The sequence below is a fragment of the Chelonoidis abingdonii genome, chromosome 1 (assembly GCF_003597395.2).
Source record: "Chelonoidis abingdonii isolate Lonesome George chromosome 1, CheloAbing_2.0, whole genome shotgun sequence".
Taxonomy (NCBI): Eukaryota; Metazoa; Chordata; order Testudines; family Testudinidae; genus Chelonoidis; species Chelonoidis abingdonii.
Genome location: NC_133769.1, coordinates 368,048,342 through 368,162,728, shown reverse-complemented (window position 1 = coordinate 368,162,728; position 114,387 = coordinate 368,048,342). Strand labels below are relative to the sequence as shown.

Below are 114,387 nucleotides of genomic sequence, written 5' to 3'. Positions count from 1 at the left end.
AAAAAACCTGCTCGGTGTGTTTCATGGAGTTTGAAGCACAGGATCTTCTAGGGGAACCCAGGGAGGGGAAGCCTAGGAGTAGCACTAGTGAGGGAAAGAGTTTACTTTCCCTGTGTTAAGTAAGATCCAGGGGATCTGGGTCTTGGAGGTCCCTAGGGAAGGCTTTGGGGAGACCAGAGTTTATCGAACACTCAGAGTTTTGACTGGTGGCAGCATATCAGATCTTATTAAGCTTAGAGGAATTCATGCAGGTACCCAAATTTTGCATGCTAAGGTTCAGATTTGGGAATTATACCTTATGACAGGGTACAAATGGCAGTGTGGTCACGCTGAATTTGGTTTAAGGTCTGGTCCATGCACAAGTTTTGTACTGATTTCATTGCGTGCTTGCGTGTTATTTTCTAGCAAGAGTTACATTGTGGTTATGTTGGTTTGAAGGTGCCTTATACAAGTATAACTTATTCCCGGAAGGAAATACACGAACAGATTTGTTGTCTATTACCTGTACCGTGCTTATTATCTTTCAGAGTAGACTGGACATAAAGCACAATGCGACCACTCCCACCTAGCAACCCATCACATAATAATAACACCTAGCTCTTATGGGATCACTCCTGTTAAAGTTAAATGTTCGTAAAAGCTTGCAGGATGGGTTCTTTAGCTTCTCAGCTCCTTGGAACAGAGGCCCCATCTGCTTTTCATAGAATATCAGGGTTGGAAGGGACCTCAGGAGGCAGGGGCGGCTCTAGGTATTTTGCCGCACCAAGCATGGCAGGCAGGCTGCCTTTGGCGGCTTGCCTGCGGGAGGTCCCTGGTTCCGTGGATTCGGCGGCACGCCTGCAGGAGGTCCGCCAAAGTCACGGGACCAGCAGACCTTCTGCAGGCATGCTCCCGAAGGCAATCTGCCTGCTGCACTTGCGGCGACTGGCAGAGCGCCCCCCGTGGCTTGCTGCCCCAGGCACGCGCTTGGCTTGCTGGTGCTTGGAGCCGCCCCTGTCTGGAGGTCATCTAGTCCAACCTCCTGCTCAAAGTAGGCCTAATCTCCAACTGAATCATCCCAGCCAAGGCTTTGTCAAGCTGGGCCTTCAAAACCTCTAAGGAAGGAGATTCCACCACCTCTCTAGGTAACCCATTCCAGTGCTTCACCACCCTCCTAGTGAAATAGTGTTTCCTAATATCCAACCTAGACATCCTGCATTGGAACTTGAGACCATTGCTCCTTGTTCTGTCATCTGGCGCCACTGATCCCTCCATTTTCATAGCGCACTGAGTAGACTGATGGTGCTTGCGAAACAATGCAAGTGTGGTTGCAGGCGTGGCGGTCCCAGGATATTAGAGAACAAAGTGAGACCAATTTAGTGGGATAAAAGCTATTCCCTCGCCTACCTCACCTCTGTGAGGTGATAACACACTTTCCTTACAGGAGGATCATGAGGTTTTAAGGTGCATTCGGCACAGGGGAGGCTGCAGAGGCGCAGTACGAGAGCACCGAGGGTGCTAGTCCGCTGAAGCTTGTTTTTGGCAAAGCATCGGGCAGATCTGTTGCTGGCAGGGGCGCTGCATTGCAGGGCTGCAGCTGGCTGCCTTAGAGTGGCAGGGTGGTCCAGTGGCTAGGGCAGCCAGCTGCTGAGGTTGTGGGGCTGCCTGGGCTGTGGGACAGGCCAGGCCAGGAATGTGGGGGAGGAGGGGGCTGGTTTACTCTGGGGGGTCACCCACGTGGCTCAGGAGCCCTACTCTTCCCTGCCAATAGAAGCAGCCTCCGCCCGGAGGCCTGCCTGTGCTGTTGCCATGGGAACGCCGGGCTGCCTTCGGATTGGCGACAGCTGGGTTAAGCCCCACCCTTGTCCCCGCCCTTTAGAGAGGTGACTCAATGACCCGGATGTAGGGAAGTACTAGCCGCTGGAAGAAGACGGATTCTGGTCCTTTACCCAACAGCAACCGCTCTAGTGTTGACCAATGAGAATCCGGCACTCTCGTGACGTTCGAAACCCCCTCCCGCCAATCAGCAGGAGGAGCCTGGCCAGGGGTGGGACCTGCCTCGCTTTCAAACGGCGGCAGCCAATAGACTGACGGATCGGGGGGGCGAGGCGGGCCAATGGGGCGCGCGGGGAGGCGGTGCGCGGTGGGAGGTAGGAGCGCGAGCGGAGTGTGACGCATTTCCCCCTCCGTGAGGCGAGGGCGGGCGTCGTGGCGGTGCCGCTCGGTCTCGGCGCGGTCGAGTCGCTCCCTCAGCGGAGCCCGGGTCCTCGGTAAGGAGCGGGCGGGACGGGTTCTGGGGCCGCGGGAGGGTCTCGAGCGGAGCCTGGCGCCTTCTCCTGGCTCCGGCTCGGACCAGGCCGCCGCGCCCCTGACTCGCCGGCCGAGCGCGGGACTCGGGCCTCTTCCTCCTGCCCGGCGCTGGTCTCCCGGGTGCTCTGGCGCATGGGGCGCTTCTCCCCGTAGGGGGGGCCGAGGCTGCTCCGTTCCGAGAGCGGGGAGGGGGGCTGTGTCTGCCCCAGAACGGGGTTGGGGGCTTGGCGGNCCCCTTTCTTGAAGTTTGTAACAATCTTAGTGTTCTTAAAGTCAGGTGAAATTTCTTTGCAGGTCCAGATTTAGTCAAGGAGTTGGCAAAGTTTGTGCTGTAGCATTGTTCCACCAACTTTAAAAACCTTAGTTTGGATGTCGGCTGGGGGTGTATATCTTGGGGGGAGGTTTCCTGGGGGGGTGCGGGCTTGGCGGTGTGTTCTGCAGAAGGGGCTGGGGGTGTATATCTTGGGGGGAGGTTTCCTGGGGGGGTGCGGGCCTGGCGGTGCCTTCTGCAGAAGGGGCTGGGGGTGTATCTCTTGGGGGAGGGGGTCTTCTGGGAGGATGGTAGTGGCTTTTCTCAGAAGAGGGTGGTGATGGCCTGTGTCACCAGAGTGTGGGGTGTAGTTTTGTGGGGGTGACAGTGGGCTGTCTTCTCAGTGTGGGGGGTGTATAGCTTTGGGGGGGCGGTGGGACGTCTCCTCTGAAGGCATCTGTGTTGTGCTGTGGTTATGATGAGTTTTCTAGCATGCAACGTGTGTCTGGTGACAGCAGTTTGAGTTCCACCATCCTGACTACTGAAATGGTAATGAAATGGTAGTTATAGGGCTCCTCTCTGACCTTGTTGCTGTTTTTTTTTTTTCCTCTCAAATCAATGAGGATAGTTAAGTGGATATTAAGATCTGTTTGTGGGAGTGTTTGGTTCTGGTGAGGGGACTGGTTATGCTACAATGATTGATCTAGAGATGAGTAACTGTAATTACATGTTGCCTTTGGGGATGGTCGTAATAATCTCTTAAGCCTGGATTTGCGTGGTGCTGTACAAGGTACAAAAATAAAAATTTCTAGCAAATAGTAACTTGTGGTGTAAAGCTGCAGATGGGATGCAGTGAGAGACAGAAAAGGGATGTAACATTTTCTGCACATTAGATACTCACTACTTATGAATGGCACCAGTTTTTAAATGAGAGAGAATGGTTACCTAGATAGGGTGGATCAATCCTGTGCATTTAAGAGAGGGTTTGGTTAAGTTTGTGCACCAGAGTACTTTTAGGGGTGGATGGGAGACTGTCATCTCTAGCTCATCTAGAAGGGAGCCTGGTGTAAAAATGAGGTTGGTTGTATGTTAAACCAGTTGTGGGGAAGGGAGCTAAGAGATGCCCTTAGATTAGATCAGGGGTCGGAAACCTTTCAGAAGCAGTTTGCTGAGTTTTCATTTATTCCCTTTTGTCATAAACAGATAGCTAAGGGTTAATGTCTCTTTCACCTGGAAAGGGTTAACAAACAACACCTGACCAGAGGACCAATCAGGAAACAAGATACTTTCAAATTTCAAGAGAGGGAAGCCTTTGTTTGTGGATTTTGGGTTTGGCTTTGTTCTTTCTGGGTCCTGGACAGGACTAGAGGTGAAACCAGGTTTCTGCAATCTCCCTGATACTATGACAACTTTAATTTAAGGTTTCATGTGCTGGTAATACACTTTAATGTTTTTTAGAAGGTCTCTGTCTATAAGTCTCTATATTATATAACTAAACTATTGTATTTTAAAATAAGCAAGGTTTTCAAAATGCTTGCTTACGAAGCTTCATTTTAAATTAAAATGTTTATCTTATGCAGCTGGCCCACTCAGCCTGCTGCTGGTCTGGGGTTCTGTTCACCTAGGCCAGCAGCGGGCTGAGCGGGGCCTGCGGCCGTTACCCCAGCTGGCAAGGATCTGGCAGCTAGAACCCCAGACCAGCAGTGGGCTGTGCAGGGCCGGCGGCTGGGACCCCTCAGCCTGCTGCTGTTCTCGGGCCCCAGCTCAGCCCACATACAGTGGGTACTTATCTTCTCCCTGGTTCTGGCCCGTTCTCTTCCTCTCTGCACTGAGCTGAGGGTGGGAGTGCAGTGAGCACAGGGCTAGAGTGAAGGAGCAGGCTGGGGGGTGGGGTGTAGGGTCTGACCAGGAGCTAGAATGAGGGAGGGGGCTCAGGGATGGAACAGGAGGTTTGAGTGTGGAGCGCTTACCTGGGCAGCTCCCATTTGGTGCAAGGGGTGCAGGTGGGAATGTGGGGGCGGGGGTGCAGGAGCTCCTATTTGGTGCTCAGGGTGGGGATGTGGGGAGTGCATGGGGTGTGGGGGGGCTGGATATGTGTGGGGGTGCCAGGGTTGGGGTCATGAGGGGGTGAAAGAGTCAAGCAGAGGGCTGGGTGTGTGTGTGGGGGGCTCAGGGCAGGGACCTGGTGTGTGTGTGTGGGGGTCAGGGCTGTGGGCTGGGGTCATGGGGTGCTCACGGCAGGGGTCTGGAGGGGATATACCCCTATTCCTTCCCCCTTCCCTAAGGCCCTGCCGCTGCTGCTTCTCAGGTAGCACGCTGACTCCACTCCTCCCACAGCCCCTCCCTCACAAGGGCCATCAACTGATCCACTGGCAGGGAGGGAGGGAGGGAGGTATGGACAGACCGACACACTGCAGGAAGAGGCAAGGGAGCTGGCAGGACCAAGCTTCTGCGTCCTGCCCCCATGGGAGGGGGTGAAGAAGAGCAGGTCGGGCAGGATTTTTAATGGCACACGTACCATTTAAAAATTGGCTCGCTTGTGGTCTTTGGCACACGTGTCGTAGGTTTCTGACTGCTGGATTAGATAAACTCTAGGGTAACTGTATGTGAGGTAGGGGCAAGGGAGAATTGGAAAGGCAAGTGTATGTCAGTGGTTTACTGAAGTAAAGTGAAGTTATGTTATAGACGTGGATGCAGCACTATTGATTGTCAATGTCTGAGTGGCAGGAACTATAGTAAAAATATAAATCTCAGGTCAATGGAATGTAAGCATATTTTTATTACTATACATAGAAAATAATTTAGTGTGGGTGTACTACTAGCCTTTGGATCTAGACCTGATGGATAAGTTGAACAGGCAAAAATCTGTTAAGATTGATTGACTTCAACTAAGCTTGGAGAAATTGGTTGATAATCACTTAGGAATATGGTTGGAAGCCGCACAAGTTTTTTTTTTTTTAAAGCTGTAAAAGATGATTGGTGCAGATTGTTCTGGAGCAAAGGAATGGCTGTTACTCACTTAAATCTTGGTTTGAGAGCTCTGTCTGTGTAAGGAGAATTTTTTTGAAACACTCCACCTCTCCCCAAACATCAGTTCAGCTCCATCAGTGTTTTATTGTTAACACCCTAGTGTAGATAGGCTACTGGCTGCTGCCACACTCAAGTACTTTGACATCAAGCTACTCGAAGTAGGGCAGTTTGGGACAGTGATTAAAACAGTGGCAGGACCCAGTGAGTATCTTCTGAGTTGCTGATGCAGGAGTTAGCCATATTAAGAAAATTTTCCTAGTGGAGACACAGCCTTAGTAACCTTAATTATCATTCTTGTGTGATCATACCAAGCAATACTACTGGCACGCTAAGCTTCAGGAACAGCTGTTTCTGGAAAGTGAAGAAGCCAGAATTCTAAAAGGAAAAGTTAGGTTAAAGTTGAATTGTCATTTAGGCTGCTTAGGTGCAATGTAATCGAAGAAGGAATCTCGAACTTCAGAATTAGGAACTAAAGGTGATACAAAAATCAGTATGTACAGGAAGATATAAAAGGTTGGCCTAAATAAATAAAAATCCTTTGAAATGAAGAAAAATCCACTTTTGAAATAAATTAAGCTAAACAAGAAAAAAGACACTCTTATTCTGGAATCAGAGGGTCTACACATGGAGTTACTCTGGAATAGCTGATCTGGTTTAAATAAACACCCTGCCTTATTCCTGAATAACTTTCATTTGTAGACAAGCCCTAAGAAGCCTGTAGAAGTCAGTGATTCTTTCCGTGTCTACATTAGAGGTTGAACTTGCAGTCTGCATCAGTTTTGGATAACTTTCCCACTACTCTCCTAAAGTGTACTGGTAGCTGTCTGAAATCTAGAATGCATTGCTTCTGGGAACTCTGGGTTAGGTACCCATAAAGTGCTGCAGTTGAGACAGTTTAAAATGGCAGTAGTAGGAGTATGTAACAGTTGAATTGCTTCTGAACATGAAGTCAGCATGGCTAAAGTGGACACATTGAGCTATTTAAACTGGTACCATTATAGAATCAGAATAATAGAAATATATGATTGGAAGGGACCTCAAGAGGTCATGTAGTCCATCTGCCTGCTCTGAGGCAGGACCGAGTATGCTTAGACCATTCCTGATAGGTGTTAGTCCAGTTTGTTTCTTTAAAATGTCCAATGATGGGGATTCTACAGCCTCCCTTAGAAGCCTGTTCAGCAACTTAATTATTCTTATAGCTAGCTTTTTCTAATATCTAACCTAAATCTTCCTTTAGTGGGCATGGAAAATGATTGATAGTCCTAAAATATGTTAAGGATGGGTGTTATCAGGTCCCCCTTCTTTTCTCAAGACCAAACTTGCCCAGTTTTTAAACCTTTCCTCACTGGTCAGGTTTCTCTAAACCTTTTTTTATTGCTCTCCTTTGCGCACTCTCCAGTTTATCCATACCTTTCTTAAAATGTGGTGCCTGGAACTGGACACAGTACTCCAGCTGAGGCCTCACCAGTGTTGAATAGAGCTGGACAGTTACTTCCTGTATTCTGTTTGGGGCTGTGGGGGGTGTGTGTGCACGCATGGGAGCTTTGTGTGTGTCATGGTGGCTCTGCACAGATAGCTGTCCCAGCAGACCTTGATCGAACTTCCCCAAAAGACCACAAATGTGGTTCTGTATTGAAGGCACTTGGCCAAGTCTATTGTCAACAAAGCATGGTCCTAGCTGCCTGGATCATTGTCTACATTTGCATTAGCACATGTGTGTCTATGGCAGTATACGCGGCTCAGTGAATGGTAGGAGTTTCCAGTCCCCCTTCAGTTGACAAAGACACACACCCTCTGCGACCCTTTTTCTTGTACACTGATACAGATAAGTTATGTATTGCTCCTCTGATGTGGTTATTTACCAGCCATTACCTTGGATAGATATCTTTTGATAAAATCAACATGTACATCACCCTGTCATCCTAACCTTATCTTTAAGAGAGGCCAGTGTGTCCCTGTATCACCTTCAGGGCGTGTGTTTACACCATAACTTTTTTTCAAGGTGTTCTGGCCTGACTCTTGCTCACTGTGTTTTCTCTCAGGAAGGCTTGATGTTATTTCAAGCCTAGCCTCTTTTTTTGGTAACAGCGTCATAGCTGTGTAAGAACAGTTCAGTTCTTTAGTGTAGGTGTGGCCTTTCATCACAAGGGTGTAAAGGAGACAAGCAGAGGATAAGGAGACTAGAGAGAAGCTAATATTGCTATATGTGTCTTCATCATACAGGATAATAGGAGGAGTGGGGGAAAACATGTCATCTGCAAAGAGTAACCAGGGGATAGGCAAAGGTGAGACTTTCAGAGTTTTTTTTGAAAATGTTAGGGAACAACTTAAGAACTTGGCTGGCAATAAATTGCTGTGAATGGGTGTTCCTCATGGGAGAACTTTGGAGAAACTAAAGAAGAAAAAATTGTTGAGCTGCTAACAGCTGATCATTAAATTATACCATACATTTGGCACTCTATCAACATGCTGACTGTGAATTGTTCTTTAGAAGACACCTGAGGTAATAGGCATCTTTGAGGTGTGCCTTCACTAGGAAACATAAGAGACAAGGTAGGTGAAGTAATATCTTTTATTGGACCAACTTTAGTTGGAGTGAGAAACAAGCTTTTTAGCTTACACAGAACTCTTCTTCAAATCAAGCTTTGTGTAAGCTCAAAAGCTTGTGTGTCTCACTAACAGAAGTTGGTCCAGTAAAAGATATATTGCCTCAGTCACCTTGTCTCTCTTGATATCCTGGGACCAGCATGGATACAGTAACTTTGCATACAGACCTGGAAAGATTAACAGCCTTCTGCACCATTGTGCACTTTGTTACCAGTCTTGTCTGTGCTACTACTTCCAGGGCATAGGCATTTTTTAATGACAGTGGAAAAAACGCCTGCACCCTGTCTATGCAGCAGTCTCTCCAGTTGGTAGCACTGGTGCAGAAAAATTTTGTAACTTTCTTATTGTGGACAAGGACCTTGGCTGGTGAATCTGCCATGTCCTTTTTAATCAAAAGGTTAAGTTTATGCCTAAAATAATCTGCTAAATGTTACCTTGGTACTTGGGGTGCAGTGGCATTGGAGTAGCATTTCCTAGCATGTCAGTAAATAAAATACTAGGGATGACAAGGAAAAATCAGGCCTGTACCTGTTAGTCTTTAAAGAACCGCTATGGTTATAGTTCTGTTAGGCTTTCCAAAGGCAATTTCCATAGTTCTTCAAAAGTAGTTAAGGAAATTCTGTAACAATGGGGTGAGTAGTAAATTCCAAAAGGTATCACAAAAGGATGTCTTTCATGAACATAATGTCTGTACAGTGCTTTTTTGTTTCCTGTGTCTTGTTTGAGGTAGTCAACAAATAGAATGTTTGGAGTAAAAATAGAGAGAGAGAGTCAGTTCTCATTATAGAAAGCTTTTTTATCAGTACGTTCAGTATGCCCACTTCAGTCAAGTTATATATGTTACCACAAAGAAGTATATTTGAATGTTGCTAGTTCTGGACCTTGCACCTGGGGAAATGGGGTGGAGCAAAACAGATGGTGTTCAAAATGTTAGATGAAGTCTTGGTGGAAATAGATTGGATGCCAGAATTCAGGTGAAGTTGTCAGAAGAGGTGGAAAAAATATGGCTTACTCCTTGGTTATCATGGTGTACAGAACATTTTTAAAAAAACCTACAGAAAACTTAGCAGACATCTACTAATCTTAAGTAAGAGATATGAGTGGGACCAAGCATCACCATCGAAGTCCAAGGACAGCAATGTCCTGGTAAAGTTCTGCCCCCTGCTGTCCTCAGATGCTAGGAAGGTGGGGATGGGGGTACTTCTGGAATTTCTACCATAGTGCTTGGAGGGCTTTGGTTGCTTTGTATCAGCTTTTAGCTAGTAAGGGTCTGAAATGTGAACATCCTCTTCATTCTCCTTTCAGGCAGTTGTGGGGAGAAGTCCGTCCTCATTCCCAAAGTCTCCTGGAAGCTCTAAGGAGAGTGATCTTAGCCGCCTTTTTTTTTTTGGCGGGGGAAGGAGGAGGAAGGTTCCTCCTACCTTGTGAATAATTACAGTGCCTGCCTCTCATGATTTGCTCAAGAGTCTGAAATTGTCATGATTTTATAGTTACTGCTGCCCCTAGCGATCTAAATAGCACCAGCGAAACTGCCTAGGGTGTCATTAATTCACTGTTTTGTAAAGCTGTGAACAGCAACTGAGGCACTAGAGATTTTTGTCTTTGGACCAAGGAGAATGTTGTATTAACTATGCTTGTTTCACATGTAGAGGGGTCTTAGTAACCATAATTAGACTAAAACTCTTTTGATGAAAGCTTAAGTTCTACATAAACTGATATTTTAGACTCATGAATGGAGCTACTTGTCTCATTGCAGGTTGCAAGTATAGTGGACAGGAGCAGGGTCTATAAAAGTTTTAAGTGGAACTTTGTATTGGTCTTGCATGACAATCTGGTAACATAATCCAATTAGCTTTTTCACTGACTTTTCAAAGACTGAAAGTTCCCATGTTGATACTCAGGTTATGTTAGCTTTCTCTGATTCCTGCCTCTTAATTGAGTTTCTGATTGTCCTGAAGAATTATTCGTGCATGAGGGTAATGCAGGATTTCATCTTGGGTTGATGTATTTTGCGACTTAGGTACTCAAGTGTTCAGAACTTTAGTGCCACTGACTGTGGATGTAAAGAAGCTGAAAAGTTATTTCTCAAAACTGGGTTTATATGTATCACTGAATTATCTGATTTCTTTCCAGGTTTATGAAAACCTGATACATCTTGAAAATGTTTAACAAATCATTTGGAACTCCGTTTGGAGGCAGTGCTGGTGGCTTTGGGACTACGTCAACATTTGGACAAAGTAAGTAATAGAGCTACCATTCATTTTTTCATAAAGAAAAACTACTGGTAGTGGAAATAGTAGTTGGAAGTAATCTGCAAATTGGAACTGTAAACTACAGATAGAGAGAAATGAATGGGGGTAGGAATTAGTTGGACATGATAGAATTTTGTATTCTTTAACTGACTCATTATACTGAACTGGATTCAAAAGTTGGTTTTCATAAACTGGCAAACAAATTAAGTGGATGATATAATACTTCTGTAATTCCATGTGTACTCAACAAAGTGATCACTGGGTAGCTATAGTAGTGATCCTAATTTTGGGGTAAGTCCAGTCTTCGAAGGCAGTTCCTTCATGCTGGGGTTGAGGTGCATTAGAAAGACAGTAAAGGAGAAGGGCACACTGCTGCCTGTGGTGAAGAAACTTTAGAATTTGCTGAGCCTATCAACCAGGATGCAAAATAGTGCTATTATAAACAGGACATGCTTATCCCTTATGGATTTCTGATGTTCTTGTACTGGCTTGATGGCTGATAAAATGCCTTGCAGTCTTTCTAAATTTGCATTAATAAGTTTTATGTCTTGCTGCCTGTCAAGTTTAGCTATTCATTTAAGGAGTGAAATTAATGCCAAATGTTAAAGTAAACAATGGAAATCTTGGCATTTCAGTATGAAACAGGAATCTTTGTATTCCAATATAGATGACTGACACTAAACACTCTTGTAGTACTTCATTTTTTCCAGAGTGCTGTAAAAATGTTAAATTGCATCACTCAAGTGGAAAACCGAGACTGTGACTTGTTCATAGCCCTGGAACAAGTAACTAGGGAAAGCGAGGAGTACGTGGTTTCTGTGTGTATGTGCCCTTCTCATTATACAAGTTCTGTTGTTGTTGTGTAGATGCAGGCTTTGGTGCTACCGGTGGAGGAGCATTTGGAACATCAGCCTTCGGGTCAAACAATAACACAGGAAGCCTCTTTGGGAACACACAGACTAAACCAGGTATGGCTAAAATTGCTGTATAATTGAGTCCTCAGTAACCAGAATTAATCACTGTAACTTATTCACATGGTGTTGCTGAAAATAGGTGTTTTAACTTTAATCCTGTTGTGTATTCTGGTTTCAGGAGGATTGTTTGGTTCAAGTACTTTTAGCCAACCAGCCACCTCCTCCACAAGCACTGGCTTTGGGTTTGGAACATCAACTGGAACTTCCAACAGCTTGTTTGGGACTGCCAGCACTGGTGGAGGTCTCTTTTCTTCCCAGAATAATGCCTTTGCTCAGAATAAACCGGCTGGGTTTGGAAGTGAGTAGAAACTACTGCATGTTTTCCAGCTCTGGTTTCTTGCTTTAAGTAAACATTGAAGGACAATGGTTAAACTAGCATGAAACACATGGTTGAACAAATGGTGCAGATTCATTATGACAACTGTGCCTTCACTACCTTTTCCCTGAAGTTTTGCCAACAATAGCATTTACTGAGATCCACGGTACTCATAGGTGAACTGCTCTGCTGTTTATATAATATCTGTAGCTAGGACTCTGGGACATGGATCTCAAATACATTGGCTGATATTACTGTTTCCAGCTTGTCCAGTTACAAGACTCGATCTTCCTATTGGATTCGTTTCATTTTAGTTTTTAATCCCTGCAACAGTGTTCTTTCTAGTACAGGAATAAAATCACTATTCAGTCCTCTGGCACTAGCATGTTAGAAGCCCTTTTTATGAAATGTGCTGTAAAGGAAGACTTTTGCTTTACAAGACAGCCCCTGCAGTTGCTGCCACAAACTCTTCTGAGCCAGAGGAGTTACTCCTCGCCCCTGCTTCCCCAAGGGACCAAGCTAATTCCTGAACTGCACGAGAGTCACTTCCATTGCCTCTTGAATTAACTTAAGGCAGCTGTATCACGGTCTCCCACAAATACGCATTCTGTTTGACAGACAATATAGTCTCTTCCCCAAAGAGGTTAACCTAAGTTAGGATCTAATGTGAAGAAATAGCAGCACAATAATGGTTAGAGGGGGTGCAATCTAAATAGCTAGACAAGGTCATATGGCTGACTTGGGCTGTTTTTACATCTTTAACAACTGTTGATCTGTTGGTTATATACATGACTGTCTCATGAAATCTATCCCAAGTTTGTCCTCAGCCAATGAAGTTGAGCTATCTCAAAGACATCTAAGTGGTATATGAAAGGAGGAGACAGAAGAAAAGACTTTAAAATGCATGGTTCTGAAACTTAACTCTGTGTCTCAAATCTCAGTAATCTAGTGTGGTTTGAATAAAATAATTGGGTTGTGGTTCTTAAAAAACACACTTGGAAATTCTCGAATAACTTTCATTTTAATATGGATTCTTTTTCTTATTTACAGACTTTGGAACAAGTACCAGCAGTGGAGGTCTCTTTGGAACCACTAACACTGCCTCCAACCCTTTTGGGGGTACATCTGGCTCTCTCTTTGGGCCAACTAGCTTTACTGCTGCTCCAACTGGGACTACCATTAAATTTAATGTAAGCACTGTTTATTTTCTTAAGGTCTAACTTCTGCTTACTGTAGGGAACTTTACATTCTGCTATTCTTTACCCATGGAATAAAATAACTGATTCATAGGCAGTTGTAGAAGGCATCTGCACTTCAGTAGAACTATTGTAGTGGAGGCAGCTTGTGCAAGCAGTTGTCCGGAAATAATTCACCAGCTTGCTTTGGTATGGAAAAGTCTTGAATTATTGTATGGGCAACATAGATTAACTTCTCATCTAGATTTGTTAGAGCTGCATAGACCTAGAGCTTGTCTGAATTCTTGCCAAACAGACTTTATTACTAGCTGTCATTTAAAATAGAATTTTCAGAGGGCTGACAAATGTTAAAGTTCTATTGCAACTCTTTTTATAATCAAGACTAAATTCTTACTAATAGCAGTGGAGACTAAGCTTTGTTGGTATGTTAGTGGTATGTTGTCCACTTTGGAGTCAGTGCAGCTCTAGAAAGATTGATTGAAACACCAAGAATCTTTCTAGATTACTCTTTAGGATGAGGCCCCTTTAAGAGGTGTCTGGAATAAATGAACCTGAAGATTCTGTGGCAGTTGAGAAGTGAATGATGGTCCGAAAGAGGAGAAACTGCAAAAATGGGGTAATAGTGAAAGATTTCAACCTCTGTCTGCCCTGGAGGGCAGCTGAGGATGTGGCGCATCCTGCCAGACACTCCTGTGACTGACCTTTACAAACTTAAAGAGGGCTGAGAGTGCACACAACGGGTACTGCAGCATCCTAATAGAAATGGAGACTCTTTTTACTGAAACCATCTCTCAGGAAATGATGAACTTCAACGGAATGGACAGAATAGTGAAAAGAAACTTAAGCATATGTGATCCTCCCTAGGATAGGGGGAGAGGTTGTTGGGGCTAACTCTCAAAGGGTTTAGAGAACTATATCAGAAGTCTGGGGACATGTTGCCTTTAAGAATTACAAACTAAAAAGGCAAATTGTGCTGAGTTCTGAGAATTATTGGGTGGAATTTACTGTGCTGATTGCTGTTGAAGGCCACTGCTGCACATAGCACAGTGCTGCACTATTCCAGTGCCTGTACTAAATGTAGGCTTTGTATTTAGGCAGTATATATCTGGACAGTAGACATTTACACTTATAAAAACATAGGTGGACATGAAACAAATTGCATATCTAACTCTTTTCTTGCAGCCACCAACCGGCACAGATACTATGGTAAAATCTGGAGTTAGCACTAACATCAGCACTAAGCACCAGTGTATTACTGCTATGAAGGAGTATGAAAGCAAATCCCTAGAGGTCAGTCAAATCAAAGATTTAAACTCTTTTGCTACCTCCCTCACTAAGCTTTGGTCTTATGACTTATATGATACCAGAGCATCCTGACATTAAAATATTTAATTTTCAGTGCCTGCATTATTTTAATGATGTTCTTTGAAGGCTGTTCAATTTCTAAAGTGATATACCTGTGGCAGGCTGACTTGTCGTCCAGTAGAGCAATTTGCTTTTCATTTGCCTCATCTGGGCTTTTAAATGCTTAACATGGCATTCTCTACAGATCTGAAAGTAGCTCTGACTATCTTGGGATGAAAGGGAGAAACATACTGTAAAGAACAATTCTTCATTGTAGAGAGAATGAGAGGATGATTAGCATTTAGGGGCTGTGGAGCTCTCTAGTATTCTCTTTGGGGTCTTCGCTGTGAAAGCTCTTCACTTGAAAGGCAAATCGTTTGTAAAACTTCAACAAGTCACCTAATCAGAAGGCCCTGTTAACTTTACAAGGTGGGGTCATTGTTTGTTTGAAATAGCTTAACATGAACTAGTGGGTGTACTTAAGGAAACCTACTGTCAGAACTGGAATTAACTTAAGCATTGAATATTATTGAAACCTGTAACATCTCTAAAGTGGTAATAAACTTTGAATGTTCCCTCTGTACATGTTGGAGTTTTTTTTGAGAGGGCGGTGGGTGTCCAATTCCTGAGCTTAGTGCATCTAAGAGCTACAACGCAATTGCTCAAACTTGGTTTGTCCAACATGGAATGACTGTGTAAAGAAAACTAGTGTGTTTTTTGGTTAGGAACTTCGTTTGGAAGATTACCAGGCAAACAGGAAAGGGCCCTCAAATCCAGCGGTTGCGGCGGCGGGGTTATTTGGATCCTCCACAGCTACATCCAGTGCAGCTACTGGACTGTTTGGCTCCTCCACCACTAATGCAGGTTTTTCATACGGACAGAATAAAACAGCTTTTGGAACCAGTAAGTGTTGACATACCTGTTAGCTTTACTGTCACCATAGACCTTGGTATGTAGGAATTCAAGGCTACTTACCTTTTCTGCACTTTACTCTTAAGGCAATTTACATTAGTAAACTCACTTTACACAACTAGATTATGACTGTTATCAAACGTTGGTTGTTAAACACTTGTGTTAAACCTTGCATCAGTTCATGCACCAGTGTAATGTCTTTCGACAGATATTGAGAGGGGATCTGATGTTACAAAAAGCTTACAGTCCTTGTGTGCTATTAACAAAAAAATCACTGATAAATAGAACTCATTCATGATATTGGTAGTGAAATCAATCAAACACATAGGAGTGAAGTCTAGCCCAGTTCTGCCAACTAAATCAGGACAAAACCCCCAATAGAAAATGTACTTAATGCTTGTAGGAACTTGCTTCCTTCATTAGAGCAAAATCAGGATAACTCTACTTCATTAGATGAAAAAACCCTAGCCTCCTGCTGCTCTCTTAGCACAAGCAGCATGTATGTACCTCCATTGCAGGGGTCTCTTGACCAAAGAAAATAACTGAAAACCAAGCAAATGTAATTCACTTTTGTGATGCCACTTCCATGATTTAATTTGCCCTATGGAGTAAACAATCTTGTTAAAAAATCAGTGCTAGCGCAAAACTGAAATGTGGTGATGGGAAGAACAGCTGAAAGATAGATTAGTTTGGTAACTAAGTTGGAATACAGAACTTCTGCTAACATTTCCCTACATTCAGGTTTGCAATATTAGGGCAGACTTGTATAACTATAAAATCAGTGACCATAAACTCAAGATGGAAATTACTGCGAACCATTGTATAAACAGCAGTGTATGCCTACCCCATCAAAGAGTAAGATCTTGCTTGGGCACATTTTAAGGTTCTTGTGGATTGGGTTAAGTCAGCCATCCTAGAGTGTGGGTTTCGTACACAGTTCAAAACCTCGCATGAGATTGGCCATAGGTTATTTTCTCTGTGGCCATGATGTCCTATGACGGGTTGGTCCAGAGGATCATGTCAGGAAACGTGGGGTTATGAGCACAAGAGACAAACTTTTATGAGAGCTGGAGCTAGACTAGAAATTATTGAAGAGATAACAATGACCGTGAACTTTATCACTTTCCAAACAAAGTGCAAAACTCATTTCTTTGGATGTGGCTTGATAAGTTTGTGTTTGTGTATACTTTCAGCATTTCCTGTCAGTCACACTCAAGCAGAATTAGTCAAGTTGTTTCTCCTAGAGGCTGAAAAAGAATAAAAAATTAATATTTGGGAGGAATTTAGACAGTCCTAGGTATTGGCCGCTGTAGAATTTGCTAGATAATAGTAGACTTTGAACTTTGATGTTGGGTGCCATCTGTTAAAATTGTTCCTTTTGCTAACCTTTTTTGGTTGCCTTCCCTCCCCTGATGCATCAGGTTAGTCGGATGTTGACACCACGGTCCAATTGGTACAATACAGGTCCAGCTAACCATGTAAAACGTGTCATTGGTCAGTCAGCTCTATGAGAGAATATGTATATCACTTGTAAGCTGTCACTGTGGAACAAATCCCAGTATTTGTTTAATACTAGCACTGATGATCACAGGCAGGTTAAACAAAAAAAACACGTCTGACAGGTTACATGAACCATTAACTTCTTTTAAAATTTGGGATACAGTATTCATGATTTTCCACATGACACTGTTACTTGATTTTTGAATTCAACCATCTATTATAGATTACTGGTTTGTGCATTTATCTCACTCGACTCCAATGCATCAATTTGACTCCGGGCTCTAAGTCTGTAATCTGTACTCTCACTTCCTTGCCAATCATAGGTACGACTGGCTTTGGAACAGGAACAGCAGGGAGCCTTTTTGGTCAGCAGCCTCAACAGACTACCAGTCTGTTCAGCAAACCATTTGGCCAGGCCACCACAACACAGAACACTGGCTTTTCTTTTGGGAACACCAGCACTCTTGGACAACCAAATACAAACACGATGGTAAGAGAGTGAGAGCTAGTTGTATTTAAATTCTTCTGTAATATAGGTTCGTGAAAATATATTCCATTCTGCATCAAAGGGTTTATCATGGATTCTGATTATTAACTCTGATCTTCAGAGCTACTTATCTTTGCAATAGTCCAACAGAAGTGCTATAACTGTTCTTTGGTGGGGTTAGATGCTGGTCCTTTTTCAAACAAGATTTATGTTTGCAGGGTTTATTTGGGGCAACCCAAGCCTCGCCATCTGGAGGCCTTTTTGGCACAGCTGCCAACACAAATGCTGCCACTGGATTTGGAACGGGAACGGGAACTGGTCTCTTTGGGCAAGCCAACACAGGATTTGGTGTTGGCGGTTCGGTATGTCTGTACCTTAGTAATGAAATTGACTAAGGATGTAAAAACGTTGTTATTTTTAGAGGCCTGCAGCAGGTTTCTGTGGATCAATGTGCCCCTACAAAGTAGTGTGATCTGAACTGTCAGGGTATTTCTAGTGATTTCAGAAAACCACATTGCTTTTATAATTTCACTATAATCCCAGGGAACTAGAGCCTTAACTGTTTTATACTAAGGGTATAATATAAAATATATAGAATGAACACAGGTCCCATGGAGGTGCTGAGAATATGTTATAGGAACTGACAGGCAAATGGCTAGTACTGTCTAGAGATGCTCAAGATGTTGGAGTATAGTGTCAAAAGCACAAACAACAAAAGTGCCTGAGTAATTGACCTATAAAATGATTGGTATTGAGTGTACACTTAGAGCATGTCTTCTCTACTGGGGAGATCCATGCTGCTGCAATTGATGCAGCGGGTGTTGATTTAGCAGGTCTTCACTAGACCTGCTAAATCAATGGTAGAGCGCTCTCCAGTCGACTCTGGTACTCCAGCTCCCCGAGAAGAGTAAGGTAAGTCGACCGGAGAGCATCTCTCATCGACACGGTGCAGTGAAGTCAGCCTAAGCTTCGTCAACTCCAGCTACGTTATTCACATAGCTGGAGTAGCGTAAATTAGGTTGATTTACCCTGGTAGTGAAGACACGCCCTTAGACATGACTAGAGTTGTTAGCAGAGCCAAACCACTTCACGTCTGAGTATCTTTGTACTACATATGACACAAGGAATAAAAACCCTATACATATGTGAAAAAACTACTCTTATAAAATATCCTTAACTTCTAATATCACTAGTTCACATATGAATTTAATTTTACATACTTTAATATATCAGTAATGAACTTTGCTCTAGCATTTACATGCTAACACTTGACTTCAGGCCCTTGGGTTGCTAAATGAACCAAACTGTAGCAGGAGTAATAAGGAATCTTGAGTGCCTTAGCTCTGCGCTTCTTCAGAGCGTTTGTAGGTGCTCATAGTACTGTGGTGGGCACATTATTTAAAATAAAAACTACTTCAGCAGAATTTGGCGTTCTGTTAGTGAGTTAGATATCGAACACATTGCTGGCTTTTTTCTAATAGACTTGTTAAATTAATTCAGCAATAGAATTCTTTTAATTCCATCTCACTGTAGCTGTTTCACTGTTTTCCTGACAGCCAGCTAAACCGGTGCCCAAGTTTTGTGCACAGTAGATAATGCGCCTCTGCTAATTTTGGATCAGGAGATTATTTCCTTGGCAGCCTTAAATCTACCTTGTGCATAGGTGCGTTACAACAGAATTTCATAATAAGTGTAACATGGATGTCAGTTTTAAAAGCATGTTGCTCTCCTTTCAGACCCTGTTTGGTAAGCCTGCTGGATTTGGAACCACCACGACCAGTGCTCCTTCGTTTGGTACAACTACTGGCAGCGGGCTCTTTGGTAACAAACCAACCCTGACTTTAGGAACCAATACAAATACTTCCAATTTTGGTACATATAAGAAAGTGAGATTCAGTCTCTTACAGTTACACTGAATATACCACACACCAGGCTACTGAATCTTATACTAAATGATTGTGAATCTTAAAATGATCAGGTAAGCTGTGCTTGATGCATATTGCTGAAGGGGAAAGCTTGAAGTCTTGGACATTGACTTGTTCCTCTTCTGCTTGTAAACTGATTTTGCATTCTATTTGTATAGGAGTTTCAGGTTCAGTATGCTACTGTCTTCTTGCAGACTTTGTAGACAGGACTCTCTCTGAACCAGATAAGAGGTAGATAGTTGAGTTTTTAAAACATGCACCGTTACTTAATAGCAGATACCAAGTGGTGCATGTTATATGGTTTGAATTAAAACTTGTAGGTGTGAATGGGAATACAATATACAAATTCTGCAAGAGGTTGTAAGGGTCAGGATAGAACTTATTTCTTATTGCAGTTTCTAACTACTACATTTATAGCTGAACTAGTAACTTGTTAAAAACTGGACATTTCATTAATGTTGGCTCCAAAAGTAGGTGAAGTTGAGTGAATAAGAGGGTTATTGTGTAAGATACCAAGTCAGTGATGTCGTTCTCTTTTTAATAAGTCCCATGAAATCTGTTATCTTTTGGTTTTACAGAGCTGAGACCAAAGAAGCTTCATGCTAAAATTGAGAGAAATAGTGGCTTTAGAACTACTGAAATGCTGATTTATGTTGACATAAAATCAAAGTGTGAAATGTAATCCTCTCCCAAAAGACAGATTCAGGCATCTGTCAAATGAGCTTTGACTGGACAGTCCAGCAGGCATGGGATGGATTTGTGCTGGTCAGGCTTAAGGGGAGGGATCTTTGTTTTGAGAAAAGGTCAATTTTGAGTTCTGTGTTCCAGGTTTTGTAGAAGAGTAATTGTCTATCATTCTGTTTCTGGGCTGCTAATAATCTTGGTGTTGAAGTATATACTTTCAGTAGCAAACAATATTGGCTATAGCAAGCTTCATTCTTAACTAATTTGTTATACTTGCATTGATGCAACTTGCAAGAGGATGGTAGTTTGGTATTGTATTTCTGCTGTTAGTGCTGTTACTCTGACTCTGCCCTTGCGTGGACTAACCATCACCTTTTTAATTGGATGGCTTCACAATCTTCAGTTTAACCACTAATCTGCCTGTTAGATTTGGATTGCATTTGATTTAAATTAAAGAAATGGAATTGAACTGTGCACTCCTATGTACTTGAGTTGTGAACTGGTTTCTCAGAAAGAATCAGAGGGGTGTGTGTGTGGTATAAACAGCGTAAAATGGGACTTGTTTTGTCCAGTGGGGTTGAAGAAACTTTTTAAAACATCTTGTTCTGCTACCACATCTAGATCCTTTCTGGTTTTCAGTAAAATCTGAAATCTTGATATCTGTAATTGAAACCTATCTTGGAAGGCAATACTGTTCTGTAAAAAGTGTTTTTAATTGAGCTTGAGTGGTGAACCTTTATTATATTACTGTTAAAATCCTTTGCCATAGCTATCCTCTTTTGAGGAAATTTCAAGTGACAAATGCCAAATTGCTCACTCTAAATATATTTTCTGAAACAAGACAATATAGATTTCTCAGGCCTTCCTTTAAGTTTTTTCTCATGTATTCATTTGTATTCAATATTAAATATATAGACAACAGGATCTTTTCACGGAAGTTAATTTGCAGATGCATATTCCCTATCTGATGTATGAACAATTACTGTCAGTCTTTGGGGCTGATTATCATCTTAGACTACAGGTGGAAAATAAGCAAATGGAATTACTTACAAGCTTCTATGCAGTTGCTGTTTTTAAGGGTGTGGAATTGGGGGCGTGGGATGCAGCAGCAAGGAAAATACAAACACCTATGTGCAGAACTCTAAATACTCAAATGGCTGAGTCATCAGTTGGTTTATAAATCTTAGATCTGGATTTTGTGCAGTGTTCGGGTAGTCTTCAACCATCCCATCTTTACAGAAAAGTCAACTTGTTGTGGAGCTTTTCCAGATTACCCATTAGCTTTTGGCTATTTGTCCCTATTTATTTACTCTTCAGTAAGAACTCCATTTTTTTTAATGGCTGCTTGAAGGTATTTAATTGTGAAGACATGTTCTCACTTGGGAGCACACTTGTCTTCCCACTATGTCCTAGTTTGATTCTTTGCTCAGTGATGTCTGTCTTGCTGATGGGCTGTTAAGGCTGCTTTTTCATTGGTGGTCTGTAATGATAATCCGGTCACTCTTCTCTCAGGCCAAACTTACCCTGAGACATCTAGATAGAGTCGGTCTACACTACGAGATTATTCCGATTTTACATAAACTGGTTTTGAAAAACAGATTGTACAAAGTTGAGTGCACGCGGCCACACTAAGCACATTAATTCGGCGGTGTGCGTCCATGTACCGAGGCTAGCATCGATTTCCGGAGCGTTGCACTGTGGGTAGCTATCCCGTAGCTATCCCATAGTTCCTGCAGTCTCCCCCGCCCATTGGAATTCTGGGTTGAGATCCCAATGCATGATGGTGCAAAAAAACAGTGTCGCGGGTGATTCTGGGTAAATGTCGTCACTCATTCCTTCCTCCGTGAAAGCAACGGCAGACAATCATTTCACGCCCTTTTTCCCTGGATTGCCCTGGCAGACGCCATAGCATGGCAACCATGGAGCCCGTTTTGCCTTTTGTCACTGTCACCATATGTGTACTGGATGTTGCTGACAGAGGCGGTACTGCAGTGCTACACAGCAGCATTCATTTGCCTTTGCAAGGTAGCAGAGATGGTTACCATCCCTATCTGTACCGTCTGCTGTGCCATTGTAAATTGGCGATGAGATGACGGTTATCAGTCGTTCTGTACCGTCTGCTGCTGTCATGGGTGCTCCTGGCTGGCCTAGCTGAGGTCGGCCGGGGCGCAAAGACAAAATGGGAATGACTCCCCGGGTCATTCCTCCTTTATGTTTTATCTAAAAATAGAGTCAGTCCTGCCTAGAATATGGGGCAAGTGTACTAGAGAACCAGTGTATCAGAGAACCAGAGAGCACAGCCGCTCCGTGTCAGATCCCGCAGAAATGATGAGCTGCATGCCATTCAGGGGGTGCCCCTGCAACACCCCCCGTTGCTTCCCTCCTCCCCAACCCTTCTGGGCTACATGGCAGTGTCCCCCCATTTGTGTGATGAAGTAATAAAGAATGCAGGAATAAGAAACACTGACTTTTAGTGAGATAAAATGAGAGGGAGGCAGCCTCCAGCTGCTATGATAGTCCAGGCAGGACATTAAACGGTGGGGGGAGAGGAGCCCAGCATCCAGCTGCTATGATAGTCCAGGCAGTACAGAATCTTTTCTTTAGACATGAAAGGGGGGGCTGATGGAGCTCAGCCCCCAGTTGCTATGATGAGGACGGTTACCAGCCGTTCTGTACCATCTGCCGGGGAATGACCGGGAGTCATTCCTATTTTTACCCAGGCGCCCCCGGCCGACCTCACCTGAGGCCAGCCAGGAGCACTCACGGGCTGATGATGACTGATGGATAGCAGTCATATTGTTGGTAACCGTCTGCCACCGGGGAGGGAGAGGGAGAGGATGCTGCTGTTCATTGCCGCAGCACCGCGTCTACCAGCAGCATGCAGTAGACATAGGGTGACATTGAAAAAAGTCAAGAAACGATTTTTTTCTCCCTTTTCTTTCAGGGGGGGGGGGGTAAATTGACGACATATACCCTGAACACCCGGACAATGTGTTTGACCCTACAGGCATTGGGAGCTCAGCCAAGAATGCAAATGCTTTTCGGAGACTGCTGGGGACTGTGGGATAGCTGGAGTCCTCAGTCCCCCCTCCCTCCCTCCATGAGCGTCCATTTGATTCTTTGGCTTTCCGTTTACGCTTGTCACACAGCACTGTGCTGTGGACTCTGTATCATAGCCTGGAGATTTTTTTCAAATGCTTTGGCATTTCGTCTTCTGTAACGGAGCTCTGATAGAACAGATTTGTCTCCCATACAGCGATCAGATCCAGTATCTCCCGTACGGTCCATGCTGGAGCTCTTTTTGGATTTGGGACTGCATCGCCACCCGTGCTGATCAGAGCTCCACGCTGGGCAAACAGGAAATGAAATTCAAAAGTTCACGGGGCTTTTCCTGTCTACCTGGCCAGTGCATCCGAGTTCAGATTGCTTTCCAGAGCGGTCACAATGGTGCTGTGGGATACCGCCCGGAGGCCAATACCGTCAATTTGCGGCCACACTAACCCTAATCTGATATGGTAATACTGATTTCAGCGCTACTCCTCTTGTTGGGGAGGAGTACAGAAACCGGTTTAAAGAGCCCTTTATATCGATATAAAGGGCCTCGTTGTGTGGACGGGTGCAGCATTGAATCGGTTTAATGCTGCTAAAATCGGTTTAAATGCGTAATGTAGACCAGGCATCGGAGATGCTTTTTAAAACTCTAGTGTGGCTTTAAAACACATTTTCACCATCTGAAGGCCTTAAATTCTATTTGAGCTCCAGAAACAGCATGTGACGTTTGTTAGGTGTACTAATGATGGCAAAGTTGTCCTTAGCCAAGTGATGCTTGTTTGCTTAGAATCCTTTGCAGAGGAAGTTGAATGTTACCTTAAAAGTAGTACACTAATTCTTTTGTACTCCTAGGTTTTGGTGCGAGCACTGCTGGGAATAGTATCTTTGGAAATAAGCCTGCAGCTGGAACTCTCGGCGCTGGACTTGGAACAGGATTTGGAACAGGTTTATTATTTAAAAAAAAAAAAAAGCCTCCAGGGGATGGTGTGTAACACTGCGGCATCTGTAATTGGGATTTCTTTCTAACTGTAGTAACAGTTCAGGATCTGCTGTGGCAGGTATTGGGGACATCCAGAGACTGGACTGCCTCAGAGCAGAATGAAATTGAGTCTGCACTCTTTGAAATGTCTTTTTAGCACTCTGAGAGATCTCTCTTCCTCCCCTTCCCAGTTCATACAAAACTTTGTGCAATAGAAGATATTAATAAGTATTGAGGGTTCACACAGGAATGTCATGCTGTCTAGTTAGCTACAGGTTTAAGAAATTTCCAGTACATTGTGGTATCTAGTCCTGTAACAACTTTCAACTCTGATTAGTGAGCGTTTGGTTATTTGTTCTGCTTAAACCTGATCTATATTGGAATTGGGCTTTCCTAATGTAAAGTATTAGAATGATAAGAGCTCACCAATGGTTAATAGTTAACTCTATGGTTCAGAGAATGTATAGGATTAGATGAATAATTTGCTCTAATAATGTGATCAGAACAGGAAAGTTTTTTTCCCTTGACTTGTAAGAATCCACAGATAATTTACAATGGGTGCAGTAAAACTTCTTTTTGCAGTTCAACAAATGATAGTTGAGGGAATTCTTAAATGTGTGGACTAAACTTAATTTGTCTGCAAGCACGTGATGGAACCTTCTGTAAACTGCTGCTATCCTCTGTGTAGCTCTTAGTGCAGGGCAGACTTCACTGTTTGGAAACACCCAGCCTAAATTAGGTGGAACACTGGGAACAGGAGCATTTGGAGCGCCTGGATTCAATACATCAACAGCCACCCTGGGCTTTGGAGCTCCCCAGCCTGCTGTGGGTAAGAGTGCAATTTACCAAGTTTAGTTACTTCAGTCCAAGGTAGTGGAACAGTATCTGTTGCAGATCCTGGGCAAGATAATGGAGTGGCTGATACAGGACTCTGTTCAAAGAGGGTAATATAATTAATACCAAATCAACATGGGTTTAGGGAAGATAGATCTTGTCAACTTAACTTTCGTTTTTAATGAGATGGCAAGTTTGGTTGATAAAAGTAATAGTGTTTGGTGGAATATACTTACCCTACAAAAGTCTGTTTGATTTCGTATTGCATGACATTTAAAAAAAACCCAAACCTAGAACAATAGGAAATTAACATGCAGACATAAGTGGATTAAAAACTGGCCACCTGATAAGTCTCAAAATGTAACTGTAAATGGGGAATCACTGAGTGGGTGTATTTTTAGTGTGGTCTTGCGGCATTTGGTCCTTGGCCCTATGCTGTTTAACTTTTATCAAAGGCCTGGAAAATCTTCACTTGTAAAGTTTGCAAATGGCTCAAATTGGGGGAGTGGTAAATAATGAAGAGGTCACTGATACAGAGCAATCCAGATTGCTCTGTAAGCTAGGAGCATGCAAACTGTGTGTTTATAATATGGGTAAATGTATACATTTAGGAACAAAGAATGTAGGTCATACTTAGGGTGACTATCCCAGGAAGCAGTGACTCTGAAAAACTTGGGAGTCATGGTAGATAATCAACTGAACAAGTGAATTTCAAGATAGTTGAACCTTCAGAGAAGGGTCTTGCACCAACATTAATCAGACTTGGAAGGGATACAACACGCTAGGCTTGAAACTAACAAGTGCAGATAACCATGAACAGGTTCTGCCAGGCCAAGTTAGGCTTCTGGCTAATCTGCACAACTCCCTTCATTTTAGTTTTGCACAGGTGAAACGGATTTGAACTTTGTAAATAATTCTGTTATACAAGAAAAGAATAGAATTCAGCTGGCTTTACAGGGCTGACAGTGGTAAAAAGTCACTAAAGTCAGCAGATACAACTGTGAATACCCACAAGGGACAGATTTGATAAAGGGGACACTTCTGTATTCCCTAAATGTCCTGAGGTGAGTCTGAGTACTAACTACATGGTTAGAAAAGATTAATCTCTCCAACTTTTTATCTAGCATTGACAGACCCAAATGTTTCAGCTGCCCAACAAGCAGCTCTCCAGCAGCACTTCAATAGCTTGACCTACTCACCCTTTGGAGATTCTCCTCTCTTCAGAAACCCTATGTCTGACCCAAAGAAGAAAGAAGAGGTGAGGACTCAAATACTTGAGAACACATTTTTATGGATAAGATTGTGTTTGTTGTAACTTCTCTGTATGGATTCGTTTTAAAAAATGAAGATCTGAACATTTAGGGGCCCATTTTCCTATATCATAATCTTTTTAGCTTGGGGTGTTGAGAAACTAAGTGTTATATAAGTAAGGCTCCATGTTTGTCACAGATTCCATGACTTACTGTGACTTCTGTAGTAGCACGGTGCGGTCAGTTGCACTGGCTGCTCCTGGGGCAGTCTCAGGGTCTCCAACCAGAGCAGGAGGGGATCTTGGGGTTGGGGCTGCTCCTTACCTGCAGGGGGGCTCAGCTCCCCTAGCTCCACATGCTGCTTCTGCCAGCAGCCAGGCACTGCCCCCAGAGCTCCCATTGGCAGCAGTTCCCAGCCAGTGGGAGCTGCAGAACTGGGTCTTGGGGCAGAGCAGAAGCAGCATGTGGACCTCTAGGGAGCTGGGGCTGCCGCTTCCCAGGAACTGGGTAAGGAGCCTGTCCCAGCACCTGTGCGCTCCTCCCCAGCACCCACGGTGCTTCCTTGGGTCGTGACACCCCCCCCTCCCCCAGACTTTGCCCCCCCCAGTACTTTGCCCCACCACGTTCGCAGGACAGGTCATCGCCCCCCCACCCCGGACAGGTCATGGGCCCATGAATTTTTGTTTACTGCCCATGACCTGTCCATTACTTTTACTAAACATACCAGTGACTAAATTGTAGTCTTATATATAATAAATGCATTCTCACTATTTTATCTGTAACAGACAGCCACTTGGGATACCTAACTGCATATATTGTGGTCATATATTAGCCAAGCATCTGGCATTCCCAATGAGCTCTGTGGGTGTAGTAGATGCTCAGAATCGCTAAGGGCTGGTCTACGCTGCGGGGGGGGTCAATGTAAGATATGCAGCTTCGGCTATGAGAATAGTGTAGCTGAAGTCGATGTATCTTATTTCGACTTACCTCCCATCTTCATGGCGTGGGATCGATGGCCGCGGCTCCCCCATTGACTCTGCTTCCACCTCTTGCCCTGGTGGAGTTGCGGAGTCGACAGGGAGCGCGGCGGGGATCGATTTATTGTGTCTAGACAAGATGCAATAAATCGATCCCCGGTGGGTAGTGTGGACATATCCTAAAAATCAGGCACTTAGACAATTCATAATTATAGATTATAAATCCGTGTGTGATCTCATAACATTTGTTTGGAAAAAAATTGCTGTCATGTAAGACTCTTGCACTTGCTTTACCAGTGTGGGGAAATCTCACTCTAAAGGAGCTGCAGTATTGCTGACATAACTCACTAAGTAGATTTGATTTTTATTTCTTAAACAAGTGGTGGTAGTTTAAGCAAGTCACCTGCCAAAAGGATTAATCAGACCTCAAATTGAGCTAGCACTGTTGCTGCCAAATCAGTAACCAAACAGAGAATACAGGGTTAATGTCTGTAGTTAACTTGTCTTACAACATCACTTCTGAATTCTTGGTTTTTAGTTTGTTTACTCAAGGCAAAGATTTTTTTGTCTTGACAACAGTACTGGTCTAACTTCTGTGAAAATAAACAAGAAAACGTTAATCCTGTTTAGTCTTAAGTAGTTTGAAAATCTGTTTTTTGGCTACATGAGTTTTTCTTTGTCTCAGAGACTGAAACCGACTAATCCAGCAGCCCAGAAGGCTTTGACTACGCCAACCCATTACAAACTGACCCCGCGACCAGCGACCAGAGTGCGACCAAAAGCTTTACAGACAGCGGGATCTTCCAAATCTCAACTCTTTGATGGGCTGGATGATGACGAGCCATCTCTATCTAACGGTGCATTCATGCCCAAGTTAGTTTTCTTTTTTCTTTGGAGATCAGTTTTATTCAGAAAAATGTTTGTTTAATCTTCCACCTCTTTCCATGTGGCTCAAGCACTCATAAATCAAAAAGTGAGTGCATTTGCTCTCATAGCAGTTGTATGTGGCTTCTGGCCTTTAATGAAGAAAGGTTACTACTTTGGTACAGTTAATGCATCCTATTTCATGTGTAGATGCTTGCCAACGTAACAACCTTAGCACCCAAACTCTCCAGTTAGGTCAGGAAATTGTCCTTTGTATAGTGCCTTCATATTTGGTAACCATGCAGGCTCTGTAGCTTTGTTGATATGGATAGCAAAGATCCAAGACTTGCATATAAGTCTGACAGAAAATATGCTTACTATAGTGAGACAAAAGTGGTCTAACGTAAGTTAATTGTCAAGTACTTTTAGAATAGTTTGTCAAACAAAATGATCCTGTGACTTAATTGTTACTGTATGAGAAACTAGATTCTGATCTGTTACTTGTGACTATAAAAGTGTTGCTTACTTCAATTAATTTGCAGTATGAAAGACCAAAATATAAATTTTGTCTTGCATTAATAAATGTATTCTTTTACAAGTAGCTTCCCTCAGATTCCTACTGGTATCTTCCCAGCCTACTGCATGTATTTAAAAACTGTCATTACATACAGAATCATAGTCAGAGAAACTTAACTCTTCTCAGTCAGCCCTAGACTGTGCTCTTCTGGAGTTGTAGTACAAAATTGCAGCTTCCTGTGTCCTCCAGTTTACCTTGGTTAAAGGTCTTTAGAAATGGCCTGTGTTCAGTAATAAAACATAGGCTTTAGAAAGTTTCCTGTTGTATGAGGTTAGCTGTTCTATTTAATGTTAGCCCTGGAGGTCACTTCCGCTCTCCTCTGAAGTGGTGAGGCTGACTCAGTGTTTGTGTAAAAAAAAAAAAAAAAAAAACAAAAAAAAAAAAAAAAAAAAAAAAAAAAACTTCCTCAACCACCCCCCCCCCCCCCCCCCAATTGGAATAACAAACTGAGGCCTCATTCCCCTCTTGCTAACAGAACTTTGCAGTAGTTATGGCATTGTCATGACAGAATGCTAGCTAATGTGGCTTCAAGTTGGCTTAAATATTCTTCTACCCCGATACTCTTGGGTCAAAAGTATGGCTCTCATGTGCTGCAGATCACGGAGAACTGTTGCTTTGGTATATTTCAGGAAGAGCATCAAGAAGCTGGTTTTGAAAAATCTCAACAGCAGCAATTTGTTTTCTCCTGTCAGTCGTGAAGCTGAAGATCTGGAACCTCCATCTGAGTATCCAGAGAATGGAGAGCGGTATGTTTATACATGACACAGCTGATTATGCCACTAGGAAACAGTATTTAGTTAACACTTTCTCCTAAACAAATAAATCTATGAAAAAGCTCTCTGGAATCTAAATCTATATGGTACATAACCCTCTTGCTTAGAAATAAGCTCATAGTTATTCGTGGGATCCACTGTCTTCAGTAGCTTAACACTGCTATGAGAGCTATTTATAGACATCTTTGCAATGCTGATGTCATGACAATAGGTATGTTTTAAATATCCAAATAAGAATATGGACTGATAACGTGCAATTTTTGTATGACTGATTTTTTCCCATCTAGTTGAAACTATAATTCTTAATTGTAAAAGAAGCTGTGTTTATAGAGGGACTTCAGTTTCTAGGAGGTTAACGGAGATGTTTAAGTAACAAAGATAATCAAGGTTGTGGAACAGCTTTTGTACTAGTGGCCCATAAAATCATGAATGGTGTGGAAAAAGTGAATAAAATGTTTACTCTTTCCCTCAATTCAAAAACCAGGGCTTGCGCGTTGAAATTAATAGGCAGCATATTTAACACTGGAAACAGGAAATACCTTTTCACACAGCCCACAGTTGGCCTGTGGAGTATATTGCCACAGGATGATGTGATGGCCAAAAGTATAACTGGATTAAAAAAATGGATAAGTTCACAAAGCATAGGTCCATCAATGGGCATTAGCCGAGATGATCAGGGATATAACTGCATGCTCTGGGCAACCCAAAACTTGTGACCGCCAGAAGCTGGGAGAGGATCTCAATAACCATTTTTTTTCTGTATGCTCTCTCTGAAGCTCTGGGTCTGGCCATTGTTTGAAGACAGGTTGCTGGGCCAAATGGACCACTCGTCTGACCCAGTATGGCGGTTCTTACGAACAGTACAGGCTTCCTCACAGTGTATCAATTAGAGCTGGGCAGGAAACTGTTTCCCATCCCTGGAAAACTACCAGGTGGGGAGGGGGGGGCAAAAATTCCTATCCAGACTTGCAAACAGACAATCAAAAATGTTTGGGTCAGATCTAAATATCCCATTTCAACAATTTCAAAACACTTTTTTTTCCAAATCTTTCGAAACAAACTTGTCAATACTGACCCATTTCCACAAATAGTTTCAGGTTCAACAAATGATTCATTAGAAAATGCCAAACATATTGTTAAATTCCTGATCAGCTCTAGTCTCAGTTCTGACCTGGAGTCACCACCTAGTAAGGATTAGGGAAATACATTAGCCATGGGGCCACTCAATCTGTATTGCTGAGGCTGCCAGCTGTTGTGAACTAGGCATCACCACCCTAAGGTTAGCTCAATCCTTTGGGCAGCAAGACGTAATTAACTCTAAACCCATTTTCCCAAAACAATGTAATATACGTTCCAGGCACTAATGCCTAATGTTACATGTGAAAGTGTACCTTCACGCAGCAGGAAGAATCTGGTGTGCCCTGTTGTGAGATGAGAAACAAATGTATTGTAACACTGACACATTAATTTCTAAAGAAATCTTGTATTTGAATGGCTTCATTCTTTCTTTAGGCTCAACTTTCTATCAAGATCTGTTGATGAGAACCACAGACAGGAGGGTGAGCGAGAGGAAGAGGATGATCACCATGAAGTGACTAGATTTTACACTAACCCGATTGCCAAACCCATCCCGCAAACCCCAGAGAATGCAGTGCACAAACACCAGAATAATGTGGATGATACCATTGTGGCTCTGAATATGCGGGTTGCCTTGCGGAATGGCCTGGAAGGCAGCAGTGAAGATGCTTCATTTCATGATGAGTCGCTGCAGGATGACCGTGAAGAAGAGAACGAGAATGTTTATAGTCTTCACCCAGCAGGTCAGATAGAGCAGCACCACACAGCAGTGCCAATCTTCAGTCTTCCTCCTTTCTGATTCTCTTGCTGTCATTTAACCACATTCTTTGCTTTATTTTTAATGTATGCTGCCCTTGAATAATTTCCAGCTTTCTCTCCACCAAATGCCATTCCTCAAAAAACAAATCTTCTTACCTTCTCCTCTCCCTCTTACCCAGGATGTTCCATGTTTTCATCTTACCTTAAGACACTCAGTGCATGGAATTTTTCACTGTAAAGTAATATAAACTTGACACTGTTAATAAGAGATCTGGATAGGCCCATCTGTCCTCTGGCTTTTATTACTTTATTTGCTTACATTATACTGATTCCCAACTTCTGTTTAGGGCCCCTCTGCTGTCCTTCCATTTTCTTGGCAAATGATTAAGAAAATTTCTGAAGTTAGTCTTGTCCTCATCTATGTGCTCAATTATTTTCTACTGTAGGAATTGTCCTAACAAAAGCTGGCTACTACACCATCCCGTCTATGGAGGATCTAGCTAAACTTACCACTGACAGAGGAGAGTGTATTGTGACTGATTTCACTATAGGTCGGAAAGGTGAGCATAGAATCATTTTGGATATGTATTCTCCTACCACCAACTCTTTTTTTTTTAGAGCTTTTAAAGCCCCAGGCTGTGTGTTTCTTCAACATGAATGTAAAATAGCTACCTTGCTTGGGAAATTTATCATCCCTAGGTGACGAAAGCTTTAACAAATTTTCAAATTGGTTACAATGTCAAGCTGCATGAATTAGGCTACAGGATGAAACTAAAATCATAGCTTGTAAAATTCCAACACCTGGTATCTGAAAGGACAACATTTTCAGTAGTTATCCAGATATTGAGGGTAGCTTAGGCCCAGAACTTGGACTCAATATTTTCCAAAGAGCTGTCTAGCTCAACTTTATTGGCCAAGCTGAGTAGTATTCATTACTTATTCATTTCTTGAGCTTCAAACTGGATTTTGTGCAAATCCAGTTATAATACCATGATTATTGGAAAATGGAAAGATTTGAATACTTACAATCAGATACTGTCCCTGGATGAAATCATAACTTTGTAATTCTCAGTTTGTGTTTGGGAAACGATGGGTGCTGATCACAGATGCAGTATGAGCTGCCAGGTTAGTACTGTTATCAAAAACCTTATGATTATATAAAGGAATTGACTGTAAAACTAGTTTGGTTATACAACTGCTTGGGGTCAGTCTTGCTGTTGTGTATGCACGTAGGATATTGTGTGCAGTTTTAGTACTTTGAATTCAGCAAGGAGACAAATAATTAAAAATGGAGGATAGGACCACCCAGGAGTGACTGTCTTAAGCGATCTAGAAAAGATGCTTAAAGGTCCAAATTCATTACTGAGAGGGAGCAATGACCAACGGACTGAAACTATCATCCTTTTAGAATGCAAAAGGTAATAGTAAGACTACTCAATTACTTGCTGTCAGTTGAATAGAATAATGTATTTGGTAATTTAAGGATAAGTCAGGTAAAATGAACAAAATGTGAATACTTACATTGGAGAGTTTGCCAATGCACTTCTCTAGGGTGGTATTACAGCATTTGCTATTGGAGCAGAAGTACAAGTTTGGTTTACTTTCCAGGTTATGGATCAATTTACTTTGAAGGAGAGGTAAATCTAACTAACTTAAATCTGGATGAGATTGTGCACATCCGCAGGAAAGAAGTTATTGTCTATCCTGATGATGACCAGAAGCCACCTATTGGTGAAGGTTTAAATAGGTAATTCAAACATTTCATGTGCCCTCCTTGGGAGGGGAGGGGGTAGCCTGGTAAATGGATTTTGTTCAACCTGTCACCCATATTGTCATCCATAAGGACCTCTTTCTATTTTCGCTATCCCAGCAGCCTGCAAATCGAAACCCCTTTTTCAGGTATACATTCATGTTGTTAACCTTGGACAAAGCGTACTGTCAGTGACAGTAATGTTTCTGAACTAAAGCATGGTACATGACTTTTTTCAGTGTTTGAGCCAATGCTTGTGGTTTGCTTCGAACTTGATGTAAACTTTTTTTGAATGCCTCGTTTCAAAGCTCAGTGATCTCATGCCCTTCCATGGTCTACATTTTAACAGACGAGCTGAAGTTACATTGGATGGAGTTTGGCCAACAGATAAAACATCTCGCTGCTTGATAAAGAGCCCAGAACGACTAGCAGATATCAATTATGAAGGCAGACTGGAGGCTGTATCTCGGAAGCAGGGAGCCCAGTTCAAAGAATACCGTCCAGAGACTGGTTCTTGGGTGTTCAAGGTAACGTTCACAGCTACTCGTTGCTGACTGCTCATAAACTGTATTACAGAAAGATCTGGGTAGAACAGAAGTCAGAATCCCTGATTAAACCAGTAGCTGTCAATGCTGTAATTCCAGTGCCTTTAAAACCTTAAATGAGTATAAAAACTATTGAATAAAGTGCTCTTCCTGATCCATTTAACTCATGAATTGTACTACTAAAATTTTTCAAGTAATATACAGATCATTCTGATTGTAATAGTGACAAAGTGCAAACTGTCCAAAATAACTCCCAGGTGATTCGTTAAGAACTGAGCTCGCATATACGCGGTGTTCTGTACAAGGACTGAACTCCCTCAGAGTTCATGTGTGCTTCAGTATGTAGTTACTCACTAGAATATTGAAGGAGAGACTTTCAGACCAAGGGGCAGCTAAACATCCAGCTCCATATAAAGTCAGTGGTATGCCTCTACCCTGATATAATGCCGTCCTTGGGAGCCAAAAAATCTTACCACATTATAGGTGAAACTGCGTTACATCGAGCTTGCTTTGATCCGCTGAAGTGTGCAGCCCCATCCCCCTGGAGCGCTGCTTTACCGCGTTATAGCTGAATTCATGTTCTATCGGGTTGCGTTATATTGGGGTAGAGGTATAGTTGTGCACCAACTCCCATCTGTGCTTTTGAAGATCTTCCCCATGTCTGCATCCCTATTAGCAACATGTTGGTTTTTATCATTGTACAGGTGGCTCACTTCTCTAAATATGGCTTGCAAGATTCTGATGAGGAAGAGGAGGAGCATCCTTCAAAAGCAGACGCAAAGAAGTTAAAAACTGCCCAAGTGCCACCTCAGGGGCAGCTGGTACCCCAACAAATGGCTCTAAATGGCAAGCCAACATCTCCATCTCAGGTAGAAAAAACAGTGACTTGAAGTTATCCATAAAATGAAGTTTGAGGAATAGCTATTTGCCCCAAGACCAGAGCTGTTACTGTTGTGAATGCCGTGGAGAAAGAAGAACGCAAAGCATTTTTAGAACCGAGCTTATTCAAACTGGGGTGGTACTTCTGGTCTCCTACAGGATATTTGCAAGATCTATGTATACTTGGCCTGCTCTTCCTTGTCCTCACATCCTTTGTTTGAAATTAGCGTTTTTGTTGGTGGAATCTTGGGGTTTTTTTGGTAACCTGATCACTTCTTGTTTAGATCCCAGATTTGTAGGCTATGGTGCATTTGCAGTAACTGTGGAAGAAAACATGGCTTTGTTGATATTCTCAAATATGTGCAATATAATTCTTGCCAGTCATGCTGCCTCCAGCACCTAAAAACAAATTGCTTTGTGCATTAGGTTTTTAGATTGTCTATCTGTATCGTCATACCTCATTCTGCATGCAAACTTGTATTCTGGTATTTTAAGAATGTACTCTATTAAAATAAGATCTAAAGTTTTTACACGTTTGGCTATACAACTAATTTCTTAAAATATATTGGATCGGGGTGGGATGTGATGCAATTGTTGCATTCTGAAGTTTTTTGTACCAATTCATTATTTGGTCATAGTATATGTAGGTACTTGCCGTATAGGAAGGTGGCATTTTATCCAATTCCTGGCACCACCCTATGTAGCTATATCCTAAATGTTGAATGGTTACAAGCAATTGTCGGATTTAAATGAAAATGGAACACTTTTCCACTTTACCTATCTAACACTGGAAAAAAACTGCCAACAGTAAACTAAATTACTGTATATACTCATAAGTTGGATATTTTTGGTAAAAAAGTGATGCATCAAAGAACGGGGGTTGGCTTATTAAATAGGTCTACACCAAAATTTGATTTTAAACCCTATGGAATCATTTAATTGAATATCTAATACATTGTCGTTTTGTTTACCTGGAGCGTCTGCAGGCATGGAGCCCCTTGGCTTGACTGGGAACGGCAAACCGTGGTCACTGGGAGCTGAGGGGCTCTGTGCCTGTGAACGCTTCAGGTAAAGAAAACGTCCAGGTCCGCTAGTGGCTTACCCTAATGGGCCAGGAGCCAAAGTTTGCCAACCCCTGAAATATAGGGTTGGCTTATGAAAGGGTCATACAGTTTTTGCTATTTTTACCTAACAGCCTTGGGGGTCGGTTTATAAACAAACGGGCTAATGAATGAGTATATATGGTAGGTTTTGGTGTTAATAGAGTAGAAAGGCATTTTATAATGGAGGTGTTCATGGTACTTATACAACCAAGCACTTATGTCAAAAAAATTTGTCAGTACAATGTATGGCTTAAGTTGAATGCAGAATGTAAAGGCCTTGAGCAGGATTCTTCTTGGTGTCCAATCCTGCAATCCAGTCCTTGGTGTCCAACCCTATTGCTATACTCAGTCGTGCAGGAGAGCAGAATAAAGGGATGACAATCCCTAGCAGCTGAATTGCATTTTTGAGAGAGGCTTTTGTTTGAGGTCATAAGCAATTTTGATATTCCACTCATTAGTGAAGGCAGATCTCCAGGCTGGAAGTTCACTCAAGCATGAACTTTCTGCTTGGCATGAAGCCAGTATGCATGGGGTGCTTCTCTGTAGGTCATGGAGGAATTGTCAGCACTGGCCAGTGGTCAAGCTTTTAGACAGAACTATTTACCATGTCTTTTTGCCCCTGGTTCTCTTGCTGCGATTTTGTGGGTAAGGAGAGGCAGTGACCTTGCATATAGTGAAGAACAGAATGAGCCCCTTAGCAAGAAGTAACTGGCATCACATAGGCTGTGTGTGGGGAAGCCTTTTAAAGTGCACACTTATCTTTTGCTGACAGTCCCTCCAGTCTGATCGTATTCCTTTTTTGTGCTGGTGATCCCTGGAAAACTGAATTGGGAATGCTTTTCTGCCTAGGGAAGGTTAATATCAGACAGAGGTCCCTGGAGAAGTGAACCATTCAGACTCTGCACTCTTTGTCATAATGCAGGGTATTTGGCCCGTGAGGGAAAGTTCTTTTCGCATCAGCCTCCCTAAGTATAACTAGCACTGATGGCTTTCAGGAGTCAGATGGCAAACCAACTCTGCTTGTCATACAGGTAAGGAGGCACCAGAGGTAGGAGACCGGCAAAGATGCAGCAGTGCTGATAGTCTGAGCACAGCACCATGTTATAGCTATCAATGGCACATCTTGTGGGACTCCTGTCTTTAGGCAACCAGGCTAAGCTTTTGTATTCTGCCCCAGTGAAAGGACCCTGAAGCACTGAAGGCTGCATTTTCACCTTCTGTCTTGGTTCGCTGGTCGCTTAAGTGCAGTTTGTTCTGGTAAATCAAACTTCTGAACCACTTAAATTTCTGAAAAATTACTTAACTAGATGACTGGAAAGGAGTTGTCTTATAGGTCAGTGTGTGTGTGTGTGTGTGTGTGTGTGTGTGTTCCTATTCCCTCCTCTCACCATCTCCAACAAAATGGGAAAAACAAGGATATCTGATTTTCTGAATGTTCACTTAACCGTTCTTGTGGGCATCCCATAGAAATAACTGTTGTTGTGGGCTGTCCTTTTCTGTTAGGAGCCAAGATATGGTGTACCTCTTTGTATTTTATATTGTTGCTGTAGGCTTATATGTTGTAAGGGGCAAAAAGTTGCCCAGACTTAATATAGAAACATCAGGAGACTATATAGTATGGATTTAAAACTCCTCAAATGGGTGGTGTGAAGAGCTAGGAAATACAATGCATTTATGGTTAAGGCAAAGTTTAGGACATAGATCTAGGTTCTCTTCCTAGTGCTGCCCCAGTCTTTGTGGTCTTTTTATTCTATAAATTATTTCAGAAACGAGTTTTTTATATCTGTTCATTGGCCTTGAGTAAAGTGTCTGTGTGATGGTCTGATTTTCAGGTAAGCTGTATTCTTTCTGGCTTGTGCATCATCGCAACTAAAAGATTCTGCACCTGAAACAGATTTCATCTGATGCACAGGAAGGAGCAGAATCTAATTCTCGCTTCCATTAATGACTTGGTTCAACAGTATGAATGCAGTAAAGAAGTAAAATCCTGTCAAGTCAACTGCTATGACTTGAAATGCACAAGAGTAAGAATATACAAGTCTTAGTAACTGGCTAATTCTGATTGCATCTTGTGTGCTTGGTATAGTGGCTCATTCACAGGGAGGTTGAAGCTTAATTTTTCATTGTTTGTAAAGTGCTTTAAGGTCCACATATGGAAGGTGCTATGAGTTGTACAAGGAAACTTACTTTACTAAAATCCTCAGCTTTTAGATGGGTCAGTGAAACTTGTGCTTTTGATCGTAAACATACTTAGTTTTGCAAATCTTATTAGCACACTGTAAATACCTGATCATGATTACTGCTAGGAACTTCTTAATAAAAACATAGTATGTGGCTGCATGCTGTTACAACTTCAGTTTTCAGAGTGGTAGCCATGTTAGTCTGTATCGGCAAAAACAACAAGAAGTCCTTGTGGCACCTTAGAGGCTAACAATTTTATTTGGGCTTAAGCTTTCATGGGCTAAAACCCACTTCATCACCTGCATGGAGTGAAAAATACAGTAAGCAGTATATATATTATAGCCCATGAAAAGATGGGAGTCACCTTACCGTGTGTGGGGGGTGGGGGGGGTGTCAGTTCTAGCGTGGCCAATTCGTTCAAGGTGGGCCTTGCCCATTCCCAATAGCTGACAAGAAGGTGAGAGTATCAACAGAGGGAAAATCACTTTTTGTGGTGACCCAGCCACTCCCAGTCTTTATTCAGGTCTAATTTGATGGTGTCCATTTTGCAAATTAATTGCAGTTCTGCAGTTTCTCGCTGGAGTCTGTTTTTGAAATTTTTTTTTTGAATTGCCACTTTTAAGTCTGAGTGTCCAGGGAGATTAAAGTGCTCTCCTAGTGGCTTTTGAAAGTTACAATTCTTGATGTGTGATTTGTGTCCATTTGTTTTTTGTGTAGAGCAGTGGTTCTCAAACTGGGTGTCGGGACCTCTCGAGGTCATGAGGTTATTACATGGTGGGGGGTTGCTAGCTGTCAGCCTCCACCCCAAACCCCACTTTGCCTCTAGCATTTATAATGGTGTTAAATATATTTGAAAGTGTTTTTAATTTATAAGTGGGGGATTGCACTCAGAGGCTTGCTATGTGAAAGGGGTCACTGGTACAGAAGTTTGAGAACCACTGGCATAGAGACTGTCTGGTTTGGTTTGGCCAATATACATGGCAGAGGGGCATTGCTGGCACATGATTGCATATATCACATTAGTAGATGTTCAAGTGATCAAACCCCTTATGGTGTGGCTGATGTGGTTAGGTCTTATGATGGTGTCCCTTGAATAGATATGCGGACAGAGTTGACAACAGCATTTGTTGCAGAGATTGGTTCCTGGGTTAGTGTTTTTTGTGTTGTGGTGTGTAGTTGCTGGTGAGTATTTGCTTCAGGTTGGGGGGCTGTCTGTAAACAAGGACTGGCTAGTCTCCCAAGGTCTGAGAGAGTGAGGGATCGTCCTTTGGAATAGGTTGTAGATCCTTGATGCAGTTCAAGATCTACAACCTAGAGTTTAACTTGGAACCCAGAAATGACTAGTGAATACTTCACTTCACTTGCAGGTGATTGTTGAAGCCATTGAATATTTTTGCGTTCTCTCTTAACTAACCCTGAATCTGCTATCCTCTAACATGGTTTCCATGTCTCTGCTGTCTGCAGAGCCCAGAAGTGGAACAGCTGGGAAGAGTTGTGGAACTGGACAGTGATATGGCTGACATCACGCAGGAACCAACTCAGGATTCAATACTAGAAGATAGCATTACAGAAGAGCCGGAACTGGTGCCTGCTTCCACGCATATTGCATCTTCACTTGGTATAAACCCCCACGTGTTACAGGTGAGCCACTTGCTGTTTCTGTAGTTATCTAAGTGAGAGGCCCTGCTCTTGCTTTATCCATCTGCCCAATTTCTGACAAATCCCTGTGGCTTGTCTTCAAAATGAGCATATTTATATACAACTTTGAACATTTACCATGTATATTTCATCCACCATACCCAGGAGTCACAGTAAAGCTTTTTGAATTAATCATTGGTAAAGTGCTTTATGGGAGGAGGTAAAAAAGGTCTGTTCTGATTAAAAACAGAAGATTTGAAGTAAGTACTGTGATGGCCTGTGTTTGCTGTCCAGCCAGGACAGGCTGTCACACCTGCTCCTATGAAAATCTGGATAATGTGACCCCTAATGTGCTATCTCAGCTGAAAAATAGTGCTTACGGTGCTATATATGGGTGACTGACTATTTTAGCATTTTAATATTGGGTCAAAGAAAAACTAATATAACTCCCCCACTTGCAGTACCCAGTTACTAGTTGGTTTTCCATTTGAGTACTGACAACCTAAGCAAGGTCTGAGAGAAAATTATATCAGCACCTAAGATCATATTGATCAGTACTGGTTATTAAATAGAACACTACCATTGTAGTTTAGCAGGTGACTTGTGTAGAGTTAAATCACTGGTTCCTCATAAAATGAGAACTAAAAGCAATCTATTATAACCATCCCATCAGATCGCTTATGATCTAATTTGAAATGTAAGTTTCAGCATGAATGGATCAGTGGTGGTTCATATGTAACTTTTAAAGGTGGCTTGTCTTTTTGGGAGACACTAGTTAGAGACCTGCTAGCCACTGCTGATTTATATCAAGGGGTTGTTGTGCTAGCATGCAGTCTTGTTATGATTATTTTAGATCATGAAAGCTTCCTTGCTCGCTGATGAAGAGGATGTAGACTTGATCCTGGACCATCACTTTGGCAAACAGCCTACAAAAATGGATACTTCTCAAGAGATCTGCTCTCCCAGGCTTCCTATTTCAGCATTGCAAGGACAGAAAAGACACTCCTCAGGTACTGTAAGGATCTATATGTCTGCACCAGGACACATACACAGGTGTTCACTTTAAAATAGTTTTAGTCTGGGAAAAGCCAATGTTTAAAACTTGTTTTGGGCAGCTGGTGTCTACTTTCTAGATACTGACTCTTTCAAGTCTGATCTCTTAACAGTGTTCAAACAGGGTCATTATTTAAATACCCATTTGAGAGCATTCGCATGATATAAAGAGATTGGGTTTAATACTAATTAACTGCCAGTTAAGGGTATTTTGCCATTAATTACACATGCAGCTCATTTTGACACCAGCAGGAATTGTGTGTGCATAACTGACAACTATGACCACAGGAGAAAATGTAGCTTGTATATTTAAGAAAGTTGCAATATTGCCAACATTAGCACTGCATGGTCCACTTAAATGAAGTGTGCTTTACTGGGGTGTCTTCATAAGGAACCAGTTTAAGTCCAGTGGTACTTAATAGCAATGCTTACTGTTTCCTGAGGCACCTCTAGGTGACAAAGCTGTGTCTGTTCTAAATCTGTCTACGGCCACACACATTTGTCTGGCACAGAGGGGCATCTGTTCTTTCTCTGAGGTACTTAAAGGCCCTTGTTAGGGTAGTGCTTAGTTTGTACCATGGTGTCATAAATAGATAGCTAAGGGTTAATGTTTTTTACCTGTAAAGGGTTAACAAAGGGAACCAAACACCTGACCAGAGGACCAATCAGGAAACTGGATTTTTCAAAGTCAGGGAGGGAATTTTTGGGGTCTGAGTCTTTTGTCTGTCTCTCAGCTATGAATAGTGCTTTCTATCTCTAATCTTCTGTTTCCAAATGTAAGTACAGGTAAAAAAATATAGGCTTTTATGTTGTTTGGTTGTATTTACATGTGTGGCCGTTGCTGGAATGTTTCAAATTGGATATCTTTTGAATCAGACGGTGTGCATATTTTCTTATAAGCAATAGCCCTGATTGTCATCTTGAATACAGAGAATATTTGATGTCTTTTTTTTTTTTATATAAAGCTTCTTTTAAGACTTGGTAGTTTTCTCTCTGGGTACTAAGGAACAAGGGGAGGGGAATTCTCGGTGTTAGATACGGAGGGTAAGCTCTGCAGCACAGGGAGTTGTGGGAGGGGCGAAGAGATAGATCATCTCTGTTTCCTTGTATTGGGGTTTGTCTCTTGTGAAATAGAGGAGACATGCTCTTGTATTGTGAGTAAAGAGATTGCATCAGTACTCTCAGGTTAGCCCAGAGAGGAAAGTCTGGGTAGGAGAGAGAGGGGTAAGGGAAGTGGTTATTTCCCTTGCCGGTAAGACTCAGAGCTTCTGGGCTTGGGGTCTCTCCAAGGGAAGGTTTGGGGGACCAGAGCGAGGCAGGCGCTGTAATTCCTGTCTGGTGGCAGCGAGATAAGATCCAAGCTGGTAATTAAGCTTGGAGGTTCATGCTAGGCACCCAGATTTCTGGACGCTAAGGTTCAGAATTGGGAGTTAGGCTTATGATACATGGCTTGGACAATTGTGCTATAGCCTAGTATGACTCTTCATGACCATAACTGTTGTTCCATTCATGCTACAGTCAGCTGTGTTAAAACCAGGCATGCCTAACTGTATAGTAAATGCTATTGATTACTAGCTGCTCTGAATAGTTTTGGTGGAATTTCAGAACATCTTAAAATGACCTGTTAAATGCACAGACCTTGAGTTTTCTTAAGTTCTCCAATCTTCCTTTCAGTTGGAGGGCTGCTGCAATCAAAATTTGCAAGTGTGTCTTTCCTCCAGAGTGCTTCTCTGCCAGATTTTCATGGACCAAGAGCTTCCTCTTTAGGCAATCCTCCATCTGCAGCCTCTTGGACTGGGCTTTCCCCACTATCCTCTGCATTCTCCATGCCCAGCACAGCCCCAGAGGTGCAGCTGAAAACAATGGGTGTCTGTAGGCAGCAGGGGCTAATACCTCTGCAAAAATCTGTTATTTATGGAAAAGGAAGACTCCTAATGGATATGGCACTCTTCATGGGACGCTCATTTCGTGTTGGTTGGGGACCCAGTTGGACTCTTGTAAATAGTGGAGATAAACTGAGTGGGTCAAGTGAGCCCAAGGATCTTCGCAATGACTCTATGGAATATGGATTCTTGCCAACTCCTGTTGCTCCTAAATCGTGAGTGGTAATCCATAAGACTAACTCTCCCTTGCAGATATACTGGAGTATAGAGAGAGCCATCTGTCCTTGCCTTTAAAGTGAACCTTGTTGAGTCTTGTATTGGGTAAAAATTTATAGGCCTGTGATATATAGGTGGTCAGACTAGATGGTCTAATGGCCCCTTCTGGCATTAAGCACTATGAATCTGTGAATAAATAGGGGCCCATATCTTTCCCATTGAGTGTTGCTACTGTGCGTTGACATTTAGTGGTGGGAATACTGGAGCACCTCCCCTTTAAATGAAACTTTCAAAGAACTTCCTGTCTGTTCCAGCGAGCTGCAGAATGTAGGTCAAGCCTGCAATGGAGTATAGAGGGACATAGGCTAGTGCTTCCTGATGATGTGTCCATAACTCTAGAAATGTTTTTGTAGTACTTCTATAGTCTAGGTAGTGTCCCAAATAAGGGATGAAATCCTAGGATCAGGTTTCTTCATGTCCCATGATTGAAGCACACTGTCAGTTTCAGGATGTTTGCAGTTCATTCTGTAACCACAGTGTCTGCAATATGGTCCTGATCTGTTCCTGGGATTGAGTACCTATTGAATATATTGACATCCCATTCAGGTAGAGAAATGGGTTCTGGATTCATTATCCACCTGATGATGATCAGGAACAGGAGAGGTGTGTTTCTACATAACAAGATAACGAGATGTGTAAAATAATTCTTTAGTATTGGAAAGATACAGATACTTCTGTTGTCTTCCCCAGACTTTCAGAATCTCCCTTCAAGGTTCATATAGAGAAGCTGACCTTAGAACAAAGGAAGACAGATGGGGACCAGCAGTTATACCTCATACCTCTGGAGATAAAGCTCAAACACAGTACTGTCCATGTAGACGAACGTTGTCCTCTTTTGGCAGCCAACCCAGGAGTGTCTGCCATCCATGACTATGCTGACTGGGTTAGAGACTTTTGTGGAGACTCAGCTGAAATAGAACGTGAGTATCAAGTTATATACATTGGGGGAGCATAGAATCTAAGTGATAGAGCAGTTTAGTCCAAGTTCACTTCAAATAACTTCCGTGCAGCACAATCTGAATAAAATGAAAGGAGAATTGGAAATACAAAAACATAGAAAGGAGCAAAACATTCTCTTTCTCCAGGATAGTGTTTACTTCACATGTTCACTCTCCACAATCTGTTTTTACTCTAAAAAAGGTGTATTGACAGACATTTAAAATAGTCGACTGGGTTGTGGCCACCTCCTTTCATTTTATTGACTTTAAAATGGCTGGATCAGATGCATACTGGGCTGATGCATTGTGGGGTGCTAATCAGCTGATATAAATTTAAAAGTAAGTAGTCTAATCCCCTATGAATGTAGGACAAATATAGGACTGACACAGCCCCCTCTACAGCATTTTTCCAAATTCCTGGTACGTATGTCTCTCTCCTTTGTGACCACTTAATTTTTTGTTCTCCAGCTGTGGTTAAGTACTGGTGTTTGACATGGATGTTGTGTGAGGCAATCTGGGGACACCTGAAGGAGTTGGAAGCCAGCTTGGAGGAGCCCAGTGAGTACACTGTAACCCTGGAGCGCAGGAAAGCCTTCTCTCGCTGGTTATCACAGACTGCAGCAGCACGAATTGAAGAGGAAGTCTCACTGTCCCAGCATGAGAATCACATAGAGGCTGTATTTAGCTACCTTACTGGGAAGAGGATCAGTGAGGCTTGTAGGGTGGCACAGCAGTCAGGTAAGAAGCTTACAACTCACAGCTGACTTTGGGATATACAGGGACTGCTGCATTTTCCCCCCATTGTTACCAAGATCAATGTTAGGTTCAGCCTTACTGCAGAAATTGCATGGTTATTGAGGAAAGTGTACAAGAGGAGCAAATCAGATGTTTCTACTGCAAGTATTTTTGGGGGGACAGAAAAACCGTGGGTCTCCCTCAGGATGGAATCTGGTACAGGGCATTTTACACTTCAAACTCTAATACCTAGGCTGAGGCTTTAGTGACTTCCTACTGAGAGAAACTAACTACTCAGATTTTTGCTAGCTTAAGGCAGAGAGAGGAATAGCTTAGCCACTTTCTGCTGATTTATCTGGGGAACCTTACACCTGTTCTTTGTAACTCATATTCCAGTGTTATAATGTAAATCTGCTGTGTTCAGAGCTTGCTTTCTAGCCCAGTAAATCTGCCTTGAACGTTGCTGTAGTAAAGCAACTGTAATTGGGCCAGTTCTTAGCTCTGTGTTCTGACAATGTGGAGATAGGAAGAGCACATGCTCTGGAAGCTGTTTACTTCCACCATTCTATAATGGCTGTAATCTGTGTGAAGTGTACACCAGAAACTTCCCCTCTCCTTGATTAGTGTAAACAGCAATGACCACTAATATAACTGATTATGGTGTTTGTTTTTACAAGTTATACGTTAAGCTTCTAGGGCTGGGTATTGGTTTTTGAAGCATACTTGTTTGGCTTAAGTGACTACTTCAGCTTTTAACATTACTGACCTTTTTCTTGCCTTCCTGCTTCTTTCTTGTGCTTATGGTTGGTTCTGAAGGAAATCTAATTAGTCTAATTTTAATCTCCATACCTGTGACTTTAGAGGACGAGTTACTTCCATTTTTTTTAAATCCCCTTGTTCACTTGTGGCTGGTAAGTTTTCCTGCCGTCCCGCTGTTCTCACAGCAGTTATTGCATAAGGAACTAGAAAACAGCCTGACTTTCCAAGCCAACCAAACTGCATGTTATAGGACTGTGGTCTGTGATGTCCCAGAGAACTCTGCTGACATGCTATTTTATTTCCTTTAGGAGATCACAGGCTTGCCCTACTCCTCTCCCAGTTGATAGGCAGCCAGCAGGTTCGGGAGCTCCTCACAATGCAGTTAGTGGACTGGCATGGATTGCAGGCAGACTGCTTCATCCAGGAGGAGAGATTGCGCATCTTTGCTCTGCTGGCTGGGAAGCCCGTAAGTCTTGCTGACAATTTGTCACGTCGGTATAATTGAAAGCTAACTACTGCTAGATAGGAAAAATAAATGACTGTCTTGTAGACAAAGGGTTCGCAACCTCTCTTTCTGAGGCCTACCCCAACATGCTATAAAAACTCCATGGTCTGCCTGTGCCACAACTGTTTTTCAGCATATCCAATAGATTAAAAGCCAGGGCTGGTGTTAGTGGGGTAGCAAGCAGGGCAATTGCCAGGGGGGCCCTGCAAACTGAAGTTGCTCAGGCTTTGACTTCAAACCCATGCAGCAGGGTTTCCGTTTCATCTTCAGCGTCATGTGATAGCACTCGAGCTTTGACTTTCTGCCCTCGGCCCCAGTGACTCTTAACACTGGCCCTGCTCTCTGGTATATTTTGGCAGACCCTCTGAAACCTGCTTGTGCCGCCCCTCCTCCCCCTGCCCGGGAGCCTTGGAGCCTTGGTTGAGAACTGCTGTTGTAGACTAGCTTTTGCTAAGTGAAGAGCACATGTTCTAGAGTCGCTGTTAAAAGGGGTGTTTACACTGACTTCCCAACGCATGCAGACCAATGGCATGTGTCCAGTCTCTATTAAATACAAAGGGTTTCATTTGGTCTCTTCCTAATGCATCATTTCAGTGGTCAGTGTTGCTCATGTAATTTAGTCAGAGGCTACAAAACTAAGCATTGCTCATTCTCAGTGTAACATTCACTTCAGATCTGCTTTAACCCTTGCCATCTGTTGTTCAGGTGTGGCAGTTGTCTGAGAGAAAAAGCATTAATGTGTGCTCACAGCTGGACTGGAAGCGTTCTGTTGCTATCCACCTCTGGTATCTGCTTCCGCCAACGGCTTCTATTTCCAAGGCACTTGACATGTATGAGGCAGCATTCCAGGTATGTCATTAACGTCTTTAAAAAAGGGAAACATGGCTCTTCCAGGCATTGCAGCAAAGCAGATGTTCTGCGTGCTCTTAAGAACGTGGCTTATTGTTTAAAGGGCAGCATCCGTTTCTCTTGAGGCTTCATTCAGGATTAATCAGCAAATTGTGGTGGGTCAATCCTATCTTGACCAGAAATGGGTTAGCATTACAGCTAATCCTGAGGAAACTGAAAGTCCCATTTCATCACTCCTTTTACACAAAGGCTGCTTCTTTGAACAAATATCTAAACCGAACTTCAGATGGCAATTTGTGAACAGTTGGCGCAAGCCTTTCAAACCCATGACAAACCTCTTGTTGAGTTTTGAATATTTGTACTTAGCTACATGCACAGCATATAATTAAGTTTGTCGTCTGCCTAACCCTTTCCATTATAGGGCCAGGCCCTGTTTTCAGGCCTTGCTTGTTACTTTGTTAACTTTAAACTTTAGGCAGAAATTTTTGTGTTGGGTGTCTGCCTCAGGCTGAAATTTTTGGAAAACGTAAGCAAAATCAGTTCAGCTGTTTCTCGAGATGAGGCTTGGGAAAAATACATTGATTTACTAAGTTCTTACTACTTTCATTGTAAGCACCTCCGTGCTTTGGAGCAGGGACTTGAAATTTGGATAAAGGGTCACTCTGGTGTAAAGAATACGTCTTGTAACATCCTTGTGAAAATTTGGCCAGGTTATGAGCCTCTGAAAATCACCCTTTTCATGCAGACTTTGAGTTTGGCAGGTAAATTCTCTGATTCCATCTGTACTGAGCATACTCCATGGGCTGAACAGGCTTTTCCCAGCAGTCGGGCTGCAGTGGCACAGCACACGGACTGAGAGTGGGGAGACTCTGCAGTGTGCTCAGTGCTCCACCTGCTGGTGCCTTGGCAGCAAGAAGGAAACTATCTGACTGAAATGCAGATGGGTGCAGAGACATCCGGAGGGCTGGCAAGTGGGAGACTAGAACGAGGAACCAGTTAGTAGGTGGTGGGTGAGTGGTCCAGGGGTGGACTAGGCCAAGCACAAGCTGGAGGAGCTGAGGAAGATGGTTCTGTAATAGCTAGAGTACTCTCCCTGAGAACATAAAGTTGAACCCTGGATTTCTGAATCTCTGCATTCCTCTGCTGTCAGCAAATAGCTGTGATACCTAGGGGCAAAATGTGTTTCAGTTCTAGTGCCTGACTCTGAGAATGACAGCCTGGCAGCTACTAAAGTGGCAGAAGTCTCTGTTGTGGATCTACAGGTTCTAATCCTTGTAATGAACCTTGATGAAATTTCTTCTTTTAATTTGGCTTTTTTAAAAACCTAGGAAATGACACACACACACAAGGTACATTAAAAGAATGTCTGCAAAATCAAGCTTTCAAAAGTTAAATGGTCCTGCAATTTTAATTTAGTTCTTGTGCATATGCATTATGATTAAAACTGCGAGTTTGTCACAGAAGTCATAGATTCTGTGACTTTTTCAGGGACCTCCATGACTTCTGCAACAGCTGGGTATGGGTGGCCCGAGGGGTGCTTGGGCAGCCCCATGGCCAGCCACTGCTGGGGCACTCGGGCCACTGCTGGGGCACTCGGGCCACTGCCCTCTTCTTTTCCCCTTCCACCCCCAGCAGCAGCAGGAGTTTGGGTGCTTGTGAGAGGGGGCTCAGGGTTGGGGGTTGAGATGCAGAAGGGAGAATAGGGCTCTGGGCTGTGCTTACCTTGGGGCTGGGAGGGGGCTTCCCGAAAGGGGCGACAAGTCCCTCCTATAGTTCCTAGCTCCGTGCATTGCCTCTGACCGCAGGCACCACCTCTGCAGTGCCTATTGGCCACAGTTTCTGGCCAATGGGAGCAGTGGAACCGGTACTTGGGGCAGGGGCAGCATGCGGAGCTAGAATCTGAGGGAGGGATATGTCGCTGCTTCTAGGGAGCTGAAAGGAGCCAGGTAAGGAGCCTGCCAACCCCCCGTGTCCTCCCCCAGCACGAGCGGGGGTCCCAGTCCCGTCCCCTCCCCTCCCCCCCGAGCACTCGCAGGGCACCCCCGCCCACCCCCCAATTTAGTTGGATATATTTAGTACAAGTCATGGACAGGTCACCAGCTGTGAATTTTTGTTTACTGTCCGTGACTAAAACATAGCCTTAATTATGATAGTATGTGATCATGTAATTAGACTCTTTTCCACAGATCCTCTGCCTCTTTCAGTGCACAGGATGATGGATGGTGCTCTGATGGATGGGGATGAATCAGGATTGTGTAGTGAAGGAAACTGTCTGTGGAATCCCTGCTTCTTTTGTTGCATAATGAATAGACAGAGGATTGTGGGAAGAAAGGATGGTTTGCTTTTAAGTGATTTGAGCGCACATACGTTCCACTGCAGGTGTATGTACCCAATGCATTCGAGTCAGACTTTTGCCTGCTCTCTTGCCAGAGAGATCTTTGACCCTGGCACGTTAAGATCTGGGACCGGCTCCAGCAGCTACAAACTTACTTCTGGGCTGCAATAACTCTGCCATATTATGCGTCTTGGACTGCTCCGAAGCCCTCTGGACATGTAGCAGCCACACAATCCCAGGAAGAAGTCACCTTCAACTCCTGTAGCCACTTTGAAGCTCCTGCAGAACCACTAAGTCACCCCATGTTTGGAGTCCACAGACCAAGAGCAGCCAGTGGAGGAACCCCTGGATATTCCTCCTCACATATTGACAATGGATATTTACAAAGCAGCCATGTGGTCATCAGTACATACTTTTCTAGATACTCTGCCATCAGTAAAGGTTTCCAGGTGATGCCAGTTTTGGCAAGTCAGTCTCTTCAAATAATCTCAAGTCTGACCACCTGCAAGAGTACTGATGGTGTTTCACAGTGGAATGTCTATATGCACAATCACTCACTTACTTGTACAGTAACTATTCTTCAAGATGCACACATACATGACACTCCCATCAACTTTGGATATTATTTAGCAGTGCAAAGAGTTGTAGAGGGAGGCAGCAGCAGCCATGCCCCTTTTATGTGCTCAGCTCTGACCATGAGGAAAGTGGGGTGCATGCACCACCTAGTGGTACTGTTGGCAAAAGTCTTTGACTTGCATGCATAGGGCGTGCATGCACCTACAGTGGAATGTGTGTGCACAATACATCTCAAACAGTTTCTGTACAGGTAAGTAACTGTTTGGGGTTTTTGTGATTTAGGCAGTCAAATACTGTCATGGAGAACTGTCTGCTGTCCCTTCTTCTGCCACAGGGTCCATATTTGATGCCAGGCAAGCCACCTAAACCAGACTTTTCACAGGTAGCCACTGTGTGTTCCTCAATTTGTTTAATAATGCATTTGCCTTGTTTCTCCATCTATAAAATGGGGATAATACATTTCACCTGAAAGGGATGTTGTGAAGATAAATTCATCAACGTTTGTGAAGCTACAATAAGTGCTATAGAAAAATCCTTGAGGAAATCAGCTCTCCGTTCAGAGAATGGGTTTCAATAGCATTCAGCTTATAAGGCCTAGAGCAACACATTGAACAATGAAGATAAAACAAAATATGGGATGCTACTCAATGAGCATCATCCAGCTTGTGTACTGACTGAGGCAGTGGTCTTGGGAGGAAAAAGTATGATCAGGTAATTTCTGTATCCTAATGCATATGCACAAGGGGGCCAAATGAAGATTGCGGTGCAGCCTTAATTCTGGCACTTCCTTACTTTGGTGTGCTTGATTCTGCAGCCTTTTAAAAAATTTATCTTGTGTATGCAACTTGCTAGCTTTTTAAAACAGCAAACTGAAAATATGTTCCATTACAATGTGAAAGAGCCGGGTGACACTGCATGGGCATTTTAAATAGGTGGAATATAGATAGCTCCCAGAGGTGTCTACTAAAGGCTAGCTAATGGCCACTACATTGGCAGTCTCCCATGTGGGTGTATTTGCTGAAGCAGAAAGCGTATCAGACTCATAATTCACAGGAGTTGTGAATGTGTGCGGTGTATGTAGCAGTGCTGTCACTAAGTATAGTCTGTGGTACAATACTCTACAGAACACCCCGGAGTGTGAGAAATATGCCTGCTGTCCCTTGCCTCCCTACCTAGAGGATTCTGGCTGTGTACTTGAGGAAGATGACAGCACAGAGAGACCCCTGAGAGATGTCTGCTTTCACTTGTTAAAGCTCTACAGTGACAGGTAAATGGGAATCCGAACACCTAAAGAGCCTTTATTGGGTCCATCACTCTCTTGTTCTGCAAATACAGAATTAATTAGTCATAGATGTCTCCTCTCATATGATCTGTCCCTAAGTCCAAGATGTTGGAGGAAACACCACTGGGAGTGAATACTTCCCCACAGGTCTCTGAGGTTTGATTACTCTCCTTTACACCAAATTCCCTGCCTCCTGGAATGCAAACAGAAGTAGTTCAGTACTCCCACCATGCCCAGTTAAGATCTTAACATGTATAGCTTTTTGGGGAAAAGCAGCAAGCAAAATTCTCCCAGACCAAAATTTTCAGCACTTTGTTCCCCAAATAAGACAACCGCTAAGTTAGTGGTATAGCCCATTTGTATCTGGGAGAGAAGTTGGTTCTGAAAAGAGATGAGGCATCAATTTAGCATCTCTCTGAATGTTAGTAAGCCAGGCCACACAAAAGCTTTCTTTTGACAGTTTTGGAAAGGACATTTTATTTGATCAGAAACTAGCAGCCCAGTATAGAAGTCTTGTCTGTAACTATGCTTGTTCTCCTGTAACTTCAGCTTGTGTTCTGAATGAGGGTGAAGTATTATCTTCTGATGTGCAGTTGCCTTTTTTAAAGCTGCTGATAAAATAACGCAGCAGGTGCATATTTCTCAGAGGAAACATGACACTCTGGTTGCAAACTCAAAGAAGCTTGATAGAATATTAACTATTGAACTTATGTTTAAATAGGACACTAACTTACTTCCAAAGGCATTCAGTAAAGAAAACAAAGGAATTGTCAGGAACTAAATATCACCAGTACTTGGATTTGTTATGTGGGCCCAATGAACTACTTGTCTGCTTCTTGTTACTTATATTCTAAATCTATCTCTCGGCAGATGCTATGATCTCAATCAGCTGCTTGACCCCAGAAGTATTACTTCCGACCCCTTGGACTACCGTCTTAGTTGGCACCTGTGGGAAGTACTTAGAGCCTTGAATTATACTCATCTATCAGAGCAGCGTCAAGGAGTGCTGAATGCCAGCTATGCTGCCCAGCTCGAAAGTGAAGGACTCTGGGAATGGGCCATTTTTGTACTGTTGCATACATCCAATACACAGTAAGTACAAGGCAGACTTCTCTTGCTGAGTACCTTGGAAGGAGTATTTGTAGTTGTATACAGCGTGGAGCACTTATCTATGGACACTAGTGGCTTTTCTTGAGGTACTCAAAATGAAACTGCAGAGTGATTGATCGTAGTGTATCAGTTTTAAAATGTGAGAATTGCAAAGTGCCACAAAACTTCCTAGTCTAGGATGTCATCACTGCTAGTAAGTGCTTCGCAAAATGGCATTTACAATTCCATATGCTGCCCTTACAATTACAACTATGGTGTCCACAAGTTAACAAAATGACTTGTTCACCACTCACCTAAATTGCCCAGTGCAGCCTGTCTTTTTTTTTTTTTTTTTCTTTTAGACTGTAAGTTCTTTGCAGCAGTTTTATATCGTGCTGAGAGCATTGTTAGAACTAAATAGTGATTGCTGCTCTGAGTTGAAACCTGGTCTTCTAGTTGGCATGGACTACACCACTGCTTTGTAGAATGCTAATACTCTTAGATCTGACTTATTTGAAAGGATAAGGAATTAGGAATACACAGATGACGATGTCATTAAAATGGCATTTTTTAGGGGTGTAGTTTTTGTTAATGAATAAACTAAGTAGTGCCAATAGTTTTCTCATTTGAGGAGTGAAAAGAGTTGGATTAATTTTTGGCTGGTTACCAGGACTTGGTGATTTCAGAACAGAGTTGTACAGAATATAATTGAGTGGGGTGTTTTAAAGGGACATAGTCGATTGGAAAATCACATGTCTGAAATGTGTTATTTTGCTAGAAAAAGGACAAGGTGGTAATATCTTTTATTGGACCAACTTCTTTTGGCGAAAGACAAGTTTTTTGATCTTAGCTCTTCAGGTCTGATTAAGTTGTGTAACATCTAACGTTATTGTAATTCATAAGTTAGCCAAAAATTGTTTTCAGTTCATTAGTCTACAGTTAGTTTTGACCATAGTGGGGGAAAAAACCCTATAAACATCAGCAAGAGAAGGTGCACTTTAAAAGTAAAGTAAAATTGAAAAGGAGTTTTAAAAACTATATTTCAAGGGTGCTCTTTCAAGTTCATTCTTTTCATACTGACTACTTAAGAAAATATAATTTTGCATTTCAAGGAAATATTGGAGTCCTAAAATGTACGTAGTCAGTGACAAAATACTTACTCATTAGTTTACCCTGTGTCCAAATTATCTAACTTCTGTGACTGTTACATATCGTTGCTCTGCAGTATTAAGAGTAGTTATTCAGACCTCAGTGGTTCAGGAGCCAAATTAGAGATCAACATTACTCAAAAGAGCCACAGTTGTGTGAATTCCTGGTTTCATTTACTATTTTATATTTATATGTATATTGTCACAGCAAAATGACTGAACAATATTCCAGAATTGGTTAATAACATAGTAAAAAGGTCCTGATTGGTTGTTAGTTAAATCACATAGCGTTTTAATATCATGTGCTGCAAAGAGCCACAGGAGATGCATTAAAGAGCCACAGTCCTGAGTATCACTGTTGTAGAGCCAATCCAGTTATGGCCAAGTGAGCTGTGGGGTCTTCATCTGTCAAACCTGTTCACTTAGTTCTCATTTGAAGAATCTCTTTATCACTGGAGATAGGAATTAGAGCATAATTTGACACTCTTCAGTGGGGTCTCGTCTCACTTTTTTAATGTTGGAATCTAGGCTTGTTGGCATTTCTTAGTGTCACACACTTATGATGTCACCTTTATCACTTTTGCTTGTAGGTGTTAGGAGTACTGAACTCTCAAAACTGTCTGGCGACATCTAACTAACTTTTGTGTGTGTCATACTAACCATAAATGGATTAATCCATCTAAAACAGTGGCCCCCAAACTTTATTACATTATGCCCTCCCTTATCCCTCTCCGTGTTCCTTTCCACCCCATCCTCTGAGGGGCCAGGAGTGGGGCTGCAGCTCTGGGAGAGGGAGCCGAGGCTGGGGCCACTGCGGAGTGGTGTTTCCTCCCCAGCCCTAAATGTTCCTCTGCACCCCATAGTTTGGGGACCCCTGGTCTAAAAAATGCCTTTAAAATGGCTGCTTTCTGCTAGAACTCTATTCCAGATAACTCCGCCCACTCACTTATCACTTCTTGCCTTTGTTTAGACTGCAGAATAGGATCATTCCCCTCAAAAGGCTTCAGTGCTAAGAACTGATATGCAAGGGGAAATTATGTATGGCTAACATGGATTGCTTCTTATGAATTTGGGAGTCATTACTTGCGTCATAGCTATAGACATCTTAATACTAATTAGAGATATTACAAGTGACTGCTCACAAAATATGCCCATTCTTAGAGCTCTGATTTTTGAGGGTGAAACATGAAATGATGGCCTGTTTGCATAGCTAGTTGCTGTCTGTTCCCATTAGCACACGTGAGAAAGCAGTGCGTGAATTCTTAAACCGCCACTGCATGCTGTCGGAAACGCCAGAATCCTGGACAAAGGAAACTTTCCTGACACAAAAGCTCTGCATTCCACCAGAATGGATTCAAGAAGCTAAGGCAGTTCGGGCAAGGATGGAGGGAGATAAGCATAAAGAGGCCCTCTACTTGTTCAAAGCTGGACACTGGAACCAGTGTCACAAACTGGTCATCAGGCACTTAGCCTCAGGTGAGATTTGTCTCCTAGCTTTGTCATGTGGCTTCTGCATGCTGGAAGTGGCTGTCAGTAACATTAAGTGGGTCTGTTAGCTGTATTAAAGTAAATCCGTTGTTTGGTACCCTGATATAGAAGTCCTCCATATAAAACAGAGCATGGGGGTGATGCATACTTAACTAATATGCCCCAGCCCTGACTTCCAGGGATCACTTCTGGGGTGAAGATAGTGGTCCTCATTCCCACTGGGCTCCTGGCCCCTCTGGACACTCCTTTTTCTAGGAATTGAGCTTGTACAACAAATTCACTTCGAGTGGTTGCACATGTCCATTCCACTTCAAGTGTGTGCATGCTCAGTATACCAGAGCCAGAGATGTTTCTATTTTGTGGTACCCATCGGAGTGACCCATGTTCCTTCAGCACACTTGTGCAACTGACTTAAGGAGTAAAGGGGAGAGCTTCCCTGGATCCACCTTTGACGACTTCTTACTGCCTGTGGTTGGTAGCTCGACCATTTCGCTTTGTTTTCTACACTTTCCCTATCAGTGGTTTCCCTGTGTATTTCTGTATAGTTAACGAGTGTGTTTTCTGATTTATAGCTACTTGTTCCTATACATAGCCTAGATTTTCTTTCTTTCTTGTCTTAGTTTTCTGGCTTCAAGTCCCTCTTATGCTAAGAGGGTAGATTTCAAGCTATGTACAGAAAAGGACAGGGAGGTGAGATTGCGCCACGTGCTTATTGGAAGCTGGCTTATTGTCCACCTTCTCAGCCTTCCTGCTCCAGGTGCAAAATAGTGTACTTTCATCTCAGCTAGGAGTGCCTCTCTGGATGTAGCTCCCTCCTCAGTCCTCAAGAAGATAGTTCGAGGGAAGGCATTGATCCCCTTCTCTGGCACTGAAGTAAAAGCACAAGAAATCCAGGGAGCACTATTCTTCTAAGTTTGGTAAATCAGATCTTGGCACCAGGAATCTTGCTCTCCTGTCATTTACCAGCAGAGCAGTGGAAAAGGCTGTCAAAAAAGCAAACAAGATGTTAGGAATCATAAAAAAGGGGATAGAGAATAAGACTGAGAATCTTATTGCCCTTATATAAATCGATGTTACGCCCACATCTTGAATACTGCGTACAGATGTGGTCTCATCTCAAAAAAGATATACTGGCACTAGAAAAGTTTCAGAGAAGGGCAACTAAAATGATCTAAGGGTTTGGAATGGGTCCCATATGAGGAGAGATTAAAGAGGCTAGGACTCTTCAGCTTGGAAAAGAGGAGACTAAGGGGGGATAGGATAGAGGTATATAAAATCATGAGTGATGTGGAGAAAGTCGACAAGGAAAAGTTTTATTTACTTATTCCCATAATACAAGAACTGGGGTCCACCAAATGAAATTAATGTGCAGCAGATTTAAAACAAATAAAAGGAAGTTCTTCATGCAGCACATAGTCAATCTGTGGAACTCCTTACCTGAGGAGGTTGTGAAGGCTAGGACTAGAGCAGCGTTTAAAAGAGAACTAGATAAATTCATGGAGATTAAATCCATTAATGGCTATTAGCCAGGATGGGTAAGGAATGGTGTCCCTAGCCTCTGTTTGTCAGAGGGTGGAGAATGGATCATTACTTGTTAGGTTCACTCCCTCTGGGGCACCTGGCATTGGCCACTGTTGGTAGACAGGATACTGGGCTGGATGGACCTCTGATCTGACCCGGAACGGCCACTCTTGGCCTTGGCTACACTCACACTTTATAGCACTGCAAGTTTCACGCTCAGGGGTGTGAAAAAACACCCTCCTGAGCGCTGCAAGATACAGTGCTGTAAAGCATCAGTGTAATCAGGGCGGCTGCACACTACACCCGTAAAGGATGTGGTTTACATGCAGTACTGGGAGAGCTCTCTCCCAGCGCTGCCGCTCCGACCACACTCACGGCAGCGCTTTGAAATTCGAAGTGTAGCCATACCCTTATGTTCTTATGTGGACTCTTACTGCGGTGCCAACATTCTCAGGGAAGCAACTGTCAGACCAAGGTCTCAGGGCAATGTGGCAGCAAAAGACTTGCCTTATGCTTCTGGTAGGGGATTCTCCAGGCATGTAGAGGGTAGGCCTCACCACTGTCCGGCACACTTGCTGCCAGCAGACGGGTCCCATGTTGTTTCCAGGTAGGGGCAGAAGTTTGCAGTACTATTGATGATCAAGTCCTCAGAACATTGCAACTCTTTCTTGTCCTGTCCAGTCCAGGGGTAAGCCTAGTATGTTACGTCTCATGGAAGGGTAAACTGCTGTTTGCCTGTCCTATTCCTCTGCTCCTGAAAATACTGCACAAGCTCCAGCAGGGCCAAGCTCACATAATTTTTATCGTACCAGCCTAGCCTCGTCAGCATTGGTTCTCCAGTCTAAATGCTTGTCAGGAGTTCAGTACCACTACCTCAGGAACTTGGCATAATATCCTAGAACCATGGTCAGATGTTAGATCCCAACCCACGCACTCTTCATTTTACAACATGGATGCTCTGTGGTTAACTGAATATTCTGTGGACATGGAAAACAGTCTTCTAAACATCAGGAAACTGTCCATTGGATATGCTTACATGATGAAGCAGAAGGATTTCTCCATCCAGTTAGTCTCAGCAGATGGGTATTTTGCCAATCTTGGCTATCCAGCATATCCTGGATTATTTGCTTCACCTGAAGCATTAAGGCCTCTGTTCCCTTAGACTTCATCTGGCAGCTATCCTCACATTCCACCCATCAATAGATGGCAGATGAGAGATTTCTAACCCGATGATCATCAGATGCTTAAATGGTGTGGACAGGCTGAAGCCACACACAGGATCCCATCTGTCCATGGGACTTGAATTTGGTACTAGCTGCGCTTGTGGAGTTACCTTTCGAGCTGGTGGCCACCACTTCTTTCTTACATCTGTTTATGAAGGTAGTATTCTGGTGGGAGGATGATGAATTTCTGTGCCCTGGTTGCTGACCCTACATCCGTCCTTTTTTCTTTTTCTTTTTTTTAATAAGGACGAAAGTGTACTTACATCCTCATCCTAAGTTCCTCACTAAGGTGTTTTTTTCCCTCTTAAGTTTCACTTTCACTTTAGTGAAGCCATATACTTACAAGAATATGGCTTAGGAAAAAAGGATGGTAAGAATGAAGAGGCTTTGGTGTTTTTATTTGGACAGAACTAGGTCTATTTTAAGGTCTACATAGCTGTTTATTTCAGTTGTGTGCATAATTAACAGTTTCTCAGTTTCTTTGCAACTGATTTCATTGCGGATTTCATCTGTGTCTGTGCTATGACAGTGCCAAAGTATCCCATCAGGAAGGGTGGTAGCTCACTCCAAAGAGCTCAAGCAGCTCCCTCTTGTTTTTTGGCTCACGGATCTATATGATATTTGTAATGCTGCAACATGGTCATCACCGTATACTTTTACAAGACACTGTGCTATATCCCAGCAATCCAGGAATGATGTGAAATTTGGGTGAGTAGTTCAGTTGTTCAGGTAGACACCGAAACCCTTTTCCAGTCTCAACAGTCCATCACCTGAAATGGAATGGACATCTTCAGTCACCTGAAGAAAAAAAACTGTTACTAACGTCTTCTGTAACCATTCTTCAAGATGTCCACATGTCCATTCCATGACCCATTCACCTTCCCCTCTAAGCGTGCTAAAGGCTCATGAACTGCACCAAGTGGTACCATCAAGGGGAAAAGATCTCTGGCTCTAGTGCACTAGGCATGCACGCACCTGAAGTAGAATGGACCTGTGCAACACATCTCAAAGAACAGCAGCTAAAGAACAAGTAGTATGGTGTTTTGTTTTGTTTTTTTGTTTTTCCTCATAGGCCACAAATTCAGTAAATTTCTGATGGTTACTGTTCCTGGCCAGATTTGAACCTGGAAACTAGGTGTAAGATTGAATTTGTCATTACTAGTCCTTAAGCTACACCCCCTTTGACTTTCTAATATTGTTTAGCTGTTAGCCTTGATAGAAATGTATCAGCCCTCAATCATCCAAGTATCCATCAGCTATACTGAAGGGTACTAGTTTAGAGCAAGAGGTTTCTCATCCAGTTGTCGTCTTCAGATGCTATTATTAATGAAAACTACAACTACCTGAAAGGATTCCTAGAAGATTTGTCCCCTCCAGAGCGAAGTACGCTCATCCAGGACTGGGACGCGGCGGGGCTGGTTTACTTGGACTACATCCGGGTCATCGAGATGCTTGACAGGATTCAGCAGGTAAGCGTGTAAAAATTCTGGTTCTTTCAGTGTTCATGCGAACAGAGTTTGTTTTATTTTTAAAATAGCTGTATGTTCACTATTTACTAAACTCCATCACAGACATGGGCATGTCAGTTGTGTCTTGCATATGTTTGGACACTTAGAAATATACTAGGGGTTTCACAGAATAAGTGGTCTCTGCCCTGAAGAAGTCTTAATTCAACATGACAGAATCAGGTGAGGGGGAGAAAGAGAGTAATGATGACAGGGTAAAACCATGTGTTTACCAGTGGGGCACCCACACATCTTGATGGTGCTGCTGCTTTATCTTTTCCTCACTCAATTTTTTTTGCAAGTTGGACAACAAAAGTTAGTTTTCATCTGCTCCTTACAAACATGCTGCAAAACTAAAACTCCTTTGTGTTGATGGGTTCTTTGGCTTGGATTGGCACAGTCAAGAACTTCAGACTTTATATTCTCTGCTAAGATATTTGTTCTAACTCTTGTTGGCGTGGTAGCCTGGTACAGGAGGCCCCAAAGAGCCTGCAAATTGTTCTTTTTAATTGAAGCCATTCTACTGTATAATTGACTGACTGTCTTGGGTTTGCTTTCAGCTGGATTGTTCTGCATACGAGTTGGAGAGGTTACATACCAAAGTGACATCTCTATGCAATAGGATAGAACAGATACAGTGCCACAATGCCAAGGACCGATTGGCTCAGTCTGGTAAGGCTCTTTGTACAGTATCATAGATACAGTACACACAAGGAGATAGTCAAGCTTCTCAAGGCAAGGATCTTACAACTAGAGGTGTAAAAGGTTAACCAGTAAGCATAGTCTTATTGGTTAACCGCCTTAACGGTTAACTCCTGTGCCAGCTGGAGAGGTGGCGCCCAGCTGGAGTGGCCCTGGCCTTAGCCGCTGAAATGGTCAACCGTTTAAAGAATATATTTTTAATTGTTAACTTTTTAAACAGTATTTGCATCTCAACTTAAACCTACCCTGAATAATACTGACCATCTAATCATAATGCCAGAATTTTGCTTTGGCTTGCATTTCCTGCTGTAGGGCTGGCAGCCTTGGCTGGTGCAGGTAATACATGTAAAGCAGCCACGACAGCAACATTTATCTGACATTTTATTTTACTCTTCTTAGTTTACTGTTCGTCTGTGGCTAACCTGATAGGTGTGCTGTCCCAATGGCCTGTCGGTATTAAGTCCCTGTAGGGCTCTAGAGAGACTCAAAAACAACCTGCATATAAAGCTGCTAATACTGGTACAAAATAAATTGATGATTCTCGGTACCACTGTGAACGTAACCACTCAGCTGCCAGATTGTGATAAATGACTGACAACATTCTGTGTCTTTAGTCATAGCCACAAAGGCGCTGCAGTACCCTGCATGCTACTTGCCACTTTTCTCCTCCTGCCTTTGGAGATTTGCCTTCACACCCATTTAACTAGGGCCATCAGCAACTAGCTGTCAATGATAGATTTCTTCAGTCTTGGTATTCTACCCACTTGCAGCCTAATTCAAGCAGCCACCTAGAGATGTAAGAGTTAGTCACAGAATTTAAGGCTAGAAGGAGACAACCAGATCATCTAGTCTGACCTCTGTCCACCAACCCCACCCAGCACCTGTACACTAAACTCAACTGAAATGAGACTAAAGTATTACAGCATCCAGGAGAATAGACTATTATGGGACACAGGGAGAGAATTAGAGGGACCTAGGTGCACCAGTGAGTGATTTCTGGAATATTCTAATTGTAGAGCCACTTAAGTTGAATGCCACCACTCTGTCCAAAGGTATTAGCTCTCCAGAAGTGCCCTGAGCACCCAAGAATAGGTTAAGGCTGCATCTTCACTGAAGAAGGGTATTTACTCTGGGATAACTTATGCATGTTAGCTTTCCCATTGTGAAAACATAAAGCAGGCAGGACACTTAGTTTTACGATGAGATCAAGTAGTAGAGGTCCTGTACAGCCTGGGGTATGGGGCTGACCTTGCCTAACTAGCTTGCAGTAAACGCTACCAGTGCCATGTTTCTCCACTCCAGATTTTACAGCGAGATAATTACCCAGTAATAGCTATCTTGCTGTAAAAAGATGGAAAAAACCCCAAACACCTTTGTGTCAGTGAAGACAAAGCCTAGGTTTCCTGGCAGGAGCAGGCAGCATTGAAGAGATCAGTGATCAGAGCAGTGGAATGCTAAAGGAAGTATTTGATTGGACACAGAAGCTGCCTGACTCCAGATTTGGCCTTTGCACTGCTGTTTAACTCCTGTTGGAGAGGAGGTTTTCAAATACTCAGCCTGTTAGACCTCTGCTACCTTCAGTCTCTGTGTGGAAGGTGGCTAAATTCTCACTGATTCTCTGCTCACTTGCAGATATGGCCAAACGTGTTGCTAACCTGCTGCGAGTGGTCCTGAGCCTACAGCATTCTCCTGAACCTGCCTCTGACTCCATGCCCGATGTGCAGCGAGTCCCACTTCGCCTGCTTGCTCCCCACATTGGCCGGCTTCCCATGCCAGAGGACTATGCCTTGGAGGAGCTGCGCAATCTCACGCAGTCGTATCTACGAGAACTGACTGTGGTGACTCAGTGAGGCCTGCTTGCCTCTACAGACGGACTCTTTTATCATTTGTTGACCTTTACCCTTGATTTTGGGGTAAACCTCCCCATGGCAGCAGTCTCTGTAGCCACATAGAGCTTTTCTGTAGAGGCGCAAAGTGGCTCCATGTATGGGCTAATGCAGGAGTTTTTGTAACCTGGGGGTGCAGAGTAAGACTTGGACCTCTTTGGTGAGCATCCTCAACTACATGACAGCTTTTCTAGAGCTAATAAAGCACTTCTTGCAGAACCCATCTGCAAGCCAGATTGTACCTGTGGTGGAAAAGTGATAGTTTTGTACATTTGGTCTCTTGGCAGATATTTACTAATCTCATTAGCTACAGCACAGAGGACAGTGAAGCACGCTTCAGGACAATGATTTGGAGTGCACAGACTCAAGCTAGTGGTGCTGAACCAGTTATGCAGATAAACTGTTGATGTCTGAACCAACTGGATGGCTTTTTAAACTGAGCTTTGTTGAATGGATTTGTTCTGTGGGTTGGGGAGAGTAGAGGATTGTAACTTCTCTGAAGTCAGGATATAGAGAGTGGGGTTCTCCCTCTGTTTTAGTAGGGAGGATGGAAACCTGCAAATGTGTAAACCCCCTTGTTTTAAAAGGCAGGAAAGGAAGCTTCTCTGAGTCAGGCCAGAGGGAGCTGACACAGGAGTTGCATGTGCCTTATGGCCTGTTCTGGCCTCTGAAGGAAACAGGCCCAATATGAGTTTATCCATGTGTAGTTTATAGCAAGCCTTCAATAAAACAAAGGAACTTTGTCTTGAAATGCTGGTTTCATGAATCCAGGCCAGGTGCTTCTAATTGAGAGCAAACTCTCTGTGCTAGAATTAGAACACCATCAAGGGCTGGCTCACCTGAAAAGCAAATAGCCTGGTTATCGAAGGCTTTGGCATTTTTAAATTCGCTCAAGTTTTTTTTTAAAGCAGCAGCATGTGGGGTGGCTTCCTGTGTAGATTCAGGTACACAGCATTTACTGCACACTCTCACATTGCATCAGGGCTGTTTTGCACTAAAGGAAGCAGCTGCTCAAATCAGTCCATGTGACAAATTGTTTTTAGCCCAGAACGTGCTGTTTTGTTTGTTTTTTTGCTGTGTAGCTGGATTACATCACTGAACAGAAATGTCATCAAGTGTAAGAATATCCTGCAAGTGAACTGCTGGTAACATCCAATTTACTATAGTTTGTACAGTCTTTACTTTTACTGTGTTTAGAAGCTGATTATTTTTGGAAAAATAAAGCTTGTCTATTGGTCTTCTCTGTAATACTGCTGTCTGGCCACAGCCAGCCAATCATTGATAATGCTGGCAGACAATGAGGTTTAACCTGTTAGGTGCTTCTACAGATTGGCTCATCAAGGGTCTTTATGCATGTGGATTATGTAAAGGTTTTTATTAAAATTATAAATAAATGATCTAGATTATTTTCCTGTCTGTTTTTCTGAAAATACTTTCTAAAAAAATAAATAATGTTTATAGCATTCCAAAGTTTTCTTTGCTTTTTAAAAATGGATTGATTTCCAGGCCGTTTCCAGTGAGAGATCTGAAATCAGTGCCTCTAGTTAAACACGTGTGACTTTCCCCACAAGTCCTGTGAGGAAAGTTCCCAGCTCCAGTGGGGGCCTTGGAAGTATTTAGCAGTAGTAATCCTAAAGGCAGACTGGTGGAGCCAAACTGGCCACCTTTTTGGTCTGATTCAGGGCAGTTACAAACTACTGGTGTGTAGGTAATTAAAGAATTTCTTCTTTTCATGGCGTTAGGTTCCTTGTTTAATTTCATTCTCAACATCTCAATTTTGTGCCGAGTGCTTATCTTTCCTCTTCTGTTATTAGTTTATCACCCTTCTGACTACTCTCATCTCTAATTTCTCTGTAATAGAATTTCTATATCCATCATTTTCCTCTGGACTTGTTTCTTCCATATCCTCTAGAAAATGACACAGTAGTCAAAAATATGGAATGCTGTTGACTTATAGACATTGTATTTTCCACTTGGCATTTCATGTTTCCTTTGATTCTGAGGCATGTAACTTAGTTGCTCAGTTCCTCATGGGCTTTGTCTTGGTATGCAAATTTAGGCCAGATCTCACTTGGATATTAATGAGTACGCACTTGGGAGAACCAGTTGTCCCTCACAAGCCAGAGTCAATCAGTGAAGGGGTCTCAGTTTTCAAAATACTTGCTCACTGATCTGGGTTCTTATAAAAATTTTGATTATTTACCTACTCTTTTCTCTTTCAGTCTTGACTCCTGAGTTAATTTCAGGAGTGTGAGGTCTGGTTCTTTTATATTCAACACCAGCACTCGCATGGAGGTATGGGAGAACAAGGTGTGAGTGGTGCATCATTTAATATTTGAGTTGTCCCTAGCCTGTTTGCCAGAAGCTGGGGATAGGTGACAGGGATGGATCACTTGATGATTCCCTGTTCTGTTCATTCTCTCTGGGACACCTGGCATTGGCCACTGTCGGAAGACAGGGTACTGGGTTAGATGGGCCTTTGGTCTGACGCAGTGTGGTCTGTCCTATGTTCTTGTGTTGTGTTCTGAGTATAGCATGTTTATTGCAGACAAAGCGCTTGTCACATGGGGAGTTTAAACTGGACTAAGTCGAGAATGCGGTTTGAAAATATGTATACCTGACACAATTCATTGTAGTGCCCTGACTCTGCATTTATTGCAAATTCTAGAGTCCTTTTCAAAGAGTTAACTTTGCTGTGAATCTGGTTATTCCAGTTTATTTGTATGCCTGCAAAGCTATTGTTAACTGCTTTGGCATTGTTCTGCATGCCTCAAGCAGCCAAGATCTCAATTTTTGTCACCATCTTGGGAGACATCGGTGCAGGAAGTTCTAGTGGCTGGCCACTGGAATAAGGACCTTATTGTGGACATGGCTAGTTGAATGTTTGCGAGGGGCTTATGACTGAGATGCCAAACAATGCTGGATAAAGAGCAAACAGCTCAGGAGCACCTACATGAAAATGCTGGATAGCAGGAAAAAATCCAGCAGGGGGCATGTAACCAGTCCATTTTTTGAGGAGCTGCACAGGATTTTACATAACCACATGGCCACCTATCCCAGGCAGCTGGCGGGGCGTCCCCTGAGGCTGGGCAGCAAGATTCATGGGAGGATGAGCACCAGGAGGCCAATAGAGCTCCCTGGAAAACCAGGATCTCTTCTGACTTCGGACCCTGACGCCAGCTAGGTAGTGAGCCTGTTTCTCACCCTGCAGTAAGCCAGAATGGGCTGAGGAGGATGATCCTATAGAGGGAACTGCAACATGTAAGTCTCTAGAATTTTTAAAATTAGTTTTTTAATTGTGCTACGCTGCCGTGCTCGCGTCTGTTTCAGCTGCTCCATGGCCATGGCCACAGCCACTACAGGAGGATGTGACCTAGAAACCTTTCTGAGTCTGAAGTCACCACCTCCTTCCCTTTCTTGGCCCATGCTGTCCTCTCGGCGCCCCCTCCCCAATCCACCTTTCCAAAATGGCATCTACTCTGACTAAGCAACATGTCCATCTCATGCCAAAGTCCCAACTACCAACCGTTCAGGCCCACATGCTGAAAGGCACAAGCCCATGTACCTGTTTTCTTTCCCCCTCTAGCTCACCCAGTGAACGCGCTGTCTCTTCCCCTGGCCAAACTCCCCATTTGCTACCTCAAAATAGTAGACCGCCTTATGGTGCTGCCCACAGCCCCTACCGCTCCCTGCCCCCCCCAATCCCATCCCAGCCTGGGCTCCTCCACCCCACAGCCCCCCCCAATCCCATCCCAGCCTGGGCTCCTCCACCCCACAGCCCCCCCCAATCCCATCCCATCCCCCTCCCCGGTCCATGGCAGATTCTGATAAGGAAAGCGTACTTGTGTGAAGTGCAAAAGTTAGTTTACAGGAAAAGAAGTTTGCTATTCTCACTTTACAGGCAGTAGACATGGACATTGAATGCCCGTAAAGCTATGAAGAGTACACTTCCTACGGGGGTATAAATTCCCTGTAACACACGCTCTTCGACTGGTCACAGTGCATGCTTCATGTGATCATTGCAGAATCCTCTCCATTTTTCTCTACACCTTTGACATATTTGCTGGGGAGATAAAGTTAAAATTTAAGGCTGAGGAAAATGCCTGTTTTTTGTTTGAGTATGAGGACTGGCTGCATGGCCATCTCCCCCAACCCGGGATTGCGCTTGACTCCCGCTCCTGCAGCATTTCTGGAGTGACCCTGTTGGTGAATAACTTTGGAGTGTATCTTGCTGGGCTGCTGTTTGCTTTTGTTTTGTAGTCACCCACCTCAGTGTAATGTCATTGAGAATCAGGACAGCCTTACGGGGATGTAGAAGGGATTACTCGCTCTGTCTTGTCCCTCTCTCCCCCCCCCTCCCCCATTTATCCCTGTTAGCCCTCTGACACGACAATCCCCTCCAAGGCACAGCAAAACTGCAAAGCCAGACCAGGATCATAATTCCCCTCCCCAGACTGAGAACATATTTCATACACACCCCATCCCTCCAAGGCACAACTGCAAAAGCAAACAATGCACACACCATTTAACCAGCTCCCAGGCTCCCCCTAGCCTGAGAAGTATCTCAGCGAGCTAGAGCCAGAAATGAATCTTAAAACATTGCTGGGCCAGCCTTGATATAATCTGAACCCTTGTCATTGTTTTAATACTCAGCTACAGAACCTGCACTGCACTAGACCTTCTTCAGCAGTTGAGTAGGGGGAGAAAATCGGAAAGCTCCTGATGAATTGTTCACAAACATCATTCGAGTCCCAAGCCACGCCCCTCCCCCGAACATGCAGAGAGGTGGAGACAGTGGCTGAGGACAGCAGGGATCACACAGGGAGCTTTCCAGTGAGATGGTTGAAGTGGCAAATGAAAGTTTGGCCATGACCATGCTTTCCCTGGCAACCGCCACAGACAGCGTGGAAAAGGGGCAAGGCAGAGCCAGCTCCTGGAGGCAATGCAAAGCCCAAGTGCCACATTGCGGTGTGTTGTTAATGAGGGCAGTGGGCAATGCAGTACTGCAAACCAACACCCAGCTGTGTACTGCAGCCCCTGGATAGTACAGGCTACTCGGAACAACCAGGGCTGGATTAATCTTTTGTGGGCCCTGGATTGTGGCACACTGCCTCCGCCCCCCGCCTGCTCCACCTGCATGCTGCACCGAGGCTCCACTTGCAAGGGGGAAGGGGTCTGGGGGGCAGAAAGAGGCCAAATGGGGGCAAGGCCTCAGGGCAGAGCACAGGCAGAGAAGGGGGGTGGGGCTGGGGTCCAGATGCTGGGGCTGGGGTCCACATGCCAGGGCCCTTCCTGAGTGTGGGCTCGGTGCCATTGTAAATAGGTGGAACAGCAGCAGATGCTTCCCATCCTACTCCTGCAGCAGTGCTCCCAGGAACCGTTCCCTTTCCAGACCCCTGCTCAGGGTCCTGAGGACAGTGGTGCCTGTGTCCCTAACCCTTTTGAGCCCTCCATCACCCTTAGTAATCTCAAGCCTTGGCACTCAAGTCCCCCAAAACAGAAGAATCATAGAAAGGTCGGGCTAGACCAGCCCCAGTGAACATGGGGAGCAATTGATCACCTGACACTTCATAACAGCCCTTAATATATTTGAGGATTGTTATTAGGTCCCCTCTCATCTTCTTTTCTCAAGACTAAACATGTCCAGTTTTGTAATGTTTTCCTCACTGTTAAATGTGTAGAAAACATGACTGTTGCTTTTCTCTGGACTCTCCAATATGTCCACATCTTTCCTAAAGCGAGGCACCCAAAGTGGACACAGTACAGCAGCTGAGGCCTCACCAATGCTGAGTAGAGCAGGACAGTTGCTTCCTGCATCTTACATACAACACTCTGTTAATGCACCCATAATATTAGCGTCTTTTGCTACTTCAGACTGTTGACTCGTATTCATTTAGTGATCCACCATAACCTCCTGTTCTTCTTCGAGTGCTTGCTCACATCCATTCCAGTAGGTGTGCGCGCGCTGCGTGCACGTTCGTCGGAGACTTTTACCCTAGCAACACTCGGTGGGCCGGCAGGGCGCCCCCTCGAGTGGTGCCGCCATGGCGGCTGATATATAGCCCTGCCGGCCCGACCACTCCTCAGTTCCTTCTTACCACCCGTGTCGGTCATAGGAACTGTGGAGCTCAGATTATCTGTTCTCCACCTCCCTAGCATTCAATCGTTTCCTCTTGAATTTGTATATAGTTGAACTTTAAATAGTAGTTAGTTTTGTTCTTTAGTTGTTTGTAATTAGTTCATAGGGATCGCGGGTTAGCCCGTCCCCTACCCCGGCACTGGGCTCATGCCCGGGTCGCTGGGCTTCAAACCGTGCGTGGCCTGCCGTCGCCCGATGCCCACAGGCGACCCGCACCAGGCGACCCGCACGATTCTTGTCTGAAGTGTCTGGGCGACTCCCACCTGACAGACAGATGCAAGATTTGTAAGGCGTTCAAGCCCCGCACCAGGAAAGAGAGGGACGTTCACCTTAAACAGTTGCTCATGGAGGCAGCGCTCACTCCACCGTCCTCGGCACCGCCAGCGGCACCGGGAACAAGCGCCTCCTCGGCACCGCATCATACACTCTCAAAGAAGACACCTCGCCAGTCTCCGGCACCAACTCCTGGTCGGCACCGCTCGCGCTCTCCGAGAGGCAAGAAGCGTAAGCCTCCTGCGGCCACTACACCAGCCCGCAGTCAGAGCGCTTGCCCACAACAGACCGCCCGGCACCGACTCCTGCCGCGGCATCGAGGTCTGTTGCACCGTTGATTCCGGCCTCGGACAGGCCGTCGAGTCCGGTGCCTATTGGCTCCCCGGCGCGTGCCGCGGTTGAGCTCATTGTGCCTTCAACCCCGGAGACATTCTCAGCCGCACGAGACCTCATTGCGATGACGGAGCCTGAGCTGCCTCGACCCCCGGCACCGCCGGTGCGGGTCCCACAATCTCTGGGCAAGCCGGCTCTCGTGAGACCTTCTCCCGGCACCGTGGGACTTTGTTCCAGGTCGAGGTCACGCAGACGGTCCCGGTCTCACCATCGCTCCGGATCCCGCGGCCGCTCGCAGTCCCGGTACTGTTCCCCTTCACGGTACCGGACGTACTCGCGGTACCGCTCACGGTCCCGATTGCCGTCGCGGCATTACCGGCGCCGTTCTAGATCTAGGCACCGTTCCTGGCACCGTACGTCACGGAGCCGGTCTCGGCACAGGGGGTCCCAGGCACCGATCGACCTCCAGGCACCGCAGGTCTCGCAGCCGATCTCGGCACGGCGGTTCCCGGCACCGGTCGATCTCCCGGCACCACGCTGGTAGTAGGTCCCGGTCGCATTCACGGCACCGGCGGGACTCCAAGTATCGTTCCCCGGCACCACGTGGACGTGATTCACCTGGCCATAGAGACGATCATCTCCCACTCTCGGCCCCCGCCGTGGCCAACCCGCCAACCATCCGTTTCCTCCCATGGCGACTCGGCGTCTTATGGGGATTCGGATGCTCAAGGCCCTCAGCAGTGGCCCTTTTGGACTCCGTGGGCATACCACCAGAGCCAGGGCGTCACCAGCCACCGCCTCGCTCAGTTCCCTCTGACCGAAGGGCACCTGAGTCCACGGTGAGCAGACCACCTGCGGACACTATGGAACGGGACGCGCCTCACCCTGACCAAGCCGTGGATGCCCCACCGGACCAAGAGTCTCTTCAAGACCCTTTGGTCCCGGAGTCTCGTCCTCTTCTTCCCCGGACGAGGCTGTGGCGGGAACATCCACATCAGGGCCACCGCCTATCGACCTCAGGGCTCACCAGGACCTTCTACGACGGGTTGCTTTGAACATATAACCTACCAGTAGAGGAAGTCCCCGAGGTGGATGACCCGGTGGTCACTATCCTCTCTCGGCGGAGGCCCCAACCCGTGTAGCGCTCCCCTTCATTCGTACCATCCAGGCACGAGCCGATACAATCTGGCAGACCCCGGCTTCGGTGCCGCCACGGCAAAAGGGGTTGAGCGCAAATACATGGTCCGTCCACAGGGTACGAATACCTGTATGTTCACCCTCCGCCTTGCTCGTTGGTGGTCCAATCAGTCAACGAGCGAGAGCGGCATGGTCAACAAGCCCCTGCGCCCAAGTCTAGAGAGGCAAGGCGCATGGACCTCCTGGGCAGGAAGATTTTACTCTGCTGGGGCCTCCAGCTCAGCGTCGCCAATCAACAGGCCCTACTGAGCCGTTACAGTTTTAACACTTGGGAGGCAGTGGGAAAATTTACTGACCTTCTCCCACAGGACTCCGCAAAGAGTTCTCGGCGCTCCTGCAGGAGGGTAAAAGGTGGCGCGGACCTCCCTTCAGGCCTCTTTAGATGCAGCAGACTCCGCAGCTAGAACTCTTGCATCAGGGGTCGCTATGAGGCGCATTTCGTGGCTGCAAGCGTCGGCTTACCGCGGAGGTCCAGTACACGATACAGGACCTCCCCTTTGACGGCCAGGGTCTCTTCTCTCAGAAGACAGACCCTCGCCTCCAAAGTCTTAAAGACAATCGCGTGATAATGCGCTCGCTGGGGATGCACACGCCGCAGACTCAAAGACGGCCCTTCCGTCCCAGCCCCGACGGTTCTACCCCCCACCTCAACCGAGACAGGACTTCTCCAGGCGCAGAGGCAGGACCTCTCGTAGACGCCAGTCTGGCCCTCAGGGGGTAACAACTCCGGTCCGCCAAACCACCAGCGGGACCGAAACCTAGCTTTTGAAGGTGCGCTCGAGAGCACCGTACGATTTCCTCCCAGGATCCCGCTCAGTTTTCCAACCGCCTCGCCGCTTTCTTCCCTGCCTGGTCCCAGCTAACATCAGACCGCTGGGTCCTCAGCACGGTGGAAGGTGGCTACCGTCTTCAGTTTGTTTCGACCCCGCCTTCCCACCCTCCCTCCTCGTCCCTCTTCAGGGACCCCTCTCACGAGCAACTCCTCCTACAGGAAGTTTCAAAGCTCCTCGCATTGGGAGCCATAGAGGAGGTTCCAGAGGCCATGAGAGGCAGAGGGTTCTATTCCAGGTACTTCCTGATTCCCAAGGCGAAAGGCGGCCTCCGCCCCATCTTAGACCTGCGAGCTCTGAACACAAGCATATCAGGAAGCTCAAGTTCCGCATGGTATGCCTGGGAAACATCATTCCTTCCCTCGATCCCGGAGATTGGTACGCTGCTCTCGACATGAGGGACGCATATTTTCATATCGCGATCTACCCACCGCACAGGAGGTTTCTTCGTTTCGTAGTGAACCGTCGTCACTACCAGTTTGCAGTTCTGCCCTTCGGCCTCTCCTCGGCCCCTCGAGTTTTTACCAAGTGTATGGCAGTAGTCGCGGCCTACCTCCGTCGTGTCACATTCATGTCTTTCCCTACCTCGACGACTGGCTGATTCGAGGGGCTTCCGAGGCCCAGGTAACCGGGCATGTACAGTTCATCAAAGATCTGTTCTCTCGTCTAGGATTGATCATCAATCTCGACAAATCCATCCTGCTCCCAACGCAGGAAATAGAATTTATAGGAGCACTGCTGGACTCGAATCGAGCAACAGCCAGCTTGCCTCCTCAACGGTTCAGAGCGATAGTTTCTCTCGTTCAGGGCTCCATGCCTTCCCCACTACCACTGCCCGCACCGTCCTCGGCCTCCTCGGTCACATGGCTGCGTGCACCTTTGTGACGAAGCACGCGAGACTACGCATGCGCCCTCTGCAACTCTGGCTCGCCTCAGTCTTTCGGCCACGCAGGGATGCCCTGGACATGATAGTTTCAGTACCACACACATATTGGGCTCCCTCAACTGGTGGCTGGACCCCGCCCTAGTGTGCGCCGGTCGGCCGTTTCATCTGCCTCAACCCTCGCTATCCCTGACGACGGATGCTTCCTCTCTGGGTGGGGCGCGCACCTCGGCCATCTGCAGACCCAAGGTCTTTGGTCCTTGCCAGAACTCCAACTCCACATCAATGTCCGCGAGCTAAGGGCGGTCCGCTTGGCATGCCAGGCATTTCGCGAGCAGCTACAGGGCCATTGCCATTTTCACGGACAACACAACGGCCATGTATTATATAAACAAGCAAGGAGGAACACGATCTTCTCCCCTTTGCAAGAGGCTCTGAAACTGTGGGACTTTTGTATAGCCCAGTCGATCGACTTGATAGCCTCCTTCCTCCCGGGGGTCCGGAATACTCTAGCGGACCGCCTGAGCCGATCGTTCCTGACACACGAATGGTCCATCCGTCCGGACATCCTGTTTTCTGTTTTCCGAAGTGGGGCTTTCCCCAGATAGACCTATTCGCCTCCAAGGAGAACAGGAAGTGTCAGATGTTCTGCTCCCTGCAGGGCCGCTCCCCGGGCTCCCTCTCGGACGCCTTTCTCATTCCATGGACGAAGGGTCTCCTGTATGCGTTTCCACCCGTTCCCGTTAGTCCACAGGGTCCTGCTCAAGCTACGCAGGGACAAAGCCAAGCTGATCCTGATCGCTCCGGCATGGCCGAGACAGTATTGGTACACCATGCTGCTCGACCTGTCCCTGGCGCCTCCAATATCACTACCTCTCTACCCGGACCTTATAACACAGGACTTCGGCAGGCTTCGTCACCCAGACCTCCCGTCCCTACACCTGATGGCGTGGCTCCTGTCTGGTTGAACGAGTCTGAGCGCCAGTGCCGCTCGAGGTCCAACAAGTCCTTTTAGGTAGCAGGAAACCCTCTACGTGGGCCACTTATCTCGCAAAGTGGAAGCGATTCTCATTCTGGTGTGCACGGAGTTCCATGGTCCCTACTGCCGTTCCAGTCTCTGTAGTCCTGGACTACTTGCTCTATCTCAAGGGCCAGGGCCTAGCCCTCTCTTCCATTAGGGTCCATCTAGCTGCAATCTCCACCTTCCATCCTGGAGAGTCCGGTACTTCCACCTTTTCACACCCCATCGTTTCCAGGTTCCTTAAAGGATTGGAGAGACTCTACCCTCCGGTTAAGCCTCCTTCCCCTACGTGGGATCTGAACCTGGTACTCTCTAGACTCATGGGGCCCCTTTTGAGCCGTTAGCAACCTGCTCCTTACTATATCTGTCATGGAAGACGTACTTCCTGGTAGCTATCACCTCTGCCAGACGCGTATCCGAGCTCCGTGCATTGGTCGTAGACCCACCTTACACCATCATTCACAAAAATAAGGTGCAGCTCCGACCATACCCAGCCTTCCTTCCAAAGGTTGTCTCACCATTCCATCTTAATCAAGATATTTTCCTGCCGGTCTTTCTTCCCGAGGCCGCACACATGCCGCCGTGACCAGCAGCTGCACTAGGTCTCGCCTACATCAGCAGGGACTAAAGCCTAAAGCCTTCAGACGCTCGCCCCAGTTATTCATAGTGGTGGCAGAGCATATGAAGGTCTCCCTGTAACTTCACAGCGGATTTCATCATGGGTACATCGTGTATCTGGACGTGCTACGAATTGCTCACGTCCCGCTTGGCCGGATCACCACCCATTCTACTCAGGCTCAAGCCTCTCGGCTGCTTTCCTGGCCCAAGTCCCCATCCAAGACATATGCCGGGCGGCTACCTGGTCGTCCGTGCACACTTTTACATCGCACTATGCGCTGATTGACCAGTCTCGAGACGACGACGCCCCGCTTGGTACAGCGGTCTTGCTTTCTGCAACGTCTCACTCCGACCCCACCGCCTAGGTAAGGCTCAGGAATCACCTACTGGAATGGATATGAGCAAGCACTCGAAGAAGAAAACAAGGTTACTCACCTTTGTAACTGTTGTTCTTCGAGATGTGTTGCTCATATCCATTCCACACCCGCCCTCCTTCCCCTCTGTTGGAGTAGCCGGCAAGAAGGAACTGAGGAGCGGTCGGGCCGGCAGGGCTATATATCAGCCGCCATGGTGGCGCCACTCCAGGGGGCGCCCTGCCGGCCCACCGAGTGTTGCTAGGGTAAAAGTCTCCGACCAACGTGCACGCAGCGCGCGCACACCTACTGGAATGGATATGAGCAAGCACTCGAAGAAGAACAACAGTTACAAAGGTGAGTAACCTTGTTATCCTCGTCAGCAGTACTGCTACTTAGCCAGTTATCCCTGTTCGATTTTTCCTTCCTAAGTCTAGTAGTTTTCACTTGTCCTTACTAAATTTCATCTTGTTCATTTCAGACCAATTCGTCAAGATTTGTTTTGAATTCAAAGTGCTTGTAACTCCTTCCACTTTGGTGTCATCCTCTGATTCTATAAGCAGATTCTCCCTCCATTATCCAAGTCATTAATGAAAATATTGAGTAGTACCAGACCCAAGACTGAGCCCTGCAGAATTCTAGGGGCAGAACAGAGATCTATACTGACCTGTGACTTCAAGCCCTGACACCTCTTGTTATGCACTGTTGCACTTTGCTGTTTTGTTTCACTGCTGTTTTCATGAAAGAGTTCTTTGCGGATAAATAACTTTTTTTAAAAATCTATTTTATTATTAAAAGTTGTTGCATTTTCACTTAAGTTGAAGGTTCATTTGTTCATTACATAATAGTTTGTTTAATAATAAAAATCTTAAGTTTCATTTGGGAGGAGGCAACTGTTCATTTTGCACAGAAAATAATTAAGTTTGCACTAATGAGGACAGAATGTTGCGCTCTTCAAAATGGAGTCCTTTGTAATACCAGACAAAAGCACGTCTGGTTTTGGCTTGGTACCGGACATGAGACAAATCTTAGGAAAAAACAGGACTGTCTGGCTTAAAACTGGACAAATGTCCAGTGTACTTGCTGCTGGAGGCGCCACTGCTGCTGCACCTACTCGATGGTGCGGCAGGCAAAGTTGCAAGTCGAATTTTATCCAGATTTGGAGCTGAAATACACCCGAGCAGCTTCTATGTATTTGAAGTTGTCAGCATAGCGGCATGGAGCACTGTTGGGTCCATGCTGGCCAACAACAGTTCAGAAATGGTGCTTGGCCACCCAGCCAGAGGAAGTATGAGGTGGAGACAAATGAATCATGGGATTTTTCTTTTAAAAGAAATTGGAACTAGCCTGCTTTCTTCTAAGCATCCCACAATGCACTGCAAGGAAATCCCAGAATGTACACTGCTCAGCGACAGAGCAAAGGTGCACGGGATGCCCTCCAAGAATGCCTTGCTTTCCGTTCTCAGCACACTGTTGCTATGTGTAAACTATGTGCACTGACGGAGGGCACACTGTCCCATGTGCACCCTATTGCTGCAGCTTGCATACCGTGTGTTACCTGATACACACAAAAAGCTCTGGATTAACCCTTCTACCCCACCTCTGTGTAGAGAAACCCTAAGGCTATAATGATACTGTCCACCTTGTCCTGGAGGCTGCTCAAAGATGGGGCTAGATTAAGGCAATCTGGGGCCTAGGCAGATGACCCAAGGCTCCTAAACCTTCCTATGACTTAAGCCTGCATGTCACTGTGTTCCTGCCACTCCAAGGCAGAGGGCAATGTTGGGGCTCTTTTGTGCTTCCCAGACAGGCAGGGATAGGAAGCAGGGATAGGAGCCAGGGTCCCTGTCCAGTACTTATCCCAGCCACAAAGGTCTGCTTGGAGGGGCTTGAACATGCTGCATATCTGCTACAAATATCTGCTGGGAGGGGGGTGTTGGCAAGGAGCCCCATGTGCAGTGGGTTGTGGAGTTAACACCCTATTGAGATGCATGAGTCAATTTGTGCACCTCTCAGAACTATTGTTTTAGGCTTTCTGCAGGTGGCCTGAGTGTAACTGATGCAGCGACATGTTTCCAAGCTGTGGTGGTGGCTCTTCAGTGACCTATGAGAATCTAGCTGACTGTTTTGTTCCAGACGCTCAGAAGAATGTACAGAGTAGCTGTCAGCAGGGCATGGATGCCCTCTAGCTCTGCTCCCTCTCTAGAGAGGAAGGATGGTCTGGTGTTTAAGGGGTGAGCTTTGGACTTGAGACCAGGATAAATTTCTCAGCTTTGCTGCAGCTGTGAGTCCCTGGGTAAATCATTTAGCCTTGTTGTGTCTCAATCTCTATCTCGCTTGGGGCCTGCGAGCCAAATTCGGTCTCAGCATTCAAGCTACCTAGTCACTCCATGGCAGTGACTTCCCACCCCTGCTAGGTTCTGCTGGAACTGTGGAACCATCGGACCTAGCAGACATGAGTGCAAAGACAGAACTTTCTCAGCAGCTCGATCCGGATGAGAGCAAGTGATCAATCTGAGAAGAGTGTGAACCTAGTTCAAAACCAAAACTATTTCCAACTGGAAGGAGGTTGGAGGTGAGGAAGATAGCTGTTGTTTCCTTAATACCTGTAGGGCAGGTGTTGGGTGCAGAAAATCAAGGTCACTAATTCTTGCCAGAACCAACAATCTCTGTAATGACCAAGCTTGCGTGGGCCACGGAAGATGAGCTACAGTCTCCCAAAGGGGTGCCTCCATCTGTTGGCAGGGCAGTCTGGGAAAGTTCTGCACAGCTCTTACCCCTCCTTGGCTTACTTATGTGACTAGCCAGGACTCTGGTCTCAGGGGAATCTATTAGAAGCAATAATTACTTGAAAGGGAAGGTCCTTTTGTGAGTTTCTTTCCTTTGGAAAGAGGAAACCTTGCAGCCCTGTGCTTATATCCCATTCACTCCCCTGGAGAGGAGAGCTCTGTTTATGTAACGGATAATTAAATGTGACACCTGTAACTGTTCCAAAGGCAACAAGAAAGTTAGATCACTTAGTGACTTATCCTCTTTTTTCATTATCTTAATTGACTTCATGCAAATCCACCTGCTTTTCTGGCTCCTGTGTAGTGGTGCAAAGGAGAAAAGTGGCAGGGACTTCAGGCTCAGGGATGAATAATTCACCACCTGTAAATAAAACCTTATCCTGCCTTAAAACTGATCAGCACTAGTGCTCATCTGCTGCTGCCTGGGATTAGCATTTGAATGAAGCCAAGGAGATGTCAAGGGAGCTGCTCGTGGATCTTTAAAATGGGCCCCTAGTCGAGACAGGGAGCTGCACCTGGTTACGGGAGGAGAATCTCTTTGAGCTGGAGCATCATGAGCCCACTCGTAACTTCATGAAGATCCTCTTCCAACAGCTTTAACTTCCTAGGCCTGCAAAGTGCAGGGGCTCTCTGCTGCACCTGGTGAGAAGGTGGAAGTGCCTAGTGTTGCGTAGTATCCCTTTGACAGTTCTCTAAGCGTCCACCCTCTGCATTTTAGCCCCCCATTAGAGATTGTTGCTTCTGCTGTCGTCCAGCAGCGGAGAGAAGAAATTCACTCCAACTTGCTCCTTCCCCTTAGCTTCTCCAGTCTGTTTCTCTTGGACTGCTAGCTTTTAGAGGTAGACGCTGACATGTACAGGGCAGAACACCATTTTGGCACCGAGATTACATACATCGGCTACTGCAAATGTGCAGAGAGGAGAGGTCATCTTGTGGTGGAGACAGTGGCATGGGATTCTGGAGATGTGGCTTCAATTCCTGGCTCTGCCACGCACACTCTGTATCTCTGAGGGCAAGTCACTTTATCTCGCTGGGCCTCAGGTGACAGGGCAATGCTACTTGTCCATTGCTCTATTCCGTCCAAGTCTAAGCTATTTGGGGCTGGTGGTGTGTTTACAGCACCTAGCACAATGGGGCTAGGATATTGGACCACCCCAGAAGAGACTCTGGTCAGATAATAGCCCCTGATCCCTAATCATTTTTTTAAATCCATTGGTCTTTCTGACTTGCACCCAAGAGTTTTAAAAGAGCTGGCTGAGGAGCTTGCTGGCCCACTTGATATTCAATAAGTCTTGGAGCACTGGGGAAGTTCCAGAAGACTAGAAGAATGCTAAGGCTGGGTTAGCTTTTTAAAAGGGTGAATGGAATGACTGGGGTAATTATACGCCTGTTGGCCTGACACCAATCCCAGGCAAGATAATGGAGCAGCTAATATGGGACTTGATTGATCAAGAATTAAAGGAGGATAACACAGTTAATGCAAATCAAAATGGGTTTATGATAGATACTGTCAACTTAACTTGATACCTTTTTTGATGATTACAAGGTTGATTCAAGTATTAGTGTTGAAGTCATATACTTGGCCTTCTGTAAGGCTTTTCACTTGGTACCGCACAACATTTCTGATTAAAAAAAACTAGATGGATACAAAATGAGCATGGTGCATGTTAAATGGATTAAAAACTAAGTCTCAATGTCATTGTAAACAGGAAATCATCCCTTGAACAGGTCTGTTTCTAGTGGAATCCTGCAGGGATCAGTTCTTGGCCCTAAGCCGTTAACATCTTTATCAATGAGCTGGAAGAAGGCATAAAATCATCACTGATGAAGTTTGCAGATGATGCAAAAATTGAGGGAGTGGGAAATGAAGAAAACAGGCTGCTGATTCAGAGCAATCTATATCCATTAGTAAACTAGGTGCAAGTGAACAATATGCAAAAAGATGTGAGGCTGGTTGTGGATAATCACCTCAACATGAGCTCCCAGTGTGAGCCTGGGGCCAAAAGGGCTAATGTGATGCATCCCAGGATCACCAGGGGAATCTCAAGTAGGAGCAGAAAGGTTATTTTCCCTCTGTATTTGACACTGGTGAGACCGCTCCTGGAATCTTGTGCCCAGTTCTGGTGCCCACGACTGGGCGACTGACAAATTGAAGAGGGTTCAGAGAAGAGCCATGAGAATGATTAAAGGATATAGAGAGAGATTGAGCTCCTTAAGTCAATTTATCTTAACAAAGGGAAGGTTAAAGAGTGACTTAATCACAGTGTATAAGTACCTGCATGGGGAACAAATATTTAATAATAGGCTCTTCAATCTAGCAGAGAGCAGTCTAATACGATCCAATGGCTGGAAGCTGAAGCTAGAGGAATTCAAGTTGGAAATAAGGGGTGAATTTTTAAGTGAGTAATTAGCCATTAGAACAATTTTCTGAGGTTCTTGGTGGATTCTCCATCACTGACAATTTTCACATCAAGATTGGATGTTGTGTTTTCTGAAAACTCGGCTCTCGGAAATAATCTGTGGCAGGTCTCTGACCTGTGCTATACATGTGGTCAGGTAAGATGACCTTCTGGCCTTGGAATCGAGCAATCTCTCACTGCTATGACCATTGATCTCCATTGGGAAATCCAGCATTTATTCCCCAGGGTTTTTGAGAAGCTAGCCTTATTAGCAGCTTCTCCACCATCTGAACTGTGACGCTAGGTGGTGAGGTTGTGCCAGCCATTGACGTCAGCTTCACAGTCTCTCCTTTTTTTAAAGAAGTCAACCAGCTTGTAAAACTCAGGGGGCGGGGGCTTGTTTCTCCGTTACATTGGTTGTTTTAAAGACTGCTCAAAAGGTGGTGGTAAGAAACGGCTAAATAAGAGAAATGCCCCCCGAACAGCAGAGGGCAAACCTATCATGCCTGCAGGTATGGGAATGCCTGGAGACATGCCTGGCTCTGCAAAGTGAGATGTAATTGTTTCTGACACAGGGCCTTCTAGCTTTGAAGGATCTCAAGGCACATTACTGGTACCAGTGAAGTGCCTGCTTGTGGTTAACTATGATACTTATGGTAGCACCTAGAGGCCACAGCTGGGATCAGGCTCCATTGGACAAGGCACAATATAGGGGTATGGAACAGCTGCCATATGAGGCGAGATTAATAAGAATGGGACTTTTCAAGTTGGAAAAGAGAGAACTTGGGGGGGGGGGGAGATATCACAGAGGTCTATAAAATCATGACTGGTGTGGAGAAAGTAAGTAAGGAAGTATTATTTACTCATAACACAAGAACTAGGGGTCACCAAATGAAATGAATTGGCAGCAGGTTTAAAACAAACAAAAGGAAGTATTTCTTTACACAGCACACAGTCAACCTGTGCAACTCTTTGCCAGAGGATGTTGTGAAGGCCAAGACTCTAACAGGGTTAAAAAAAGAACTGGATAAGTTCATGGAAGATAGGTCCATCAATGGCTATTAGCCAGCATAGGCAGGGATGGTGTCCCTAGCCTCTGTTTGCCAGAAGCTGAGAATGGATGACAGGGGTTGATCACTTGATGATTCCCTGTTCTGTTCATTCCCTCTGGGGCAGCTGGCACTGGCTGCTGTCAGAGACAGCGTACTGGGCTAGCTGGACTTTTTGTCTGTCCTAGTATGGCCGTTCTTGTGTTCTTAAGCACGTAATAAGAGACAGTCCGTATCTCAAAGAAGACCAGAAAGGGAGGTGTTATCCTTACTTGACACTCAGGCTCGGAGGTTGCAACTTGCTCAACGCTGTGCAGAATCTGTGGTAGAGTTGGGATTAGAACCAAGAACTTCTGAGGCCTTTGCCGCTGTCTTAGCCACCAGCCTTGCTTCCACTTTAACAGCCCATGATGATGCTGTGCAGCAGTGGGGGAGTGTGAGAGCTCACAGTTCAGATATTGATCTTGGTGAGGGTGTTAAGAGTTTTTATTTCCTTGCTAAATAACAAAACTCTACTGCTATTAGTTCTATTCAGCATGGGCTGTTTGCAAAATCAGGCAAAGGTGTTTTAGCGCCACCCGCTGTTCTATGCTGAAGATTTCCTGTCTGTTTGTTTCTTTTTCGTCCATTATAGCACAAAACATAAGAATGACCCTACTGGGTCAGATCAGTGGTCCATCTAGCCCAGTATCCTGCCTCTGCCATTCCCTCTGAAGCATTTGTCACTGGCAGATCATCGAGTGATCAATCCACGGTGGCCAGTCCCAGCTTCTGGCAGTTGGAAGTTTAGGGACACCCAATTTATGGACCTATTCTCCATGAATTTATATCATTCTTTTCTTAACCCAGTTATAGTTTTGGCTCTCACAACATCTCCTGCCAATGAGTTCCACAGGTTGGTTGTGCGTTGTGTGAAGTACTTCATTATGTTTTAAACATGCTGTCTATTAATTTCGTCAGGTAACCCTCCCACGTTATGTCAGTGGTTCTCAACCAGGAATATGCATACCCCTGGGGGTACACAAGGGTCTTCCGGGGGTTACATCAACTCCTCTAGATATTTGCCTAGTTTTACAACAGGCTACATAAGCACTAGTGAAGTCAGTACAAACTAAAATTTCATACAATGACTCATTTATACTGCTCCATAGACGATACACTGAAACATAAGTATAGGGTGAACCTCTCTAATCCAGCACTCCCTGATCCAGCAACATCCATGGTCCAGCAGAGGCACTGACGCTGTAGGTGCTCTGAGGCTGGAGCATGCATGGGGAAAAATTAGTGGGTGCTGAGCATCCACTGGTGCCAAGCTCTCCTCTCCTTTCGTTCGAGTTCACCTGTCTTCATACTTAGACTTGTTCATTCTGACAACTTTCAGCTGCTTGACTGCCTGTGTTATAGTTAACTGGAACTCTTTTGTGTGTGTTCTTCACCTGATTTTACCAGCTTCATTCCTAGCCTCTTTATTGTGGTAGAGTTCCCTCTTTATAAATTCATCCCTAAGGGATGTGTCTGTCCAAACTGTGTGCTCCTCTGCACCTCTTGGCTTTCCTAGGTCTTCATCAAGAGGCACTGAGCTTCCTCCTGTGTTGATGTCACTTATTAGGCAAACTAACCACAGCTCTTCGTACAAACTCCCCACCAGGCGATCAGTGATTCTTGAAGAGGAGAGAGGATGGCATTACAGCCAGATCCCCCTCCCCCCGAGCTTGCAGCCGGCTGCCAGCACATGCAAGGATTCTGCATTCACGGCTCGAGCAGCTGAGCTGCTCCCTTGTTCCTGTTTGGGATACAATTTGGCAGATGGGGTTTTCTCCTCAGCGTCCCGAATGAAGCCAACGTCTGATATGTCACCCTGAGCCCTGCACTTGTGTGCTCCAGTGTTCCAAGGGCTCTTCTCCAAGGCACACTTTGGATAGCAGCAGGAACGCAAGGATGGATCTCAATTCCTGCCTGCTCTCTCTGGGCTTCCTCGGGATCTGTGTCTCGCCAGGTGAGAATTTGTAAGCTTGTTTGTTTGTTCGTAAACGCTCCTAGAAGAAACCCCTCATCTTAGGCAATCCAGCTTTTGCTGCCCAGTGGCTGGCTCTGTCCTGCTTGCAAGCATTTTAATAGTAGCTGCTGGGAAGCTGGCTCAGTGCAGCTACTCAGTGGCCGGGAGCCTAGTCTGAGGCATCTGCTCAGTAAGTAAATAATTTCCATGCAACTTGCAGCCTGTTTCAGAAATGTATCTTGGTGTAAGTCCCTATCCTAACAGCCAGCTTACGGTCCTCTGAGCAAACCACGCTCTGCACTTTCCCTGAGGAGGCTGCTTTATTCAATGTACCACCTCCAGTGTAGTATTTGGTGAGTTTTACATTCTTGGTTTTGCCAGGAACTGCAGCCCCTCAAATGGGCTTGAGTAGGGGTAAACTGCCCTGCGCCAGCTCCCTTCCCCTGCTGCTGGGCGGGATGAGAACACGGACCCTGAGGGAGGTAATGAGGTTTGCAGCCTTTCACCTCCAGGTGGCCCAGGACTCGGGAGACCCAGGCTCTGCCACAGACTTCCTGTGTGACCCTGGCGAGCCACTTGGCCTCGCTCTGTGCCTCAGTTTCCCATCTGTAAAAGGGAATCCTAGAACTTCCCTGCCTCCCAGGGGTGTTGGGCTCTCAGACTGTGTCGAGAACAGTTAAGAGATGACAAGGCAGGTGGGGCTGAGCCATGATTTCGTTAGATAAATGATCTAATTAAATGCATGCCCTAATGCATTGATCCCATGCACAATGCATTCAGGCCTGGCAGTTCTGCGCTATGCTGTATTTGATTGGCTGTTCTGGGCTCTGTACTCTGTTGAATGGATGCCTTGGACTCTTTACCTCTGCAAGTCAAGCTGCAGAGCCTGCCACTGCAATCAGCTAAATTGCAATTCAATCAGCTGTGTGAAAAGCACCTGCCTGTTGGAAAGGCACCTCGTTAATAACTGGAACGGGGGCGTCTTGATCTGTAAGCGAACCTTGCGAGATGTCAATAGTCGTGCCTGCCAGCGAAATGGGATCCTGGTCATTAAACTTTCAAACACAAGCAAGGCCGGAGTTCTGCACAGCATTCTCCATGCAGGAGCTGAAGCCAAGAGGCAGAAGGACTGGACACTGAACTATGCCCTGACCTCAGAATTGGGGTGAGACCCTCCCACCTTGCCCTGGGCACTGTCATTCAGCTTCCCTCCCATTGACTTAGCTGGGATCGGGCTCCTTTGCGTGCAATGTTACCCCCACTAAGATCTCTTCTTGGCCAGCAATATGCTGAAAGGGGAGGGGTTGCTCCCTTCATTAAAATCCCCCCATGCCACTGATGGTGGGGTTCGCAGAATGCTTCTGCCAGCGTTCCTCTGCCTCTGCCTGCCAGAGGATACTCATCCCCTTGTGGGAGGGGAATGGGATGCACAGTCTGGAGAGCAAATCTTGTTGCCTTGGGAAAGTGCCGGTTTGCGGATGTCACTAACCATGTCCCTGGGAGGTGCTGGCTTGTAGCGGATTGCTGGCTGCCGTGCTGTCCTCTCAGTGGGTTTGCCTTTCAGGAGCCTTGATGGAGATCAGGGCCGCATTGATTTCGGTGCTTCACGTCCACAGACTGAGACACGGCCCTCGCCCGGCTGCGCTTCCAATCAAAGGGGAGGGGAGAAGGGAGTGTGGCTATTCCCATGGTATAGATGGGGAGCGCGGAGATCCAAGGTCTCACACTCAGTCTGTGGCAGAAGTGAGAACTCAACTCACATTTCCTGAGCTCTGGGCCAGAGGATTCACCCCACGACCTGCCATCCCCTGCATGTAGTTTTCAGCAACGAAAGACAAATAACTCCTGTACGTGGCACTTCATGTAAGATGTTTCTGAAGTGTGTAGAAATAAGGTAGTATCCTTTTAAATAGAGAGTGAGCCTTCTCAGTGTGGTGCTCACCGCGCTCTATAGCTTAGAAGCCACCAGAAACCAGGCAGAGCCGTGCTCTGTGGGTAATGAGGCCAGACCGGGGGCACTAGAACAGGGGGGGGCCATGACCTCCCATTTTTGAGTGACGGGAGGGAGGGGGCAGAGAGGAAGAAGCAGGAGCCAGGGTCCTCTGGGGGGGAGAGCTGGTGAGAGAGTGGGGCCTTGGGGAGGAGAGGAGTAAACACGGGGTGGGGCCTTGGGGAAAAGGAGCCAGGGTTCAGGCAGTAGTGGGCCCCCTCTCCCCCAACTTTTAGGGGCCTTCTGCCATTCCTGGGCCAGACGTGGTGGGGAGCATTAGCAAACATGGTTACTGGGGACCCAGCTTTGTGGTTTCTTCATATTTTTGCATAAACCGAGAAAGACCCAACAGTGTCTTTGTTAAATGAGGCTGCATCTCTGCTGGGCTGAGACTGTTTTTACTCAAAGGGGAAAGCAAAGGAATAGCCTGTCCCCACCTCATCTCTGCAGTAAATGTGTCCTTGGGACACAGGATTAATCCCACCCGAAAGGGGACGATGCGTGTGGGAAGCCATGCTGACGTCTCAGCTGCCCAGCACCATCTGCGTCGCTCCACTCTGCCGCGGTAGGGTCCAGTGCTGTTGACAGTAATAAAGAGCCCATGTCATGCAGCAGTGGAGTGGAGCTGCAAATTATTATTGTTAGTCATGTTTATGACGGTTGTGCTCAGGGACCAGCCAAGAATGAGGCCCCAATGTGCTAGGCTCTGTACAGAGTAGGAGCCAGGCCCTGCCCCAGAGAACTAAGAATCTAAATAAACCAGACAGATGGAGGATTGCGGGGCGATAGACCCATAAGCAGAGGGAACAATGTGATGGCAGCAAACAGCATTTAGTGTCCTGACTTTTCCAGGTGGGCTTAGTTGGGGGGCGGGAGGAGCTAAATGGAAGGGGAAGCGGCAGAGCAGGGTAGAAGTGGGTACGTGTTCTTCAGTTGTTGGATTGAAGCGTAATGCGCTGAAGCAATGCTTTGCATGGGGGGCATTTGTTCAATCATTTAATTCTTGCTGGGCCTTGGGATTTAATCTTTGGAGGCTTTATTTAACCAATGGGACAAATACAGAGCTTGGGAATGGCGACGAATAATGAGAAGCTCAAAATTAATGCCCAAGCTGAAGGCAGCTTGGAAATGTGCATTGGTCTGTGTCATAAGTAGATAGGTAAGGGTTAATTTTCTTTTACCTGTAAAGGGTGAACAAAGGGGGAACCAAACACCTGACCAGAGGACCAATCAGAGACCTAGATTTTTTTTTAAAGTCTGGGAGGGAACTGGAAACTCGGGGTCTTTTTGTTTTCCTCGGCTGTGAGTAAACAAGCTTTTCTTCTAACTCCATCTTCTTTCAAATATTCTACTAAACATCTGTGAGTACAAAAGGAAACAAAGTAATAGACTGTCATTTGCTTTGTGTTGTATTTACATGTGTGTTGATTTTGCTGGACTGATTTGAATTGGCTATTTTTTAAATCAGACTGGTTATTCATATTTTCTTATAAGCAAGAGCCTGTATTGATCTCTTAATGCAGTATTATTGTTCTGTATTTTCTTTCTTTTTATATAAAGTTTTCTTTTTAAAACTTGTGGGAGTTTCTTTTCCTAGTGAGGTAAAGGGGAGAAGAATTTCTGTGCCCGGAGCTCTGTTATATCTGTGACAGGCTAGGGGGGGGAGGGAAAAGCCCAAGCTCTGTGTCTTACTTTCCTATTGTCCCAGGGCGGGAAAAGGCTACGGGACAAAGGGAGGGGTGAATCTCTTGTGTGAGCTGACTAGGTTTGAATGCATAGCCTCGGGGAAGCTAGATTGCCTCTCTGGTTGTATTCAAAGGGAATAGGACAGCATCGCACCGGCTAACCCAGGAAAGGGGGGGAAGCTGGGGGATGAGATAGAGGAGACCCAGGGGCTCTGGGTCTTGGAGGGGTCCCCCAAGGAAAGGTTTGGGGAACCCGAGGGGGCCGAAACCCTGGAAAACTTCGGCTGGTGGCAGCGAAATAAGATCCAAGCTGGGTATAAGCTTGGGGAGGTTCACAGTAAGCACCCAGATTTTGTACGCTAAGGTCCAGATTTGGGACAGACGTTTACCACAGTCTGCTCCGTGTGAGAGGCACAGCTAGGATTGCACCAAAAACCATCTGATCAACCCCCGAAATAGCTGCCAGGGACTGTACAGAGACTGGTTTTGTGTTCTAAAATCCACATAGAAAACGAAGGCTACAGCGCTTTCGGGATTGTTTCTGGGTGGCGCGGGGATGACACGTTCCTTTGGAAACACTGGATTTAATTGGAAGGTAAAGTATTGGGTGCGTGTCTGTTTCAAAGTGGCAGCCGTACTGCCATTCAGAGTCAGCTGTTGGGCTGCTAGTGATGGGAGAGGGAGGCTTCTGTATCTCTTATCTAGGGGGCTAGTGAGCCTTGCCTGCCTTTGCAGAGGTTGTTGGGATCTACAGGTGAGAAGCTCTGCACAGAAGCTTATCAGAGGGATAGGCAGCCGAGCTCCCAGGACCAGCTGTGGGCCTGCGACAGCAGAGCCGGCCTTGCCCTGGAATTAAAGTTGGGATTAGGTCTAAGCAGAAAGGTCCAAGAGCCCTACCTGGCTCAGCCCTGCAAGCTGGTTAGAGCAGCTGGTCAGCACGCGGCGCTGGCTCTGGTCTCCCCGACGTGTCCGGTGGGAGGCTCAGTGCAGTGTATGTCTTCTGCTGAAACGGCCTTGCCTGCCCAGGAGAGGGGATCTAGTTCTTATGTGGGGGAGCATTTCCCTCCCCCACCCCAGTCAGAGATCCAAATGGCCTCCTCCCCCAAGGCTCTGGCCCTGGCAGCTCTGAGTCAGCGCAGTGAAGAAGGGGGTTGTCACATGGGCTTGAGTCTGGGTAAACTGCCCTGCTCCACCTCCCTTCCCATGCTGCTGGGTGGGATGAGAACATGGGCGGTGAAGGAGGTGATAAGGTTTGCAGCCTTTTGCCTCCAGGCAGCCCAGGACTTGGGAGACCCTGGCTCTGCCACAGACTTCCTGTGTGACTCTGGGTGAGTCTCTTGACCTCGCTCTGTGCCTCAGTTTCCCATCTGTAAAAGGGGAATCCTAAAACTTCCCTGCCTCCCAGGGATGTTGGGGCTCTCAGACTGATGTGTCGAGGACAGGCCAGGTGGGGCCGAGCCATGACTTCATTAGATAAATTATCCTGTTCCCATGCACAATGCATTAGGGCTTGGCGGTTCCTTTGGGCTGGCTGTCCTGGGCTCTATTCGAACTGGCAGGCGTGCCCCCAGTCCAGGGCTGTGAATACCTGGGTTCCCAGGCATTTCATAATGCGACTCCTGGACTTTAAGCAAGCGAGGCCAGGAGCCTGAGAACAACAGACAGTATGGAAGGGTCACATGATGGAACAGCAGAAACTCTTTCCCCTGGGGGTCGCTTCGACCCCCTGCTTCCCAGCTGGTGCCTACCAACTTACCAGGATTTGTCTGTCTTTTGCATTAAATAAGATCAAACCTAGAGCCAGTCCTGGCGCCAGACCTCCCCACAACATGGTACTCCCTCCCAGGCCTGAATCTCTCCCAGATCATCTGCCCTGAAATGTCCTGCCCTCTCCTGGGTCGCTCAGAGGAGTAATTAAGGTGCATTGCTCCTTCAAAGAGACAAAAGCCCAGTGGCTCATTACTTTGACCGGAGTTAATAATCACTACACTTCCTAGTGACTAAGGGTATGTCTACACTATGAAATTAGGTTGATTTTATAGAAGTCGATTTTTAGAAATCAATTTTATAATGTCTATTGCGTATGTCCACACTAAGCGCATTAAGTCAGTGGAGTGTGTCCTCACTACCATGCTTAGCATTGACTTATGGAGTGGTGCACTGTGGGTAGCTATCCCACAGTTCCCACATTCTCCACCGCCCATTGGAATTCTGGGTTAAGCTCCCAGTACCTGATAAGACAAAAAACATTGTCGCAGGTGGTTTGAGGTATATTTAGTCAGTCGCCTCTCCCTCCTTTGAAGCAACAGCAGACAATCATTTTGCGCCAGACTCCAGGGCGATTAGAAGAGCACACCACGAAGCGGTGCGCATCAGAAGCTTTGAAAACCAGTTTAATGACTGGCCAGGCGTTGGTGTGACAATTGTGTGTGTTTCTCCTTGATGCAAACCCACCCCCTTTGTTGATTTTAATTCCCTGTAAGCCAGCCACCCTCCCCACTTTGAAATAAAGTAACTATTATTTTGAAACCGTGCATTCTTTCTTTCTTAAAAAAAAAAAAAAAAATGAGAACGGACAAGGTAGCCTGGATGGGGTGGGGGAGGGGGGAAGGGCAAGGCCACATTGATTTTTACTGTGGCTACTATATTCAAATTGATGGAATGAAAGCCTTCTGTTGCTTGGGCCATCCTCTGGAGTGGAGTGGCTGGGTGCCCGGAGCCTCCCCCCACCACGTTCTTGGGCATCTGGGTGAGGAGGCTATGGAATATGGGCAGGAGGGGAGGCGGTTATACAGTGGATGGAGCTGGGGGCTGTGCTCTTATTGGCTTTCCTGAAGCTCCAACAGACATTTCATCATCATGTCGTTTGCTCCTCCAACAGACACTTCAAAATGTCCTTTCCTGGCCTCTGCCACTGAAGGCCTCCTTGCATCAAGCTGTGCCCTGTCAATGCGGGAGGACTGCATGAGCTCAGAAAACATATCATTGCGATTGGGTTTTTTTGCCTTCTAATCTGTGATAACCTCAGGGACAGAGATGATTGTGGGGGGGGGAATAGAAATGTTCTACTGGCTATCGCTATTCTGGGGGACTTGCATGGTCACCAGTGCTGTTAGTTCGCTACGTCTGACCAAACAGGAAATGAAATTCAAAAGTTCCCCCTAGGGCTTTTCTAGTGTACCTGGCTAGTGCATCGAATTTCAAATTGCGTGTCCAGAGTCCGATCACAAATGGTAGCACTTCTTGTGAAGCCGTGGAGGACAATACCATCGATATTTGCATCCCGCAACAATGACTGCTTTGTTACCTCCATAACTTCGCCCAGCAATAGTGATTTTAGCGCTACTTTTCCTGCGCCGGAAGGGTAGTACAGGAAAGTCGATTTAAGAGCCCTTTAGATCGATGAATGGGTTGGTTGTGTGGTCGCATTCATTTTAAAATTGACACTTACGCAGCTAAATGCGACCTAACCCCATAGCGTAGACCAGGCCTAATAGACTTGACATTAAAACTACCAGTGGCCTTTGAGGTAAGAAGCTGAACGCCACCTTTCAGTGAGTGGCTGCCACTCCTTGGTCAGGATCTTCCAACGAAAGTGCGCGAGAGAGAGCTGGTCAGTTCGCTTTGTCATCTTAGGTGAAGAGATCCCTTGGGTCTGTGCCAGCGCTCTTGTGTAGTCCGTGAACTTCTGAAATGTTCCCTGTCCCTGCCATGAGGAACAGTGCCGGGATGTCTGATGGAGAAGATTCCAGGGCAGGTTCTTCCCTGCTGGTGCTTTCTACAATGCAAGCTCATCTGTCCCTGCAGCCTCTGTTATGCCAACGCATGGCTTGACTTGTGATTGTGATTGCACCTGGAGGGAACCATCGGCTTTTCCTTTGTCTGGAAAAACCTGTTTCCCCGCTCCCTGGACTATACATCACAGTCCCATATTTCCTTCACATTTGTACAGCCCTCTGGGTGTTGACCATATGTAGACCACTCCAGAATAGTAATGACCAGTGCAGTGTTGGTTTTCCAATGATGCCTTACACGATGCCTGTTGTATACAGATGGCTATAAGCGAGCTGGGGGGCACTGAACTGGTCAGGCCAGCTGAAACTCACTACCGGTTACCCACGACCCCCTTGTCTCAGGCCCAGCAATGCTCTTGGGCTCACAGTGACCACTGCTCTGCCCCACAGATATACCCTCGTTGGCAGCAACTCTGCGTGGTCTCGGCTGTGCAGTTAGCTCAGGGGTTTGCATGCACAGCTTATCAGTGCTGGGTTCTATGCAGCCCCGCTGCCCTTTGCTTCCTGGTTCCCCTCCAGCTTTGCCGTGTGTCTTTTTTATCTATTTATTTAGGCTGCTCGGGAGCTCAGGGAAAATTCGCCTACAAGCTGTTCCACGACTTGTTTGTCAACTACTCCAATGCTCTGCGACCGGTGGAGGACACGGACCGGGCGCTGAACGTCACCCTGCAGATCACCCTGTCTCAGATCATCGACATGGTATGTCTGTGAAATACAGGCCATTCCTTACCTGTACAGGCCACGCGAGACATGTCACCTGCTGGGAGATGGAGGCCTCGCTCTAAGGGTTGCAGGACAAACAATCCAGATGGAGGCTGAGAAGGTTACTCTGAATGTCACCTCCAAGTGCACATTTTTGCTTCCCTGTGTTGGAGCAGAACCAAGGGCTAAATCCTGGGCCAAAGACCCTCACCACTAGCCAGTGACAGTGTCCTAACCCCAAAGTGAGGGCTAACAGGAATTAGTAACATAGCTGCAGTGGGATCTGGTCCCATCCAGCCCAAAGAGGAACTGATCCATGATCTCCTGATGTGGTAGGTTTTCTAACATAGTCTGACTCCAAGCCCCAATCATAGAATATCAAGGTTGGAAGAGACCTCAGGAGGTATCTAGTCCAACCCCCTGCTCATAGCAGGACCAGTCCCCAACTAAATCATCCCAGCCAGGGTTTTGTCAAGCCAGGCCTTAAAAACCTCTAAGGAAGGAGATTCCATCACCTCCCTAGTGCTTCACCTCCCTCCTAGTGAAATAGTGTTTCCTAATATCCAACCTAAACCTCCTCCACTGCAACTTGAGACCATTACTCCTTGTTCTGTCATTTGATACCACTGAGAACAGTCTAGATCGGGGTGGGCAAACTATGGCCCACGGGCCACATCCAGCCCATGGGCCCATCCTGCCTGGCCCCTGAGCTTCTGGCCTGGGAGGCTCACCCCTGGCCCCTCCCCCGCTGTTCCCCCCTCGTCTGCAGCCTCAGCTCGTTTGCTCCGCCACCGCCGCAATGCTCTGGGCAGCAGGGCTGTGAGCTCCTGGGGCAGCGCAGCTGCAGAGCCCAGCCTGACCGTCTCTGAGCTGCATGGTAGCGGCGGCAGCAGCATGGCCCGACTCTAGCTGGGCAGCGCAGCTATAACGCCGCCAGCCACTGGTGCTCCAGGCAGCGCGGGTGAGGCGGTTGGATAGAGAGCAGTGGAGTTTGGGGTGGTGGTCAGGGAGTGGGGTATGGATGGTGGTCGGAAGTGAAGCAGGGGGTTGAATGAGAGCTGGGGTCCCGGGGGGGCAGTTAGGAAGAAGGAGGGCTTGGATGGGGCAGCAGGGGGCAGCCAGGGGACAGATGGGGTGGCAAGGGTCCGACGGCAGTCAGGGATCAGGGGTGTGTGGATGGGGCAGGGTCCCAGAGGGGCCGTCAGGGAACAGAGGTAGTTGGATGGGGCAGGAGTCCTGGGGGGTGGGAGGGGCGCATAGGAGGTGGGGGCTGGGCCATGACCGCCTCCCCTAATTGGCCCTCCATACAATTTATAATCCCCGATGTGGTCCTCAGACCAAAGTTTGCCTGCCCCTGTTCTAGATCCATCCTCTTTGGAACCCCCTTTTAGGAGATTGAAAGCAGCTATCAAATCCCCCTGCACTTAGCTCTTCTGCAGACTAACCAATCCCAGTTCCTTCAGCCTCTCCTCATAAGTCATGTGCTCCAGCCCCCTAAGCATTTTTGTTGTCCTTCGCTGGACTCTTTCCAATTTTTCCACATCCTTCTTGTAATGTGGGGCCCAAAACTGGACCCAGTACTCCAGATGAGGCCTCACCAATGCCGAATAGAGGGGAATGATCACGTCCCTCGATCTGCTGGCAGTGCTCCTACTTATACAGCCCAAAATGCCATTAGCCTTCTTGGCAACAAGGGCACACTGTTGACTCGTATCCAGCTTCTCATCCACTGTAACCCCTAGGTCTCTTTCTGCAGAACTGCTGCCTAGCCATTCAGTCCCTAGTCTGTAGCAGTGCATGGGATTCTTCCATCCTAAGTGCAGGACTCTGCACTTGTCCTTGTTGAACCTCTTCAGATTTCTTTTGGCCCAGTCATCTACTTTGTCGAATCCTGCACAGTCCCATGGATTTCCCTGGCATTCTTCTCAAGCTGAAAGCGAAGCATCCGTCACCATTGGCAGGGTCCCTTGTGAGATTGGCTTCATGGTGGTAAAGCGAATGGGCAAATGCACTGTCCTATGTATTGGGTGTTAGTGTAAAACCAGTGGCTGTTACTCAGTCTTTTTCCCCCCTCCCCAGAGGTGGCTGCATTTCACACGCAACTCTCCCCAATTCTCCTTGTTCCAGGATGAGAGGAACCAGATCCTGACTGTCTACCTGTGGATCCGGCAGGTGTGGGTGGATGCCTACCTGACCTGGGATAAGGACGATTACGATGGGATTGACGCCATCCACATACCTAGTAGTTACGTATGGAGACCTGACATAGTCCTGTATAACAAGTAGGTCAGCGTGGTAGTGAACTGCACCACTTCTGGAGATAAGGCTCCTGTGGCCTGGTGGGGGGATAGAACCGGGGACCCTCCAGCTCCATAAACACAGGCCCCTGCCACCTGAGCCAGCGGTGGCTCTCTGTTAGCTGGAGAAGAGGTTACTGAAATGCTTCTTTGCCGGCTGCAGCCCCTAGAGGGTGACAGGTTCACAGGTTGTATCTGGAGAGGCTCCTGTGCACAGGTTAACAGGCTGCAGAGCGTAGGCGTCCTGGGGCCGTGCAGAGACCATGTATTTGCATCCCTTGTTATGGGCACCTCCGTGGCATGGTGAGTGTAACAGCTTCTGCCTTGGGCCATGGCCCCCTCAAAGGCTGTGCAGATGTAGGGGGCAAAAACCTTCCTGGCACATTCTGCTGCTTGCTGACCTCATCTACTTTGGTCTCATACTGCACCTTCCCCGGTGCGGCGCTGGGAGTAGCCGGGCGAGAGTGATCGGCTCACTGAGGCCCGACAGTGCCTGGGTACAGCTGAGCGGCCGCGCACACGGGCAGGTAAAGCCCACGCCTGCTGATCAGAGCAGCTGAGTACAGCGGGTGGCATCCCAGGCTGAGCTGTCGCCCTCGAAGGGGAGAACAGGAGGGAAGCTGTCAGAAGGCGGGCGTGTGGCTGTTTAAAGACTGGACACCTCTGACTGAGAAGCCCAGAACTGGACCTGGCTTTATCTTGTATCTGTTTGCAGACTCCAGGTGATTTTTACTGGGGGGGGAGGGGCTCCTCAGAGCAAAAGTTTCATGACTCGTTTGTTTAAAAACAAAATCAAGGCCCACAGGCCCCAGCTCCTGAGTCACCCTCTAATAACACCAAGCCAGCCAGAGCTGGCTTTAGTAAGTGTAGGTCCCAATTCGAACAGTTTTGAGGGGGCCCCGGCAGGGATGACTTAAACAAACAAACAAAAAACACATGCAAAAACACGTGAGGCTTGTACTCACTGGGCGGTGCTCAAAGTCTTCGGTGGCACTTCAGCGGTGGGTCCTTCACTCGCTCCAGGTCTTCGGCAGCACTGAAGGACCCACCGGCAAAGTGCCGCCGAAGATCCACAGAAAGCTAAGGACCTGCCGCCGAAGTTCCGCCGAAGACCTGGGGCACTGCCAGGTGAGTGAAAATTAAAAAGGCGCCTCTAGCCAGGGAAGGGATTCTCACTGGGCGCGGAGCCCTCTTAGGCGCGGGGCCTGGTTCGGGGGAATTGGTGGAATAGGCCTAAAGCCGGCCCTGAAGCCAGCCAGTGACCAAGTGACCCTACGAAAACACACCTGTGTTGGCCGCTTAGTGCTCATGATGGACCCTACTGGACCAACCCAGCAAGCTCTGTCTCGCATTCGTGAGCAGCCCTACAGGAACAAGCCCAGCAGAGCGGGGGAGGGGTTAGGCTAGCTAGTGCCGTGCAGTCTTGTCTCATTTTATGTAAGGACTCTTTTCCCCCCACCCCCACATCTGTGTTCCTTGTCCCTCCAGCGCTGACGACCAGTTCACGGGATCCATGGAGACCAATGCGGTGATCCGCTACGACGGGCAGGTGATGTGGGACTCCCCTGCCATCACCAAGAGCTCCTGCAAGGTGGATGTCTCCTACTTCCCTTTCGACGGACAGCAGTGCCGACTGACTTTCGGCTCGTGGACCTACAACGGCAACCAGATCGACCTCCTAAACGGGCTGGACACAGGCGACCTGACGGACTTCGTGGAGAACGTGGAGTGGGAGGTGCTGGGCATGCCGGCCAAGAGGAATGTCATCACCTACGGCTGCTGCTCGGAGCCCTACCCCGACATCACCTACACGCTGCTCCTCAAGCGACGTGCCTCCTTCTACATCTTCAATCTGCTTCTTCCCTGCATCATGATCTCCTTCCTGGCCCCGCTGGGGTTCTACCTCCCAGCCGACTCTGGGGAGAAGGTCTCCTTGGGGGTGACGGTCCTGCTGGCGCTCACCGTCTTCCAGCTGCTGGTGGCAGAGAGCATGCCGCCCTCTGAGAATGTGCCACTGATCGGTGAGTATCTGTCTCTGCCTGCAGCTGGATGGGCAACTGTGGAAGCCCTCTATCCACTTGGCAGGTGCAGCACACGACGCAGAACGGGTACGCTTTAAACCGGGTCACCATTCATGTGCTTCAGCCATGCAAGGATCAGCTCTAGGGGCATGGTCCATTCCAGTCCTCAGCCTCCTTGCTAAAACTGTCTGCAAGCGGTACACTGCAGCCATGGTGGAATCCCAGCTTCCATTCTAGTTCCCCTTTCTTGCCTTACCTAGGGACCAGGGGCACTCTTCGTCACTTGCAGTCTTAAAGACAAGATTAGACATCTCTCTAGCAGATAGGCTGTAGCTCAATCAAGTTACGGGCTAGATAAAGAAACTGAGTGAAATCTCTGGCCTGTGTTCAACAGATCAGATTGGATCATCTCAATGGGCCCTTCTGGCCTTGGAGTCTGTGAATCTAACCAAACACACACCTTTCCAGAGTAACTTTTCTATGCTTGGTCTCACTCCCAAATATATATTTTTTGTTTTGAACGTCTGAGCCAAATCTGCTCAGGTTTGTTTTTTTCATGTTTTTTTTCAGGGTTTCAGAGCAAGTGGAAAGGGGGTGGTCCCCTTTTACACCCTGGTGTTTCATTTAGAAATCTTGTGCTCAGAATACCTACATTAAAACCAAAGGAAATTAGAAGCTTCAAACTTGGCTTGTTTGATAGATCTCATTGAGATCAAAGACTCAACCCAAGTTTGTGGCTCATATGTTTGAACCTACTTGAAAGTGGACAATTTTTTAAATCTAAAATAGCATTTTGCAAGATGGTCTGATGTTTTGGGTGCTATTATTTATTTATTTTTTGCACAAAGCTTTTGTTAAGATTGTTGCAGTTCAGGCTGAAATTATCATTTTGAAATGCTTGTGACCTTACAAATTCTGCAGTGACTTTTCTATCTGATTTTGATTTTTTTTTTAAATCTTGATCTCCAAAATGTTTGGAGTGAATGTTTAAGGTTCTAAACTCTTGCTGCTGGCATGTGCATCCTGAATTGGGATGATCCAGACAACTGCAGATTTAAGGAGAGGTTGGTGTTTGAGACAGATAGGCAGCCCCTGTTAAGTTGGGATGGCTTCAGTAGGGGTTGGTTTAGGTGGGCTGCATATGGGAAATCTTGGCTAAAGTGTGGCTGTATTCTGTAGATTTCAGGAACACTTTAAAAAAGAAATCAAGCCAAATCTGAAGGCTGCAGGCCAGATCCTGAGGTGCAGCATGGTTGCTTTGCACCACACTGACACCAGAGTCTGTATCTAAAGCTGATGTTCCCAGCCGCTGAAGGACCATCCCCGTGCAAGGGGTTCTCCAATGGTCTGGAGGGTCCCACACCAGCGTCTTGTTTGCTGCTGGTGGAAGGGACGCCTCTGGAGGACAGAGGCTATTCCTAGGACTATAACAACCTGCTTCTTCATAGCTAGAGAAGTTGTTCTTTAGCTTACATGGTAGGAGCTTGTGTTTTGGTGTTGAAGGTCCCCGCGTCCCATTCCTCTGGGTGAGCAGCAGTGGCTGGGCCTGCAGCCACAAGTCCCCACTTCCTGGGTCAGTCACTGCACATCCCTCCTTCTTGTCTTCTAGGGAAGTATTACATTGCCACCATGACCATGATCACGGCCTCCACCGCACTGACCATATTCATCATGAACATTCACCACTGTGGCCCAGGAGCCAAGCCCGTGCCCAAGTGGGCCAAGAAGTTCATCCTGAAGTACATGGCCCAGCTATTCTTTGTCTATGAGGTTGGGGAGAGCTGCAAAAGTCCCAAACAGCAACTGGGCCACCTACCCACAGTCCAAGTGGTGAGTGGCAGGGCCGTCAAGGAGGAGCAGAAAGCCCAGACAATGGAGGATGACTCGGACGTGATATGCCGGGATAAGTCTCCACAGCAGGAGTTGGTGTCGCAGACGCTCAGCAGTGCCTCTGGCCAGCAGGACTGGAAAGAGACCGGGACACGTATGAAGCTAGAATATGGCCGGGAGGGGCAGCAATACCGAGTCTGTACGAAGACCCAGTGCCTTTGCCACCACAACAGCCTGCTGAGGAACGTCGAGTACATTGCCAACTGCTTCCGGGACCAAAAGGCGGCTCAGAAACAGAGCGGTGAGTGGAAGAAAGTGGCCAAGGTCATGGATCGCATCTTCATGTGGATCTTCTTCATTATGGTCTTCTTCATGAGCATGCTCATCATGAGCAAAGCCATCTGAAGAGCCCTCGGCACGCAACGCTCGCTAGTTAGCTAGGACCTTTCGTCTCACCCTGTCGGAGCTGCGGGAGCACACGGGTAGGCGGCCTGGGACGGTCCATCCTGGCGCTGCTGTGGAAACCATTGCACATGAGGTCTCACTAATAGCATATTCTCTTAATTCCGTAGAGATCTATTCTTTGGCAATCCTAGAACCCGTCTTCCCCCACAAGGGCGGCACCTGTTACTGCTGCAACCACGTGGCTGGTTTGAAACCATCACCACCCCGTGGAGCGCCAGGGAGCTAAAGGGGAGGGGTGGTTGAGGTGGGGAGGGAGGATCAGGAGTCAGGACTCTTGGGACTGTTACTTGGTTCTGAGAGAGAGTTTTGGGGTAATGGTTAGAGCAGGGGAGGAAAACTGACAGCTGGGACTTTTGGGTTCTGTTCCCAGTTCTGGGCAGAGACCGGGGTCTAGTGGATTGAAGAGGGGGAGGGGCTGGGAACCAGGACTCCTGGGTTCTATCCCAGCTCTGGGAGGGGTTGGCAGTCTGTAGCCTGCACCCCAATGCAGCGTGTATCATTCTAACATGTTCAGTCACTTCTGCAAGAGCTCAGCGGGGGAGCGGGGCCTGGAATAAAGAGACCAAAATAAAATTTTTGCAACGTCTCCTGTGCATCGTTCTTGGGCTAGAAAGTCCAGCAGGGACCATATGTCATGGCTCCCAGACAGTACCTGTGCACTGAAGGGCTTTGCTGTGGGGGCACTGACACTGTCACATGTGCAGACAGCCTGTCCAGCTGGGCGGAGAGAGCTAACACCACTGGCAATGAGCAAAGGATCCGGGTTGTGGCTGTTTCCAGCACGTCGACCTTCAGCTCAGCTCATTCCACCTTCCGTCCCTTCTTTGAGCCCATGCCAGCCAGCGCTCGGATACAGACAAAGGCCTCTTCTCTGGGGCAAATTTTCCATGTAACCCCCTGTCAGCTTAATTATCTATTTCCCTGTTGCAAATGTGGCTGCTGATTCTGTGGCTGGATGGCCTCTCCCCATTGCAATTCTCCAACTTGGGGTGTCTTTTACACTGCTCCGCTGGGAGAGCCACCACTCCTGGTCTGCTCACAGCCAGCCTCCAGCATGCAAGATACACTGTATGAGTGCTCTGCCCAGCCTCTCATGAATTACACCAGCAAACTCCCAGTCCCAGACGTTCCCCCAGAAATGTGCGTCTTCTGCTGTCCAGCACCTGTCTGGACAATCCCAGCTCATCATAAATCCATTTTATTAATGGGGAATGATGTGCACAAATCCTGTTATCACCAAGGGAGTTCCCCAAACACTTTAATCCAAACACTGGTCTAGATAAAACAATAAAATAAAAGTATTAAGGACAGGAAGAGAGATTTTAAGTGATTGCAGGTAATGAGGCATAAAAGTCAGAATTGGTTACAACGAAATAACTTCTTAGTTGCTTTTGATCTTTCAAGTGAATTCACAGATAAGTCTCTCTCACCACTTCTTCCCAAAGTCTTGCTGGCTGAGTCTTTCAATCAGGGTCTCTCCACAGATCATAAAAAAGTGACAGCTGATCATAGAATATCAGGTTGGAAGGGACCTCAGGAGGTATCTAGTCCAACCCCCTGCTCAAAGCAGAATCAATCCCCAACTAAATCATCCCAGCCAGGGCTTTGTCAAGCCTGACCTTAAAAACCTCTAAGGAAGGAGATTTCACCACCTCCCTAGATAACCCATTCCAGTGCTTCACCACCCTCCTAGTGAAAAAGATTTTCCTAATATCCAACCTAAACCTCCCCCATTGCAACTTGAGACCATTGCTCCTTATTCTGTCATCTGCTACCACTGAGAACAGACGAGATCCATCCTCTTTGGAATCCCCTTTTCAGGTAGTTGAAAGCAGCTATCAAATCCCCCCTCATTCTTCTCTTCTGCAGACTAAACAATCTCAGTTCCCTCAGACTCTCCTCATAAGTCATCTGCTCCAGCCCCCTAAGCATTTTTGTTGCCCTCCGCTGGACTCTTTCCAATTTTTCTACATCCTTCTTGTAGTGTGAGGCCCAAAACTGGACACAGTACTCCAGATGAGGCCTCACCAATCTCAGATAGAGGGGAATGATCACATCCCTTGATCTGCTGGCAATGCCCCTATGTATACAGCTCAAAATGCCATTAGCCTTCTTGGCAACAAGGGCACACTGTTGACTCATATCCAGCTTCTCATCTACTGTAACCCCAGGTCCTTTTCTGCAGATCTGCTTCCTAGCCATTCGGTCCCTGGTCTGTAACAGTGAATGGGATTCTTCCATCCTAAGTGCAGGACTCTGCACTTGTCCTGGTTGAACCTCATTAGGTTTCTTTTGGCCCAATCCTCTAATTTGTCTAGATTCCTCTGTGTCCCATCCCTACCCTCCAGCATAGCTACCACTCCTCCCAGTTTAGTGTCATCTGTAAACTTGCTATAGGGTGCAGTCCACGCCATCCTCCAGATCATTAATGAAGATATTGAACAAAACCAGCCCCAGGACCAACCCTTGGGGCGCTCCATTTGAAACCGGCTGCCAACTAGACATGGAGCCATTGATCACTACCCGTTGAGCACGACGATCTAGCCAGCTTTCTATCCACCTTATCGTCCATTCATCCACCCCATACTTCTTTAAATTGTTGGCAAGAACACTGTGGGAGACCATATCAAAAGCTTTGCTAAAGTCAAGGAATAACACACCCACTGCTTTCGCCTCATCCACAGACCCAGTTAGCTCCTGTGATGGGGCAAGGCCAGATGGCTACAGTAAAGTACTGAGAAACAGGTATGTTAGCCCCAGGCTAAACAAGTCCCTAGTACTGTGGTAACCAAATGGCAGTTGCTCCAGGTTAATCAAGGCATTTGGGGCCAATTAAGATCTTTCTAGAAGGCAGTGGAGATAGCTACGTTAATTAGAACACCTGCAGCCAATCAAGGCAGGCTAATCAGGGCACCTGGGTTTAAAAAGGAGCTCACTCCAGTCAGGCAGGGAGCAGCCAGAGGAGAAGGAGCGTCTCCCTGATATGAGGAGCTGGAGCAAGAGGCGCAAGTACTGAGAGTGAGAGGTGTACTGCGGGGAGGATTTAGCGAGGACAGTGTGTTATCAGACACCGAAGGAGGTCCTGTTGGTGAGGATAAGAAGGTGTTTGGAGGGCCAGGGGAAGTTACCCATGGAGTTGTAGGCTGTCATGCAGCTGTTACAGAGGGTATATAGACGCTGGAGTCCACAGGGCCCTGGGCTGAACCCAGAGTAGAGGCGGGCTAGGTCCCCCCAAACCTCACAACTCCTGACCAGACTCAGGAGGAGTTTACGCAGACTGTGGTTCACCAGAGAGGGAGTCACTGAGGTGAGCAAATCCGCAAATAAGCATAAGATCCCACCAAGTAGAAGAGGACTTTTCCACACTCCTCATAGAAGGCCATTAGGTTCGCTCAGTGCATGACTTGCCCTTGGTTGAATCCATGCTGACTGTCCTGATCACTTTCTCTTTCAAGTGCTTCAGAATGATTTCCTTGAGTACCTGCTCCATGACTTTTTTTCCTCTTCTTTCCAGGGACTGAGGGTTAGGCTGGACTGGCTGTAGTCCCTGGATCCTGCCTCTTCCCTTTTTTTAAAGACGGGCACTTACAGTGCATTTTTAGTCATCTGGGGCCTCCCCGTTCGCATGAGTTTCAAAGATAATGGCCAATGGCTCTGCAATCACATCTTGCAATCTCTTTAGCACCCTTAGATGCAGCGCATCCGGCCCATTGGACTTGGTGCTCATCAGTTTTAAAATAGTCCCGAAACCACTTTCTTTCTCCACAGGTGCCAGGTCTGGAGTCTGACCTTGTTTGGATGACAGACTGGCAAAAACATCATGAGGTACATAGCTTTTCAACATCCTCTGTCACTAGGGTTGCCCCCTCATTCAGTAAGAGGCCCACCACTTCCTTGACTTTCTTCTTTGTTGCTACGTACTGTTAGAACCCTCTCTTTACTTTAAATCTCTTGACTAGCTGCAACTCCAAGTTGATTTGGCCTTCTTGTTCACCCCGCATTTACCTGGCAATACTTTTCTATATCCTCCCTGGTCAATTTGTCAATCTTACACTTCTGTACAGCTTTCTTTTTTTGTTTTGATCACAAGGACTTCACTGTTAAGCCAAGCTGTCGCCCTACCATTTATTATCTCTTCTACACATCGCTTGGATGTTTTTTCCAGCAACCAAATAAGATTCTTTAAATACAGCAGCTCTCCTGGACTCCTTTCCCCCTCATGTTATTCTCCCAGGGGATCCTGCCCATCAGTTCCCTGAGGGAGTCAAAGTCTGCTTTTCTGAAGTTCAGGCGTCTGTATGCTGCTGCTTTCCTTTCTTCTTATTGCCAGGATCCTGAACTCGACCATCTCTGGTCACTGCCTCCGCAGTTCCCATCCACTTTTTGCTTCCCTATCTAACTCTTCTCTGTTGTGAGCAGGAGGTCAAGAAGACTCTGTCCCTACTTGTTCTTCCAGCACTTGCACCAGTATTGTCCCCTACACTTTCCAAAAACTTCCTGGATTGTCTGTGCACTGCTCTATTGCTCTCTCCGCAGATATCAGGGTGATTGAAGTCTCCCATGAGAGCCAGGGCCTGCCGATCTAGTAACTTCTGCTAGTTGCTGGAGAAAGCCTCGTCCACCTCATCCCCTGGTCTGGTGGTCTATAGCAGACTCCCACCATGACATCACCCTTGTTGCTCACACTTCTAAACTTAATCCAGATACTCTCAGGTTTTTCTGCAGTTTTTACCAGAGCTCTGAGCAGTCATACTGCTCTCTTACATACATGCAATTCCCCCCCCCCCCTTTTCTGCCCTGCCTGTCCTTCCCTGAACAGTTTATATCCATCCCTGACATTACTCCAGTCATGTGAGTTATCCCACCAACTCTGTTATTCCAATCACATCATAGTTCCTTGACTGTGCCAGGACTTCCAGTTCTCCCTGCTTGTTTCCCAGGCTTCTTGCATTTGTGTACAGGCACTTAAGATAACTTGCTGATTGTCCTGCTTTCTCAGTATGAGACATGAGTCCTCCCCTCTTGCACTCTCCTGCTTGTGCTTCCTTCTGGTATCCCACTTCCTCACTTACCTCAGGGCTTTGGTCTCCTTCCCCCCGTGAACCTAGTTTAAAGCCCTCCTCACTAGGTTAGCCAGCCTGCTTGTGAAGAACAAGCGCTCCACATAAATCCATAAGGCCATCACTTTGTCCTCCTGCAGATCCCCTCCAGCTAGCCTCCATCATGATGCCCTGCCCGTCAAGCGATGCTAGGCGAGTGGCAAGCTGTGATGGCAGAACTTCCACACAATGTCTGCTCCTTTCACTGTCGCCTCGTCCTCCCTTGCCCCCCCCTCCCATATTAACCACCTGTTGCATCCTGTCAAAAGCAAGATGGTTTGGGCACTTCCTCTCCTCACACTGGCCAGCACAATGGGGCCCTGGTCACTGATCGGGCCTCTAGGCACTATTGCAATGGAAATAATAAAGATAAATTGCAAGGCATGAGAGGGCAATGCAGGGAGAGGTGAGATTTATGCTCAATAGGAGAAAAGTGCATCCATGTCTGAGACTGGAAGAATCTCCTGGGGAAAGCGTGTAAGCCCTTTTCCTGGGGACATTTAAAATCAGACTAGACATCCTCTGGAGAATATGCAGAGCAATTCTCCATGGGGCATGGAATGGATGGAAGCTAATAGCCTTTCTGTCTCTAACATATATATCTCTGTGGCACTGAACATAAGAACGGCCATACTGGGTCAGACCAATGGTCCATCTAGCCCAGTGTCCTGTCTTCTGGCACCTGGCATTGGACACTGCCCGAGAGGGAATGAACGGAGCAGGGAATCATCAAGTGATCCACCCCTGTCGCCCATTCCCAGCTTCTGGCAAACAGAGGCCAGGGACACCATTCCTGTCCATCCTGACCAATAGCCATTGATGGACCTATCTGGACTAGAGGTGACTGGAGCAGGAAGACTCAAATATATCCGATGAAGGCCCAGATTTTTCCAACACAACTATGTCAGTTAGGGATGGTTTCTTTTTGTGGACATAGCTGAGCCAAAGCCCTAGTGTAGATGCACTTATACCAGTATAAAAGGGCTTATGCCTGGGCTCTAACTGTACAATGTATGAATTCTGGTTGTCAGTGTGAAGTTGTCTTGTGAAAATCTGCTGTCATGAGGGCCAATGTTCATGTGGATCATTGCTGACAGGTCCTGTAGCACACGTGCACCAGGCAGATACAAGAAGGAGGTGCTTAGGACTTAACAATCCTATTCAGGTAGGAACATCTGGGACATGGGGTGAACTGCATTCTTAGAAAACCAGCTTTTAGCTGCCTCCAGTAGGGAGCGGGGGAAAACCTTAGAGGAGAACAAAAGAGACCAGCGGGCCAGGAGGGGGTTAAAATAATGAAACCCACCAGTGGTGTAGCGAGGTTCTAAGAGCAGGGGGAGTGAACACACAAACATTTTGGGCTCAGATAATCATCCCACATTGATGAGGCTCCTCCAGCCCTTTGCAATGTTTTGTTCCTGATTTCTTTTGTAGCTGGATTTGTTGCAATGAAACCCGAAAGGGGCATCGTAATCGGGTGGAAGGCCAGGGGCATGACGACAAGCCTGGGCTGCAGGAATGGGATATGCTGGGGGGGGGGGCAGGAGAAGTGGCTGGAAGTGGTTGGTCCCATCAGGCTTCATCATCATTTTCATGGCATTCCTGGCGCAGCTAAAGCTAACATGAGACTAATGTCGACAAACTGTTGTATTCAACTGCTTGACACCACTTGGGTTCATTATGAAATATACTCAAGATACCAAATAACCAGCATCAGTCGGGTTTATTGCTCTGACCCAATAATAACGTAGTGCAGGGAAAAGGTTCTGTATGATCCTCGTCTCAGGGAAGCTGTCTCACATTCATCTCACGCAGAAGGTGAGCTCCTTTTTATAGGGGAAAAGGCAGCACGCTGCATTTATTGAGAATACAGCAATTAGCATATGCTTTTCACACACACACCATGCACAAAGTCCCACCAGTCGATGTTATAGTTACCAGTACAGAGTATGGATCAATCTAGTGGCCAGCCAGATTGGTCGCAGAGGGGAGCTGGGCTGTGTTGGTCGCAATCCGATGCTCCTGGAGTTGTTGGCAAGACAAACCGAAAGCCCCATGGCAAAGCACCCTGTTCTTAAAGTCCTTTTTTTTCCGTTGAAGTCTATGGATTTTGCTGTGTCAGTTTACTCCTCAGTGGGTGTTATCTTTTGATGGCCCAAAACACCTCCTGGAGGGTCATCCTGTCTGGTTTCGATTTAATCAAGTATCTTGTGTTTTAAGGGTGTGAGCCCTAACCTCAGGATTGTCTCTCAATCATGGATGCGCGTTGATGGTTCTCTGGTGTCTCTGAGTCTCTTCACTCTTCCTTCCTTGGCCATCTGGCTTTAACAATGGCCTTCACAATTTTATCTTTTCCTGATGCATGCACTCCTCATTCACACAAACCGTTCTTTACCTTCAAAAGGTAACAAATAGCAGTGTTTTATGTTGAACAAGAAAGACATTGTAAATTAGACATTACTAAATCTTGTAACTATTTTTGGTCACACCGGGGTCTGGGCCTCCAATATTTCTCTAATCTAATTAACACAGACACAGACAAGATTCTGTCTGTTGCTTGCGAGGCATGAATAAAAAGAAAATGGTTAATACTAGTATCCACTTGCCTATTCATTTATTCTAATACCTTAATTCTTATTATAAAACATACACAGTATATAGCCAAAACATAACCAATTATATAGCATAGTACCATGGTACAACAATGCTTCGGCCATCATTCCAGAGGACATACTTCCATGCTGATAATACTCATTAAAAAAAATAATGCGTTAGTTAAATTTGTTTAGTTTTAGTGTTTAGTTACTGGTTTTCCTTTCCCCTAGGTGTCCCCTTCAGTAGGGACCTGCAGTCTAAAGCCATCTTTGGGGTCTTGGTATGCCAGGGTCTGGTGAGGTAAGGATGTAAGGGGACTTTGCATGGTGGATAACCCTCTGTGGAGCTGCTTCCCAACCCCAGGGTTATGTCCATGGGAAAAAATCCACTCCCCTCTTGGACTTTCCCTGTGATCCCCACTCCTAGCACTTGGACCTTGCTTCCCCCCCCCCCGCCCCCGCAGCCTTTCCTAGAGGGTTGTGATCTGTGCTCTCTGGGCTAAGAGATGTCTTCTCCCAGCAACTCATTCACAGCTACTTTCTTTGTCTTCCCAACCCAGGAAATTTCCTCCTCACCTCTCTCAGTTGGGTCATTAGCATTTCCACAGACAGCTATTGATTCAGTTGGACCTGCATCTTGTCTGAAAGAGACAGAGTTAGTTGTCACAAGCAAGTCAGGAACAAAGTCCTGAAAAATCAGGTGCTGGATTGGAGTACCCTCCATCACCCCCTCTCTATCCCAGAGAGGTGAGTTGTGTGACTGCTCCCCTCCGGCAGGTCAGTTATACAGTTCCCTCTCAAAGCCTGATCCAAAGGTTGGGTGCCTGGAAGTACAAATGCTGAATCATCCGTTCTGCCCTGGGCATCCTCCCCCATGTGATCAGTGAGGAGACATTCCTGTACCCCCACTATTCATCTCCCAGTTTCTTTCTCTGGGTCCCCCTCTAGGACATATACCCGTATGTTCTCTAGAGTGAGATCTCTCCCCTGGTCAGCCGAGAAGGGCTCAGACACAGCTAATAGCCTGGACAGTTGTCTCAGTGGCAGGCTCTCCATCCCCGTCCTTTCCTGAGGTGGTGCTATAGAATCATAGGACTGGAAGGGACCTCGAGAGGTTATCTCATCCAGTCCACTGCACTCAAGGCAGGACTAAGTATTATCTAGACCATCCCTGACAGGTGTTTGTCCAACTTGCTCTTAAAAATCCCCAGTGATGGATATTCCACAACCTTCCTAGGCAATTTATTCCAGTGCTAAACAACCCTGACAGTTAGGAAGTTTTTCGCAATGTCCAGCCTAAACCTCCCTTGCTGCAGATTAAGCCTATTGCTTCTTATTCTATCCTGAGAGGTTAAGAAGAACAAATTTTCTCCCTCCTCCTTGTAACGACCTGTTATGTACTTGAAAACTGTTATCATGTCCCCTCTGTCTTCTCTTCTCCAGACTAAACAAACACAATTTTTTCAATCTCCCCTCAGAGGTCATGTTTCTAGACCTTCAGTAATTTTTGTTGCACTTCTCTGGACTTTCTCCATTTGTTCACATCTTTCCTGAAATGTTTTGCCCAGAACTGGGCACAATACTCCAGTTGAGGCCTAATCAGTGTGGATTAGAGCAGATGAATTATTTCTTGTGTCTTGCTTACAACACTCCTGTTAACACATCCCAGAATAATGTTTGCTTTTTTCCAACAGTGTTACACTGTTGATTCATATTTAGCTTGTGGTCCACTATGATCCCCAGATCCTTTTCTGCAGTTCTCTTTCCTACGCAGTCATTTCCAATTTTGTATGTGTGCAACTGATTGTTCCTTCCTAAGTGGAGCACTTTACTTTTATCCTTATTGAATTTCATCCTATTTCCTTCAGACCATTTCTCCAGTTGTCCAGATTCTTTTGAATCTTAATCCTATCCTCCAAAGCTCTCTACCTCTCCCAGCTTGGTATTGCAAACTTTATAAGTGTCCTGTCTATGCCATTATCTAAATCATTGATGAAGCTATTGACAGAACCGGACGCAGAACCAATCCCTGTGGGACCCCACTCGTTATGCCCTTCCAGCATGACTGTGAACCACTGATAACTACTCTCTGGGAATGGTTTTCTACCCAGTTTTTTACCCACATTATGGTATTTCCATCTAGTTGTACTTCCCTTGTTTGTTAATGAGAAGGCCGTGCGAGACCATATCAAAAACCTTATTAAGTCAAGATATACCACATCTACCACTTCCCTCCTATTCATGAGGCTTGTTACCCTGTCAAAGAAAGCTATCAGGTTGGTTTCACATGATTTGTTCTTGACAAATTAATGCTGACTGTTACTAATCATCTTATTATCTTCTAGATGTTTGCAAATTGCTTAATTATTTGCTCCATTATCATTCTGGGTACAGAAGTTAAGCTGACTGGTCTGTAATTCCCCGGGTTGTCCTTATTTCCCTTTTTATAGATGGGCACTAGATTTGCCCTTTTTCAGTCTTCTGGAATCTCTCTCGTCTTCCATGACTTTTCAAAGATAATTGCTAATGGCTCAGATATCTCCTCAGTCAGCTCCTTGAGTATTCTAGGATGCATTTCATCAGACCCTGGTGATTTGAAGACATTTAACTTGTCTAAGTACTTTTTACTTGTTCTTTCCCTATTTTAGACTCTGATCCTACTTCATTTTCACTGGCTGGCATTCACTATGTTAGATGTTCACTCGCCACCAACCTTCTTAGTGAATACTGAAACAAAGAAGTCATTAAGCACTTCTGCCATTTCCACATTTTCCGTTATTGTCTTTCCCCCCTCATTGAGTAACAGGTCTACTCTGTCCTTGGTCTTCCCCTTGCTACTAACGTATTTGTAGAATGTTTTCTTGTTTCCTTTTATGTTCCTAGCTAGTTTAATCTCATTTAGAGCCTTGGCTTTTCAAATATTGTCCCTACAAACTTGGGATATTTGTTTATATTCATCCTTTGTAATTTGATTGAATTTCTACTTTCTGTAGGACTCTTTTTTGAGTTTTAGATCATAGAAGGTCTCCTGGTTAAGCCATGGTGATCTCTTGCCAGATTTCCTATCTTTCCTATGCAGTGGGATAGTGTTGACTCCTGCTGCCTTGCTAAAGAAACCCACATCCATCTCCTCAGTGGTTTCTATGAGTGGGATCTATCCCCTATTCATCTGTGAAGTGCTCGCAGCTAACAGCGTGGACAGTTGACTCAGTGGCAGGCTCTGGGCTCCCTTCTTTGGGCTCCCTTCTGGGACACATCTCCGTTTGCTCCCTAGCATTGGGTTTTGCCCCTTGTTTGGCAGCAACATGGACATTTTTCTTCCTGAGGCAGCACTGCCTTCAGCTGCAGGGCAGGAGCTGGTCTCAGCCACCACCACTTCTGGAAGCACGCAGCTTCCCACTGCTGCAGGGGAATCAAGGAGACTCATTCTTTCAGCAGTACCTGGGATTTTCTCCTTTCCCTCTGAGGTCCCAGCAGAACGCTCTTTCTTGCTGCAAGCTTACTCTCACCTCTGCTGATATTGGACACTGGACTGCAACAGCAGGATTAATTCTGAAAGAACTCTTTGCAACTCTAAAGCTCACCATCTCTACCATGAAATTGACTTAAGAATTCTATTGATGTATCTATGTACAATGATGTCTGGTAACTGCAGTGCGGAAGGAGGTGTTGGATCGTTAACCAGGGTCACCTCCTACCCTCAGGCAGGTTCCTTGTCAGGCTGCAGCAGCTCCCATCCCAGCTTCATCACAGAGGGAGCCCAGCTGCGGGGCTTGGGTGGGGGGTGGAGATTGTGATGGGATGTACCCCTGAGGTGAAGCCTGGAAGCTGTTGGAACCACTGTGTCCCCTAACTATTCAGCTGGGTTGACATCTCCCCTGCTCTTCTGGTGACACACAGCCAGGCCCTGTTTCACCCAACAACACAGCAGGTGGTGCCACATACCCAACTGAGTCACCTGAGTGTTTTACCTAAGTCACTCATGGACCATCACTGTAGGCACCAGCCAACTTCCCAGCTCCCCAGCCTTGCACCCCTACTGGAGTATAAACCCAGAAGTGGACTGTCTTGCACTGCAGTGATCTGTACAGCATAAACTCATTAAATAGTCCACTCCCACCTCGATGGAGGGGAGATATCCACCTTTGTTAACGGAGCTAAGAGTCCCAAACACTTCATTCAAAAACACACTGATTAAGATAAAGCATAAATCAGGTGTATTAACTACAGAAGGACAGATGTTCAGTGATTATAAGTGATAAACATATCAAAGCAGGTTACCTAGGAAATCAAACAACCTTGTAATTTAAGATTTATACAAACTAAATAGGATTTGAATCAGCAATAGCTCACCCTGACTGATGATAAAAGGAGGCTTACAGATTCCTGAGGTACAGACTGTATCTGTTTTTCAGCCTGGGTTCCCTCCCCCATTCAACGTCTGTTGTCTTCCAGAGCTTCTTGCAGGTGTTGAGTAGTGGGGGAGTGAAGACAAGTGATGATGCCACTCCCCATTTTTCATAGTTTCTTCTAGCTTGCTGGAAAGTCTGTGCGTGTGACGCATGTGGTGGTGCCCTCATTGGCTAAACATTCTCCATTGTCTCCATGTTCCCTACAAGGAGGCTTCCTTATGCAGATTTCCTGTGCTAGTGGATTCTTCCCTGGATGAGTGTTGACAACAGCAATTAACAGTCTGGCTACTCCTTTGACATAACTGAAAGGCTGGTTTTAGGTGTTTCCAGCCTCACATCACACTTTAGTAACTCACAGATAGCAGGATTTCATTGCTTCACATACAATGACAGCATATACAACCCAAGGGGATATTAATGTTTAGCAGATTAAGACTTTTAGAATAATACCTCACAGGGCATATTTTGTACAAAACATACCACAATTACATCACCATGGGGTGCTTTGGAGTGCGGAGTGTCACAGGGATGATCCAGAGAGTGACGGGTGTGAGTTGGAGAGGAGTGAGTAAGAGGTAGAACCTGGGGGAAGAGGCACAGCAGAGGGGCGAGGCCTCAGACTTCCAGTTACCAGCAATTAGAAACATGGCAACCCTATCAGTTGTACATAGGCAGATTCCCTAGTTTGTCCCACTGACACAGCACAGTAACGTCAGCAAAGGATTTAATGTCTCTTTGACTGGCCAGTCAGTGATTCTGGGAAGAGGGCCAGCACCATGTCACCAGACAACTCGGCACAGAGCTCATTCTGAGAGCCAGAGAACCATGAGTAAAGGGCTGGAGCAGCCTTACCCGGATCTGTTGGGTCCTCACCCCATAGATGATGGGGTTTAGCATGGGGGGCACCAGGAGGTACACGTTGGCCATGAGAACGTGCAAATGCAGGGGCACATTGTGCCCAAACCGTTGTGTGAGGGCGCCGAAGAGATGTGGGATGTAAAAGGCTAAGATGACACAGAAGTGGGAGCTGCAGGTCCCAAAAGCCTTGAGCCGGGCATCCTTTGTTGGGAGTCTGAAGATGACCCTGAGGATCTGGGTATAGGACACGGCGATAAAAAACAAATCCAGGCCAATTACCAAGAACGCCATAGAAAGGCTATGGTAACTACTGATGCTGATGTCAGCGCAGGCCAGCTTCACCACAGCTATGTGTTCACAGTACGAGTGGGGAATGATGTTCGTTCTGCAATATGGCCACCTCCTTACCAGGAAGGGATAGGGCAGTGCGAGCATGATGCCGCGCAGCACCATGGCCAGACCAATTTTGGCCACCACAGGGTTTGTCAGGATGGTGGAATGTCTGAGGGGATCGCAGATGGCCACGTAGCGATCAAAAGCCATGGCCACAAGGATCCCAGACTCCATCGCTGAGAAGCTGAGAATGAAGTACATCTGGGTGAGGCAGGCACTGAAATTGATCTCCCTGGAATAGAACCAGAAGATGCTCAGCATTTTGGGTAGGATGGATGTAGACAGGACCAGGTCGGTGATGGTCAGCATGCAGAGGAAATAGTACATGGGCCCATGGAGGCTCGGCTCCATCTTTACGATGAACAGGATGGTGAAGTTTCCCAAGATGGCTGTGGTGTACATGGTACAGAAGGGGATGGAGATCCAGACATGGGCTGCCTCCAGGCCAGGAATGCCCAGCAGGATGAAGGTGGAGGGGTTGGTGAAGTCAGTTGAGTTGGAGTCTGAAATGGAGTAGGAGAGAAGGTGTCCAACTCTGAGGCACAACGGTGTCTCCTGCATGTACCGTACGTTCCCCTGACTTCCTGTATGTGCCCAGGGTCTTGGGTGATGGTCGCAGGACAAACACCTGGATGGAGAGACAATGTTAAGATGAGGCACTACATGCACAACTGGAGGCTGTTCTAATGGATGAAGCAGATTGGTTGCTCTTCACACACTGAATAATGACATTTTTACTATTCAGATAAATGAATTATGAACCACTGACCCTACTAATGCCAATTCCATATTTCCTGGTGCTCCCTGTGTCAATAATTCCTACACATTGTGGGGTGGGAAACCTTAACATGCACCAGCAGGAAATACGAGTGGATACTGGTTTTCCCTTATTGTTCCTTAGGCCTTGTCTACACTGCCATGTTTTTTCTCCAAAAGGCAGCATTTGGTGGAGAAATAGTGGAAGTGTAAACACTACAAAGACCTCCTCAGTTTCAGTGACATTATAAAGCCACCATTATGAGAGTTGTATGGCTTTTTACACAAAAAAATTGTCTCCAAAGTGCCAGTGTAGACCCGGTGACTGATTTCATCAGTGTAATTGGCTTCTGGAAGGCATCTCACAATGCCCATCCTAACCCCTCTGGTCAGGAAGTTTCATCTCTGCTGCCCTGCATCCAGGTAAATACTTTCTGCTCCTCCCCATTTAAAGGCCCAGGAATTTTGAAATTCCCTTTCCTGTTTGCTCAGTGTGGAGTGTTCACATCACAGCTTCCCAGGTGGCCATGGCAGCTCCATGCAGCAAATGGTCTCCCACTTGGACCACTGTGGAGCTACTAGAGCTTCTCAGTATTTGGGGAGAGGAGGTTGAGGAGTCCCAGCTGTGCTCCAGCTGTAGGAATTTCAATACCTATGGGCAGATTTCTTGCAGCTTGCGGGAAAAGGGCTATGATTGGGACATGCTACAGTGCAGAGGAAAATGGAGGAGCCGAGGCATGCGTACCAGAAGGCAAGGGAGACACACAGTCGCTCCTGTGCTGCGCCCTAGACCTGCAATTTTTATAAGGCATTGGATGTTGTTCTTGACTTCCACTGCCAAGAGCCCTGTGGCTATTTCAGTGGGGCTGGAGCAAACGGAAACTGGATCTACCCGAGAGAAGGAAGTCATCGATGAAGAGGTCAAGGCATTAGAAGATGTGGTGCCCATGATGGGGTTGCCCAGCGCTGCATCCAGTCAGAAGCTGTTCTCCACTCTGGTGGTGTCCAACCAGTCTCGGCAGTCACAATCAGGTGAGCCAGAAGCAGGAGATAAGGACCCTGGTAAGTGGTTTTGCTCTGTGAAGTGCAGAGGTGGGTTGAGGGCAGAGAAATGTACAAGGCTGGCTGTGTTTGTGTGTGCTGGGCATTTTACCATGCAGCTAGGCTATGACAGAACAAGGAGTTGATGCACACTGAGATTTCACTGGAATCCTCCAGAGAGATCTCTGGGAAACCTTCTTGCAGGTACTCTGCAATCCTCTGCTGGAGGTTCCTTGGCAGAGCTTCTTTGTTCCTTCCCGCATTGAAAGACACTTTCTCCAGTCATTCTGCAATTACTTGAGCAAAGACCGAAGCAGAGGCGAGCAGCATAAGGACCGGGGCGGAAACCACAGGCATGTAGTGGATGCACCCTTGCTTCCTTCCTTACACTCAGGAGAGAGATATCTGCCACAATGTCCCTGCCTGTGGAAAAGGGTGGGAAACTTCAGAGTGTTTTCCCCTGAGAAGTGCCCTGCAAAGCCTTTCATGTTGCTTTTCTCCCACGCACAACGTCCCCCACCCCTGGGAACACTCACCATTCTTGCAGTATTTACTGGCATGTGTGCTTGTCAAGGGTCAGCGGGAAAGTGATTCGTGTTTTACAAGCAGTGTATTTTAATGTAGTGCTTCAATGCTGTATATGTACTTACCAATAAGGCTTCTGTTTATTGTTACTTGTGTTTCACTAGATATGTCCTTGAAATGAGGCACCAGTGGTGATCTAGATCCAGTTCCCAAGAACTGGTTGCTAAAATTAGACCTCCGTGGAGAACCGGTTGTTAAAGGGCCAGGGGGTGGGCAAAGAACTCCGGTCCACGGGCTAGACCATCTTGTTGCTCCCAGGATTCCCAACTGGGGAGGCTGAGGTTATCCCAACTTCTTCCCTTTTTCCCCCCAGCTGCAGCGTGGCCAGATGCCTGCATCAGCTGGGCAGCTCAGCTGAGATCCTGAGTTGTCCTGCTGCTTTGAGCTGTAGGCAAGGTAATAGGGGGGCTGTGAGCTTCAGGGCCATTGAGAGGGGGCAATTTTCCCCAGGTCCTGCAGGAGCCCCCGGCCCCATGAGTATGTCTCCCCCCGTCCCTCCCCCACTTCCTCCCTGCTTAAATCAGAACTTTTTATAGTGAACCAGTTGTTAAGATTTTGGCAGCTCTTCACTGGAAGGCACCTCCTCAACTCCAACCAAGTGTCTCCATCAGATTAGAAAATGCTCAAGATGGAGCAAAGAAGATATGTTCTGGGAGGTGCTGCAGTACTTCGATGCAGACAAGAAAGAATGCAGGCAGTGGAGGGAAAGTGACAATTAGGAAAGAAAAGAAAATGAGGCAGACACTAGAGATGCAATGGAGATGCCGATAAAAGTTTTGGAGTTGCAAATCACCATGCTGCGGTCCCTCCTGCTGCTCCGGACTGAGCAGATGGGTGCCTGCCCTCCCCTTCTGCACATTCACAACTCTTTGCCATTTCCTCTCCAAATTCCACCCACACATTCCTTTCCGATTTCCGGGACTTTTCATTTCACCGTTCACTCCTCCTCTGCAGACAGCTTTTCAAATGAAAGCTGCACTTATGCTCAGATGTTTGTGTGCATAGTATTGTGGGTTTTTTTGGCAATAAAAGGAAAGTTATTTGAATAATCAGCACTCTTGATTTGTTTCCGTTGAAGCTGTGATAGCAGATGGCAGCAGCAAACCAGCAGGCAGTTTTATCATTTCCTTACATTGAACCCTAGGCCTGAACAATCACAACTGCTTTCTACTCTACCAATTGTAGACTTCATTATGCATTACAATCCCAAGCACAGCAACAAACATTACTAGTTGTTATTTTTAAAGTGCAGCTGCAAAGTCTCCCTGATTTGAATTGCCTCCCATTGTGCCCCTCTAATAGCCTTGGTGTCCCACTGTTCAAAATCAGCATCCAAGTGTTCTGTCTCAGCAGTGCACCCCTGAGCAAACTTTTCATCCTTACCTTCACAAATATTATACAATGTGCAACACATGGCTATGACCAGGGGAATATTTTCCTCACTGAGGTCTAACCTGTCATAAAGGCATCACCAGCACGCTTTTAATCTGTCAAATGCACATTCCACAGTCGTCCTGCTCCTACTCAGCCTATTGTTGAAATGCTCGTTACTGCTATCCAGGTTTCCCATGTACGGCTTCATGAACTTTGGCATTGAGGGGTATGCCAGGTGTCCCAGGATCACTATGGACATTTCAACATCCCCTATGGGGATCTTCTGGTCTGGAAACAAAGTCCCTGCTTTCAGCTTTTTGTAAAGGCCCGTGTTCCTAAAGATTCATGCGTCATGCACTTTTCCAGACCACTCTGCACTGATGTCAATGAAACACCCATGGTGATCCACAAGTGCCTGCAACACCATGGAGAAGTACCCTTCTGACTGATATATTCTATCACAAGGCGTCCGGTGCCAGAATTGGAATATGCGTGCCATCTGTTGCCCCTCTGCAGTTGGGGAAACCCATTTCTACAAAGCTGTCCACAATATCATGCACGTTGCCAAGAGTCACGGTCTTGTGCAGCAGGATGTGATTAATGGACCTGCACACTTGCATTAACACAGCCCCAATGGTTGACTTCCCAACTCCAAACTGATTTGTGACTGACCAGTAGCAGCCTGGAGTTGCCATCTTCCACATTGCAATCGCCAAGCAATTCTCCAGTGAGAGTGAAGTTCTCATTTGGGTGTCCTTATGCTGTATGGCTGGAGTGAGCTCAGTACACACTTCCAGGAAGGTGGCTTTCCACATCCAAAAGTTCTGCAGCTACTGCTCGACATCCCATACCTGCATAACGATGCTATTCCATCACTCTGTGCTAGTTTCCCGAGCCCAAAAGCAACATTCCACCATGGTCAGCTGTTCTGTGACTGCCAAAATCAATCTACCACTGCTGCTATTCACATCAGACACCATATCAGGCAACTGTGACTCCCGTTGCCTTCACAACTTCAAGGCTGATTCCACTGCCATTTGTGATGTTCTACTGACAGCTAGCAGAGCAGTGCAGGATCCATTCGAGCAGATAGAGGTGGTGGGCTGAACAGAAAACAAGGGATGTTGATAAATGCTGTGAACTGGAGACAGAAGCACATGGAATGCTGGGACAGAAAGCAATGCATCATGGGAGATTGAGCCCAGATCCATGATCTGTAGCATCAATTATGATCTGTGGCTTCAATGTGGAATCAATTCTGAAGCACTTAGAAGAGAGGAAAGTGATCAGGAATAGTCAGCATGGATTCACCAAGGGCAAGACATGCCTGACTAACCTAATTGCCTTCTATGAGGAGATAACTGGCTCTGTGGATGAGGGCAAAGCTTGTGTTACGGTCTCCCACAGTATTCTTGCCAGCAAGTTAAAGACGTATGGGCTGGATGAATGGGCTATAAGGTGGATAGAAAGCTGGCTAGATCATCGGGTTCAACGGGTAGTGATCAATGGCTCCATGTTTACTTGGCAGCCGGTATCAAGCAGAGTGCCCCAAGGGTTGTCCTGGGGCTGGTTTTGTTCAATATCTTCATTAATGATCTGGAGGATGGCATGGAGAGGACTGCACCCATCAATGGCAAGTTTCGTGAACTAAACACTGGGAGGAGTGTAGATATGCTGGAAGGTAGGGATAGAATAAAACAGAGGGACCTAGACAAATAAGAGGTTGGGCCCCCCCCAAAAAAAAAGAAATCTGATGAGGTTCAACAAGGGACAAGTGGCAGAGCCCTGCACTTAGGAATGGGAGAATCCCATGCACTGTTAAGGACTAAGGGGACCGAATGGCTGAGCACAGTTC

At 46.1% G+C, this 114,387-nt stretch overlaps 3 protein-coding genes and 1 long non-coding RNA gene across 7 annotated transcripts; 3 read left to right on the top strand and 1 right to left on the bottom strand.

Annotated features, from left to right (window-relative positions):
* Positions 1 to 2,094: 2,094 nt before the first annotated feature.
* On the top strand, positions 2,095 to 62,164 carry NUP98 (nucleoporin 98 and 96 precursor). 4 transcript variants are annotated; one of them, XM_032767109.2, is made up of 33 exons: positions 2,095 to 2,249; positions 10,310 to 10,413; positions 11,295 to 11,396; positions 11,521 to 11,700; positions 12,769 to 12,908; positions 14,097 to 14,204; positions 14,984 to 15,161; positions 16,994 to 17,160; positions 17,376 to 17,519; positions 18,894 to 18,978; positions 23,670 to 23,762; positions 24,485 to 24,625; positions 25,755 to 25,888; positions 27,543 to 27,730; positions 28,928 to 29,044; positions 30,584 to 30,891; positions 31,354 to 31,467; positions 32,516 to 32,654; positions 33,007 to 33,184; positions 33,907 to 34,071; positions 38,830 to 39,006; positions 39,857 to 40,013; positions 41,731 to 42,154; positions 42,906 to 43,135; positions 43,622 to 43,891; positions 44,956 to 45,113; positions 45,858 to 46,001; positions 50,037 to 50,179; positions 51,065 to 51,286; positions 53,666 to 53,907; positions 57,978 to 58,132; positions 58,729 to 58,840; positions 60,503 to 62,164. In XM_032767109.2, exons 2-33 carry the CDS (start codon positions 10,338 to 10,340, stop codon positions 60,718 to 60,720), a joined length of 5,409 nt encoding a protein of 1,802 aa, XP_032623000.1. In that variant the 5' UTR covers positions 2,095 to 2,249; positions 10,310 to 10,337; the 3' UTR covers positions 60,721 to 62,164. The 4 variants fall into 4 exon arrangements, with proteins under 4 accessions (XP_032623000.1, XP_032622999.1, XP_032623002.1 ...); XM_032767108.2 differs by having other exon boundaries at positions 2,097 to 2,249; positions 18,894 to 19,029; XM_032767111.2 differs by lacking the exon at positions 24,485 to 24,625 and having other exon boundaries at positions 2,097 to 2,249.
* LOC142046138 (uncharacterized) lies at positions 19,037 to 20,491 on the top strand. Its single transcript, XR_012655074.1, has 2 exons — positions 19,037 to 19,135; positions 19,661 to 20,491. It is a non-coding gene; the product is annotated as an uncharacterized LOC142046138 (long non-coding RNA).
* A 30,376-nt stretch (positions 62,165 to 92,540) lies between the features above and the next one.
* CHRNA10 (cholinergic receptor nicotinic alpha 10 subunit) lies at positions 92,541 to 95,360 on the top strand. The gene is made up of 3 exons (XM_032767107.1): positions 92,541 to 93,125; positions 94,735 to 94,970; positions 95,136 to 95,360. Exons 1-3 carry the CDS (start codon positions 92,618 to 92,620, stop codon positions 95,358 to 95,360), a joined length of 969 nt encoding a protein of 322 aa, XP_032622998.1. The 5' UTR covers positions 92,541 to 92,617.
* A 12,912-nt stretch (positions 95,361 to 108,272) lies between these two features.
* Positions 108,273 to 109,337, bottom strand: LOC116817213 (olfactory receptor 52R1-like). The gene has a single exon (XM_032767101.2). It carries the CDS (start codon positions 109,335 to 109,337, stop codon positions 108,273 to 108,275), a length of 1,065 nt encoding a protein of 354 aa, XP_032622992.2.
* Positions 109,338 to 114,387: the final 5,050 nt, after the last annotated feature.

What these genes read in the sequence shown, in the direction of transcription:
- NUP98 (XM_032767108.2), top strand. Translation starts at nt 10,338, where the DNA reads ATGTTTAACAAATCATTTGGAACTCCGTTTGGAGGCAGTGCTGGTGGC. An exon ending in TGGAACAGGATTTGGAACAG is followed by an intron (nt 23,763 to 24,484) that starts GTTTATTATTTA and finishes TCCTCTGTGTAG; the next exon opens with CTCTTAGTGCAGGGCAGACT. An exon ending in AGCTCCCCAGCCTGCTGTGG is followed by an intron (nt 24,626 to 25,754) that starts GTAAGAGTGCAA and finishes CTTTTTATCTAG; the next exon opens with CATTGACAGACCCAAATGTT.
- CHRNA10 (XM_032767107.1), top strand. Translation starts at nt 92,618, where the DNA reads ATGGAGACCAATGCGGTGATCCGCTACGACGGGCAGGTGATGTGGGAC. An exon ending in TGAGAATGTGCCACTGATCG is followed by an intron (nt 93,126 to 94,734) that starts GTGAGTATCTGT and finishes CTTGTCTTCTAG; the next exon opens with GGAAGTATTACATTGCCACC. An exon ending in AAGTGGTGAGTGGCAGGGCC is followed by an intron (nt 94,971 to 95,135) that starts GTCAAGGAGGAG and finishes TATGGCCGGGAG; the next exon opens with GGGCAGCAATACCGAGTCTG.
- LOC116817213 (XM_032767101.2), bottom strand. Translation starts at nt 109,337, where the DNA reads ATGCAGGAGACACCGTTGTGCCTCAGAGTTGGACACCTTCTCTCCTAC.